The 121,896-nt window shown below is 39.1% G+C and overlaps 2 protein-coding genes across 3 annotated transcripts; both read left to right on the top strand.

Annotated features, from left to right (window-relative positions):
- Positions 1 to 16,420: 16,420 nt before the first annotated feature.
- On the top strand, positions 16,421 to 68,021 carry SHPRH (SNF2 histone linker PHD RING helicase). The gene is made up of 30 exons (XM_068184880.1): positions 16,421 to 16,525; positions 18,920 to 19,589; positions 19,982 to 20,111; positions 25,993 to 26,211; positions 26,532 to 26,610; positions 27,392 to 27,542; positions 28,867 to 28,972; positions 29,438 to 29,694; positions 31,046 to 31,741; positions 34,160 to 34,411; positions 35,211 to 35,289; positions 37,744 to 37,907; positions 37,997 to 38,253; positions 41,006 to 41,127; positions 43,583 to 43,671; positions 45,472 to 45,561; positions 47,576 to 47,683; positions 48,184 to 48,326; positions 50,164 to 50,337; positions 50,651 to 50,713; positions 51,762 to 51,987; positions 52,853 to 52,996; positions 54,261 to 54,362; positions 55,203 to 55,274; positions 57,008 to 57,196; positions 60,646 to 60,738; positions 61,276 to 61,362; positions 61,809 to 61,987; positions 63,808 to 63,888; positions 65,099 to 68,021. The coding sequence occupies exons 2-30, from the start codon at positions 18,951 to 18,953 to the stop codon at positions 65,193 to 65,195; spliced, it is 5,088 nt and encodes a 1,695-aa protein (XP_068040981.1). The 5' UTR covers positions 16,421 to 16,525; positions 18,920 to 18,950; the 3' UTR covers positions 65,196 to 68,021.
- Positions 68,022 to 100,904: 32,883 nt separating this feature from the next.
- On the top strand, positions 100,905 to 118,327 carry FBXO30 (F-box protein 30). 2 transcript variants are annotated; one of them, XM_068184873.1, is made up of 4 exons: positions 100,905 to 101,099; positions 105,603 to 105,707; positions 112,450 to 114,535; positions 115,374 to 118,327. In XM_068184873.1, the coding sequence occupies exons 3-4, from the start codon at positions 112,466 to 112,468 to the stop codon at positions 115,575 to 115,577; spliced, it is 2,274 nt and encodes a 757-aa protein (XP_068040974.1). In that variant the 5' UTR covers positions 100,905 to 101,099; positions 105,603 to 105,707; positions 112,450 to 112,465; the 3' UTR covers positions 115,578 to 118,327. The 2 variants fall into 2 exon arrangements, with proteins under 2 accessions (XP_068040974.1, XP_068040975.1); XM_068184874.1 differs by lacking the exon at positions 105,603 to 105,707.
- The last annotated feature ends 3,569 nt before the right edge of the window (positions 118,328 to 121,896 follow it).

Below are 121,896 nucleotides of genomic sequence, written 5' to 3'. Positions count from 1 at the left end.
TAGATAATGAATTGTTTTCTTGTGACCAAAGATTTGGAATCATCATCTAGCAGGTTTGTTCAGATAAAACAGGGATTTAATCTTACTAATATATTCAATATTTTTTGAATTTTCTCCTTTTCTCTTAGCAAAGTAAACATTTCTCATTGGTGTTTGTTTAAAACATGTGCCAGCTATAGCATTATTTTCACCTCCTTTCTTGTATTTAGGCTTTCAAGATGCCCTATCTATAAGAAATAAAGCAACAGCATTTTTAAGTTTTGATTGCTTATGCTTATTTGCTGCAACAGCTAAGAAATTAACATAAATGGATCAATGTCTGTATATATGAAGCTTTGTAAAGGTCTGATTGCTCAGCTGTTCCTTGTACTAGTAGATCCATTAAAATTAAATAGGATTAACTCATGAAATTTAGGACTCACTTCTGAGATACTTAGAAACTCACAATAGCTTCTACAAAAACCTGTGACCGTTTTTTTTTGGGGTTTTTTTGGACAGGAATAGACACCTCGTGATCCCAAGGATTCCCAGAAATTTGAAAGCTAGCATTGGTAGTCATCTAACACCCTTTTGACCGCTGTCTCAAGTCACACTATTGTCAACATATTTTAGGGATTTAGGTGATTTTACATCCTTTAAAAAAGTTCCTCTGCTGGGGCTTTCTCAGGAAGAAAGTGTCTGCCTGGTTATGATTTCAGATGTATTTCAAATAAATGTGAGATCTAAATCAAGGCAAAATTCAGTATTCAGGGATGTCTTGTAAATTTTTTACACTCTCTGAGGATTATAGACTCCATGAAGTGATAAATAGAGCAGATTTATTCAGACATTCAGCAGTTTTCATCTCTGGCTAGCAAAGCTGTTAATAAGCTAAGAGTAATTATTTTTTACATTTAAAAATAAGTAACTAATTGCTTTTATAACTCAGTATTAAAAAAGTTCCAGCAGAAGTGCTTCATGCCCGCTGCTAAGGAGAGAGACTGGAAGAACGTGGTTCAGAAAACAAAGGGCCTGATCTCTCCTCTGCAGAAAGTCACCGCACAAATGGTTCCCTTGCCACAAACCTGTGCCCTCCAAGCAGTGGCATGCAACAGTCAAAGGTAGCTGGTGTCCATTCCTTACAGAGAGGGTACATGTCTCAAATCTTGAAAGTTTCCTGGGCATCCGCTCTTGTGAAACCCAATGACAAATTTTGGTCTCATGGCAATGGGGATGCTCCCCAATAGTGAATAAGAAGTCAGCTGAATGTCTTCTTTGCTAAACAACATGACTGTTCAGTCCTGGATAATGTTTAAAATCATTCCTGTATTTATTTTCTATCTGCAAAAATGTACTTAGGGTGCCCCCTAGGCCAAAATGCTCCACAATATTTACAACATCCACTTGCATCAATTCTATCCATTTCGATTAATTTTGATTAAACTCCCTTGCCCTAAAATCCCCTGATTTCCCTGAAATTATCCCCTGAAAAACAACATGAGTAAATTGATAAATTTCTGCTGGGACTCACATTCCAACAAGCTTACGCTACATCAGGCCAAATCGTGAGCATCAGACTGTCCATTTAAAATGCACAGACTTCTAATTTAATTTGGAAATGTCAGTCTGAATCATTCTGGCTGAACTCACCAGATAGGGACTTACATAAGTGTGAAAGGAGAGACAGTACCTTGGATATACGGGATTTAATACAAATTAACGAGGCAGGTCTACTTAATTAGATTGTAACTAACAGGACAAGGAATTTAACAAGAAGTCACCATCCCTTATGGAGACAGATTTGGTACTCAGTGGGAAATATAGAAGCTGAAGCATCAGCTAGCCAAATTTTCCAGTGATTTTCAAGGACAGCTCCTTGTAAAGCCATCTGCAGGAATTCAGTCTGGTACCAGTGAAAACTGGTAACACCTACATATGGAAAGGAAGTCCTTGCTGTGTGGATGAGGGAAAGGTGTTCCTGCTCTCTCCTGCCATCTCAGCTTGCAGGCTGCAGCTGAGGGTAAGAAAGACCTTATGCTACAGATTGCAGCTACAAACGGCACCAGCAACTTGTGGAGATCGAAAGTTTATTCCAAATGTACAATGTAGCAACACATCTCTGCACTGCTCTGAGAGAAACTGCACGCAGCCAGTAATTTCTGAAATTTTCCCCATGACTACAGTAAGCACTGAAGAAAACAGCTCTGTGTTTACTGACTGTTGTGTCCTGCATTTCTCCACACAGAACCCTTATAGACATTTTGTAAAACAAAAAGAAGAAAAAAATATTAAAAATCACAAATATCAGAGAAGGCTAGCAGTCTTTTAAAAATGAGACTCTTTTACACATGACTAAGGAATCAGAGGAAGTTTTACAAATACCAGTTTAGCAAGTAAACAATGTGTGACAAATACCTGACATATTTTAAAGAACCTTTCCAGTGAATAAAAAAAAATTTAAAAAAGAAAAGGAAAAAAACCCCAAATTAACATGTTGAATACTTCTGGATGTTATTTTTTCCATTTGCAGTCTGTCACTTTTTATGTAACACTGTATAGAGGATACTTTATCAGCTTCCCTAAATACCTATATTTGAAGTCTGCAATAGCAAATAAAAATAAGGAGGAATGGAATACCTTAAAGATTAGTAGGATTTTGTGGTGACCTTTAACTGAAATGATCTCATTTTCTACACTGCACCTCCTTATGCATTTGCAATTGTTCAGGATGGATGGAAAGGATGCCTTAAAATCACTGCCAGAAGACTGTCAGCTTTATTCATTTTTTTCTTGCTATACCTGGTTGTAAATGAACTCAGAGATGTCAACTAGGGGAACTTCCAGCCTATTGTTCTAGTTTCACAATCATTATTTTCATTACTTTTCTATATGTTGGTAATGTCACAGAATAGTACATCATTATATAGTAACTCAATAAAATAACAAATCTGTGCTGGCTTTGGCTGGGATAGAGTTAATTTTCTTCTCAGTAGCTGGTGCGGGGCTGTGGTTTGGATTTGTGCTGGAAACAATGCAGAGATAACACAGAGGTAATACAGAGATGTCTTTGTTACTGCTGAGCAGTGCTCACACAGAGTCGAGGCCTTTTCTGCCTCTCACCCCACTCCACCAGCAAGAACACTGGGGGTGCACAAGGATTTTGGAGGGAACACAGCTGGGACAGCCTACCCCAACTGACCAAAGGGATAATTCAAACCATGCAATTGTACTCAGCACATAGAGCCAGAGGAAGAGGGAGGAAGGAAGGGGTATTTGGAGCAATGGTGTTTTTCTTCCCAAGTGACTGTTACAAGGGATGGAGCTCTGCTTTCCTGGGGATGGCTGGACACCTATTTGCCCATGGGAAGCAAGGAATTCATTCCTTATTTTGCTTTGCTTCTGTGAATGGCTTTTGCTTTCCCTATTAAATTGTCTTCATCTTATGAGTTTTCTCATAAAATACCAAGTAATACTGTATTTATTTGTAATATATATATATACATATATATTGCTTAAAGCAAGACATACACAACAAGAATCTAATACCCAGAAATAGAATGAGGATATGGTGTACAAACTACACTCCCCCAACTATTTGCAAATTACTTGATACATTTGTTCAAAATGTTGATGCAGGAAAGCATCTACAAAATGAGAAGATAGTTCACAGTATTATAAAAAATAATTCTCATTAAGTGCTTACACATTTTCTGACATCTTCTGTGCTATAATAAAAAGAAAAGAACAGTATCAGATGACATATCTTTCTTTAAATACTTATTTATAGTCATCATAAGGAGTTGCCTTGATAACAGAAATTGCACAGACTTTATCATTTTCACTTTCCAAGCAAGCAGTGCATTTCTGGAAGCATTTCATTACTTCAGGATCTATTAGATTCATTGTTGTAGCTCTCTTTTCCCCTCATTTCCCTGACAGTATGCTGCTGTGGCTTTGATGACACATTAATTGCTTTTCTCTGTGACTTCCTTCTGGTGAAGTGGCTGCACTGTCTCACAGGTCACCTGCCACTCCAGGGATGTCAAGACCTTGATTCTCACTGGGTTGCCTGGCTCCTCAGCTTGTTGCTATGACTGGTTGGGGAGCTTCAAATCCCAGCATCCTGTCTCCTCCAGAATCAGACGTTCTCAGTCTTGTCTACCGATGCAGCTCTATTTGACCTAACATTGGATTTATCATAAAAATTTCATTTATTAAGTCAGGAAAACAAACATCGAGTGTAACACAACCATGGGTGATAAAATGGCTGAAGTCCAGCCGATCCAGCCGCTTGAATGCATTGACTATGAATGCCTGTCCTCAGTGAGTACATTCAGATGCTTTTTATCTTGAATTTCCATCAGCTAGTTGCTTTTTGTCATCCTTTCTCAAAGTAGGCAACATTTAATTTATATCTCTCGTCCGCTTATGATTAATGGCTCACATTTTGTTCATGGATTAGATCATAGAGCTCCAAACATCATACTTGGATATTTGCTCTCCTGATCATCCTCCTTAACCACTTTTAATTTTTTTTTAGCTCTACCTGAGAAAAGCATGCTTACAAGGCATTAACAGATTCTGATTTTCTATAAACATTGAAGCAACAATGTTCTGAAATACCAGACCCTCTCATATACTTTGAACTGGACATTAAAAATGCACCTAAAACCATTAGTTTCTTAAAAAAAATCTTACTCTTTGTAGCCATGGGGCTGAATTGAAAATGATCAAAAAGGAAGGCCTGGAGCAGTGAAGAAAACTCAAAGAGAAGAGCCTCACTCAATTAAAGAACACTTTTATCCTCTTTGTCTAAGGAAATACAGCCAGCATGTTAACTGTGCCTATTGCCTCCACAGCCCTTCCTGACAAAATAGCAAAAAATATTCAGTATGCGACTGAGGAAAAAATTCACTGAAATTTGGAAAGGTCTCAAAGGTAAATACATCTGTCCAAATTTTTGAATGTCAGTAGTCAACAAGAAGTAGACCAACATAAATACCCACACTGGGAGAGAGGTAAAATTCTTCACTCTGAGGGAAGTGAGGCACAGATATAGGTTGTCCAGAGAAGCTGTGGATGCCCCATCCCAGGAAATGTTTAAGACTAAGTTGAATGGGGCTTTGAACAAGCTGGTCTAATGGAAGATGTCCCGGCCTAGGGCAGGGGGCTTGGAACTAGAAGGTGCTTAAGGTCCTTTCCAACCCAAACCATACTATGATTCTATGAAATAACCAGCAGTTGCAAGCAGGTGCCCAGGCAGCACAGCTCTGGGCCAGCTGCAGAACGGGGTATCTCTGTCCTGGGGAGGTACAACAGAGTCCTCCTGAGAGATGACTTTCAGGGGTGGAGGACAGAGCAATCATTAGGCAGGATAATGAGACATGCATGATTACTAGGTTTGTGTAGAAAAGTGGGGTCCTCACAAAACCCCTATTCCTCTCATATATGTAAATCATGTAGATTTACATGTAAATCATGTAGATTATTAATTGTAACTCACAAGGTGATTCTCAAAATTTGTTTAGCAATGAGCAGATGAAGGGACAGAAACAATACAAGGCTGAGTAGCTGCATTGCCATACTGTAAATAATAGTCATAGGTAATCCACCTTTGCTTCAATAAATCACAGAACTCACTAAAGAGAAAATGTCTAAATAGAAGTTAGTTGCATTGTTTAGAGAATGTCCACATATACAGGATGATTCTATGTAAACAGTGTGTCTTTGTGGTTTTCAAGTTTTCTGTACAAGTCTGTTGTGAAAGCACATACTAATTTCATGGATAGTCTTTATTTTTATTCTAGAGGCTATTTTCTCAATAAATATAGTATGTGCTTGTTTTCATAGCATATGCTTGGTTTTGTTTCCTCTTTTCTTAGCAACAGCTTCTAAAAAGACTCCTTTCATCACCACTACACTTTTTATTTAGCTGCAAACCATAAGTCCCCAATAAATTAACCCAAACCAGCTCAACCAATTTGGCAGCTGCTGTCACTACAGTAATAGACAGCTATTGATTTCCATGTCTTTATTTAAATTCAACTAACTTGTGCTGCAGCTTCTGCTGCATCTCAATTCCTACTGTGTTTCTGATTTCTAAATGGTACCTGCACTTAGTTTATCTTTTCTTTAGCTGGCTTTTATTTTTCTCTAAATTCCAACCACTGTCAACAGGGGATAAAAATCTGTACATCACTCTTTCTTCTTGCTCTCCTTTACCAGACAATGTAATATTCACCACTCAAATAACACATTTTCAATCAATTTTTCTAAGTCATCCTAAAATTTGATTGTTTAGCCCAAACCCACATGAAAAGTCTTTGTGTGCTTTCATTTTGAGACTACATGTACATAGACTGAAGACAAATGTATAGGACTTAATCTCAAAGAATATTTGGACATATGCTTAACTCTACCCTCATTTAGCATAGCTTTTAAGTTTTTGCCCTCATTTTTCTTTTTAGAAATTGAGGAGGAGGGTAAGGAGAGGAATCCAGGGATATGTGGTGAGAAGACTGCCTTCAGCTTTGGTTATGTACTCAGTTTTTAGTTTTGTTTGCTCATTTCTAAGATAGTAAAATTAAAGATTTCAGTAAAACTAAAACAAAAATAAGTCTACCCAGTAAAAATTCAGAGCAAGTACTATTCTGTGATGTGAAGACCACACCTGTTTTCAGCTGTGCCTTCCACCTCTACATATACTTTCTAGTTCAAAACCCTCACAGCTGAAAAACCAGAAATCCTGGCCCATTAGGTGCCAAAAGAAGATCTGATGCTGCAAGACCAGAGCTCACAGTAGCTCCTTGAATCTCCAGGTTACGTGTGAGAGTGTGGAAGATCTCTTAGGAGTGTTAAAAAGTTTCTTAAAATTTCACAGTTGTAAATTGTACTTTTTAGAATGCTGAGATTAAACTGCGTTATCTCTTTTTCCAATTTAACTACCTTGGTTCAAGACATGAAATGTGGATGAGAAGAAGATGTTATTCAGTTGGATGCTATTTTTAATTTCATAGTGTAGATAATGTATTCAGAAACCTTTGCTTTGAAGGCAATCTACTTTCAGTGCTGGTAAAGAGTATCAAACCTTTACACAGTTTATGGAATAATTTTGATTAGATGCAGTTCTTACTCTGTAGACAGAAGCATACAACACCTACAATAATTATGGTAACTGTGTATTGGAATTCAGCTATTCAGAATAAATCCATTTGTTTAGCATATAATAGTTCAGGCCTGTAAGATAGGAAAGTATCTGCAGCTGAAGGACAAACAATAAAGACTTCTTGGAAGCAGGTTGTTCTTATGTTACTTCACTTTATATGTATCCTAAAGATCAAATTGAAGTTTTCTTGCTCTGAACAACACTAACGTCGCCAGAACCCCTCAGAAATGCAAGGCATATATGGGAATCAGCTTGGCTTCTCAGGAAACAACCTTGCCTGTGCAGAAGCAGACATAGAAGGGGCATATTGCCTGGGAAAGATGGCACCAAAACATCAAACCACACCAAACTTTCATCAGGCAAACCCAACCCAAAGAAAAATTTTGGCTGCGTCCAATCAGGCCAAACTGCGCAAGCTCTCAAGTCACAAGGAGCTGAAACAAAAGATCTGTGAGGATTTACTTGGTGTAGGTGCTACCTGTTTCCCTTCTCAAATGATGCTGGGTTTTTGGCTTGAGAGCAAGGAGCAAAAATTTTGAAACAAGACCAGCAGCTGCAATAATTCTTCTGGAGTTACCAAGGTAGAAAAGCAGAACAAAACTTGCCATCCAGGGTTACTTTTGGCATCCAGGGTCATAAATAATGGTGAGTGGCTGGTTCTCTGCAAATAACCTAACCTTTCTGCACTACTAGAGATGTGTCTTCAGGTCTTCTGACATCACACTCCTCAACAATGCCCTGATCCATGCCCAGAGCAGGACCAATCCCAGGGCAGCAGCAAGTGCAGGGAGCTCAGCTGACTCCTCTCCTTTCTAGGATCCCATCAGCAGCAGCACACGGCACTGCCATACTTCTAATCACTTGGGTTAAAACTGGATAATGTGGGTATTTCACACCAGGTTAATCTTTTCTGGAAGGCTTCCTGACAAATGTGGTTTCCAAGTATGAGTGAAAGGAAAAGCCACTCTTGGCCTTGGCACCCTCATTGCTCTCTGTGTGGATCATATATTGTAGGGCTCCCAGGGAGATGGTGGTAGTGGGAGACCTCAGCAAGTGTCTGTCAGGGCAGAGCCTGGCAGCCAGGACCCATCCCATCTCCCCAGCCCAGCAGGGATGACCAGGAATGGTCACTCTGGGCTGGCAGCAACATACCAACTTGTGCTTTGGGCAGGAGCCAGAACTGTTGCAAAATTGATCAGCCATAAACAAGATGCTTACCAAGCCAGCAGATAAGCATTCCTTGTTTTGCTGATATCTCTACACACAACATTGGAGTATTGTTATTTATATCCTATAACATCTTAATCATTTATCACTTTCCATCTGTGCTCCAGACCCAGGATTTCATCAGCTAGGAACATCTGCAGGTCCATAGACATCCCAGGAGAATATTTTTGCAAAAATTTTGTATTATGTTCCTATTGCCTAGAGAAACAAACCATAGTTAATGAAAAGTAATACTTTTTTGGAAAAAAGGGAAAACATTTATTTTGTTCTGACCTCATTACTTTCTCTCACAATCATTTTTCAAATAAAAGCCCGTTCTCTCATCTCTCAATAGCTTCCAATTACCTCCTCAATTAAAAAGGTTTATTTTTACTCAAGCAGGGTCATGAGATGTAATATTTCATTGTTTCCTTGTGAGACAAGGTGTTTTTTTTTTTCCATGAGACTGTGCTCAGTGATGCACAGTAATTTCTGCTGACTCATTTCCCCAGTCAGAGAATGTGGATGCTACCAAGCCCAGCTAGGAGGCATGAACAGTCCTATGGTACACAGATGGGGCACCATGTAGGACAATGCCTTGGAACAAAACCAGTCAAATAGAAAATCCCTCAGAGCACTGAAAGTAGGAAGGTGATTGGATTGAAGCATGGTTTATTATTGACATTTGTGTACAAACTTTGGATCTGTAGAGCTACGTCACAGGTTGTGCGTCTACCCTAGTGAGAGCACAGTAGACACAGAATTATTTTTTGTTGTTTTACTGCTAGAACAAAATCCATACATCTGGGTTTCCCTGGATAGGGAAAGTCAAAGTAGAGAGTAATAACAACAAAATATCTACAGTTACTGGAGACTAAAGAATAATATTAAAATTTGATTACAAGTTTCTGCAATTTGAAGTGGCAAATATGTATAGAAATACCAAAATACTTCAATTGCTTGCATCACTTGTGCTGGTGATAAACCACAAACCAGAGCTGGTAATTTATATGGGCCATTCCATCAGCCTTCATTAGGCTGGGCTCCCTGTGGTACTATGTAAGAAAACAAACTAAAATACACATTTGGAGTCCCAGACAAACTTCTTATTGCTCACTGCTAAATTTTGCATTTCTAATTGTTATATTTTTGATATATATCAAAAATATAGTTTGATTAATAAACCTTGGTGTACACATATTTAGAAATATAATGACATTTATATCCAGAGAAAACATCAAAATAAAACATTTCTCATTAGTTAAGGTTGTTGCCTTAGTGAGTTTAGGCCAAAGTGAAATATCTGCTCAGGGATGATTCAGGTGCCTTTCTACTACAGATTTGCTCCAGGCACCCACATGACAGGGGGTCTAAAGGCTTCTGCTGTCTTAACATTTCTCCCTGAACAGCAGCATCGACGTAGTACCACCACACTTGGGCCTCTCCTGTTCCAGATTTATTGCATCTTTCAGGGAATAGTTATAAGGGACCAGGTGCCAGTAGCAGCAGAAAGCAGCCAGTTCTGCCGTCCAGCTGAGATCTGCCTCTCTGTAATTCCCCTGTGGCTCAGTGTTGCATCGTATCCACCTCCCTGGAATACTGCAGAGGGAAATATCCCTTTGTCTCCAACCAGAAATGCTGCCTGGCACTAACAACATCCAGGTAAGGTGTAGCTCCCCCGAAGCACTGGGCAGTTTGCTGATAGCTTTGGGGCATCTCCTGGGCTCTTCCATGCCCTGTGCAGTCTGTCAGTCAGCACTGCCTGCTCCTGCAGCCCAAAGCCAGAGCAAATGCTGGGTGGTGCACAGCCTGCCCCCTCTGAAACCTACTGCTTTTTCTGACTCAGCTAATCACCCAAGCGGGCTCAAAGATGAATTTTGGACAGATAATTTAATATAATGCTCCTCTGAAGAGAACGATTATTAACCCTCTGCAATGAAGCCGCATCAATCTTTATGTACTTATTTTAACATCAGACCTTGTTAAACTCAAAGAAAACATCTGTGGAGGCATCTGTGGATTTTCATTGGTGTTAAATAAATACATTGAGTTCTGGCTTGAGAACTGCAGATCTTTCTATACTTCTAAGTTGATAAATCAAAGAAATAACAACCCTGATAAAGTTCATATTTTCTTTAACAGAAACTACCAAGACTGTTTATCACTTCTTTATGAGGAAAGAGGCCAAAAAAAAATAGTTCCAGAAGACTTCTGGACTAAATAGTTTTAATTTCTCTTTAAAATTCGATTTTATTTGCCTTTTTTCCATAGTATAAAACATATGTAAGAATTTTGCAAGCAGCTTTGGTTTGCGTGTTTTTATATTACAGAGCAAGTTATGAATTCAAATCTTCTCTTGCTAGAGTGTGAAAATCAGCATTTTTCCCTGCCAAGAAATATATCTCTAATAGATAATGTCCGAAATATCTCTTTGTTGTGAGCATCCTTCAGATCTCTTTCAAACCAATATGCCCTGTACTATATTACAAACATCTATATTTTGAGCCTAAATTTCCAAATGCTTTTACTGACTTTATTGTAAACATTTTATTTATTTAATTCCAGTTTTATTAGACAGTTTGCTTATTCTTAGGAACTTCAGACTTTTCCTTTATTCATTTTTGTTACATTAAAAAAATATTATAAAAGGAATAATAAAGCATTGAAAACACCTTATTTAGGTATATATTTAAATAACTCCAAAAACTGGATTCTAAATCCTACATAGTAACTCTAGATGATGTCCTAGATGCAATGACATGGTTATTTTTTTTTTCTGCTCTATATTTAGATAGTCTTTTTAACTGTCCTTTTCTCTTCGAAAAAGGGAGATGGGCTTAACTCCCACCAGTGACAGATCAGCTGCTGCTGTCATTCGTGAGGTCAGGTGTATCACCTGGTTTTCACAAAACCAGCACGTAGCTCAGCTGAGTGGCAGATGGACACGGGTGTACAAGAATTGTGCATACACGTGAGCTGAGACAGATGGCCTGCAATGTGCTATTCTGTGGAGTGCAGGTAGATTCCCCCAGGAGATGCTATACTAAGAGGCAGAAGGACACAAGAGATATGTTGAACTTCTCTGTTTTGAGGAAACAGTAAAGAGTGGAAGCCCTGAAGAAGTGAAAATGGGGAGGCTTGCCATCACAATTCCATGGTGTTTCTCGCATGCTGGGTTCTTAGCTTACTGGCTTGCATGATGGTTTCTGGCACACAATAACACTCTGCTCTTTGTAGCTCTCCAAAAAATATTTAAATCCTCCACTCTTTTGTCCAAAGCAGCATTATGCACTGTGGATGGTAGCAATGATATGATAATACTTTGAAAGTCCCACAATGATAGTTATGCTATTTTCTATTATATATACCAAACACTCTGGAAGTTGAGTAGAGCTTAACCTATGAAAATAATTTCCTACCAGACTACAGAATACTGCTCACGATTTTATTAATCTGGAATAGACTGGAACAATATTATGCCTCCACTGGGGTCTATCTTGCCATTTCTGTCACATGGTGATTTTTATCAAAGGAGCTGAATAAATTTCTCCTGCTAGTTAACCACCCAAGTAACACATGGGTTTGTTGAGGCACAGCATAGCATACAGTCATTGTAGTGCAGGGAATAGAATCTATCTGCCCTCAGTTTCATTCATTTGCTACAAACATTCACATTTCCTGCCAGAACCAATTTGGAGGCATACAATTTTGGTTTTCTTTATAAGATTTCTGCTTGCCTTTGCAACTAAAAAAGGACTTTAAAATACCACAACAACTAGCATGCTGTTTTCTTCAGCCTCCCTCAAAAAAGAAACCTTTTGCAAAGTAGCACATCTCCTGATTTTATTTGCTTACTCTTTCTGGGCTTAAAGAGTTGCTACTGAAAGCATAGGGGAGTTTTTATTCATAGGCAAGGGAGGCTATGTTCTCAAGTGTGGTAAAAAAATCACATGGTCTTATGTCATATTCTCTTCTCTTTATACTGCTCTATTTAATTTTGATAGATTAAATGGCAATTATCTTCTTTCATGCACTGAAGTTCTTAGAACAGGAGAAGAATTACTGGGTGCTAATCCCTATGATCCTTAGTCATTAGCTGCTGAATAGAAACAGGGATTTTTCCACCTGCTCTCAACCGTTATTTCAAAAGATAGGATTGTAAGTGGCTAGACAGAAAAGCAAAACTCCTTCAGACAAAAGATGGACACAGTGGGTGGAGGCCCCTTTGTATCCTCCTAAGAAATGCGTCAAACACTCCTGTGGAGCCACAATAGGCAAGATCTCAGTCAAGTTCCATGAGATATGCCACAAGAAATGTAGCTAAGAGATTTCCATGAGAGGTGTGAATGCTGTGCTGAGGGAGAGATCATCCTTATCCTTGCAGTCAGGTGGAAGAGGGAGTGCTGCTAAGGTGTCATGGCTCTGCTCTGCCCTTTCATTAGACCCACAGTCTTTGTAATCCTTCTCTATGGTCCTCTACGTATAAACGGTTACTTTTACATATAAATTGGCTCCCCTGCCCCCATTTATGATGGCAGCATGGTCTCACCTCTACTTCTCCCAAAAGTAAAAATTAGCGTTTGAAATCCTTCATGACAGAGGCTGAGAATACAACCACCTCACAGACAAATCAACAGGCCTGCTCCTCTTTCTTCCCCAAAGCAGGGCAGCTCTTTGTGCCTCTGACTGTGTCGGAGTATACTCAAGAGCTTCAGAACTAGTGCTCCTGGTACTCCATTAGCTTGCTGTATGCTGGATGCAGGACAGATGCTCTCTTCTCTTCCCCCCTCTTTTTTCTTTTCGCTCTCTACTTTTCTCCCACCATCCTCTTTCTCATATGATATTGCAAGGTTTATCAACTGTGCTGTGTGTCATCATTAACAAATGTGATTTTTTTCTTCAAATAAAATTGTTACTTATTAAAGTGTTGTTTCACTGCACCTCTACCTAAGGGTATTTTTGAATCTGAGTCACTTTCTTCTCCTTGTGTTGAAAAGTCCTTAGGGGTACTGAGTCTTGACACAATAAGTGGGCAGGGAGAGCTGGGAAGAGACTTCTCAGCTTTAATCCAGGAGGGGTTCGAGCAGTGCCAAGACAATGGCTACCTGGGAAAGGCCAGAGCATGACTGCTACCCTGTTCGGAGTTATCGCCTCCTTCCCTTGGTAGGAGGCAGGCACCCTCTTGGGGCCATTGTGTTTTCCCCCCTCTTCTGAAAGCAAAAATATTACTCCCTTGCTTACTCGTTTTCATGACATACAGATGAGAAAATTAAGTTCTGTTTCACAAATGCTTTATATTCTAAATCTTTAAAGACCATCATCACTACCAAAGAAAGCAAAAGTCCCAGTCCAGGAGAGGAAATCGTTAATAGAAGACACGGACAATATAAAAATAGAAGAGCTAACTAAATGGCAAGCAAGATTCATTAAGAGGTTCATGGCCCTATGAACAGCCCTGTAAATGAGTCTGTGAACAGATCTCACTGAGGCATGAATTGTCCATTATTTCTACAAGAGTTCTGGAAGTGTTTTCTTTCCTGTTTCCCTTAGCTGGTGGAGTCCAACTTCACCAAGTGGAGGAGGGTGAGCAACAGTCACTTGTGGGACTTTCTCACAGCATCAGGTCATCAACAGCAGGTGCCAAACACTCACATGAGGAGTCACACCTTTGAGGTCCCATGTGGGGGGACTCTATGTTGTCACAGACTCACAGCATGCCCCCCTCACCTCATAAATGTGATGGAAGTTGTCCTCTGGCTGCCTTCACTCCTACCATCAAGAGAGACAGTTCAAAATGAGAAAATTTGATATTAACAGCTTGCAACACAAACCTGGATGTCATGCCTTTAAAAGTAGCTGCCTACCCTACCTATCCATATGTACAGGGATGCATACCAGTAGTAGGAGTGAAACAGGGAATTCCTAGTGAAGTGCATCACTTCAGCTGCTCACTGTCCCACAGACTGAATCAATAGGCATCCTGTATCAGCAAGAGTGTGACCAGCAGGAACATGGAAGTGATTCTCTCCCTGTACTTAAGGTGTGAGGCCACACCTTAAGTTCTGTGTTCAGTTTTGGGCCCCTCACTTCAAAAAGGACATTGAGGTGCTGGAGTATGTCCGGAGAAGGGCAGTGGAGCTGGGGAAGGGTCTGGAGCACAAGTCTTATGAGGAGCAGCTGGGGGAGTTAGGGGTGTTTAGACTGAAGAAAAGGAGGCTCAGGGAGGATACTACTGCTCTCTACAACTCCATGAAAAGAGATTTTAGCCAGGTGGAGGTCAGCCTCTTCTCCTGGCAACCAGCGACAAGATGAGAGGACATGGCCTCAAGCTGTGCCGGGGAGGTTCAGGTTGGACATTGGGAGCAATTTCTTCACAGAAAGGGTGATCAAACATTGAAATGGACTGCTCACAAGAAGGTGGTGGAGTCACTGTACTTTAAACACTGGAGGTGTTTAAAGGAAAGACTGGATGTGGCACTTAGTGCCATGATCTAGTTGACAAGGTGATCAGTCAGAGGCTGGACTTGATCTCAGAGGTCTTCTTCAACCTGAATGATTCTATGTGATTGTGTCTTCCCTTTCATCTCTGTTCTGCAGCAATTTGCTGTTGTAACATAGGACCAAGTGATGCTTTTTAAGCTAATTTTAATCTAGGAATGTGAAATTAAACATTATGAATTAAATCAGCCAAACCACATAAGGTTGGCGTAAGGGCAAACATTCCAAAGATACTGCACACCATGGTTTTGAGCAGCCCTTCCGAACCCACCCTTTGAGACAGGCTGAAAATGGCAGAAAATCAACACAGGTAAGTAAGGAATTAATCTGCAAAAACTAGTACTAAAAAATGGTTGAAAGAATTGCTATAAAGGAGAACCCCACCTTCCTGCTGTAACGGACTCTCTATTTATGTATTTACTGCTGTCTCCAATTGTCAATCTGTGCATTTCACAGAATCACTTAGGTTGGAAAAGACCTCTGAGATCATAGAGTCCAACCTTGGACTGAATACCTTGTCAGCTATACCACAGCGCTAAGTGCCATGTCCAGTCTTTTCCTGAATGCCTCCAGGAGCAGTGACTCCACCACCTTCTTGTGAGCAGTCCGTTTCAATGTTTGATCACCCTTTCTGTGAAGAAATCGCTCCTAATGTCCAGCCTGAACCTCCCCTGGCACAGCTTGAGGCCATGTCCTCTCCTGTTATCGCTGGTTGCCTGACAGAGGAGGCTGACCGCCACCTGGCTACAGGCTCCTTTCAGGGAGCTGTAGAGGTGATAAGATGCCCCCTGAGCCTCCTTTTCTCCAGGCTAAACACTCCCAGCTCTCTCAGCATCTCCTCCCAGGACTTGTGCTTCAGACCCTTCAGCAACTTCACCAGCTTCCTTCCGTAGTTTTTACTGAAGTGGTATTTGTTGTTAAAAATTAATTGGCCTGATTTTGCCTTTTCACAGTGCTAACAGCCCAGAAACTCGCTCTCTCAATCGCTCTTGCCAGATGCCTGAACAGTCCTCTCTCTTCTGCCGAGTGTTTCACGCACAAAATCACACAGTGGGTCACGATGGAAGGGACCACAGGGCTCCATCTGATCCAACCCCCGGCTCAGGCAGGATCATCCTGGAGCGCACGGCACGGGACTGCGAGCAGACGGTTCTCGAGTATCTCTAGCGAGGGACACTCCTCAGCCTCTCCGGACAATCTGTTCAGTGCGCGGGCGCCTGCACACAAATTCTCCCCCCGGTTCAGGCGCAGCTTCCCCTGCCCGCGCTGGGTCCCACCAGGTTCCCACGCCGCCACCCCTCAGCGCCAGCCCAGCGGCGTGACGCCACAACGCCGCGTTCGCCCCGCCCTCAGCCGCGCCCCATTGAGGGCACGGCCGCTTTAGCCCCGCCCCCTGGCCGGGGTGCACCCAGCTGCGCCTGCGCCGCTCCCCGGCCTTCCCGTCTCTCTGTTCCGTGACGTCAAGAGGGGCGGAGCAAATGCCACGGTTTCCGGAGCCCATTGGCTGCCACCCGTGCCTGCCTGCGCCTCCACCCCCTGCCCGGGGGCGCCGTCCGGCACTGCCAGGGGCGGCGCGGTCTCGCGCCCCCGGGCCCGCCCCCTCCGCCGCGGGTGCGCGGGGGCCCCGCCCGAGCCGGGAGGAGCAGCGGCCGCCGGGGCAGCAGCGTCACCGTTCCGGTACGTCCGCGGCTCCACGCCCCGCTCCCCTCACCCTGCGCCCCCGGGGCTGCCCTCCGTCCTCCGCTGCGGCCGTGAGCGGCCGCTCCTCCCGCCTCGCTAGTCCTTAGCTGCGCGGCGGCCGTGCCGCGGGCGGCGGCGACGGGGCCGGGCAGCTCGAGGCCTGTGCGAGTGGCCCCGGGCAGCGGTGGGTGCCGCGGGCCCGCCGCGCGGCGACCGGGGGCGGCGGTGGGTCACCGCAGCCGCGCAGAGCCCGCCGGTGGCAGGCGTCGCGGTGGTGCAGTGCCGGCTGCCGCGGGTATCGCATTCCGCTGCTGGGCTCGCCTTCCCGAGCTTCCAGTCACTTCCCTCGCTCGACACAGCGACGGCTGTCCGCGTCCCTGCGGCGGAGGGCGGTGCGGGAGGCCCCGGCCCTGGCCCCGCGGTCGGCGAGCGCTCGGTGCGGCGCTGGAGCCGCGGTCCGCGGGGCTGCCTCTGCACACAGCCCCGGCCGCTTCCCCTGCCCCGTGTGCGGCTGCTGCTTCCCCTCGTAGGCACGGGCGTCTTCTGGCCGCTGGAGCTGTGGGTAGACCCCACTCACACAGAGCGGTTCCCTGTCCCTTGTTCCTCAAGAGTGCTGTGCCCAAGCTGGCGTGCTCGTGCAGGCCGGGATGCCGCAGGAACCCTTCTGCCTCTGGGTTAAGTGCAGTGTGTGCTCGCCGTCGGGATTTGCTTCGAGTGCTGTCAGCATCGCTCCATTTGCATGAGCAGTGTTTTGAAAAACTCGCCCTTCCTTCCCTGAAGTCTGTTGTGTAATTGTGGCAGACTGCCATTCTCTACAACTGTCTGAAAGGAGGCTGTAGCCAGGTGGGAGTCAACCTCTTCTCCCGAACAGCTGTGACAGAATGAGAAGAAATGGCCTTAAGCTGCGCCAGGGGAATGTTTTGATTGAAGCTTTGGAAGAATTTCTTTACAGAAAGGGTGATTAGGCGTTGGAATGGGCTGCACGGGGAGGTAATGGAGCCACTATCCCTGAAGATGTTTAAGGCAAGATTAGATGTGGCACTGAGTGCTGTGGTCTAGTTGGCAGGGCGGTGTTCAGTCACAGGTTGGACTCATGATCTCAGCGGTCTTTTCCAACCTAATTGATTCTGTGTTTGAGTTTCAAACACAGGAAGACTTGTATATTCTATAATATCCAGCTTTCATTAATTATCAGTTAGTGTTCTTTTGTTATGTTTTTTGTGTTTTTTCCAAGACCCTTACAAAATTATTCAGTAACAGGAATTCTGTTCTGTTCCAGCATAAGCCCCTTTAGCATTAGGACATGGTATACTGGATTTAGTAGCTTGGAATATTTTCCTCTTCTCTTTCTATGTTCCTTTAAAAGTTGTATGCACAAGCTGAGTTGACACAAATATCTATACTGACAAAGTGTAATATGAAGTCACAGTTCTATTGCTGTGTTCAGGCTCCCTGTAAAAATCTTTTATTGAAGAAAGTTCCTACTTGCTTGAGTATTTAATTATGAGCATGTGGTTTTGGCTATGTAGTTATTAGTTTCCTAGATGGATCGAATATTCTATAATTTGCTTCTTCTTTTATACCATTTAGCAGTTGTACTTTATTTTCTTGTATTTTATCCGCAAAGTCTGTTCTGTGCCCAGGTTCAGTTAAAGAGTTGGATGTCCGTCTTGACGTAGGTTTGCAGTTAGTCAATATCAATAAGACTCTACATTTAGTTTGCTGATTGGTCCCCCTGAAATGTACAATAGCTAACTAAGGGGTCTGCTGCAAGGAGTTTGTATATCCAGGGCCCAGGATGCACAGTTTCCTGGGAGAATTATTCAATACTAGTAGCAAGTTCATTGGCGAGTTTGGAGGACAGAACTTGATAGATTGGGCTCTAAACCGTATTTTATGTAGTGGCAGCTTCGGACTAGCCCTATGTCAAGTTTAAGTTTCAGCGCTATGTAGGCTTTGAAAAGAAAGAGGAATTTTATGTGTATTTACCCCACTCCCACCCCCAGATCTCCTGTACTTCTGCGCTTTTGTTTGCAGAGGTTTGTTTTGGTTTTTTTGCTGGCTTCCTCCACCCCCATCTTTGGTGGATTCTCCTGCTTCTTGGTTTATATCTGTTCCACAACGTTCTGAGTAACAGCTCTGAAATGAAGCAGTCTTGTTGATCTTTGTCTGTAGCTGTCTGGCAAACTTGTACGGTCTAGTACCAGACCATGCTTCATGTCCAGCTTTGTGTGATGGCACAGGAATAGAAGGCCCTCTAAAGCTAATACTTCTGAACAGTTTGAGTGCATAGTGCATATATTTGTGTCCCAGAATTTTGCACAGTGAAATTCTAGTGCGGCCATTTGATATTGTAATGCCTGTTGTTGACTGATTTACTTCACCTTGCAGAGACTGAAAGCACTGTTGAGAAAACAGCAACATGAGCAGTCGTCGGAAACGTGCACCTCCATCCAAAGTGGATGAGGAGAAGAAGAAAAAGCTCTGCTGGAATATGCATGAAGACCGAAGAAATGAGATGGTGGCATTAGATGATGAAGTAACTAACGAGGACCATATTCCAGTTCCAAGCACTTCTGCATCCTTCATTGTTATAAACGATGATAGCACTGATGAAGGTCTTGTACAGAAAGAAGGCAGTGGCTCAAAATCTCTTAAGTTTTTGACAGTTAATGATGAAGAAGACTCTTATTCCATCTTGACTCCTGTGTCTGTACAGCTAAATATTATAGTCTTGCCATATCGTGCAGATAGGTCCTGGAAGGCTTTGTTGGGGGAATTTGCTCTTCGTCTGCCTTCTGAGCAAATTCTAACTGATGAATTCCATGACAGGAGCTTTACTTTAATGAGAGGAGACTCTGATGATGAGCTACAGGTCTGTGTTCATGAAAGAAGTGAAGAAGAGTACAGTAATGAAACAAAAGAATACCTAGGCGCTTATGAACAACGTATTCTGGTGGAAGCAACTTTAAGTGGTGAAATATTGGAAGGTTTGAGATGGTTGCAAAAGAAAAAGATAATTGGACTTTATCAAAGACCTGGGGAGGCTCAGGCTTTAAAGGTATACATTCATTATACTTGTTTTGCATTTTGAAAGTTCTTTTTTTTTTTTTTTGAAATATAACATTAAAACATCTGAACAACAAAGTCTGGCAGCTGCTCTGTATTTATAAAGTGATGAAAATGTACACTTTCTATGTGCTTTGTAATGTTTTCAGTGTGTTTTTTCCTATAAATATATTTTTATTTTTCACCATTAGCAATGTATTACCTGAAGGAATCACAGAAGCTTTTAGCTGTATTTCCTCTACATGGTGTTTTTAGTAGATTCATTATATCTGTCTGTACCTGCTGATTTCCAAACCACTGCTATTATTTTCGTGCTCCTCTGATTATAATATTCTTGTCAATTTAAGAGTTAATTAAATTGTTAACTATATAACCTTTTCACAGGTGGGAATTTACCTTCTTGAAGCTGGGCTAAGTAAACCAGAATTTCTCAGTGATGGAGGTGGAAGACCCAAAAAAGCTAATCAGATGATTCAAAAACTCATGGAAAAGTTCTACAGTTTTTTAATTCCAGGTATTGCAATAAACTTAATTGTTGATGAACAGAAACAGTTTTGTCTTGTGTAGTAGTTGTAAATGTAAGGGAAAATAGTAGTTATTCTTGCCATCTAGAGCAACTTTTCTTTTCCAGGCAGTGTTATCAGGTAATTCACCCAATACTATTATCTGGCCATTAATCATATGCTAATTCATTTGTGCTGAAATTAGAGGTGATAATTCTTCTTTACAAATACTGTGAAGCATAGAGATGTTTTGAGTTCTTACTTTTTTGGAAGTAAATGCATTTTTCACTGGTTTGTGGGGATAGTTTGAATAGATCTACAGTATCTTCTCTGAATTATACAGGAACAGTGTAAAAGAACCAGGAATTACGTTTGGAAGACTTGTTCCCAGGTTGGGGCCTATCGTACAACTGCAGAAATAGATTTCTGTTTGGTTTATATTGTAAAGCAGTTACAGTGTGAAATACTACAAAACTCAGCTTTATGACAGTTTTGAGAATATACCATTGAGATTGAGAAAGATTGAGAAACATGGGCCTTCCTATAATTTTAGAATTAAAGGTATATTTGCCAGATTACACTTACTAGTAATACAGATTTATAGAGTGATTAAACAATGGCTTTATGTTGTGATGTCTTAGGAAACTTGTGGAAAAACCAAACAAACAACCCAATCAGCCTTTGTCTCATTCCTGAGTTGATTCAAAATTTGGACTGAAGACTGATTCAGTGACTGTAGTATACAAAGTTTGTGTTCATGTGGCCAAAGCCTAGCACCCACACCAAACAGGACTGCACTTAATTAGAAAAGGCAGAGTTGTATAAAAATCAGGCAACTTGAGCTAAAGAGAAGCTAAAAGGAAGAGCTAACAGAATAAAATCTGAACATCCTTACCTGCTGCAAAGAACAAACCTGCAAGTGTTGAGGAACAACTTGAGATGTACCAAGGGATGGGCAAATATAACTCACTAAGTGGGGAACATACTGCACATAAGAAATCATCCTTCCAAAACTGAAGTCTGACTGACACAAATATGCCAGTTCAGGTTTGAAAGCATGACAAATTAGATCCAAGAAGAGGTCTGAAGAATAAATAGTTTAAGGTCTAGAAATGAATAGTAGTGGTTTTAAATTCATTAGGAGAAATACATTATCATAAATGCATTAGAAGAAGAATAGTTGCCAGAGAATTCACAGACTTGAGATGTCTAAGGCATATGATAGAGTGCTGAAATAAAAATAATGCTATAACAGAAAGCACAGTTTTCTTCTGTGCATATCTTCTCATTGTGGAAGAGTTGGGGAAAGAGATTGTGAAGAAAATGATTGGTGACTTACTTTAAGGTCCAAACTAATTTTCTGCTGGAACCTGGGCATTCGTCTTCAGTACACTAAAGGATGTGTTTATAGGGACTACCCGATTCTGTGTAGCTTACAGATGAAGAGGCACTTTCTGAAAGGGAAGATGTGCCCCTCAAAGTTTCTGGGGCAAGAGTGTGGTCCTGAGAAGTTGGGTTGTCATGCCTTAACTTTTCAGGAGCCGTGCAAGCAGCTCAGGTTCATAAAGGAGCTGTGTTGCCAGCTGGTAAAGATTCAGACCATTTTTCAGCATGTATGTTTTTATGTGCTGTAAAATAATAATAGAGGCTTGATTTCACACCAATGAATGCCGTGTAAGTGACAAAGTAAAATAGCTGACACAGAGAGCAGAAATAAATGATTGAAAATCACCTGTCAAGTCCTACAAAGGCATGTGCAGCTTAATGTATTACTAACACTTTAAGAAAGAGTGATTGGTGAAGTGGTATTAACAATGTTTAAATGTATTATTCAGCATAACAGAGATGAAGAACAACTGCAAGCTTGCAAGCAGACTAGGCAATGGAGTTTCAGTAGAAAATCAATAGATGAATGGAAAACAATACAGAAGAAAAAAATTATGGTCTCTTTGCTAACTGTTGCAAGCAGGGTTACAGTTCAGTAGGCAGGTGTATAGCTCAGTAAATGCATCAGCTTAATGTTCAGTGTTAGTGAAACCAAATCAATAGTAAAGAATTATCCTGAAAGTGTTAGAGAACAAAACATGGTTGTTAAACCACTATGTAAGTCCATAGTGTACATTATGCTCTGCTCAGAATTCAGAAAAAGCGTGTCACAGAAATGAAAAATATTTATGAAGGGAGACCCCAGGTGATTATGCACTGTGAAATTAGTTTCATTTCCTTACACTTTTTGAGCACGAACTTAATGATGTAGCATAAAATAATATAGCCTTGATTCTGTGCTGATTAGTGCATTTCTCTTAAATGTTTATAACAACTTTGTTTAAATCCCACCTGTTTTTAAACAGAACTAGTTGAGGTTTTATAAAATTACACCTAGGTATATATTTTAACACTTACCAATATCCATCTAAAGTGAAACCTATATAATAACATTCCAAGATGACGCTTCTTGTTCCCCCCACTGATGAGCAAATTCTCATGCTGACAGGGTTGTGCACATGGATTTACACAAATAAGGGGTATGACCTCTCTACTGCTACATTTAATTTTAATATATTTTTCCTCACTGTACTCAGTTAATTCTGTTAATATCCTTCTAGATATTTTAGAGACATCATGGCAGGAAGTTCATCTGTGTTATGGCAAGCATAGCATAGGTGCATTAAGTAATCAGAAAAAAAAGTGATAAAATATTCAATATGGAATCATTGAATCATTTAAGTTTTAACCAGCGCTGCCAAGTCAATCACTCAACCATGTCCCTAAGTGCCACATTTACGAGTCTCTTAAATATTTCCAGTGATGGTGACTCAAACATTTCCCTGGGCAGCCTGTTCTTATGCTTGACAACCCTTTATGGGAAGAAATTTTTCCCTGTTACTATATCTAACCCTCCCCTGGTTCAACTTGAGACAATTTCTTCTTGTTCAGTTACTTGGGAGAAGAGACTGACCCCCACCTCACTACGACCTCATTTCAGGAAGTTGTAGAGAGGACTAAGGTCTCCCCCTCATCTACTTCTTGTCCAAACAACCCCAACTCCCTCAATTGCTCCTCATAACAGTTGTGTTCCAGATCTGGTACCAGCTTTATTGCTCTGCCCTGGATATGCTCCAGCACTTCCATGTCTTTCTTGTAGTGGGGGACCCAAAATTGAATACAGTAACCTCACAACATCCTTGTAGTCCTCCCGAACTGCCAGCCCTTTCTTTCAAAGGTCATAAACTCTGTTTTCCCTGAGTCTCAGCCAAATCTGCCCGTTCAGGCAGATGTTCTCTGCCATCTTACCTTTTTATCATATACCATTTACTCTCAGTTTTCTTAAGAAGAATAAATTCTTTGTACAAAGATGGTATTTGTTTGGTATTTATTTGCTACCATATGTGAGGCAACAAGTTTTCAATTAATCTAGGCTGTTTTCATTAATGCAGATATTGTTATACTGGAGTCTGGAAAAGGAAAGATCCTACTGCAGATGCTGTAGCAGAACTGTAGTTTAGTCATTGAAGGAATTAAATAGAGTACTTGAAAAGCATCAGAGAAAGTGATTTTTTAGATAGTACAACACAATCTGTTTCTCAAATGTAAAAAAGATTAAGGTGAGACCTCTGTAACTGAATTACATTTTGAAATGGTTGAAAGCATAATTAAATATTCACTGTTTAATAAGTAACTGAGAGAGGGATAAACTTCCCTAGCATCCTTTTTTTCAAAATTCCTATGGTAGGTAGAACCATTTAATAATGAAAAAGAAATCTCTGAAAGAATAAACAAAACAAGGAAGGTGTTTAAAAAAAAAAACAATTACATTAAAAATTTTTTGCTTTAAATTATATTGCAGTCTTTACTCTCCTGTAAAATTCTGGATGGACTTAGTTTATGGAGAAGTCAATTTATTATGCTTAAAAATGTGAGATTTGAAGACTGTTATTTTAGCAAGTATAATGATAGGTGTCATTATATATCAAATTCATTGATCAAAGTTATACTTTGCAAACAGTCTAATTTTCTGTTCTTTTCCTAAAGTGAGTGGTATGTGTTAGAGGATCCCTTTGAATGTTTTCTTTAATATATAAAGCTGAGTGCTTTCTTGGTGCTTTTTATTTGGCTGGATCATTAGTAACCCCACATGTGCACTCTGATTGCCTTCTTTACATTACAAGTCATATATATAGTTTTCATGAATATGTAGAAACTTAATGTCTTTCAGTATTCTAATTTCCCTTGACAAGCTCTGGGATTGTTCCTTTGGTTTAAAAGGACTAGGGGAAGGCACTGATGGCTGCCATATATAGACATATAATTTCCTCCTTTTGTTTTGGAAATCATTCTTTGCCTTCACCACCCATTTGAATCAAAGAAAGCTTTTGCTTTTCATGAAAGAGAGTCATAATACCAGCTTCTGAACCTTATTTTAAGATAAGGCTTTCTGGTTTTTGCCAGGTACATCTCTTCCTTGTTAGCCTGAGGCATCAGAATTAAAATCTGTTTTAAATGTGTCAGCTGTTTGCTGCTTTATTAGAATGTTAAATATACTTTAAGGTCACTTCATGCTGAAAGTGATAGCCCTTGACTTCCTTCCAATTTTGGTGGTGTGTTTTTTTTTGTTGTTGTTGTCTGTTTGTTTTTAATATAAAAATTCTGCAAGGTGAGTTTATCTGCAAGGCTAGCTAGGGTTAGAACTGATCTGTATTTTTTTGATACTGCTGTTTTAATTTTAGGCCTAAAACACTGTTAAAACTTGTCCTGCAAGTCTTTCATTCTCTCATATCTGTTTTCTAGAATGTCAACCCTTGAATTTTTAATGAATTTTTGTTCTACGTTGTTTAGGTTCTGTGTATGCCCATATATCCAAATTATGTGAAAAACACATAAGCACAAGGCCTTCTTTCTTAGAGGGTAGAAAAGAAGGGTAGGCCTTCTGTCCCAAAGGGTGCTTACTTCTCTTGAGGTGGGTTTTTAATTTTGAAAGTATGCTTTGTCTGAAGTAATGCAAGTGGTGAGAATTATATGTTGTCCTACTGCTACAATTTTCTTAATCAGGTGAATAAATTAAGGTTAACTTTTCTCGTTTCTATAACTTCATTTAAATCTACAAACATTTAAATCAGAAGCATGAGATACTTGTGATTCTGTACCACTTGGAATTTTTTAGTGAAAAGTCTTTATTAAATAAATAAGTTCTGGTCATTCTATACCTAAATTCTAAAGAAAGAGCTTTGCTGATTATGTATACATCTGTGATCACCATAGCAGGCTAACTTTTAGGTATCCTGGTTCTAGCTGGGATAGAGTTAATTTTCTTCTTAGTACCTGATCAGTGCCACATGTTTGGGTTCACTGTGACAATAATGTTTGTAATGCAATGATTTGTTACTTCTTACTGAGTGGTACTTGCCCCAAGTCAAGGACTTTTCAGTCCTTGCTCTGCAGGTACACAAGAAGGGAGGGAGTATGGCCAGGACAGCCAAAGGGATATTCCACACCACAGAACAACATTCTCAGTTTATAAACTGGTGGGAGTTGGCTAGGAGCCACCAGTTGCTACTTGGGAATGGGCTGGGAATTGATCAGTGAGAGGTGAGCAATTGTATTATGCATGACTTGTTTCTTGGGTTCTTTTAATCTCTTTCCTCTTTTTCATTGCCATTACTATTATTATTACTGTTGTTATTGTTGCATAGTTTTTCTTTATTTCAGTTATTAAACTGCTCATTGTTTGCTACTGCTGCTAGCTGAGTCAGATGCAGTCATGGCATATGTTTAAATGACACTTTGCTTTGCTTATTTTCGTATGTATAAACTAAATATGTTGCTGTAAAATTTACTGAAATGTTGTCCCAAGTTGATTGATGATGCATGTCTTGAATTATTTGGTGTATGCAGATGAGCTGGAGGAAGATGAGGAAGAATCCGACATGGAACTAGAGCGACAAAATATTGAAGAGCTTTATGACTTCGTACGGCACACCCATCAACAGGATATCCAATTACTGAGAAAGGATGTGCAGCATCCTGCATTAATTCCCATTCTGAGGGCATACCAAAGCGAGGCTGTGAACTGGATGCTTCACCGAGAGATCCACACAAGTACTCCAAGTAGTGGCAAGTATATGAACCTGAAAAACTTGCATAATTGAGGAAAGTGTAATTGTATTGTCAGCAGTAATGTTTCCTTGCTGTTTGATTAAAAGTTTTGTGAGTTATTTCATTGGTATTTTCATAAAAGCTGTTGTTTGGGTCCTACACTAAATGATAAGCTAGGTTTTATTGAACAGCAGTTGATATATCGTGTTGGTCGTGAAGCTCTGTGGAGGTGGACTTCAGCTTTTTTTCTCTTAATGTCACAAAAAGGCTGAATGATTCTAAGGAGTGTGCTGTTAATAGAGAAACTTATCATAGTAACGTGAACACTTTCTCCATAGAAAACGGACTGCATTTCTTATGGCGGGAGGTGATCACTCTGGATGGAGTAAAAATCTACTATAATCCCTTTACTGGCTGGTATGTTTTTATAGTTACCTTTTCTGAGGACACCTTAGGGTTGTATTGTGTGAAAATCATGTTGGTAGCTTTATCCTGAAGGATAGAAGATATTCCATAACATGTTTTTCAGTTAGCAACTAAAGAATTACAGTAGTGATATCTTTAAAAAAAAAGAACAAACTCGAGTAGGTAATGCACAGATAAATATGTAGATCTCAACTTGAAGTTGTAATTATTAAAGCTTTTCTTAAAAATGTCAATAATTTAGTGGTTTAATATTAACTTTTTTTAATTTAGAGTGTTGGAGGCTTTGATCTTCTGATCCAATGTTTTCCAAGTCCAAAGGAAGGCAGCAGGATAAAGCTTTTTATTAATGCTGGGTATTGCATTACTAAGCCTCTTTCTCTATTCTCATTAACTTGGTCAGAATAGAACCTTCTGATTGCTAGTTTACTTTTTATTTTTCCCTATGTAACTTTCAGGTCTTTTTCACATGTGACTATAAAAATACTTCAAATTTTTTGAGACTAATGCTATGATACGCTAAGGTTAGCAAGGCAAGCCCTATTAGGAGGTGAAAAAATTCTAAAAATTCTGTCATGCATATTTGTCTTGGTCAGCTTCATACACCCAAAAAGCTTGCTAGTTTTTGTTAATCTCAGCTTAACTAATAACAGATAATGCCTCACCTTACAAACTTTGCCTTGCTGATGCTATGCTGTGTGTCCCTGAATGCACACTTCTCTGTCACAACATTCTGTAGTTACTGACTTTGACTGGGAATGTACTTGAATTTTAGCATTATCCGTGAGTATCCAACAGCTGGACCTCAGTGGCCTGGAGGTATTTTGGCAGATGAGATGGGTCTTGGAAAAACAGTAGAAGTGTTGGCTCTTATTCTGAATCATACTGGACCAGACAATAAACAAGATGATCTGACATTACCTGAGGTAAAGAAACCAGGTTGAGAGTTATTATTAAGAAAATGCTTTTCAGAATGAACGCAAGTGCACTTTTTATTGCTTTAGAAGTCCATATTTAAAGCTCTATTACTGTGAAAATTTTTCCCTTAGTAGGACATGATACTTGGCAGCATAAATGGTGGAACGGTTTACATGAGAAGCTGTTGATCCTTTGCCATTTTTCAATGGCTTTATCAGGCAACTGTGCTGTTAATATAGTTTGGACAAGCTTCAGGAGTGTATAAATACATAATTTAGTTTACTATGTTGAAGGTCATTTTCCTTCCCTTCATTGTATTGATGGGTGCCAAACATCCATTAGACACATGTTCTGTTCTAAAATAGGGACAGTGTACGTTCTGAATCAAGATTTCTGCTCTCCCTCTATTTCATATAATAAATGAGCTTATTTATTTTCCATCTTTTCACTTTCCTCGTCATGCATACTGTGAAAATTTGGCACATCCACTAAACCCAAAAATTTTTTTCTGAAGGGAAAGGACCGTTATTCTTAAGTAAACTCTTGCCACTTCTTGAATTCAGTCCCTTGGAAATCATGACAGCCAGTTTCATTGTACATTTATCATAGTGATCTCCTGCCTGCTTGTAATTTTATCAGTTAAAAGGACTCAATTCTTAAAGAGAATAAGATGATTCTTAAATATATAAGAGGGTCAGCACCAAGTAGTGCAAAGAGAGGAGTATAAGCGCTAAAGTGCCTGGACACCGACTGATAACAATACGTAAGACCAGAGGTTTTGGAGTGCTGGAGTTACTGAAACTGTTTAATGATGTAAGTAGTTGGGACAGACATCTTAGCTAATACATTACTCTAATAGTAGAGTAAAATTTTGGGAGGCAATCCCTAAAAGGAGAAACATACTTTTTCTACAGCTGGCTAGGGCTCTTCCTCTATATTGCTTATTTCCTTTTGTGTTTCTAGCTATATATTAAATATATTTTTTCCTCCCCCATCAGGAACCTAGATCACTTACACCTGTAGATTCCTGCAACTTAATGCTAAAGCAGTGAAGGACCCAAAAGCCTTTCGGAGCTGCTCTTTGTGTTTCAGTTAGGGTGCTGAACACTGTTTGCCAATAAACTGAACTGAGCGATGTGTCACTCTGTACATTAAAAAAGAGCTATCTGAGAAAATTAGTGAGATCAGAACATATCTGAAACATATTAGTGAGATCAGAACATATCAGAAAGTAGCAGCTCATGCTTACTTTCAAATATGAGGAGATTAATGAAGGTCAGAGTGACTGTGAAGAGACATGAGCTAATAACTGTTTAATGTTGTCTGCATTAGGGTAAGCTTGTGAACTTCTTTGTTCCACCTCAACCTTTAGAGGGAAATAAAAAGAAAAAACCAAATGAAATGGAGCCTAAATTAAAGGAAAAAATACAGTATCCCAGTAAGTATTTCTGATAAGCTTTAAAATATGTTTTGCTTTCAGCATTGTGTTATATTGGCCACTGACTATGAGTTCAAGGCTGCTCTTGACTTCTTTAGAATGAAATTATTCTTTAGGATTGCATGCTACAAACAAGTGATACACATACAGTTAAAAGTAAAGTTACTAACTCAGAACTCTGCTACAGAGCTCCATGCAACTAGAGGTCTTTGTAAAGAGTTTATGCATTTAAATGAAATAAGCTGTCTTTTTAATACCTCAGTAAGAAAATTGAGTGATTTATTTCTATTACTATCCAACTCTGTTTTAGAATCACTGTAAAACAGCAATCTGTAGAGCTGCGTCAAGTAAAAGCTTGTCAAAACTGCTGCCTATCTGCATTTTTTAGATGAACACTATGTTTAGAGTTACCTTAATATGCATTCTGTGAGGTAACTTCATTTTTTGTTTTGATTCTTCATACAGGCTTACGAGTAATGATATTAGCAGCTGTAAAGGAAATGAATGTGAAAAAAGGAGCATCCATAATTGCAATATTTAAGTACATCAGTTCTATATATAGGTACGACACACAGAGAAATAGACGGCTTCTCAAAAGAACTCTAGAAAAACTAATTGCAGAACAGGTGGTAGAACAAGTTAAAGGACACGGTCTGGCTGGGTCTTTCAAGCTGGGAAAGAATTACAAGGAACAGAAGAAGCGAGAAAGAACCAAAGAGCAGGTAAAACATGCTACTGTAGTTATTTGAAAGAATGTTGCAAAGGCTGGTTTTTTTTTTCTGCCAATTGCATGCTACTCTCAGCTCTACTGTGTATGTGCACTAGCTCAGTGGCACTGATTTAGTGGTAAAAATGAAGAAAACTGCAGCAATTTCTTCGACACTTATAAATAAAGAAGCAGAAATTATAAGTAGATAAAATTTGGGGCTAAAATATTAACTGCATCTGTCATACGTCTTCTAAAATAGTGTCACTAGGAGTTGTTCTGTACTTATTGTGAAGTTGTTTTTTAAACACTGGTAAGTATTAACCAAATCCTCAAACTGGAAATTTATATAAACCCTTAATATCTATGTACTGACGTGTTTATATGTTCATTAAAAAAAAGAGTGAGGAGAAAGTTGTTTGGGTTGGAAGGAACTTTAAAACTCATTTAATTCCACACCCCCTTGCCATGGGGACACCTTCACTAGACCAAATTTCTCAAAGCCACATCCAGCCTGGCCTTGAACACTTCCAGGGTTGGGGCATCATTGTCTCTGGGCGACCTGTTCCAGTGTCTCATCACCTTATAGTGAAGAATTTCTTCCTAATATCTAAACCTATTCTCTTTCATTAAAAACTATTCCCCCTTTTCGTGTCTCTACGTGCTCTTGTAAATAGTCCCTTTAAAGCTTCTCGTAGCCTTTGCTCAGGTACTGGAAGGCCATAATTTAGCCTGAAGTCTTCTCTTCTCCAGGCTGAACAATTCCAACTCTCTTAGCATTTCCTCATAGGAGAGGTGCTCTAGTCCACTGATGATCTTCGTGGCCCTCCTCTGGACTTCAACACGTCCACATCCTCCCTATATTGGGTGTCCCAAAGCTGGATTGCAGTACTCCAGGTGGAGTCTCACAAGAATGAATAGATAGGTAGGATCCCCTCCCTGGCCCTGCTGCCCATGCTGCTTTGGATATCATCCAGGACATGATTGTCTTTCTAGGCTGAAATTGCACATTGCTGTGTCGTGTCCATCCTCTCACCCACCAGTACTCCCAAGTCATTGTCAGCAGGGCTGCTCTCAATCTGTTCATCCAACCCATGTGCAGCACCTTGCACTTGGTCTTGTTAAACTGCATGAGATTCCCATGGGCCCACTTCTCAAGTTTGCCCTGGTCCCTCTGGATGGCATCCCATCCTTCAGGTGTGTCAGCTGTACTGCTCAACTTGGTGTCATCTACAAATTTGTTGAGGGTGCGCTTGATCCCTCTGACTGTGTCATTAATGAAGACATTAAGTAGATGGTAGATGTTAAACATCACTGGGCAAGTCAGAATGTAAAGTCTGACATTCTTGGTTAATTTTACTTTGTAGGTAGCAAGGACTTCAGAAAACACTCAGAAGAAGCAACTGATTGATGCTAAAACTCAAACCAAAGAATCAAGAAATAGTGATGTAACATCTGAAAACGTCTTTAAAACTGCTTCACATGAGAATATCGCCATGGAAGAACATGATTATTGTACAACTAGTAAAAATAACAGGAAATCTGAAGCTGATCATGAGAACTCTGTAGAAGAGAAAAATGTTAAGCAAGAAAGTATGGTTCCAAAGTCTCCTGATTTTCATGGCAGCCTCCTTGTCTCCAGTGATGTGAGCAGTTGTCCTGATGTTGATGTTTCTAAAACTACAGCTGTTGTCCAGCAGGAAATCCCAAAGGTCCAGTCCTCACATTCCCAAGAACATGCTGGTGTTAGTGTACAACATACCAGCTCTGTATTTCCATTTAATACCTCTGAATATCGTTTTGAATGCATCTGTGGTGAGCTCGGATTGGCTGACTACAAAGCTCGTGTGCAGTGCCTGAAATGTTACCTGTGGCAGCACGCAGAATGTGTAAATTACAAAGAGGAGAACCTGAAGAGCAGGCCCTTCTACTGTCCCCATTGCCTTGTGGCAATGAAACCAGTTCCCACAGGAGCAACTCTGATAATTTCTCCGAGTTCTATTTGTCACCAGTGGGTAGATGAGATCAACAGGCATGTAAGATCATCATCTCTTCGAGTTCTGGTAAGATTATATAGTTTGATATTCTGGAGAGTTATTTTATCAAAGCTTGAGGCTTCCTGTCTGATATTCAGCATCACTCTGCCAGAGCTCTACATTTCTTGTTGCTAGACCAATGCTTTGGCATTATGTGGTGCATCAGTGTCCCAGAAAGACAGTCTGCAATTAGTTCTGTTTTTTTTTCTGTTTTAAGTTAGTCACTGGGAGATAAACCAGTGGACTAGATTGCATAGCAGCTGAAAGCAAATTTTTGTGTGGTTGCAACAACATGTGGTTTCTGAGAGGGAAGGCTGTTTGAAAGACTACCAAGGAACTTAAAAAGGAATATGGGTGTTTTGAGTGTTGTCTTGCTGTACATGTGCACTTAAGCAATTCTCTGACTGTTGCTCCTCTTTTTTTTTCCAGATAAAAAATGTTTCCATAGGTGAAGCCTGTAGTTTTGCATTTCTGGTTCTCAGACTTTATAAAAGAAGTTTTGGGCATTAGTGTTTACTGAAAACAATACTGTTACAACTTGGCTGTTTTGTCTATAACATCTACCAAATTTATTAGGATGTTGCTTATTTGGAGACCATGTATTGTCCTTTTACTTAATTTCTCATAACCCTGTCACTAGAACAAATCTAATTATACTTAGAATAATAATGGCTATACAGGTTTTTAAAAATACTGTTATCACAGTATTCAAGAGTCTTTTATTACTGATGCAGCCAAGTTTTGTCCTTCATATTTTTAGCAGTCAAGAGCCTTTGTAACGATCAAGAGCTTTGAAAACCAGCAATCACTTGTATTTTGAAAAAAGTAGCGACAGATTGATATGGCTTTGTATTCAGGGATATATCTGATACCTTTGGCTATTATGCGTAGTTGCCCAATGTATAAATGAATTCTAGGTCTCCAGTGCTATTTGTGTAAGCAGTCCAATTAGATTTAATGCAGGAACTAACAAATGTGTAAAACTCACATGGTTTTCCTAGGGCCCAGTCCAGGTTTAATACCAGCTTTGATGAAAATTATCAGAAATAGGTTTACCTGGTAACAATAAGATAGTTTAAATAGTGAATGTCAGGACTTTAAACTGTGTGACATCTTCTATTCAGCAAGATTGTTTTCATTTTCTTTTAACTGCCAACTGTGAAACTTGTTTTCAGTGTTGCTTCAAAATGAAAATTTGGTGGTTTATTTTCTGTTAAGGTAAAATGAAAGTAGTGGAGATGTTTCAAAAAATCAGTTTCCCATGTTAACAACTTTTGCATTACATGTGAAGTGTGTTTTTTACTCTTCAACTGCTTACAACCCATGGGAAGTTCTAATGGTTTTATGTAATGGAACAAGAAATTAAAATTTATCAGTAAGTCTTGCTAGTGGCAGATTGTGTTTTCCTGCTGCTGTGAAAACCAAAACTTGGCGAAGTTATAAATCTCCAGAAAATCTATTCATAGGTACTTGAAGAAATCATTAGACTTTGGCAGCTGTTTGTTTCTTCTTGGTTGCTTCAGAGAGCATGCTCTTTTTAGTTAATTTGTTTCTTTTTTCTTCCCCTTCCAAGCTCCCCTTCTTTCTTTTGTGTCATGTGCAATGACCTGGGTTGCTCTGTTGTCCCACTCTGGGGCTCAACAGAAAGAAATTATCTGCAGGTGTTTCTTTCAGTTGACAGAAACACTGTTGCCATATGTGAAATTAACAGTGATAAAATGTGCTGATCATCAAGGGGTAAAGAGCAGTTATTTTAACTTCTGTATTTTTCTAAAGGGATTTGGCTTAACATTGTGAGGGAGATAAGAAAAGTATTTCTGATAATAGAACAAATGTCAAGAGGAAAGGTTTCTGTTAGTGCACAGGGACTGTATTGTACATAGGATATATTTTTTTCATCTCTTAAATCTCTGTAGGTAAAACTTTATTTAGAATGTCATTTCTAGTTTGTATATATTTTGAAGCATATTTCTGTCTTTGCCTAATCATCCATTAAATTTCAGTGAGTAAAGTTTTCGGGAGAAAGGTAATGCATCTGCAGTAAAGGAGAGGAGAAGACTGAACACGTAACATTGACTTGCATAATGTTGTTCCATACAACATTACAGAATACTTAATCTTCAAACAACTGTTACAACAAATAACTGTTGTAGAAAATAATGAATTCCTCTCTCCTTCAAAGGAGGAAATAAATGTTTTGCAAAGTCATAAAAAGTTAGACAGATTTTGCATTCATGATTCTATTGTATTTATTATTAGGTTACTTAGATGAATTTCCCACCATACTATTATATGAATACAGATTTTATGAACAGTTTCTCTTTATATGAGCAACACTGCTAAAAGCTTGCACATATTAAGCTGTACTGATGTTTTGGCATTTTTACCAAAGTGTCTCTTACCTCCCTTCTTTGCTATTGTGCTGTTGACTGTAAATCCCTGTAGGTGTATCAAGGTGTGAAGAAGCATGGCTTTTTGCAGCCGCACATGCTGGCAGAGCAGGAGGTGGTTATCACCACCTACGACGTCCTGCGCACCGAACTGAACTACGTAGACATTCCCCACAGCAACAGCGAGGATGGGCGCCGCTTCAGGAACCAGAAGCGCTACATGGCCATCCCCAGCCCCTTGGTAGCAGTGGAGTGGTGGAGGATCTGCCTCGATGAAGCACAAATGGTTGAATGCACCACTGCAAAGGTATGACATTCCTGGTCATGCATTCATTTAACTTGAAAATGTTTGGACAAGTTTATTGTAAATAATAGCGTCTTTCCTTCCCCTCTCTTAATGTTCAGAGTACACTCATGTAATTTGTCTCTGTCCCATGTTCTTCAGAACTGAATTTTCTGTTGGAGACACTTACTATTAAATGGTTCTCCTGTTGGAATTTGGGCAGATTGTGAGGTATATCTAGCTAAAAAAATACTTAACATAATCTATACTGACAGTTTAAAGAACTAGGTCATCATGTGGTATATGGTGTTTGATAGTTTCAAACAAGACACTAGCATTGTTCAGTGATGTGGTTCAGAGGCATAGATATGTCCTTTGGGTCTAGAAGCTAAAATAGTCAGGAGTCTGTCTGAAAACTCAAGCGATACAGTCTGCTGCAGGGGGGAATTATTCTAATTAGTCTTTGTCCAGTCTTTTAGCCAAGACAGGACGACAAAAATGCTACTTATATAATGCCTTACAGGCTTTAATGTTTAAATTTTTTTAACATACCGTTTATTTTGCTATTTTTTGCATTCTTTGAACCCTTAATTGCATTTGATTACTTGGAAGAGTACATGGCTTTTATCAGCTTTCAATTACCTTCTAAAAAGATCAGAAATTTTATATATATTTTTATAATACATTGCATCAATGCTGCTTCTAGATCTGAGGGTACATTCTGAAATGGTAATCAGACTTCTCAAAAATAAAATCCACGTGTTGTCAGACTGTGTTCCACTGTTTTTCCTTTCCTACCATTTGCTCTATGTCCTTTCATTAGGCTGCTGAAATGGCACTCCGTTTGAGTGGAATCAATCGCTGGTGTGTCAGTGGCACTCCTGTGCAGCGAGGATTAGAAGGTGAGATTTTATGTAGTGGTGTAATCTGTGGGCTTTCCTTATGGTGGTAACTAGGTGGGGCTTTGAAGCAGTTAAAATGTCTGCTACTTTTGTCCTGAATTCACTAGGTACTCTAACTTTGTAAGCCATAAACTTTAAGCATGATAATAAAACCATCAATACATATCAATATAAAAATCAAAGAGCTGAAGTCTTTTTGTCTCCCTGAGTTTACAAGTACTTTGAGGAGCAGAGAAACTGTATGTCTAATAGCTGACTCAAGTGTGTTCTTCAGTTTTCACTTTGTGGAGTGGATAAATATTAACCCTTCTCTATAGCAGATAGTCTGCTCTGGTTACAGAATCCTGTGACATGTCAAATACAGCAAGCAAAGCTGTATTTGCTTTTTGCGTAGCTCTGTATGAACTACCGTGGGCATCCACTGCCATGATTATAAATTCTAAAAGTTGTGCTAAAGCTTATGAAACTGTCTCCAGTCCTTATGTAAGGACTTAATGAATTAAGATGTGTGGAGTAGGTAGCTGTATGTTAGCAGGTGACATTTATCTTGTCTTTTTTTGTGTGGTGCTCAGTTTCTGTAGACAGCCTTCAGACAGAGATAGAATAAAAGAAAGGGAGCTGACTAACTGCTTTGTCTCCCTGTGTTCTCTGATGGATTTTGAAATATAAGGTACACATTGGGGCAATGCATTGGAAAGTGGATAAATCAGTGTAAGCATTTGTGGACTGTTGTTTGCGTACTAAGTTGTAAAAATCAATATTTTAGATTAATTAATAATGGAATTTTGAGTTAAATTTATAAATACATGTAATAGTTGTGAGACTACATCATTAATAAAGCAAAGCTGTAGAAAGAAGTGATTGATTTTAGTGTTGTGATGAACTCCTTCAAGGTCCCATGTGTGATAGTGTTGGTTTAATACGTATCTGAAATGTCATACAGTTCATAATACATGTTGACAGACTCTAAGGCAGCCCCCATCACGTTTGGAATGAAAACTGCTGACTCATTTTAATCTGTGCCACTGCTGCTGTAATGTGTGACATCCCATGAACTCTCCCACCTCGGTCAATTCCCAAGTCCTCTGCCCTGACAACAGCAGTAACTACTCACTATAGAGTCAGTCCTCCTGGAGAGAAAAACTGTCTCCCATTTGGGCTTCTGTGCTGCAGCTTCTCCTGTGTAACTCCCCCTGGTTTCTCCTTTCCCTGTTCTCTCACTGGATTGGTATCCCTGGTGACCAGCCCCCTTTCCCTGGAGACCAAACTCCTCTGCCCAGCCCTTAGCTCCACCCCCCACCCCTTCCCCTTCTTAAGCTGCCCCCTCCACGTGGTTGGCCTCTTTTTACCTCAGTCTTCCCTTCAGCCACATGTGATATCCTCCGCTGGAATTAAACCCTGCAAAAACAGCCTTTCTTGCCTCTATTGCTGAGCCAGCTGTGGTGAGTGTTGAGTGAGGGTCTGGCTGTGTTGCCTAAAGGTTATCTCAACTTGCTTTTCCACAGGAGAGGCTTGTGGGGGACAGATTTTAGGCAGCAGCAACCACTACTCCAACACCTGCATTTTTAGTAATGCAGTGAGATATGACCTCTGGGTAAACAATTGCTTCTTGCATAGAAATGATTCCCAGGATTTTTCTTCCTTTGGTCTGTGATGTATTTGGTGAATGTCTCAATGGTTTCAGCTGAATACTGAATTATGATAAAGCTAAGAGAATAAGGAATGTAGCCACCAGATTTTCAAGAACTATCAGATATCATCACATATCTCTGTTTCTGCAGTATCCACGTGAAGCATTTAAATGTGTGCTTCTGTATTTTTCCAGTAAGATTTAGACAGAAGTTTAAAGTCAGTATGTCCTTAAATTTCATTCCAAAAAGTGATGGGTTTCTGAATTAGGCAGAATTAGCAAGATGTATTCTCTCAATTAGCAAGAAAACAATTGAAGTGTCTTTTGTTAAATTCTTACGCATTAGTAGAGAAGTGAAAATTCTTCTGAATTGCAGCCCCTTCTAGGATTCTGGGCAGCAGACAGTTGGTGCACAGCAGGCTCTGAAGCAATGACGCTGAGCAATATTGGTTTAGAAAAGCCTGGCAAACCCAGTTAACCATATGCAGTCATGTAAGTTTTGCCTCTTGTCTCTGCTATGAATAGGCCTAAATTCTTTGCTCCCTTCTGCTAAGCTTGAAATTAGGAAAGTGTCTCACAAACAGCTATATTCTGTCAAGTTGTGTGGAAATCAAAAACGAGATAAAGGACAGAATGCCCACCTTCCACCACACAGAGCCCTGCCTCAAATTAAATATTTTGCTGAGGGAGTGACTGGAAAACAAGTGCAAATGATAAAGGCCAGAATGGAGATGGCTTTTGCCTCATAGGCTTTGTATGACAGTTAATTTTTTTTAAGACATATTGTGAAGTATTAAAACAGAAATACTTTCTTTTCTTGGCAGATTTGTATGGATTAGTCCTTTTTCTTGGAGTTGATCCTTACTGGGTCAAGCATTGGTGGGACCAACTACTATATCGACCTTACTGTAGGAAAAATCCCCGGCCTCTCTACAGTCTAATTGCGAAGATAATGTGGAGATCAGCAAAGAAGGATGTGCTTGACCAAGTAAATAAAAGTTTTGAGTTTTAGAATTCCTCACCATCATTTATCAATAGTTTTACTTGCAAATTACTTACTTTCTTTTTTAATTTCAGATTCAAATCCCCCCTCAGACAGAAAATATACACTGGCTTCAGTTCTCTCCTGTGGAGAGACACTTCTATCATCGCCAGCACGAGGTGTGCTGCCAGGATGCATTGGCAAAACTCAGGAAGATTTCAGACTGGACTCTTAAGCTTAGCAGCCTAGATAGAAGGACTGTGACTTCTATTCTATACCCGTTGCTACGGCTGAGGCAGGCCTGCTGTCACCCACAAGCTGTTCGGGGAGAGTTCTTGCCACTACAGAAAAGGTAGTGAAATTTCTGTCATTTCTTAAATAGCCTACTTTAGCCAAAGCAAAACTCTGATTGTCTCCAGCAGTGCAAGTTCTCGTACAGTCCTCAAATAAACCTAATTTAATCTTCTTTAGTTCAATGTGTGACTATGGCACACCAAGGTAATCTGACCTCAGAAACGGAACACGGCACAGTGGGGTCATTAGTGTAATTCTTGTGTTAAAGAACATAGTACTGAAGGCATTTGATTCTCCAGTGGCATTCTAACCTTACTATGACTAGGGTGTTGCAGGTAACAGATTGAGTGTGAAACAAATCAGATCCTTTTTTTGTTCTAAAATAAGCCCGCTGCTTTTTTTTTTTTTTGTCTTGTAGAAAACTCACATTCATGAGTGAGAGCAATGAAAGAACTGAATCAACAGAATGGAATAATTCTTAGTTCAAAGAAAATGTTAACATGAGGTTGCAGAATTTGTAAATATAGATGCAAATTTGAAAGCTGTTCAAATGCTCTTTTATTTGCATGCTTTCAAGATCATCTTCCCCCTCAAATGCTCTGCAAGTATGAGTTTGGTCTCAGCTTTGTTAGACAAAAAAAAAAAAAAGCATGTTGCCAGTCCTATTGAGAAATGTAGCTGGTGCCTTTTCAGTCAGTTAGAAGTAGGCTGTGAAAGAACAAGCTGTTTCAATTCCAGCCTCTCAGAGTGGTGTCTGTTTCTTTTTTAAGCTACAGGTAGGGAAGAACTTCAACTTTTAGTACTGCCAATGTTATTGCTACTGTTTCCTAGTCCATCCATTCTATTCAGTCTCCTTCAGTTCTTGTTAGAAGTTTTATGTTCTACTCCTTGCTCTTTTTTATACAGGGCACCTGCAGTGACTAAGCTGCTGAAGCTGACTTTGCACCTACTTGAGCAGAGACCAATAGTTAGCCGCTGTGCTGTCGCCCTTACTGTGGCAGTCTGCTAATGTGGAAGCAAGGCCTCAAACACTGGAGAAATCAATATTCCCACCTGTCATACAAGATTATTTGCATTAAAATGAGCCAGTGTAGTATAAATGAAATATATGTAAACTGAGCAGAGTATGGTGGGAACAGCTTTGTACTGTGTTGGTTTTGGTGGAATGGTTGCACAGTGACAGCTGCATAGTAATTGATGGAAAAGCCAGCAATGGAAATAAAATCTTTCTTAAAATGACATGTACAAAGAAAAAGTCAATTCCCAGCACTGTTTATATACCTTTTTTGTGAACCAGACTTGACTGCAGTGGTGGACATTCCCAGAATAGAGAGAAGATTTGGTTCCCGTCTTTGGTTTTGTGTAGGAGAATAATGAAGAAATTCTCTGCTAGGACCTTCAATGAATAAGATAAATTTACTGAAGTAAGAAAGTTGATGCTGGAGCATATAGATAAGAGACATGGGCCTGGAATAAAAACCTGAGTTTGGAGCATATTCTGTTCTATGATAGATAATTTTTTTCCCCCACCTGTGTAGTGAAGGCAGTAAATGAGATCTACTGAGGAAAAAAAAAAGCTCTCCTAGTTTATCTGAGTAAAAACACCTTCTTTTTGCCTTAATTTATATTCTCAAGCTGTGTATCAAATTGCATATTTTATATGTAAATCCTTATGCCGTTACAATTTTTCTTGGAACTGATGATGGTTTTGAAAATAAAAGGTAAGTAGCAATGGTGGAAGTATCAGCATAAGTCATGTGTATTGCCATTGCCTTTTCAGAATTCAGTAATTATAAATAGTAATTATATTGATTTAAAGCTGACTCTGGTGTAACACTGTACTATAAAACCAAGAATCAGTTTCTGCAACTGGAACAATGTTGCAGGGAAAGTAAACTAAAGGCCTAGGCAAGGGTATCCTTCCATAATTTGAGCCCAGTCTGTGCAAGACTTCAGTACTCTGTTCCACAGTGTTGAACACTAAATAGTAAATGCTTCTCCTGAAGATGAGTGAGGCTTAGGAGCAGGGTTTCAGTGAGGTGGGGGTGGTCTGGTCTAACAGCAGCAATTGGTATTAGAAGCAGCCTCAGGTCAGCTGCTGTAGGCTGTTGCTATTGTTTACTCTCCTGTCTCTTCATATCAGTCCTCTGATTCTTTAACCTGTGGCTTTACTCCAAGGTATCCTTCAAGCTTCCTTCTTGCATCCTCCTCATTTCTGTTCCGGCTTCTCTCTTTTCTCTTCATTTCTGGTATTTTTACATGAAGCTAATTCTCTTCCAGTAAAATTCCTCTCATAATTTGCAGATATGACAAATGTAGAAAAGGAAGTTTAGAATTATTTTTGCTAGTCTTCTTGGTTCTCATTTCACACATTTTCTTCTTTACATTGACACTTCCTGTGTTTTGTGTTTGGATTGGTAGCAGAGGGTAGAAGTGTAGTCTGTCATAGCTGTTTTCATCTGAACAGCTTTTGACAAAATGAGGTCTATTTTGCTTGTTTGCAGTTCACCACTAACAGAAGGAGAGCAGTGTTTTGCCCCATGAAGGATTATTTTACCAAATTCAAGTTTTCTTCTTGCACCTTATTTTTTGGTGTTCCAGGAGATGGCAACCTCTGGACACACTCAAGTTAGGGTAAAGCTCTAGCAGGAAGAAAATCTGACATCTAGAGGTTTTTTTAATATGTAAAGAAATCTCAAAAAAACATTTTCAATATGTTGGATGGATGTAATGATCTGCTATGCTGCTCGGCATGACCCTCTTACTTTTCTGGTACTATGATTTTGTTTTAAATTTGCTCTCCTTTTCAGCACCATGACCATGGAGGAACTGTTGGCATCTCTGCAGAAGAAATGTCGAACAGAGTGTGAAGAAGCTCACCGACAGTTGGTGTGTGCTCTTAATGGCTTAGCTGGTATCCATATCATTAAAGGTAAGACCAGTATAGGAGTAAAGAATATGCTCCATCTCTGTGCTGGGAGGTTAAAAGAAGTCATACCTGTGTAATTGTACTTAACCTGCTTTTGTTTTATCAGTAGTGCTTTCTGGGCTTCCCTTGTGCCCCCAGCCATACAAACTGCTATGCTAAGATTCCTTTTCCTGCTCCTTCTAGACGGCTCTGTCAATGTCAATTTTGTCTGAATTATAAGGCAAAAAAAGCTTTGAATGAGAAACAAAAATAGTTATATGAATCTTGAGTTGCCCACAAAATAAAAATAAATTAAAACTACTCCAGTATGAATGTGCAAAAATGTCACTTTTCCAAGTTCTTCTAAAGTTGACATGCTGTTTGAATTTTTCCAGCTCATGTCAAAGTCTTCCTTTGAAGAGAACAGGCAAACTGCCTTTTCTCTTACCTGCCTCACAGAAAGACTATATTCAGATTCTTTTATCTGTAGTCAGTAGGTTTGAAATACTTTGTTACAACTGCAGCTTGGAGATAAGTGTTTCTGATAGAGTTATGTGCTTAGAAAGAGTTACATACTGATGTAATGCCTCTAAAATACACTACTAGCAAAAATTATGTTTGGCCTATTTTGTAAACCAGATTAATAAAAAAATTCATCTGATGAGAAACAAAAGCAGGACAAAAGAGGCAGAGTTCTGGTCTGTAACTCCCCCCCTAGTATTACTCTTACACTCAGTCTTCTTTATCAGGAAGGGGGAAGCACACCTTACATAAAAGTGAGGCCATGAATTTAGCCTTAGTATAATTGAAAACTTATAGGTCTAATTATTATTAGTCCAAATTTAATTGCTACAGGCAAAGAAAAGAATAACAATCACACTTACTTGTTTCTACTTGTCCTGCTTTTCTGCTCACCTTTCTGCTTAGGCCCATCAGTACTCTGAGGTCAATGGTTTCAAAGATGTGGTGGCAGTGCAATTGCCAGTTGTCACTACCTTCATTGGGAGGAATAAGATGTTTGTGTTGATGGTTTCTTCCTCACACAAGGATCCAATGAGGGTCATTTTTATGTTTGCTAGCATGTTTGCATCTTTCTTCATTGGTCTGCAGCTCCATGACAACACCAAATTTAGTATACATAATGCCTTTTATGAATGTTACATACTCTTTCTTTGTTCTCTTTGTTGCCCCTAAAACCAGTTTTGTCCAGCTCTAAGTCTGCATTTCTTTGACTGTGGGTGAGTTGTTTATAGCCATGGCTTTCTTATTCACTGCCGAGCCTGTGCACCATCTCTTAGCATCCCATGGCTGTACTCTACACTGCATCCTATATCTTTACTTGTCAGTAGCCTCTACTATTGTTACTAGGCCTATATTTCCCTACACGACATCATTGTGGTAGTTGTAAATATCTCATTCTACATGGAATAACTGCTTATTACTGCTGTCTATGTAAAGCTGTGTTTGTACCACACAAAGATAAACAAAAGTTTAAAAATATACAAAAAATAAGCCATAGACACCTAGTGAATTACAGATATTGCTATCACAGCTAAGCCAAGTAAAAGGTTCAGGCAGGTCAAGAAAAATTCAAAGGAGGCCTGACAAGCTTCTAGCTAGCAAATTCAGCACATAGAGCTTTTGGCTGGTTACTAGTAATTGCAGGCCTATATCACGGGACTACACCCTTAAAAATGTAACTGTTTCAATGTAGGAAGCAGCAAATCTTGTTGACATAGAATTAGTACGCTTCCTTATAGATAGGATGATGTTTATTGTTTTACTCTCTTACCTATCTTTATGCATTTCTTTTCTCTGTACTTCTCCATGTTTTAAGAGTCTCTAAGAGTATTACTGGCTAAGTAAATTTCCATCAGTTGAGAAAAGAAAATTAAGATGGATTTATTTTTTCACTACTTTTCCATACACAACTTCAATTTTGTATTTCTTTTTAATTGTTATAAGCTATTTTCTGAGAAGTGATTGTGATGCTGGCAGCTTGCATCAGTAGTTGTGCTTCCTGCATGTACCTAATCATTTCTGCATTTCTGAAGTATGACACAACTTTCATGGTTTTCAGTGGGAGAGTGAATAATGCATTTGCACTGCAAATTTAGCTATGCATCACTGCAGTGAGTTGTAGATGTTTTTTTTAAGTAAAACATGAGATTTTTTTTGGGTTTATGCAACCATGAATACATATTTTAAGATTAAAAGGTTTACAGATCTTACAGGCACAAAAGATATTTAATTTGGAAACTGCATTAGTCTTTATAGACTATCATATTCTGTCTTTTACCAATTTTTTGAGGGGGGGAATGACTAGGAAAGAATTGCTTGAAGACAGGCGCTTAATATGCAGACTCTCTGAGAACATGTTAGTATGTTACAAGTAATGTAACACTTGTAAGGTTGTAGCTGTTTGTATATTTCAACCAACATAATGTGTCTGTGTTTTTGCTACTCTTTTTAAATTCAGGAGAATATGCAATGGCTGCGGAGCTGTACAGAGAAGTACTAAGATCATCTGAAGAGCACAAAGAAAAGCTCAAAACAGATTCCTTGCAAGTGAGTGAGCATTGAAATGTAAAGAGACATAGTTAAGAACTGGAATACTTTAGATTTACTTTAACAGGTCAGTCTTTTCTTCATCCCAGTGGTATGCTGAATTACTCTTTCAGCCTGCTGTAATGATAACAATCTTTTCATCACAATCTTTAGATAGGAATCTGTCCCATGACCTTCATGTTTCCTTTTTTTTGACAAAAAAAAATAAAACCAACAAAAACTACTGTGTTTCTAAAAACCTGCTTGTGAGTTTTCTTGATGCCCCTGAAGCAGCGTATGATCTCCACCTGCTGTTCTGCAGTACGATTAACAAGCTGAATTCCTAGTCTGGTGCATATGACTGTGACTGCTCATGTTAACGGTGTTATATTACATCCTGCAATTACAGAATGCAGGGTTTGCACTGACAGTGATATTAATGTGCCAAATGATAGAGAATAATAAAATATTTGCACTGCAGAAGATAAAAGGGCATCAAAACATGAAAAAGAATTGAAATGCCTTTTCTCTTTGGGCATTTGGCTTCATGCCTTTTGAATACTATTTAAAAATATTAATATATTTTCCTGGTTAAAAAGTCATAGTTCTCTAAGTAACATATTTATAGTTCTTCAAGAACTATCAGTTCTTAATTAACTAAAATTTTCTTCAGCATAATAAGAGATTTAAAATTTTAGTGACACATAGATAAGAAGTGGTCAGTTGTCTGTTTCTTTATTTGCTTCTATGAGCAAATTATTGTTTGGTTGTGTTGCATGTGGTCACCTGATGTCTCTGTTGTGCTTCTTTGATTCTTCCTTTTCCTCTGTGACTTCCTGGTGGCTTTTTTCTCTTACCATAGATGTGTTAGCGTAAACTTGTTAAGCTGCTCTTAGGTTGTTAATTAAATTGTTCTACTGGATTGTACAATTCAATAAAGTTGTTTTTTTCCCCTCAAAGTATATGCTGCCTAATATTGCCTTAGTGTAAAATAAAGTAGTGTAAAATAAAATTTTACTTCCGTTAAGTCTTAATTGTGTAGGATTTAGCTCTTTGGGATAATGGTAAATCACTGCTGGCCAGTCCTCTTAAGTGACTGAGAGGGCAGAGGTGAAGAGAATCCAGGATATGAGAAGGGCACAAGTTTATGATAGTGGAGGTTATTAGTATGAGTTTGTGGGAGCTGTGCAGGAAGCATATTATTAGTCTGGTTTGAAAAACAAATGGTGATGCCAGAGAAGAGAAGCAGAGTTTATATTAATAATCAAATTTATTTTCCCTAAAAGTATACCAAAAGGTCATGTGTTTTTCAGTATCTTTTATTTCAGAGAAATGAAAAATATGAAAAGTTATTATAGCTCTTGGGATCTGGTCTTTTCCTTACACTTTATTTTGCTTTAGATAGGCTAAATTAATTGTTTCATCAGAATATTCCAAAAGACATTTACCAATGAAAGTGCTGTGAGATAAATGATTTGTTTTTCATAATAGTCAGGGGCTGTTTTAATTAGGAGGGTGAGTATGGCATAGGATCTGATGACCTGGTATCACACTTACCTGCTGATTTGCTTTTGGTAAGTTAAAGAAGATATTTTTAATATTTCATTTCCTATCCTAGTAAAATGTGGAATCTTTCTTTTATAAGATGCTTCCATCTTATAAAGATGGAATCTCTCTCTTCCATTAGCAGAGAAAGACAAAACTGATTCTAAATGCATGCTAATTTCTTGCTGTAAGCTTTCATTGCTCTTCAGGTTTTTCCTGTCACAGATGTTGCCATGGATTTTTTTCATGATTGCTCTTGACTTTGTGTATATTTAGAGACTTCATTCTACACATAATTTGATGGAATTGTTGGCAAAGCACCCAGGAATTCCCCCAACTTTGCGTGATAGCCGACTTGCAGAAGAGGTAATTGCATTTTGTTTTCACATAAATATTGAAGAGCACGTTTTTATTTTTTGTCCCCTCAGCATTTTCTCCAACTAAAGAAACAACAGTTCTTTTCATTTCAAAAGAAATAGCTTTTGTGTTAACTACATACATTTCCCTTATGCTTAGTAAAATTAAGAGTTTTTTACTGTGTGATGAGAGCAGAAATGTCCAATACAATATTGGACATTGTTGTGAGTGTGTTTCATGGAAATTTTAGTAATTTTTACCTCTAAAATGCTGGTTCCCCACCCCCGTGTTCCTGTGGAAATAACTTACATAGATGTAAAGATAAAGAATAAGATAATGATAAAGAATGTGTCATCCTGAATTCTTCTGAGTCCTTTATTTCCTCACATTTTCTTTAGCATTCCTCATTTTTAACTTCAAATAGTCAGTTTTCTGTAGGTGAAGTTTATTTTGCTTTGGTCAGATGAGCAAATCACTGTATATCACTTTTTGTATGCATAATATTAACTATATCCTTAATCCTAAACTGGCAAACTAGATGGGATTACTCTTCCCTGCTGGTTACTTGCAATGGACACAAGGACAGCATTTGCAAGAGAGCATCATTATTGTGTCACTGTTTGGGCTGAAAGGGACCTTGGGACATCTCTAGCTGAACTTCCCCCTCAGAGCAAGGTCAACATGGATTTCTGTCCAGGTATCCCAGGGCTTTATCCAACTGGCCTTCTAAAACCTCCAAGGAAAGAGATTTCACAACTTAACTGAGTAGCCTGTTCTAGTACTTCATATATCTTATAGTAGGGAGGTTCTGTGTGAGCTTTTTTCCTGTTGCAATTTATGACTATTATTCCTTGTTCTCTTGCCATGTACTTCAGTAAAATGCCTGGGCTCCCAATCTTGGTGATTTTCTTCTGCCTGCTGGGAAGCTGTTCTTTAGTAATCTCTAAGCTTCTCTCCTTCAAGTTGCACAGCCCCAGTTCTTCCAGCCTCTCCTGTTTTATATTGGTGATGAATATCTGTCTTTACTATTTGGCTGTCTTCTGATATTTTATCATTTTTATGCAAATTCTATGTAAGCATGGCAGTTTTTTCTGTTTTAATGAGCCTTGTTCTCCTAAATATATAAAGTTTGTAACTGCCTTATAGAAGTTCTATAGAAGTACTGTCTGTTTTTTATTGACCTGTAATTCTAGTGGTTTTAAAATACCACATTATCCTGGCATGATTAAAAAGAAAGCTGTTAGAAAATTTGTTTTGTTTATAAATGTGATGCAGAGGTGGTTTTTCATAGCTACCTTTTGCAAGTCCTGTCCACTCCAGGTAAACTGGACTCTGTAACAACAATGTACTATCTTAGTAGTAGTAAACACAAAAAGACTTAAACATACACTAAAATGCACAAAATAAATGTATGTAGTGAAATCAGTATGTAATGGTGCAAGATGCATGTTACTTCTAAGTTGTTTGTTCATCAGTTTCTAAAATACAAAATAAACTTGCGCTGCTTTTATAGTGGTGGCACTTACATGCCAAGAGGCGTTTCACTGTTAGAATTTATCTGAAAAAAATTATAAGTGATGATATAATGAAATTTAAGCCTTTCTTGTTATTTTACAAGTAAGTTTTATATGTTAAGTAAGTTCAATTGTCCTGTTCTCAGACTGTTCTTGGATCTTTTTTATTGTTTGCTTGTTCAACACCGACAAGTAAGAATACTGGGTTATATTCCAGTTCCTTTTGTAATGCATTGTATTCCTATTGTGTTGTTTGGGCTTACCCAAGAGCAAAGTTGTACAGTTAGCATCTTTATAGTAATTTGTCTTCTCACATGTTTTTTGTGGCTTACTAATAAATGCTGAATTCTAGAGGAAGAAAAAAATATTGCTAAATATTGCTTACAAATTAAGGTGGGTAGCACATAGGTAACAGTTTAAAAGCACTTTGGTAGTTGGGGAGTTTTTATGTTTGCAGTATTCCTCACAAATATGATTTGTGCATAGTTTAAGCTCTTCTTTCCTTACAGGCAGAACAACTCCGACAGCATTATATGAGTAAATCCAATGCAGAAGTTGCAGAAGCCCATCAGGCCTTACAGCCAGTTCTTCAAACCATTCGGGAACTTCAAAGAAAGGCAGGTACCTCTTAAATGTTTTGCCTCTGACTTTTGGCATTTTTAAAGGATATTATTTTCATCTTTTTATCCAGAACTCTAGCTGTTTATCTTTCACCTGTTAAAATTACAAGGTCACTTCAGTGTTACTCTATTAATTTCACAGGGAACTATTCTTCTCTGATTACATGATCTTTTCATCTGCTTTTGAGAGAGAGAGAAGGAAGAAACTTTGAGATCACAGTATCTCTGTGTGGCCGTTCTGTGTAGATAGCCTTGGTGAATCTGACTCTACTGAAGGAATTTAAAGGTGTGGAGGAGAATGTAGACAGTTTCTTAGTCACGTGTTTACACATCAGCAGAAGACGGGATATTTTTTAATCATGCTCATCCTCCACTTTTCATGGAATTAGCCAGTCTGTGTTTGACCATGGCTTAAAGATCAGTATGCACCTCTGCTGCAATGAGTGGATTGGTTTTCTGCTGAATGTTCAAGGATAAATCTTTTGTTTTTCATACAGATCCATTCAGGTTCTCCTTGGTGGTTGGATGTCATCCAGACAGCAATACAGTATGCCATCGATGAGGAGCTTGTTCAACGTGTACAAAACGAAATAACCTGCAACTGCAAACAGCAGACAAGTAAACTCTCCATGGCAGAGAAGTAAGAGATTAACTGAAATAGGCTGTTAAATGCAGTTAAATCTACTCAGGTCTTCTTACTAGTTTGTGCTAGCTGTTGCAATTAGATAGCAGACATTTTTGCTTCTGAGCATCTGGACTGCAATTATGTTTCAAAACCAGTCCCTGAAAAACCACAACTAGATAGAAGATTTGGAAAGAAAACTGTTTTCTCTTAGATAAGCAGTCTTTGAAATGTTCTTCTGCATTATCTACTGTGGTTTTACAGTCTTCTATACTCATGAAACTGCTGAGTAAGAAGAATTCAAAGTTTATTACATTAAAATTGAGTAACCTGTAAAAGAAATTGGCTTGCTTAAATGGAAAGTAGACAGACAATATCAGAAAATCCTTGTGTAAAACCATAAAATAGAATCACTGTTTTTCTGAGCAAAAAATTTGAAGTTGGTTTCGTGTTCAAGACAGCAGCGTACCACTTCTTTTTGGGTTCAATTACAGAGTAATGAATTAGGAAGGGACATTCAGAGGTCTGTTAAATCAACCCCATTTTTAAGATCCAGACCCAAGCTTGTTCAATCCAGTAAAGCTGCACAGGGATTTGACCTTTTAAGTATCTCCAAGGAGGGAGATTCAATAGTCTCTCTGTGAAGCCTGTTCCAGTATTTGGCACGCTTGGTGGAAAAAACAAAGACATTAAAATTATTTTACCTAGTTAATATTTCCTGTGTTGCATCATGTGTACATTTTCTCTTGTTCTTTTGCCAGGTGCCTTTGACAAAAGTTTGACTCAGTCTTCTCTCTATGTTCCAGTTAGATAAATATAGAAAGCAATGAGGTCTTCCCTCAATTTAACTTAAACTTAAAAAACAGTGTCTTACCAAGTTCTACTGGTTAATAGTGGAAGCAACAAGTATTCTGAATTGAGTACTGGATATGATTAATCCATGGTATAGTGAGGGAGATTTTTATAAAGCTGGTATTATTTGGCAACTGATGATATTAACAGCAGACTCATGGTTTCAATTTACATTTATTTTCAGACTGCCTGGTTAGGCAAACTTTGTCTATGTTATATTAAAATGCACATTACCAGAATAGGTCATATTGAATGCCAAGCTTTAGTAGTGTAAAACCTGTGCTTTGCTCTCTGCACTGTACAAAAAGGATGTCTTGAACCAAACTTTCTGTATGGTGTAGAACCACAGTCTTGTACATCACTGTCAGACCTTGTAGGAATGGTGTGCTTTCTTTCAGCAAGAGACTTCCATTCTCAGTAAAAACACAATGTAGGAAGTGCTAAACTTGTGTTTATGTTTGTGTTCATTACCACAGCACTCCTCCAATCACAAAAGACAGCTAGATTTTAGGAGAATAGTTTACAGTTATGTCCATTTAATAAATTTAACTTTGAAAGCTAACTTGCTGAATGAAGTGTATTTTTGGAATGGGTGCATGTGTCTGCTGTGAATTGCACAGGTGCATTGAAAATCATTTGGTTGGCCAGCAGATACAAGTAAGACTGTATGTGCAGTGGTTTCCATTTAGTAGATCTGCATTGTGGACCAGAATATTGCAGGTTGGTGTTCACTACTGGTATTTGGCCACACCTCTCAAGTATTGGAAAGAGTTTTTCTATTCTAAAAATACCAGGCATCAGCTCTGGGGATACACTGGAGTGCTTTCTGACAGCATTGCATGTAGCATTTGCTTGTGGTAATAAATAAGCATTTGCTTGTGGTACTAACTTTGTATGTTGTCCTAGATTGCTATTTAGCTACTTCTCTTCTACTTTAAAATACTGAATCAAGTTTGGATTTTGTGTCTTGGTGTACAGTATTTTCCCTTTTTCTTTAAATCAGATTCCGTGACTGCAGAGGCCTTCAATACCTACTCACAACCCAGCTGGATGAAGTGAAGAAGTTCCAGAAGATTGTAAGAGAAGCAGTGAAAAACTTAGAAGGGCCTCCTTCAAAGCAGGTTATTGAGGCTGCCACTATCTGCCATTTGCGACCTGTTAGACTGCCACTTAACAAGTAGGTCTTGAAAACTGAAAATACACCTTAGATGTCTATTACTAAATTTTCTTTTATTGGAAATAGCATAAAGCTTTTATTATGTAGTCAGGAGCTGTATGCACACAGATATCACAGATCTATTTGTTAGAATCATGACCTTTGGTTTTACTTTTATAAAATCTTCTAGTGTCAGCTATATTAGTGTACATATGACTGTTATTTTGTTCTTTTTTAAGAATTTTGTTTAGTTTTTTATGTTGGAATAGGGGCATATAATAATTTGGTTTCTGATGAAATTGAGTGCATCTGTTTTCAATTTCCTGTATTGCAGCTGTGTCTTTTGTAAGGCTGACGAATTGTTCACAGAATATGAGTCAAAGCTCTTTATGCATAGGTAAGTTCATAGCTTTATAAATTTCTCACTGTTAAAAAAAGTGAAAGTTGGATTGGTTTATGTTGTCTGAAATAAGTTTATGACCAAATGACAGAGACTTCTTGCTGATGGCTTTGATAGTAGTTCTGTTAGGTTTAATTTTCTGTGTGAATTTCATTTGAAGAAATGGTGTTCAAGGAATGAATACATGCCGCTTTCTCTCAAGCCACTATAATAAGACCACACATCTGAAATGAAGTGGTGGCATGTTCCGAAAGCATGTGTACAAATACAAGTATGCTGATTTAACACATATTCCTATTTGTGCAAATATTTATTTGCAGTCCAGCTGCAAGTGGTATAATACCACCCTCATTCAATGTTACAATGAGAGAAGAGATCTCAGACAGGATGAAGCTGGAAGAAGGGTGACACCAGCACAAGGTGTCAGAGAAATGCACATAGTGGGCAGTACTGAAAGACATAGATTACAGCTCTGTGCATGCTTTCTTTTGGACTTCTCTCTTTCATATCCCTCACAATGTCAAAATTAGATTGAAAAATCTTGAGGTGACTGAGAAAACATTTTGAGAAGTCTTTACCAGTGGGAGTTCTGCCTCATGACTGCTGGAATTAGGAAGAATCGATTATTTCTAAATTAGCATTATTTGTCAAGGAGAGAACTGGGAAGCTGTACTGTTCTTTCACAGTGCAAAACACAGCAAATTTTGCATCCAAGTTTAACTGTAATTCTTGCTTATATAAAAAGTCAGAATTGAATTTTTTTAATGAATGTGACATTAATAACTACTGAAAGATGATTTAGATGTGTAAGCCTTTACAAAAGCTATGGATTATTTTGGTCTGAGAGAATGGCCTGAGTATTGGTACCAAGGTCACTGTGTTCAAAGCAAGCTTTTGATTAGGTAATAAAACAGCTGTTTATATTTGCTTGGTTTGCATTATCTTTTAATTATATATAAGAAAGCTGAACTAGATGATGAATAAGTACAGATGGATGTTGTAGTACAAAATCAGTGCTAAGTGCTGTGTTTGGTTTGTTTTGAAGTGTTAAAGGCCAAATGGCAATATTCGAGGAGATGATAGAAGACCAAGAAGGGCTTGTTGATGACCGTTTGCCCACCACAAGCAGAGGGCTCTGGGCGACCAGTGAAACTGAGCGTGCTTTGAAAGCTCTTCTTTCCTTTGCCAAAGCTCACCGAATGGATGTTAGGCTAACCGAAGAAGGGAGCGTATTCCTGGAACTCTTTGAAGCATGGAAAAAGGAATATAAGGTACAGTAAATTACATGGTGATCAAACAGATGTGTGATCCATTTAATTTATTATAAACAAATTGCTGCTGAATATTAGCACATCTAAGTTATATTCCTGAAATTAGGGTTTGCCTACCAACCTTTTCCATGGTGCTTATTACAGGATTTTATTTTAAATTATTTATACGTGAGCTATTAGTTTCTAAAAGCTATACTGGCTACTAATCAAATTAGTAAGCACTGTAATTGCATCTATTAAGACAGTATAAATATATAATTAAATGTGTTCATCTGTTTATTTAAATCAGAATGTAACAAGACTCAGCAAATCCAACACTGGTCCATTCTGTAATTCAGGTTACCTTCAGTCTTGTGAAGAAGGAACACCGTTTTTTCATGTCAGCTTTTATGTTAGGAAACAAAAGATGGAACTAATATGCCAATGAGAATGAAGACCAGATTCCGTCTGTTGTGACTTGGAAATATTGATTCAGTTGTCTGTACTACTCTAATATTCACTGAGTTACAAGAATGATACTTTGTGAAATAACTTTTTTTGTTCAGCAGGGGTTTTTTTTTTTGTTTTTCAAGGCATTTTGTTTCTGAATTTTTAGTTGCATTAATTATTGTAATACTAGTAGTTGTAGAAGAAATGAGTGACAGCTGTTTGTTTATCCAGAGAGACTGGAGAAGAGAGCAGGCAAAATGATGTCTATACTGCTTGTTTTCCATTATAATTCGTTGTGTTGTGGCTGAAAGCTGTTAAGAAATATTATCTCTTCCTCCAAAAAGATTCTCACATTTCATTTTATGTTGTATGGCAGAGTCATGTATGTGTAACTCAATTCAGTTCTGCTGTTCACTTATTTGGGGTTTTCTTACAGTTACTTCATGAGTATTGGATGGTCCTTAGGGATCACGTGTCTGCTATTGATGAACTGGCAATGGCGACAGAGCGACTGAGAGTGCGTCACCCTGATGAGCCAAAACCAAATCCACCAGTGCTCCACATTATAGAACCACATGAGGTAGAGTACTGGGCAGGAAAGAATGGTTTCTTTCTGAAGGAACTTATCTCCTACAAAAATAAAATCTGCATCTGAATCTATGTGTAATGCCTATAATGTGTCTCTGTTTTCATTTCAGACATGCTTGGTGGAGTATAGAATTCTTACCTATTTCTGCGTTAAGTACATGAGCCATCTTGAACTTGTAGTTGTTACTTTAATATATTTTTGTTAGCCTTCTGACAGAGTGGCATGTTTCCAAGAGACTGCTGTCCTTTCAGCAGCAGGAACTTCTTTTCTCTATAATTGCCCAGTTTTCCAAGCTGGGTGGAAAATTAAGTTGGCCTGATTCCTTACCCATATTGATACTTTTCACAAATACCTATATAAAACAGAAATAAACACATCAAAGAAGAATCTTTTTTTCAGTATTTTGAAATTTCTGAGCTACCCCTGTCTCTGTTTATGATGATAGAGAAAATGTTGGGTTGATTTAACCTCTTAAATTTTTTTGCATCAATTGAAGTGTATTTTCTATAGACACATTTTGTGCTTTTTTTCTGTGAGATTGAGTTAGATAAAATTGCTTCTTTCTGTAAGGAAATAAATTTCATCTTTATATTAAAACAATTTTTAAAAGGAGCACTTAGCTTAACAAATTCCTAATAAAGTCTTAAGATTTATGTATGTATATGCAGCCATAAAAGAAACAGCCATTTTTTTGGCCTTCATCATTCAGGTGCCTGCCTCTTCTGCACTATTAAACTTCTCCACTATCAGCTGTAATTAATCTAAAAAAAAGTCAGCTTGATGTTTCTGTCTTTGTACAGGTTAAATCAAAAGTGGAAATTTCTAAGAAATATAAAGAAAATAATTGTCTCTTACACACTGTTTTTGGAACCAGCAGTTAATTCTGGTATATATATACACGACTGAAAGAAAAGAGATGATAAATTGAAGGAACTTCAAAAGAAACTTCTAAAAATTTGGGTTAATTTCATTTAATTTTGTTTCTGTAGAGAACCAATAACGTAAATAAGCAATTTTGTGTGCCTTCTGCGTCTCAGCCTGTTCACGGCGCTGTGTTCATGCTGGGTACAGGAAAGGAATAGATAATCAGTTTTGCTTGGGGAGAAGCACATCTTAAATTTCCGGCATGAGCTGGTTTTCTGTCTGTTGCCAGTAAATTACTCAGCTGAATTTCACAAAAAAAATTAATTTAAGCCTTATTGTAAAACTTAATTTTTTTTCCCTTTTTAACACATATTTAATGTTGTTTTCATAGGTAGAGCAAAATCGAGTGAAACTTCTGAATGACAAGGCAGTTGCCAAATCACAGCTTCAAAAGAAATTAGGACAACTTCTGTACCTCACTAATCTGGAGAAAGTAAGATTAATGGTTCCTTGGTCTTTACCTAAGTGATTTACTCTGTTTACCTGTGAAAGGGAAGAAACCTACCATTATTTTTATTCAAAACTTCCATCTTAAAGAATTTTTTTTATTTTCTGTGAAGATTCGTTACATTTTGAAATTCAGTTTGCTGTTCTTTGTGTTACTGTGTGCTCATAAAATTATTTATTGCATTATATATTTTAGTTACGTGTTTAATTACATGCTTATTAAACTATGAACTAGTTTTAGATGTGTAAAGTTTTCATTAAAACTAACTGGGCCATGTTTAGTATAAGCCTTATAAAATTATGCATGTCTCTGCATACCTTTGGTATTTTACAAAGAGCTACTGAAACAAAAGGATAATCATGTCTGGAGTTTAAGTAAATATTAAAAAAAAATGGCAAAACAGACAACCTCCATGTATGATATGTTATTTTAATCATAGTGTTTGAGTAAGTGCATTTATGTTAAAGTAAGCATAATTGAGTAAAATTTAAGTGGTTTTGCAACCATGTGAAGCTGATAGAAAATATATGGAGTTTCTTGTTTGAAGCTTGTATTTTACCATGATTTTTCAGAGCTGTTACAGAGCTGCAGATGCCATCAGAAGGACTGTAGAATGAAAAGTGCTCCTTTTGCTTACCATAAGTTACATATTTTTTAACTCTTCAAGATGGACTTAAGTACACGGATATGCTTTTAATTTGCTCACACAGTGTTTTGGTTTGATTTGGCTTCTTTTAAGGGTTTCATTATTAACTTATTCTAGAAGCTTGTTTTAAATACAGAATAACAAAATATAAAGCTTATATTTTTTATTTTAATTTATAGTCTCAGGACAAAACTACGGGAGGAGTTAACCCAGAACCATGTCCAATCTGTGCACGTCAACTGGGAAAACAGGTAAGATACTTATTCAACAGGTTTTAGTTTTAGAACATCTTTAGCTAGAGGTGAGCTAGTTGTGTGTCAAATTGTCCAAATATGTTTTTAAATTAATGTTGTATTGAAACAGGGAAAATGAGCTGTTTCTGTAATGTATCAACCAGCCTCTCTCCTGAAATAACATCTTTCTCAGATTCAAGCACCTCTGTTTCTTTTAAATGTTGACATCAGTGCTTAGGTGTTCCAAAAATGTGTGTTCATGATTCTTTTATAACTCTGAAGTTATACTTTTGGCAGAAAGATTTATTTCCCATTTATAAGCTAACAGAAAGAAGAAGTAGGTAAACTTCTGTAGATACTATTGTATTTTATTGTAGTTGTTCTAACTGATAGTGTTTTTTTCCCTCTAAAGAAAAGGATATTACATATGCAAATAGTAACAAAATCCAATAGAATAAATACCGATGATGTGGATTTCTTTCCCTGCTGAGCTGCTGGAGTTGAAATTCAAGTGAGACTTAATCTGTATCATAAAGTACAAAGCCATAATTTAAACTTGACTTACCATGCATTGGGAAAAACATAAAAGGACTCGTATATGGTAAAACTAAATTGTCTCTTTCTTTTCGGGTAGCTATTTTAAGGAGGTTTAGCTTCTCTTTGCATTATAGACATGTGTAAGCATGAACTGCTGTCCTGCCATGTTTCCAAAATCCCCTTCTGTGCTCGTCTTCCAAGGGTAATACAGGTTTTTACAGAGAACAGCTGTTAGTCTCATTAACTGCCATTATTCTTTATCTCAGAGCTGGAAGAGCTCACTGAAAGGGAAAATAATCTCTTAACACTCTTTATCTTTTCTTAACAGCAAGACTGCTTTTTTAGATGATAGCAGCTTTCATGTTTAAAATACTTCTCATTCTGTTTCTGCACAATTGAAAAAACCTTACAAAGCCTAAAAGACTCGCTTGATAATCAGTGGTTTAGTCAATCCCTTTGCTACTCCAAGTTAGCATGAAAATTTCTAGTTTTTCCTCTTGGAATGTCCTAAAGAACAGACTAGTACAGCAAAAGATATTATTTTGGATTTCAAAACTACTGGTCTACAAATTGCTTCTCTATTATGGAAGGTTCTGGCTGACATGTAGATGCTCTAGGCTCACAAGGGGAGAACAGCTTCTGCAATGCAATCTTGTTTCACATACATTCTGTCAAAAAGAGATTAAGACACTGCATAAAATCTTTCTTCTTAAGTCCAAAGATGCTGTCTTGGACTTACCAGTAGGGAAAAATTAAAGCATTTTTTCTATCACTTATTAAATAAGACCAATCTAGTATGAATGCACAGATAAGGAATTATAGAGAAGGCAAATTAAAACATTTTTGTAATTTTTAAAAGTATGTAAATACTTAATCTGTGTTTACATATAGGCATTAAGAATCATCTTTCATAGAAATGCAAGATTGTAATGTCTTTCCTGAAGTTCAAAACTGAGACAATGCAAGCAGTGAACAGTAAATTCAGGGAATTCCTTTAGATCTTGAATGTCTCTGTGCTGGAAAACTTTAAAATTCAGTCTTTTTAGCAGCTGGACTAAAATTGTAAAATTCTCCTTTAATCTGATGAATATAATGAAAATAACGTCATTTCTCTATGAAAATGTAATTTATCATAGATTAGTACACTGTTTGTCTTTTGCACTGGCCCAGAACTGAAACTCTGTTTTGTTTGGGTTTTTTTGTTTCCTGCATAGTGGGCAGTGCTGACATGTGGACATTGTTTTTGTAATGAGTGCATAGCAATCATCATCCAGCAGTACAGTGTTGGCACCCGCCGGAGCTCAATTAAATGTGCCATTTGCAGGCAGACAACATCTCATAAAGAAATATCTTATGTCTTCACTGCAGAAGTTGCAAATCAGGAGGATGATATTCCTGTAAAGGTAAGTTGTTTGCAGGAGCTCTGTGGCCCAAACTTTCAGCACTGCATATTTGTTGTGTTTTGTAGCATACTGCATTTAGGCTGACAAGTTTATTATATAGTTTTATAAATAGTTTGTCTTAATGACAAAACCTCTAGACGCAAACACGTAGGAATTCAGTTCTGATTGCACTGTTGTATCTGGTTTTTTTTACTAAAGGAGAGTTTTCATCGGGTTGAAGAGACAGCATCTCCATGAGTCTTTAGCAATACTGACATATATGTAGTGCATAGGTACATGTTTGCTCTGCATGAATGTCTTGTAGAATTGTCTTGTAGAAATAAAAAACCTGTGCTTATTGCAGTTGTGGAAAAAATAGAGGATTCTGGGCTAAAATGCAAAGGTAAACTACATTGATAATACATTGATTTAGATGCTGCTGTCTTTCATTAAAATGTGATTATAATACAGCTGGACATAACTTGTCATAAGTTTAATCTGATTAGTATAGTTTAAAAGAATAACTAGTTGTGCTGACAGGCTTCCATGACATCTATGCGAGTCTCCTTGAACCTTACACTAGCGTTGCTGCCCTGTATTGAAGACATTGCTGCCACATTCTCACTAGCTATTTCAACCTCCCTGGATAAATGGAATTCCATTTTATGAGTAGATGATTCCTAACTCGAATTATTAAAGTAGTTGACAGTATGTGGCACCAGGGGGAGTAAATAGGCTGTATTTTTCAAGTGCTACTTCTCAGAACATCATTCAGGGCTTTTTGCGTATTAATTCCATATACAGTTTAGAGATATCACCCTGTTTCTAACAAAATTTCAAATATGTTTCATAAATTACATTAAAGAATAACTAGAATAACCAAATTTCATAAATAAGACATTGAAAGAACGTCATCTGCTGTTCTGTGTAAAGAGTTTTCTTGAAGTATTTCTGCATCAAAAACTTTGAACAAAGCAAAAATAAACCAAAAATATGCCTTCTGTGTGAATTTGTTTGAGCAAAGCTCATTCTTAGTTCATGAAAACTTAAAAATTTATGCTGTAGCTTCACTGTATTTACTACTTAAACAAGCAACATTGTTAAAAATAAAAAATTCTACCTCATATTCCTTTTAAGTTTACAGTTTACAAAGAATAACAAACTTAATATGGTTTCTATAGAATTCTGAGGTTAAAATCAGTATCTTTCAGGACAGATATGAATATTGTGTGATTTATTCAGTGTTTTTATTTTAATCTGATCTTTCTCAATCCCTATTAAAGTATTCACTACCTCTCTTTCTTTCTAACTTCTTACTTTACCGACACTAAGCATCTTAAGGTAATGCATTAGATGCAAAAGGGCTACTGTAAATGGAAGCAGTTTATACTGAGAGAGAGATTACTGGCATCTCTGCATGTTTTGGTTTTGTAAAAGCTTCCTGTGTCTGGTCAGTATTACAGTGGGTGTTGCCAGCCTGTCATCTGAGACAGAAATTGTTTGTTAGAGGGTAGTTTTGGTTCTAATGTTAACTGTTCCATAATTCATTTGAACTAGCCAATTTGTTTATAAATAGTCATTTGAATATTCAACAAAATGACAGACACATGATGTAGGGGTAATGAGTAGGATACCATTTTTAAGACAGACTGAAAAATAAAGTGCTTCTGTCAGTTTCATCTCTCCACAGAGAACAAAACTGAAATATTTGTGTGTGCTGTGAGCCAAAGTTTTAGTCACATGCAAGTTCAATAAGTATAATATAGTTTAACATAATGTAGACAAAGGGATGAAGAACTTTGCACAGTTACCTTGTTTAAAAAGATAACTTGTGACCACTTTGAGCAGTGTGCTCTTCTTTTCTGCACCATAGTTCCCCTTACTGATCTTGTATGAAGTCACCTTTGTGACACCTGAGTCACAGGGATCTGAAAGGCGTAAAAATCAACAACAGTGCCTAAATCTTGCTATCTGTTATAGCAGGGTAAAGAACCTATGATAAGGTCTAAAAACAGTTTCTGAGGAAAAGACAATTAGAACAGATTAGCCAGGATTGTCATCACTGAATCAGAGATTAATAGTATTGGAAAAGCCACAAATGATCCTGAAATTATGGAGGAAGTCCTAAAAACTAGTCTTGGATCTCCTAACTGTAGGTGTTTATGACTGGCAGGCAGCAGCCATAGGGCTGCAAATGTATCATCCTTTCAGATCAGAACACCTGCCAACATAAGCATTTCTAGTTGTCCATCTGACTTTGCAAACAGTCAGATGGACAGCCAGTGTCTACCAGGTGCAACAGAAATAATGTGGAAGAAAGCTGTTTGGTTTCTATGTCTGTGACATTACAGAGTTGGAATCACTGTGGAGGACCCTGGGTAATAAAAGGCACTGCTTACTGCAGCCTTTGGTAAAACAGTCTGCAGAAAGTCTTTTACATGTTAGCTGCCTAATGTGTGAGTGATCAAGCAGCCCAGCACTGGTTTCCAGCTTGTGCTAAGACTGCTGACATCCTTCCCAGCCAATTCTGCACGCAGCATGACTTCAGTAAATTTTATCTGTCATTGTAGTGAGCCAACATAGTTAATTCAATGTTCAAAAGACAGGTGCAGACAGAAATAAAACAGTATTTGTCCTGCTGAATCTAGCACAGTTTGAAATGATGATGTGTGTAGTAAGAAAGTAAAGGCTTCTTTAAAAAAGACATAAGGTAAAATTGCTGTAATAGAAAGTACATACTGAAGGAGATGGAAAAAGAATTGCATCTCATTGTATCCTTTCACTGACCTAAGGGGAAAGGGAAGAGTACATAAATCAAAATGGACAAGATGTAGAATAAATTATTGGCTTTATTAAACACTGAAATACTTATGAATGCAGAATAGAAAGATGTTTTCATTGCAGCTCACCATCATTCAAAAATTATTTATATTTACAATTTTCTTACTGCTTGAAATATAATTAACAAGTTTCATAGTACTGAATGTAAGTTTGATGTTGCCAGAATGAGAAACAAAAGCAACGTAAATAGCATTCAGGTAGGTTTTGTTTCTTGGTCTGTTTTCAAAAGGTGTGAAGGTGGGGAAATTTTAACGTGCATTTGAAAGATTCACTAAAGACTCTGCCACAAAGTTAAACTGCAAGAGGCCTAATGGGTACGTTTGGTGCCACTGCCCTGCTTGGGCCATCTGTTTTGCCTCATGCAGAACTAGAGAGTGTGTCTGCATGGCACTTCATTCTTCATGTGCTGTCCATGCTGTTACACGCTGCTGATCCTAGTGCAGTGCGTTATAAGGGAGAGGTAAAAGTAGTTCAGTGCTACTTAACCTGCCCTTCCTCAAGGCTGATCATTGTTAACTTTGTGTAAGATGTGTAAGAGACCTAATATAACATCATTTCATAAAGCAATGAATGTGGAAGGAGTTTCTTACTATCCTACTTTACTAATGTGCTTCTTTGACTTTTCAAAGGGAAGTCACTCCACCAAAGTGGAAGCTGTGGTCCGAACACTGAAGAAAATTCAACTTAAAGATCCAGGGGCTAAGTCCTTAGTTTTCTCAACGGTATTAATCAGCATTTTTCTGTCTTGTCTTTGCATGTGTGTTTTGAGTTCAAAGCATTCATAATATTTTCTGGAGCTAGTTTAGCTGCCAAAATGTTGAATCACTCTGTACAACCATTTGATTGTTTTGAGGATTTGTAGGGCAAGTCTTGTAACTGGAACAAGAATAATGATCATAGCCAGTGGATGTGAAAACTTGTTTCTTTAAAGGGCAAACACTAGATTTGTAAGGAAGCAGTAGAAATTCTAGATAATTTCCAATGCTTTTGATACATAGTAAAACTGTTTTTGCAAGTGGCTACTAATTTCCTTTATTCAAGTTGATCTTTCTAATTACCTGTCTTAGTTAGTTTTATGAAAGATTTGGTGTCTAGCACACAATTTTTTAAAAGAATTGCAAATCCTAGCAATTTGAAAAGCTTTTAAATTTACTCTTTGTTAGGAAAGTTAATTATTATTTTTTAGTTTTCATTGCTGTTTGTAATGTTGAGTTACTTTTATTGTGTTGTGTGGTTTTGTTTTGTTTTTTATTTTACAGTGGCAAGATGTGTTGGATATAATTTCAAAAGCTTTGTATGACAACAACATGGTTTTTTCTCAGATCAATGGAATTAGTAAATTTCAGGTACATAAAGGATATTTTTCTTAAATTATTTTCAGTGGGAAAATCATAGTTCATAGAAGTTAATCTGATCCTTTTAACTTTATTGCTTCATTTCAGAAACTAAAGAAGCAGCAAATTTGTATTGCAGAAGCTTTAATCTCTACCTTATTCATTCTGAAAATTATAATCTCAAAAATTCCTAGTTTAAAGCATTTGGAGATAAACAGTACATTCACTTTTGAGAAAGATGCATTGGCATGGAAGTTAAGGATGAGACACACTGATCAGTGTTGCAAGAAGTTTATGCCTTCCTGAGACTGTCATGTATCTGTTCTGGGATGACAGACCTGCAAGATTGTCACTCTGGAGCCCGTATTAGCTGCCATAATTTGTTGAAAATATAGTCCTGTCCCCCACACTCTTCATTGAGGAACTGTTGTCACACTGCTGTGATGTTTGCCTTTTAGGAAAACCTGTCTGCATTTAAATATGATCCCAACATCAATATTTTGCTGCTGCCTCTTCACACTGGTTCCAATGGACTAAACATCATCGAAGCAACGCATGTTCTGCTCGTGGAGCCCATTCTGAATCCAGCACATGAGCTACAGGCTATTGGCAGAGTACATCGTATTGGCCAAACAAAGTAAGATTTACAATTGTGTTCAATGATTTAGATATGATCCAGAATAGATCTGAAAAAACCTTGTTCAGCTGCTGCCCTATTTTATGTGTGCCATTGTTGCCTTAGTTTTTAACTTTGGACTTCTGTTTGCAAAAATGTCCAGAAATGTCTTAGTTTTGCAGGTCCAAGCAACTTATCATTTATATGGTCATATATGGCTACATTCAGGCATGGCCTTTCTGAGTTTCTTTGAGAAGCTCTTTCTAACTGGTCATTCTCAGCTCCAGATTAGGAGCTGCATGAGTTGTTGGGTTTTTTTTTTTGTTTCCTTGTTTTGGGACTTTTTTTTAGTTGGGGTTTTTTTCCTAAAAGAAAGTTATAGCACATTCTCATTAGAAGTAATAAGTTTTTAAATCACAGTTCTGCCCTCGCTCCTGTCTTTTTGAAGACATTAATGAGTTTGCATCTCTTGTTTGTTTTAGTGTTGTTGCTCTGACATAAGTAGTACTGAACACTTTAAAAAGGTTTTAGAAAGTTGGTCCTCATCCTATGAGATGTATGTGTTTTTCCTAAGGTCTCATGACTTTAGAAAAAGAAATTTAAAGCCCAGTACATGAAGAAGAAAAATAACTGCAGTCAATTCTGGAATAACAATACTGTAGAATAATAGTGGGGGTTGTGTTCTGGAAGTGGACATGATGGAGCATGTATGTAAAAGAATGTTATGAACAGGTGGATATTTGTCTGTAATGGTAAAGATTTTGAATTAACTGTGAGGGCATGGGAAAGACTGATTGCAGCAGCCCACACTGGAATTCTACATGGTGCTGGCACTAAAGGTGTGGCAAAAATGTTGCAATAAAACCACCAAGAATAGTTAGTAATTTTTAAGAATTAAGATTTCAGCTAGGCTTATTTTTAAAAAGGGCTGTGTCCCAAGTACACTGAGCATTAGGGAATACTGTTAAGTGTCACTGGTGCAACTATTACAAGTTCAGTTCTTATTTACTTCTCTTTTTTGGAGGTAGACCTTTGCCTGTGAATTCGAAAGCATTCCCTTTGCGTTCTTCTGTGAAATGTTACCTGCCAAAGTTTCAACCTAAGACCTGAAAACCATCTAAGCATTTTCAAGGGTTCTTACCTTGAAAAATGTTTATACTGGGGGAGCATGGTGTGCTTTTTCATTTTTTTCTTTGGCTCTGACTTTTTTCCATTTTACTTTCTGGTGCCTGTCACTTTTCTAAATTACTGCTTTCTTTTTTAAATTTTTATTTCATAAATGGAATTTTAATTTTGTGGTATGTTTATTGACATCTTGGGTTTTGTATTTTACCAGTAGTTACTGACTTCTTAAAAAAAATTGTTATGTGTTGCTGTCTTCAAAAATAATATTATTAAAACTCTGGGTATTAGGTTTAATTATCATCACATTGAGCTCTTGTCTCTTGGAATTATTTGTGACAATGAAGTATGAACTTTTTCTATAACCAGTGGGCAAAACTCTTTTTTTCTTTAGGCTCTGGAGCAATGTTTCTAGTAAGGACACAGAAAGCAGAACTTTGCCCTGTATCTACATTAGGATTTTACCTAATACAGCTTACATTCATTTAGTGTGTGATCAGTAAAGTGAAAGTGTGTTTACAGGGAAGCACTAAGCACTCTGAAATGTCAGTGGAAGTTGCTAATCACTTCTAATATTTATTTCTTAAAAACCAGAGGCATATTTTCAACACTTTTAATATAATTACTGTGAGGCAAAAATATGGTTATAAACTTTGGCAGTAACAGTACAACTTCTGCTCACTTATGGCTACATTTTCTTTTTTTTTAAACACATTCAGATCTACGATTGTTCATAGGTTCCTGATAAAAACAACAATAGAAGAGAGAATGCAGACTATGCTGAAAACTGTAGATAGAAGGTATGTGTTGATTTTTTTTTTTAATGCCATTATTGCACTGAAAATGAAAATGTGGCTCTCCACCATACTTTTATTATGGTTAGGAATGTATATCTCATATATAAACTTCAACTGTTCTTCAAACTGTTTTGATTGGCAAAATAGTTTTAAGACTTCAAAAGTTTTAACCTGGTTCCAGTAACTTGCAGCTTAAGGTATTTTAATTCTCTGGAAAATATTTTGGTTATGTTTTGTGTATTTTATTTCATAAAAGCCCAAGTAATAAATTATATATTATGGTGTGATTTATCTTTTCAGTTTACCCATTTTCATTGGTATAAAAACATTGTAATTGATGGACTACTACTAAGCCTGCCACTAGAGCAACAATATATCATAAACTCGTGGGTTCCTTCTTTTGTTATTTTATTTTTTTTTTAATCCTACAAACCTCACCTGATGGTGCTGTGTCACAATTCTTGGTTTCACAGTCCATGCAAGCATTGCCCAGATGCTAAGTCATACATGAGGCTGGTGTGCAGACACAGAAAGCAGTTGTCACTGTGGTTTATCTTTCCAAAATGTATAAGCAGTGGTGGTTTGGAGCGGGACTAAAAATGCTATTTACATTCCTTATGAAGACAGTGTAAGAGGTTTGTACCTTTTAACCTGATGGTATACAAATGAAAAATCTAGGAGGAGGCCTTAGTTTAAGGAATTTTTGCCTGTTACAGATAATGAAACTAAAAATTACATGCAGATCTTTGGCTGTAGTTATGGAATATTTCAGTTTTAGCTCTTCAATAATTATTTATTATCCTTATCTGTGAAGTAGCACTACTTTTGCACACAAAATTTGGATAAATGTACAGTGGTTAAGTGATCCCATGAGGGCTAATGTTTTGAAAGTAATATTAAAGCTCATGCTTGGAAGTTCAAGCAAATCCCTTAAATGTTAAGAGGTCAAAGTGGATTATTCCGTGTTCTGCTGCCTTTGCAGTGTTTGGTGTTGATCACATTTGGGGACAGTAGATGGACTTTTTATGTTACTTAGAATGTGCAGGAGCAGTAGCTGATGAGTGTATGTGTTTCCTGGACAGGTGTACTTTCCTGCTGAGCTTCAAAGCTGAGCAGGTATTGACTCTGAACTGTGTGCTCTGTCTTCAGTGCACATGGCTCATTACTTACACTGATTCTTTCTCTGATGCCCACGTGCAATTTTTTCCCACAGCCACACGAGCTCTTCCATGAAACAGTCAGAAGCCTCAGTGTTGACAGTGGCAGATTTGGCTGAGCTTTTTACAGAGGAAACTGAAGAACTTGAGTAAAAACATTGGTTTGACCTAATGAAATTGGAAAATACCTGACCCAGTAAGCACCAGGATAAAATCCACTTGATCTGTCATTCCTGTAGATATCATCTAACATTTGTCTGTAAGAGAGCAATTGGAAATTGAGAACTCTTAATTTTTACTGATTTATTCTTTGGTGATGGTCATAGCAGCACACACTTCTGATGACACTGGATAAAAGTTGCACTTTGCACATTATGCAAAACCACGGATATTTTTCTCCAAAGAACATTTGAGCTGGATGCTGAAACTGAGATCTTGGATGCTTAGCTGAGAGGATTTTTACCATCAGGCTTGATTGGCTAGTAGCTCAGTCTGAGAACAAAACCGTGTGTGTGGTTGGGTGGGAAAGGGAAACAAAAAATACAAATTTAATTTTTTTTATTGTACAAAGAGTTGTTAGAAAGAATGACTTTAAATTAATATTCTTCTATAAAAGGCTTGTTAGATTTAATGCAGAGTAATGAAATGTCTTGTTAACACTTCAAATTACAAATGTTTACTAATAGTTTGGATATTTGTATTAGGCTTTTAGATATTCACAAAGACTTTTGACAGTTAAATATTTCATTGTTAATGCTTACTCATGGCAAAAAGATGATAATTAAATTATGCTTTTTGTATGTGTGTTGATCTGGTGATCACTTAGACTTGAACTTGCTGTGCTTGTTTTCACTTGAAGCTGTGACTAAGTGCTCTGTTTGAAAAAACAAGAAAAGCCTTTGCTGCAGAATTTTCAAAACTTAATTGGTTACACTGCTGATCACTTTGTAATTATTTGGTGTTTCTGTGCATTGTCTCACCCTGATCTTTTTTCTAGTTCTTCCCCTTAAAGATGCAGCAATCTAAATATACAAAATACATGAAACTATGATAGGCGGGCTAGTTATTAGGTCCCTGGTCTAAGTTAGAAAAAGTGTGGAGAGAAATGGAACTTTTGTGAAGCTTCATTTTTAGATATGCAAGAACACGCTACCCCACATTTGTTGACAGTAGATAGTTTGGAAAAGAAATCTAGGCTAACTTCCAGACTGCTGAAGGTAGGCATGATAAATTTTAAGCCTTTTGGCATTGGATATGGATGTGCATTTACATAACATTAATTTCTGAAGGTAGCTCACTTGTGCAGTTGGTGTTAAACACAATTTTGTGTTTAGCAAGTGGGCAAATGTGTATGCATGAGCAACAGGCTACTTTCAGTTTGCAGCAAGAGAAATTGAATAGATAGTAGGGTCTTCTTTAGATAAGATTGATCAAGCAGTTTACACAGAAACTGACATCTCAATCCTTGAAAATACTGGGAACTCAAATAACCCTAAGCAACCTGATCCACCTTCGAAGTTGGCCCTGCTATGTGTGGTGTGTTGGACCAGATGACCTCCATGGATCCCTTCCAGCCAAAATTATTTTACAGTGTACTGGAGATCATGCTGTACAGACACTCCAGGAACTTTGAGCACAGCTGCATTCCAATTTCCTCATCAACTTCAGATAATTTTGATATTATATGACACAATGTGACTCCCCAAGAAGCTGCTATTCACTCTGAGAAATGATGTATCTGTGCTACAAACTGTGGAAGCACTTAGTGTTTACAGTCATAGCTCCCATTTTTTAATTAACTAGATGTGGGAAGAATAGTTGTCAATGAATGTAAAGATAAAGGTAAACTGAAAAATGTCAGCTATGAGAGGTTTCCCAACCTCTTCATGTTTTTGGCTTGATGCCTTTTTCGGGCTTACCGAGAAACAGAGTCCAGACAAACTTAAAAGGATAAAAGCAGATATATGTAATGAAGGGCCTTCGGGTACCTTAAGGGCAGACAGAGCTTCCCTAAGGGGCTACACCCAAAATGGACAGTGGTCATGAGTCTTCCAGACAGATATAAGTTTGGTCTACTTGCAAATCAGGGGGTTAATCCTCCAATTAAGCTTCAGGTAATGAAGTCATATTCCCCTAGTCCGCATCCCCAGAATTCACTTTTCTTTATACTTTTTGGAGCCTGAGGCTGTAGGGTGTCCTTGAGTTTTAGGCCTAGAGGAATTGTTTTGTCTGACCAACATGTAAAGACAGTGCTTAACACTTCATATGGAATTTAGAATTATGCACTAATGCAGTACAGGATTTGAAAAATAGAAAGGCTAAAATCTTAAGGCATCAGGCTTATTTATATAAATATGATGGTTTCTTTATAAATATGTGGCTTTTGAATTCCTAACCAAAAGCTTAGCTTCTTATCAAGCACTGCATGAGTCCTTAGTCCTGGCTTACCTTGTTTTATACTCATATAATAGCATGGAGTGCCAGAAAATCTGGTTCTAGGTGCTCTCCTGACTGCCCTGGAGCAACAGCACCTAGAGCTCTGGAGATATTACATTAAAATGTGGCATGAGTTGTGTTAAAGCACCTCTTGAAATTGGAGGGTTGAACCATCAGAATATATAGTCAGTGTCAGTAGAAAAATGAATTCTTCAAGTTTTACATAATTCCAAACACAGAGACCAAACTTAATGCTATTTTCCTTTTTTTTTTTCAATATTTAATATCTTTGATAAAGGTTTTTATTTCAGACATCTTCAGAGACTTCTCATGAAATTTTTTTTTCTTCTTTTTTTCCTGTTAAGTGTGTAGCTTGTACATCTGCAGTGCTTTTCTCTTATCAAAGCACAATAAGCTTGTTTTCATGATGCTGTCATGGTTTTCCTCTCAATCAAAGCACTTTTGAAAGACAGTATCTTAGCTGAGAACAAAGTCTGCCCTATCCTAAGACTTCCAGTATACTCATAGGAATGGGATTTTCCACCGAAGACAGAAACCTATAAATACTGACTGCAGTGTTTACATAACATTGTGTGGACCTACCAGAGGCTTATACCAGATTCTTGTGTGTTTTTCTGCTAAAACATGTAAATGTGATCCAGCTTAACAGTATTACTTACCTGGTGAAGTCAGTCCCTTGAAAAATGAGGCTTCACCTGTTTCCAAAGACCTCAGTGCTGACTTTTAATCTCTTTCATTTCCATGACAAAGAATGGTAAGAGTTTTTTTTATTGTAGTTGCTGAGGATTTTGGGACAGGTTTTCTCACTGTATATATAAAGTTCAGCACCTTGTAGATCAGAGCTGTCATTTTGATAGCTGTAAAAGCTTGATGCAAATAGTGAACTTCCTTGAACCACACAATATGATCATCTTGGAAACTGAGGTGTTAAACTTCTGTTGTTAAATTGAGCTCTGTGAATGTCACTGTGGATCTTTAAGAGAATTTTTAAGTTAAGATTCCCCTTTGCTCTCTAAATCAGCCTGTGCCAGGAATAGGTTTACATCTTGACTTGTGAAGTATCTTTGTAAGATACTAATGAAAGTCCAGGATATACGACAATTTTCATTATAGTGAAACACAAATACATCAAGTGTATTTCAGGTCAGGTACCACAGAAGAATATTTACCTCAGCCTTCTCTTGCATATTCAAGTTTCATATTAGGAACTGGACAGAGTTGATGGTTCTTTTTGTGAGACAGGCCTTCCAAACCACACGTCTGCCAATGTGTGCAGATGTATTAGAGTTACCTGTGAGTGGGATCCTAGAGAGATAAAAAATAATTGTGTCCGGTTAAACCCATAATTAGACATAAATCCTCTTGTAAAATTCTGTCTGGACTAGTAGCTGGGGACCAGCTAACAGCTCTCTACCACTGTCTCTTGTGACACAAACAGTGCATCCATTTTTGCAGTCCTTATGACTATTACCTCTCTCAGGAGTCACAGAATTATTCGTTCAGTTAAAACTGTGCTTCAGTTAATTTGGAGGGAAAAAGGTCTGTATTGGTCAATCTTGCACTGACCAGTGTAAGAAAAAATTAACCTTGAAATTTATTGCTCTCCCAAGGTAAGCAATTAGATGAGTTTCTAAGGAAGACCTAGAAATCTAGGGGTTTGTCTAGCTGTAAATAAAGCCTGTTTCTGAAGCTTAAAGATTTACTGCTTAAAAATCTATGCTATGCTTTTCTCTAGACTGAAAGGCGAGTTACAAAGCCATTGTGCCTGTGTTTTTTTTCTTCCTTTTTTGGTTGCCTGAAGGAAGTGAGATCTTTACAAGATTATATGCTATAAATGTAGATTAAATTAATTTCATTATGGAGAAAAAAAAATAAGGTGTAAGACATGTGTCTCTTCCTCTGCCTGTGTTTTTCTCTTTTACTGTGTTGGTCATCTCATCCCACCCTCCACCCACCCCCAGCTTGCTCAGTTTGTTACAAAGAATATGTTTGGACAGTGGAAGTAGAGTTTTAAAAGAGTTATAATCCATAAAATGGCTACAGTAAAACTAGCTTACTGTATCACAGGAAAAGTATCTGAGGTAAAGAGAACTGTAGCCTGTAGGCACACAGTTTGTGCTAATTGGGAGTGGAGCTGCAGCCGAGCCTCATCCCCAATGGGCTGCAGCTGTGAGGAGCAGGTGAGCAGCATTGAAGGTAATGAGACCTGGAGTGCCCAGGTGCACTGACCGATCACCAGAGGGAACAGAGGGCACACAGGTGCAGTGCATCAACATGAGGGCTATAAAAGGCTGGGCTAAAGAGCAAGAAGGCTCAGTGCTTGCTGCCTTCTGAAGTGACGGGGTGTTACTGTGTGTGGGCCAATGCTTGAAGCCTTCTGATGTGGTATGGTGTTACTGTGTATGGGTTGAAGCTTTCTGAAGTTGTATGATGATACTGTGTGTGTCATGGCTGTCTCAACTGTGGCACATGCTGCAACAGTGGCCTTGTATAAATTCTTTTTTGTACTGATAATATTTTCATTCACCCATGTTCTTCACCGCTGTAGAATCAGATACTGAATCAGTCTGTTAACTTTTATATATCTGGTTTTGTATTGTACAGCTGACACACAATAAGAACCTTAGTATTCTGTTTAATGAGTGAGCAGTGAGGCTTACAAGTTTTTACTTGCCAAGTCTGTAGTTTTGGAATTCATAAAGTGTACCTGAACCACTGTCACAAATCACAGTGTATCCACTGACTTCTCTTCTTTAGAGAAGGGGGAAGGAATAGGTAGCTACTGATTCATGGTAGTATTGGATTCAAGTCCCAAGTAGGCACTCTGTATTCCACAGTCATACACAGTGTAAAGAGGACAGGTAGTTGGAATTGTAGCTTTCAAATGTTGGTAAGGAATTAAGTCACCTGGTATAGATGACAGGGTTTCTAATACTAGAATAATTCTTGGACAATTGGATTGTGAGATACCTGTAAAAGTCTGATTTGGTTTTCTTCTGTGTACAAGATATCAGCCTTCCAGGACTGACTTCCAAATTCCTTTGTTGTGTGTATTTATAGAGCTTATACAAGCAAGTGCTGAGCTGCATTCATTGAACTGGATACAAAACAAATTTTATCAGTTGAGGAACAGGTGTCATTGTTTCCATGATATAACATCTCTTGGTTTGATAACAACCTTCACATCAGGTAGAAACTATCTTTCCAAATGCTACCAAGTGTAAAATCTGACTGCTTATAGGGTGTCTCAAAATGTAAATTGTTGGTGTAGGCTGGCTTTGATAGTTGTGGGGGGCTTATGCTGCTTTTCCTTCTATCCTGTTGGGAACAGGTGAGCTAATGGGATTCATATTATGTTGCTATGAATTGTTTCTTCTTTATGCTAACAGATGATCTTCATTTGTCAGACTTCCTCTTGATTGTATCATTTGTTTAAGGAAGAAAATTTAGACTGCCTTTCTTGTTACCTTGGTAGAATTTTGCTTTGTCACTATTGGAGTCTCCTGAGATGGAGGCTCACAAGTGTGAGAACAGCGACTTCCCATTTGTGAATGGTAGGGGACTAGCTGTAATTGTAAGGGACTAACTGTACCGGCTGAGTGTTCACAAGTTCATGGGGCCTGATGGGATTCATCCTAGCATTCTGAAGGAGCTAGTGCATGGTATGGAAGAACCCCTGCCAAAGGTCTGGGAAGGTCCCTGCTGACTGAAAGCTAGCTAATGTTCTTCTAGTTTACAAGAAGGACGTGAGGGAAGACCCAGGAAACTACAGACTTCTAGTCTTACCTCAATTATTTTTATTATACCAAGTATTGTTGAAATGTGTTGTTTCTCTTCTAGCCTTCTACAAAATCTTAATGCGGTAAGGTAGGAGTTGTGGACATGATTATACCAGGTAACTGCTGCCCCCATTGTTACATCTTTTAAGGAGATCTGCTTAGAAGACATTTTATCCTACAATTCCTGCCACAGAGGTAGAAAGCCCAGAGCACTTCACCAGCGGCCAGAAAAGAGATGTAGGGGATATCTCTGAGACCAGGCGATCCATTAATATCTACTGCTGTGGTACATGCTGCAGCAGAGGTGGAATCTGTGCCAGATGGAGTTGGAGATGGGAGGAGGTTGAGGGGGGAAAAATGAAGAATAGTTGTAAAATGTTCCTCTGAGTGCCCTTCTGCTGATTTTTCTGTGGGAGGAATGAGTCACTGATATGAGCAATGAATAAACAAAGGGTGAAAGATGGCAAGTATAGCCTATTCATTGGAGCTAAATGTTCATCTAAATGCAGTAGCACATTTTTGTGGTCCAGATTTGAGATATTAGTCACTTTCTTACTGAAAGTTCTTGGGCTCTGAACAGACAGGGCTTTGCAGTGGTTGAACAAATGGGAATATTGAAAAGTTTTAGCCCCTAGGATGCATGTTTTAATGTGCACCTAAGTCATTGGATTCCCCAGTCAAACATATGCTGTGGATTTGTGAAGGATAATGGTTCAAACTTGTAATATATACTTTTATAGGTTAACCTCCCTGAACCAAACAGGCAAGTTTTGCTTAATAGAGGCAAGGTAATTAATCACTTCTGTAAATTAGCAAGTGTCTCTGAAGGGGCAAGACAGTGGGCTTTGTAATCACCACTTGGGAAATTCTGCACCTTGAGAACATCTGCAGTGGGAATGAAAGGCAGTAAGCCCAACCCAGTCCTCTTGTGCAGGGAAATGAGTGCTGAGAAACCTTGCCAAAGGTTTGAGCCAACTGTGTCAAATGAGGGACGTGCCATGGATATTTTTGGGGAATCTCTCCTTCTATGTACTGTAATCTTCAAACATCTTGTAAGCATAGATTTTCTAGAATTCTTATCATACGCCTCGATCATCAACAAGCTATCACTGTTCAGTAGGACTTTTCTTTTTTCCCTGTGGAGTGTGTATTTCTTTTCTGTTACTGTTCTTAACAAAGGTGAGTGACCCTGAAGCATTTACAACTCTTATTAAAAGCCTCTAGAATAAAATTAGAGGACATGAAACACCAAAGGGGTAGGAAAAGCGAATGAAGTGAGGGAGGTTTTACTTCTGCTTACTTACAGCTGCTGTAACACAGAGGACAAATGTGAGAGTGGGGGAATGGTAGAGAGAGATGTCCAGCCCTGTCCTGGGGGATTTGATTCTAAAATAGAGAGGAAAGGTTTTCTGAGCAGTGTTAAAGTTTCTACTCGCTCCACACTTCAGGAAAACTATTGTTGGGCACAGGACACCTTTTGACCATGTTTTGGAGCCCTTGATTCCATGGAGAGGTTTTAAAGTCCAAAGCCACAGCCCTGGACTTAAATCTATAATTACACACATTTTGATAGAAAGTGTTTTCTTTCATATAACTGCATATTAACAGATGCTTTGCCAGGGATTTGCAAGCCATTTCATGTCCTGTAATTTAATTGTTCAAGTAACAGAACACTGAAACTAATCAGCTTTTGCCAGCAGCAAGTTAGTGACTTTCAGAAACCAACCCACAGGAGAGAAAAGAACAGGGTTCAATTATGTTCCAAAACTGAAATTCCTGGATGATATACCAAGAAGAGTATTTTGATTACCTCTGTGTTTCCTTGCTTTATATAGCTATTGTAATTTCAATTAAATCATTTATTTAGAAAGTAGCAAAGCTAAATTTTTATTTGAAAATTATCAGGTATGGATAAATGTACAACCTTGTGTTCTCTTGGTCTCTGAGTAAGTTAACATTCCCATCAATAGTCTTTCTTTTGCACTCAGGGTTTGCTCTCAAAATTACATTGTAGTGTCTCTTGAGCTTTGCAGCTATTTCAAACCCTTTGTGAACATAAATTTTTGTCTTAAATTAACCTGCTTCTGAAATAATACTGACTGATGTAACATCCATTACCTTTTCTTTCCATCTTCCTGGTTTGTGGAAAAATAGCTGGTGCCCCTTCTAAGAGACAGCACTTAATCATTTGTGTTCCTGTTCATCAGTAACTGAATTGTCTGATGTTACCTGTTAAATACTATTGACTAATAGGAATGCTCTGCAAATATGTAAATAATTGTTATTCAAAACTGCAATTACGGTATGTTTAGAAGCACAGGGGTCCGTAGTTATTCTTTCTAATGATGTTGGTTGAAGCCAGCTCCAAAACTGCTGACTTCTGGAAACAGCTCACTCTTCCCTACAGCAGTTCTTCATTGCAGTCTCCTGCTCCATGGAGACCAAGCCTGTGACGTCTCCTTGATAAAGTTATCTGTTGGATCAGTTGTATCATATTTTCCTTCCTAGAACTGTAAATCAGTCCTGGTCAATCCCAATATATACAACCTATTTTTAAGAGAGAGGTATAATTAGGAGACCTCTTTGGCCCTTTGGTATATTGCAGTTCATGTGTTACTTTTTATAACTACTTTTAAGATTTTCAAAATTTAATAAAATATTTTAAAACTCAATTTAGTTATACCTAGATAGAACCTAAAGAATGAAGAAAATAGCTGATATATTTCATAAAATCAAACTTCTTGACAAAGCATGAGAAACTATATTGAAAAAGGGTATCTTAACTGAGTTTTAAGACAGAACTGCAGCAAGGCCTTATTTTCCTGGCACTGCACAAGTGGGATATAATCCAAAGTACAAATCATAACAGGATATTTTCTGTGCAGTTAAATGGTCTGTGGAGCAGTTATAGAGAGGGACAACCTGCCACACTGCACAGAAGCTGCAAAGGACCTGAGGGTGGTGAAGGGACTTGCCCAAAGCCAGATGGCAGTGGAGTGGAGTAGAGATGGAGCCACAGCCTCCCTCCTTGTGTGGGGGGAGCAGGCTCACCCACCTGGGCCAGGGGCAGCCAGCGCTGGCACAGTGCTGGTCCTGGGCTGCCTGCATGCCCAGGGCTGCTGGCACACTGGTGTTGGAGCCATTCAGCACAAGCTGTCGTGCACGGTGTCTGCTGGCACAAAACGGAATCCTGTTCCTGCTCTTACTGTGGTATTTGTTCTCTGTTGATGCAGCTCCACAGAGGCTCTTCTGACTTGCTGGGTTCCTTACAACACTCCCTGCTACTGAGCATTGTGTGCAGGCAGAGCAGGATTGTCTTCCATGTCCCCCACACTTGGCTGACAGCTTTAGACAGCCGCCCCGCACTGAGCGGCCAGGCAGTCCTCCTCAAGATGCGTCAGTTCAAGCAACAATGCGGAAAAAAGTGTGACCTAGGGAAAAACACCACATCTATTAACAGGCCAGAGCATGTTATGGCCTGATATACTGAAGTACTTCTTATGGTGTAAATAGGCAGGAGATCAAGTTTTCCTATCTAAAAGGCAGTACACCAGCCAAAACCACTGCAGCCATTGATCGAGGATTTTATAAGTCTGTACACTTTGGAACAAACAAACAGCAAAGTGTGAAGTGCATGAGAGGAAAGCACCAAGGCTCTTTGGGGTGCAGTTGTTAAAAGATGATGGCACAGAAAGTCCACAGTGGAGTCGCATTGATTCAGGAGCTGGTGTGGGTGAGTCGCAGGCTTTCATTACAGCCTGTTATGGTGAGAACACCTTATGACATCACCTGTACCAACACTCCCACTAATGAAGTACACTTACACCTTGCTGGAGACAGATATCCCTTCCGCTCCAAATGCTGTAATGTCATGTAGGGGGTCAGAAAGGAAAGGTGGGGTTTCAGTGGAATCACCCTGAAAACATCCATTTCATATTGAGGTTTGGCTGGGAAGGAGTCAGAAAGCCCCTCTGGCTTTGGGCAGGTGGGGATCTGTTACCCATGGCATATGACGGAAGACTGAGTCCGAATGTGGCTCCTGAATCCCTCCTGGCTGATAATGCACAGGATGGTCCCTGTGTCAATTCCACAAAGCCCTGCAGAGAGCCCCTGTCTTAAGGAACTGTGAGTGCATGGCTGGGACCTGTAATTCTCACCTAGGGAGGATGGGAACAGGGATGCTTGAAGTAGAACTGCAATAAGCGAAGTGGGAGTGCATGGGTAATACCTGGGGGGAGAAACTTTTTATTTCTAGCACACACAATAAGAAATTATTGCTACATCTAGTTTTCCTTTGCTTAGCTATCCATGGTATCCTGAATAAGGAAGATTGTGTGTTAATACAACAAAAATTGTTAGGCATTCATATGGGAAATGGAAAATCTGGACTTTGAACAGTTAAAAGCCATACAGAAGTCACAGGTGGAGTGAAAGATCAAAAGGCGAGGTGTGCTACTGGCCATTTCCAATGAGATGTTCAAACAAGTTGCTTCCTTTGGTTTCAGTATCTGGGGACATGTCTTGCTGTCAATCAGTCCACTGTAAATCTGGAGCTTTATGGAGTTTTGCTGTGCTTGTGCCAGTGCAATTAAGAGTAAACTTTGGCTCTGGTTACATCCATCTAGAGCAAGCTGCAGCTTGCCTTATCCACAGAAGAATTCCTGTTGCCTTCATGGAAGTTTTTCATGACTTGCGACATGTCGATTTGGTACAGTAATACTTAGCATTGTGATGTTGCTGTAAACACTAGGATATTTACAGAAAGGAGAGACAGATCAAACCCCTGCTAATTATTTCACAGGAGCATAGGGTTTCTTCCAAGAAAAATATTTGAGCTCTCTAGGGCAGCATCTGCTCCCATATTTCTGTTCTGCAGGAAAACCTACATTCAAGAAGATTAAAATTAGCCTCCATGGATTCCTGGAGTCATCTTGAGAATTTCCTGTGTCTTGCAATTTCTAATTGCACTAATTCTTCTAAGTGTCAGTGAAACTGTAATGGGTGCTGAGCAATTGTCTCCCATCCCTTGGGAGTTCCAGTGTCACTCTACCCTGAGCCAGGGTATGCATCATTTGATAATTACAGTGTCAGCCTCTGTTCCAAGAGAACAGCAAGTGAACTACTATGAAAATTGAGGATGAAGATGATGAATATTTAGAAAGGGAAATCTATATTTTAGATGCACTTCCCTTGTACCTGGGGCTAAATTTTTGAGACTTTCTGAGATAGATGCGCCATATGGTTCCTTTTTGTTACTCAGTTGAACCCCTTCTTAAATACAAATCATCCATTCAAAGCAGAAATTGATTTAGCCTATTTTTCTACATCCTGCACTTCACAAGCCACTCCAGCATGTAAGTTAAAATGAATAGCCACTGAGAAAATTTGGATGACAATTAGTACATAAAAACCATCATAAACTGCTTCAGTTACAGTAAGAACTGGTCCTAAACCAGCAGGAACTTTGTGTGCAGTGTGGGAAGAGCATTTGCAGAGCTCTGTGCCAGGGGCTAGCTGGCAGTGAGAGGGAACTGCTGCCACCGAGGTGGAAGTAACTGGCTGCAGCTTCACATGGATTGGTCAAGTTGATGTTAAGCTGGTGACTCAGTGGTAAACAGAGAGCTGGATCTCTCCCTGTGCAAACTCTGCAAACACAAGAAATAATCTTCCCTTCATTTTGCAAAATACTAGAAGTTGTACAAATAATTGCAAAGGTTGGATAAAAAGTATCAGGGTTTTTTCACCCTGGCCAATATAATTAACATGCTCCCTGGCATGATCACCTTCTTGGGATCTTAGCCCCAGCCTTGAACCAGAGATGTTGCTGGAGTTCTGTCTCTTGTTTACCAGAGGAAGAAGTTTGGTTATTCTTGTTGTTGCTGTTTCCAGCAACTCTACCAGCATGGCTTCCCTTGGTCAGGAACTGAGCCCCAGAGGATGTCGCATTCAAGTTAACAGCTCATGTGGCTGGAGATCATCTCTTCCACATCACCAACTGGATTTGCTGTTATGGCAAAGTAAAGCTGGATATTGTCTGTCTACTATTAATGCAATACTCACTATTTCCTTGTTACTTTTCCTGGAAAGTTCATGTATACACTAAAGGAAGGGGAAGACACAGCTGGACTTTCCTCTATCAGATAATTTTTCAGCTTGAGGTCTCCTCTTTCCACTGCCAGCAGGAGGAGATTATTACAGTCTTCTGTGGGAGTGTCTGTGGGTCACTGCTCTGGTGCTTCAGGGGGTGTTTTTCAAATCAGTTCCTCTGGTACTCAGCTGTGGTTGCTCTGCTGTCAGTGCAGCTGTAAATCAGAGTGAGCTGTGCATGGGAAAAGGGAACTTTCAGGGTTGTTGCGCACTGGTGTGCAGTCCTGTCAGGCCATCATTTGGTATCAGAGTAGACACCTCCAAAGCTGTCTGGTTTCAGCAGTCTTACTGGGCAGTTCATCAAAATTCCCTTTTCACAATGAGGGGCAGGAAAGCCTCTTTGGTATGCAGTCTGTGATAAACATTCCACTCTTCCCTAGCCCATCCAAAGGTGTCGTTACATCCTAGTCTCTCAGTATCTATGCTTGTACCCAGGTTAGCCTGTGTAAGCAGCACACGCTGCCTTCAGCACCAAGAGGGTCATTGCAATCAAGAACCTGAAAAACAAGCTACACTTGCCCTAATACAAACTCCACATTAGGATTTGTTCCTTGCACTGATTGCTGAGGTCTGAGCATAAGGGTCCTGCATATGACAGGAAAAAGAAAGGATGTTCTTTTCCATTCTTGCCTTTTTTTCTGGAGACATGGTATGCTAGGCACAGAGGTGAGGGAAGAAGTGCTTCAGCTCTTGTACATAACACATAAATATTCTGGATCTCCACCAGCCAATCTCCAGTTCTCCAGAATCTATGGTTAGCAGTACTAATGAAACTTAAAATAAACACCTTGGATTGCATTTATCAGATTAGGGTTTTTTGTTTGTTTGTTTTTCCCTTAGTCCCTTAACCTTTCTCCAGGTTGCTGTACTGGTTCCCAAATTTGAATTCCAGAGCCACTTGACAACTGAGCCATGCCTTGATCATCCACTGGTCTAAACCTTAACTCTGTGCTGTGGCTGTAAGACCCCTTTGTAAAGCTCAGAAAGAGGAGGCTGTGGTATTACTAATACTGGAGCATAGGGTAGGCTTGATTTCTTGTTCAGTTTTTACTCAGAAGACTTTTGTTGCTCTTGTTAAGAAGATATTGGCATAGGAAATGTTTGCATTTCTATGAATTAATGTGATGTCCTTTATTAAGGAAATTGTGGGTGGGTGGCTTGTGTAAGAAAAAAGAAGGTGTCGGGCCCAAATAGTTGCTGCAATTATTTCCCAAAGGAAGTTTTTCAAGATTGCAATGTATTTCACAACTGAAAAATTGGCCTATGAAAAAGAAAAAAGAGTAACAGAATTGTTTTAATGATGGAGGTTGTTTGCTATCATACATAAAAGATTTATTGAGTCTCTATTGCTACCAGTGGAAAATGTGATGGGCTGGTTCCTAATTTCAGTGATCATTAACCACCCTGTGTGACAAGGTGTGGAGCAGTAATTACTGTTTTTCTGACATATTGTTCCAGTAATCGCTGAGTCAGGGAACTGCTGAATTAGGTTAGAGCATGGTAATATCTCATGAAGGGGCTCTGAGTCACCCCCTCAAACAACCAGGGATGAGAGTTTCCAGACTAAGTTTTGTCTCCTGAGATGCCCATCCCCACAGCATTAGTTTCCTAATGGAAAGGGCTGCCAAGCAGTCAGGCCAACAGACCCAAGGAAACGTCCCTAAGAGCAGCTGACTGCTCTCCTCGAGGGGTGCCTGTTGCACTATTGTGGAGAGCCAGGCACACACAGGCTTTACCTTTGCAGAACAATGCAGAACTCTTCATTAAAGTCCATGTTTGGGGTGAAAGACTGATCTGAACACGAGTCAAAGAGAAGAAATGTTTTCCTAAAAATTAAACGTGTACATGAGCTGGACTAGCTCTGTACTACAGAAAGCATCACATGTAATTAGGGGCTCACAAGGCAATACCAGTAGGTGGAGTGCAAAGTGGATACTCTGCTTGGGTTACTCTGCTGACCTGGGATTTCTAGGCAAAATACACCTTAAATACAATATTCAGTTTCTGTAAAAGTTTTCCCTGAGTCATGTTCCTTTGAGACTGCTAGTATAAATGCCTCACATATCCCAGGGGCCAAGGTGCACGATGGGATTTATGGGAAAGCTGCAGTGAGTGCCAAGAGGTATGTCACATGGAAGAAAACAGCCTACAGGATGGAATGGAAGCATGAAGGGTTTGAGCAAGAATTTCACAATTCTATGTCCAATTGACTTAGAATTCTTAAATGTCAAAATATTTTAATTTTTTTAGGTTCTTGAATCGGCATTTTCAAAAACTGTTTCATGGAGACTATATTTTCTATTCAGGATGTACATAATGCTCAAAGTATTAGGAAATTACGACAAATAGTCTGACTTTTCTGCCTTTGCTGTACTTATTTCATTGTACTTTTTGTGTCTGAGCCTCAGAACATCTGTATTTCTACATAAATGTCATTCCAAGTATCTTTTCTAGATCTTTAGGGAAGAAGGTTATGGTAAGTCTGAATAAGGATTAATAGGATGAAGACTCAAACTGGCCTTGGTTGTATGAACTCAAATGCTTAATTTTAATGTTTATACAGAAATCAATGAAACACTTGTCTGTGCCAAGGACCTGACTGAGGTAGAGATTCCAAGTACCTTTCTTTTGAAAAGATTCCTCAGATTCTAGGAAGTATTCATCCTAGGGTATTTCTATGCCTTCATCTGATGGGCTTTTTCCCCTTGTAATCTGTATAATTTCATTTGATCTCAGTAACAATTACATATTCCTGCAATCAGACTCACTGAATAATGTAAAACTTACCAAATTCGGACAGACAGATAATGTTACCCTGTGAATGCTGTGGAGAAACAGCTCATGCAGTACAGTGAGCTCTCTAGATTTTAATTGGAATTTAGATGACTCCCTAGACATCCTTGTGTCAGAGGAAAGAGCAGAAATGACAAACCATTTTCTCTTTACTTCTTTATAATTTTTTCAGTAGTAAAGAACACAGAATTTTTCTTTTTGGAAATTAGAAATAGTGGTGGTAGCTCAAGGAGACAACTACAGGCTATCAATGTGGTGAAAGACCAGAACATTAGAAAAAAAAAATTACAAAACAACATCTATCCTATTCCTTTCATAAGTTCAGCTGCAAACCTCTTCTGATCATTGCAAGGACTTTACATGACACAAGACCTGTTCCCCATCTGGCATAAATCAGCAGAGGCTCACAGAAGTCAGATGAGGAAGATCTTTCCTAAAGGCTCCTTCCTGAAATGATGAGGGGTTATTCCTGTCCTCAGTCATGGGTTTCTGAAGCATTGACAAGGAATCATCAGGCCTCTGTCACTGTCCCCTCCTGCAGTAGCTGGGAATCTTGCCTCATTCACTCTGAATTTTGATAGATAGCATGTTAAGAAAATATCAGGAGACTTAAGTACAAGAGAGCTTGCTTGCTCTTATCGTAGTTCTATTAATATTTCTACAAGAGTAAAGGTTTGCTTTGCAATTCTCACCCTGGAATATTTGATCTGTCTCTTTTACTTTCACATGAACAGATAACAATCTTTACATCCTGTATCACAAGTGACATAAATTTATATTTGGCTCAGTTTGTCATGTGAAAAACCTTTTTTTATCTTATTTAAGTCAAATGAAAATGTGTTGATGGTTAAAAATCTTCTATTTTCTCACTTTACCATGTATTTTCCTGAGCTGTGAGGGACTTGCGTTCCTATTTGTTGCCTGCCAACAGTCAGTGGTGCACAGTGATTTGCATTTCAGGGTGCAAGAACAGATAATGTGGAAAATAGCATGAATACAAGAAAATCCAGCTGTTCTTTGCATGCATCTACTGGAACTGGATAGGAAATGCCTACATGGTGTTTACTGTTTTGCTTTAACTTCTTACATAATGCTGAGCAATTTATTATTCTCTCAGACCATGAATGAAACCTAGTTGAAAAATTAATTTTTGTGTGGTAAGAAGGCGGGGTTGGGGGCAGAAACATAGAATTTGAAGGTGAATTTAGCAATATGCTCCAGTTAAACCAAAGAGGACAGAATTATAAAAATACTGAAAAATTTGATATTTTAATTAATTGTTTCATGTTGGAAGAGTAAATATAATATTTCAATGTCTCTAGAAAGAGATATATTTATATATGATTATAAATATTATTATATATTATATTATTTATATATGATTATAAATCAATTTTATTTATATATGACTTAAAATCATACTTCTCATTTTGCAATTAACCTATGGGAAAAGCTGAACATTTGAATTAGTTCGAAATGTTCCTGTTTGTTGGTCTGCTTGTTTCATCAGAGATAAACATCCATTTGATTTCCATCCAGACAATTTTGTGTTGTTGCTTTCTTTCTTAAGTTTGGCAGTTGATTCAAAAAACGTGTTTAATTGTCTAAAAGTGCTGAGATTTAAGCTCAGGGAAATGTCATCTGTTATGTAAGCGTGTGGTTTAACCCCAGCTGCCGACGCAGCCTCAGGCAGACACTCACTTCCTCCTCTGTGGGACGGGAGAGAATCAGAGCAGTGACAAAACTCGTGGCTTGAGATACAGCCAGCTGAAGGGGAAAACAAAAGCTGTGTGCATGACCAAAGCAAAACAAGGAATTCTTTCCCTGCTTCCCATGGGCAGGCAGGTGTTCAGCCATCCCCAGGAAAGCAGGGCTCCATCACGTGCGTAGATTACTTCGTAAGACGAACACCATCACTTCAGATGTCCCCTCCTTGCTCCTTCTTTCTCCAGCTCTATATGCTGAGCATGATCCCATATGGTTTGGAACATCCCTGTGGTCAGCTGGGGTCAGCTGCCCCAGCTGTGTCCCCTCCTAACTTCATGTGCACTCCCAGCCCCCTCGCTGGTGGAGTGGGGGGAGAGGCAGAAAAGGCCTTGGCTCTGTGTAAGCCCTGCTCAGCAGTAATGAAAACATCTCTGAGATATCAGAGATGATATCTCTTTTTGCAGCAAAAATCCAAACCACAGCCCTGCACCAGCTCCTGTGAAGAAAATTAATTCTATCCAAGCCAAAACCAGCACAGTAAGAAAATATTTTGCAGCAAAAATCAAGCAGTAAAAGTGGAACAAGACTTATAACTGGAGTTCTCTAAATCAAGCTCAGAGGATTTTATAATAGCTGCCTTCCAATTCAGATGGTCCAGGCAGATGATCAGACACAGGAGATTGGCCCCTTCCAATTCAATAGCAAAACTCTACAGGAAAAAACCCAGTGCTTCTGCCTGCATTATTTCAGGGCTGTCTATGGAGCCAAAATGGGAGCTCTACTCAGCTACCAAAGAAATTGTGGGTAAATGAGGATATAAATCTCCTGCAACTCAGCATCCTCCGTCAGTGCAGCTCCTGGATATCTACTGGGCATCCTGCAGGTGTGTGGTTCACAGTTCCCCATGCCATGGCTGAAAGCTTGATTCCAAGAAAAGACCCAAGCCCCTATTTCGGTATTTTGAACCTGTGGTCTTTCTGCTGTAGAGCATGGCTATAATTAATAGCTTCTTGTTTATTTTATTCTTTAGAAATTAAATGTTTCTCTTTCAGAACCTAGAATACATGTAGGTAATGTAGCTACAAAATTACCTGATGGTAGCACATAACAAGATGCTAAAAGTTATTATTTCATTCCAGATCTAAATTACACCTGAATGACCCCAAATGAAAAGGGAAATGTTTGTGTTCAGCGTTAAAAACAATTTGACCAAAGGAGGAAGAAGAATGGCAATTTGTGCCACGGCCTATTCTCAAAAAGAAACCTATTTTTCCTTAAATGCTGTGTTTATTTCTTCTGGTGCTGTAGATGGGATAGCTTAAACTGCCGAATAGCACATGTTTGAGGATTAGGCACACAGTTCTGTGCCTTCTCTGTCTTTTCTTCACACTGTTGACCTGTCCGAGTTTCTTTTATTCATTTGAACATCTGTGAGGCCTCCTGATGTTTCTAGAAAATTTTATGACCGTGAAGAATTTGCATAAATTTATTGCACCTTTTGAATAACTAATATCAGTAGTAGGATATTACTTACATTAGGCAGTGAGAGCAAGTATGCCTATTCTGCAAAACTGTCAATTTTCTTTAAAAGACTGACAGACAATAAGCACGAAGCTGATGTTGCTCAAAGTCCATGGGAATAGATCTTTGCATAGACAAAAAAAAACTTATGTCTGCAGTTTCAGAACATACATTAAAGAAAGACTCTTACAAATATAAAGAAACTTTAAATATAATTTGAGAGGAAAAAGTCCAGCAAGGCACTTCAGCTTTCTGCACTTACATTCCTTGGATTAATAGCCATAATTATAATTTGCAATGCAAATTATTAAAATGTGCAAAAAATCATGACAAATAGATGTGCACTTTGGGAAATTGAGAAGAACTACAGTTTCCCAGAAGCCTGGGTACTCTGCATGTGGAGGGAGGGGACATGTGAGTGGGACTGCCTGAATTCCAGGTTTTGAAAACCTATTGCAGAAAAGGTGATGTGTACTTTTGGCTTCACTGCCTTACACAGTGTGAGTTTAATCATGTCTGGCACCAGCTGTTAGTTTGAAATTAGACTAATGAATGTTCATTTTCTCCTCTTAAGCTGCTCGGCTTTGAGAGCTAACAAAGCCTGTCTCCTTATGAATTTGCATGTCACCTCCCACCTCCACCCCGCTGCCATGGCACCAGCCTCTGTCAACCCCTCCACTGCAAAGTTTTGTTTCCTTTCAGGTTTTGTAGAACATCTACCTTCTGCCAAGCATTCAAAGAATCTGTCCAGAGCCTCTGGGCTGGAAGGGACTGGGCAACCACGTGGTCCCAGCTTCTGCTGAAAGCTGGTGTTCATCCAGGACCTCATCAGCCCAAGCCTGGAGTGTCCCTTCCCCTAGACATTTGCACAATAATGCCTCTAGCTCTCCTACACCTCCTTTTTAGTCCTTCACCGGCACCTCCAAGCACTCCAACACAGTGGTCTGTGGCTGGGTGGGCAGCCTGGGGCAAGTGAGCAACGTGTTCATTGAGCCAATGTGTCAAACGGGGCTGCCAGCAGCTCACTTCCCAGGAGAGGGAAGGGAGAGACATGGCCCTTCTCCCTCTCAGCACTGACAAAGTCTCCCTTCTTGTCTGGGCATTCCTTTACACGTGACACCTGTGGCACCTTACTGTCCCTGGTAACTGCACCTCTATCAAATGTGGTTGAGTGTGGGCTGTAGGCTCAGAAGCTGCCAGGACCGTGCAGGCAAACAGATGGTGTGGTGCTTCAGGGAGCTCCCTGCAATGCACTGAAGTGCCCCCTCAGAGGCACTAGGGTGAGATTAGGGCAGTATTAGGGTGCCAGCAAAAGCAAGCCTGGAGCATGTGCCTAAGGCTCCCCTCAAACCACCCCATTCCAAAAGCCAGACTCTGGAGCAGAGCAATCTCATCATGCCTCAGTGCTAATAAAATAAACATAATTGCTTTTAACAATGATTGCTTTTAATGGAGCTGTGCGTGCATAAAGATGGAAATGTTCCCTTTATGAAGGTTTGTACAAACAGCAGCTGCTAACAAGTCTCCTTGTCTCCCAGTATTTCTTCATTAACCTTCAGACTTCCACTGGTGCACATATTGTCTTCACGAACACAATACAGAGCAACATCTCCAGTATAATTGCAAGAACCTTTATCAGTATTTTGTTTACTTGCCAACACCCATCCTATTAGTTATATGTCACAATGGCCTGACAGGTAGAATAAAAATGGTGTTGACATCAGGTAATTCTGTTTTTCCCTTTTACTGGAGCTAATAAACTGTCCTGTTTAAAGACCCAGTAAGAGAAAAATTAAAGTCTAGGGATGTTCCTCACCTTGAAAGAGTGCTTTTTCATGTGGCCTCTGTAATAAAGAATGCGGCTGGCAGAATGGGTTCTGGTCTGCTTCAAACTGTAAGATCTCATGATTAACTTACATACATACAATGACTAACTGCAGCTATGTCCTCTCCCCAGGCCACAAAGCACTACAAATTTTCAGTACACTTACTGGGATCCTATAGATAAAAGTCTCAGAGTCAGAAAGCTCTTGAGCTAATGCCTTCATTTGCACAGGCATTGTGACCAACACCTACAAACAGCTTCGCCCCTGAGGGAAGAAGATTCATGAGACTGGCCACTTCTTTTTGTAGGAATGTAGTGTCCTGCAGTTTTGAGTGGGGAATTTCTGGCTCACACACTGGACTAATGTCAGAACTGCCCTGCACCAACAACGTGGAGGGGACATGCTCCCGCATGGACCAAGGGCTGATCTGACAGTATGGGCAGCTCTGGGCCAGCTTCAGCATTCCTGTGAAAAGTTCAGCATAGCCTTTCACACCTTGGATCCCAATGCAGCAGAGCACTGAGCTCATGCTGCAGTTACTGTGCCTGTGCCCTAGTGACTTGAGTAGGATTTGAGTTTTAATTTCTGGCTTTGCTGAACTCAGTTTCATCTATCATCTGACAGAGAGTGGCATCAGAAGCACAGTGTGTCTGGCACCAACAAAGTTTGGGAAATATACTGGCTTATGTTATTTCAAAAGCAGTAATTTTGTTTCTTAAAATAAGAGGCTATTCAAAGACACAAGAAGGCAAATAAAAACTAAAGCCACCAAAATATGGATAGATGTAAAGCATGCAAAAAGTGATTTTTCAGTTCAGACATGCTTTTTATGAACTGTTCATGGACTGTAACTATGTGATTGATCTGAATAGTTCACAGAACAATTACACCAAATATAAAAGATGGTAATTTATAGATGAAAATTTGAGGATATATGAACTGTTAGGTAATTTTAACTCTGAAGGACAGCATTTTTGTTAAAATCAGTTTGGTAAGTTATATGCTTATAGTTTGGTTTTGTGATAAGCTTTTGATTGTGTGGGAGGCTACAGAGGTGGCTCCTGTGAGAAGGATGCCAAAAGCTTCCTCTATGTCTGACAGAGCCAATGCCGGATGGCTCCAGGACAGACCCACCAGCAGCCAAGACCAAGCCCATCGGTCACTGTGCCTGTATGTCTGGGATCATGTATTTAAGAAGGGGGAAAAACCTCTGCTGCACAGCAAGACCTGGAGGAAGGCGTGCAAATGGAGAGGAGCAGCTCTGCAGGCACCAAAGTCAGAGCAGAAGGAGGGGCAGGAGCTGCTCCAGGCTGAGTTTCCCCTGCAGCCTGTGGTGTGGACCATGGGGAAGCAGCTGTGCCCCTGAAGCCCATGGAGGTCCATGGTGGAGCAGAGATCACCTGCAGCCCATGGAGCAGCCCCATGCCAGAGCAGGTGGTTGCCCAAAGGAGGCTGTGACGCTGTGGGAAGCCCATGCTGGAACAGGACTTTGGCAGGACCTGTGGCTGTGTGCAGAAAGAGAGAGGAACCTATGCTGGAACAGCTTCTGAAGACCTGCAGCCCATGGGAAGGACTCAGGTTGGAGAAGTCCATGGAAGACTCACTCTCATGAGAGTGACCTCACACTGAAGCAGAAGAGTGGGAGGAGTACTTCCCCTGAGCAGGAAGGAGAGGCAGAGACAATGTGTGATGAACTGACTGCAAACCCCCATTCCACTTTTCCCTGTGCAGCTCAGGGGAGGAGGTAGAGAAATCAGAATTGAAGTTGAACATGGAAAGAAGGGAGGGGTGGGGGAAAGGCGATTTTAAGAATTGAGTTTATTTATCACTATTCTACTCTGATTTTAATTGGTAATGAATTCAATTAATTTCCCCCAAGTTGAGTCTGTTTTGCTTGTGGTAGTAATGGGCGAGTGAGCTCTGCCTGTCCTTATCTCAAGCCATGAGCCTTGTGCTCCATTTTCTCTCCCTGTCCATCTGAGTAGGGGAGTGATAGAGTGTTTTTGCTGGGCACCTGATGTCAGCCAGGGTCAAATCATCAAAGTGATTTTTTTTTCTAAATACTTCTGAAGTGAAGGCTAGAAGACAGACTGATGCCAAAAAGCTGCTACCACTACTGTGCTTCACAAACAGAGAATCACAGAATCATTTAAGTTGGAAAAGACCTTTAAGATCATCAAGTCCAACTGTGGACAAAAGAGAGCACTTCATAAACATCAACATTTAATCCAGGGAAGAGGCTTAATGATGTAACAAAGGAATAATTTCAGTTGTTAAGCACAGAGGGTTTTAATACAAATATTCTCATTAAGAGTTAATTAAATAAAAAAAACTTTTGAAGGACAATGACTACCATATTTCCTCTGAGGCCAAAGTGCTGAAATGGCAATAGATAGCAGAGAAAATTATGACTCACAAACCTCTGCCATAGGGTTCTGTGCCCTTTCTGTCACAGTGACAATCACCACTATGACTACTCCAGGTTGTAAGCCCCAGGACCTTCTCTGGACCCCTGTTTATGCTTCTCTATTCATGCTTCATTCTGGTTCCTGAAGTTTTCTCCTTTCATAGGAAAGTTCCATTGCACAGTTAGGTCATGCTTTAGATTATCATAATGAGTGATGGACTAATGTGGCTTGCATCAGGTTTTGAGCCTTTGACTTTCCTGTCCTGAGTTGGTAGAAAGGTACCCTTTGTTGTTTCCCCATAATGACAGACGCAGTCAGATGGGGATGGAAAGTAAACAGCTCACAAGAAAAATGCATTTCATGGGTATTACACACAAAGGATGCCGCCAGAAAGGTTGGATCCTCACCTAGCTGGTACGTAATGCATGCCTTTTGGTCAAGAGAGGAGATCACAGAGAATGGGAGGCTCGAGAAACACAAAGCCTCATCTGACACACCTGCTGTAGCTGACCAAGGGAACAGGCCTCCTTGCTGCCATGAGTCACTAGAAGAGTCAGGCCAAACAGCACCTTCAGTACTTTTGTGGTTCATTTTCTCCTGGGTTGTCTTTTCTTTTGTCTCTGGAGTTCTCTGCCTGGCTCTCCTACTTTTGAGAAGGAGATTGCTCAGAAGACCACACTTCTGCTCTCCTGTGTCCAGACCTGGTACCTTCTCACTGTGTATTTACTCTGGTCCACACCACCACCCTCCCTGGACATGGACTGCCAACACTGCCCCTGTGCTCCCATAGCTTTTCTGTCCCCAGCAGCCTGTCTCCAGACATAATACCTGGGACATGCAACTTTCAAAGGTTGATCCATTTCAGTGGATTTCTTTTTCTCAAAGTAAAATGAAATGACTGGGAAAAAACAAAAAAACAAAAAGCAAAACAAAAACAAACAAAAAAATCCCCACAAAAATCTGCTTTTAGTGGAAACATTTTAGTTAGCTGCAAGTTATTAAATGATTCTAACTTTCAGTGAAATGTAGATTTCTAAAAGAAATGTTATTTTAAATTTGAGAGTTGGCACCTTTTTTGTAGGTAAAAATGTTGAAAAAATATTTCAGCAAAGTCCCTTCTTCTTTTTAGACAAAACCAGTTGCTTAATTGAAATGTTTTATGTTAAGCCTCCTTCCACAGTGAATTTGAAGGGGATTTATTATAAAGAACTGTCACACTTAAAAATATGTAAACTCAACTGAAAGTCTGAATCAGTTAATACTACAAAAAATTTTACCCAACAATCACTTTTCACTTCTGAGTTTGTCACAAGCATCAATTAGATATAGGCACAAACAATAGCTTTGAAGCTAAGGATTTATAATCACCACAAAATTGTATGTGTCTCCTTCAGGTTCCAGGACATTTAATAATTCCCACTGGAAACTGTTGGTCTACACCAATAAAAGAACCTTCCCATGCTGTCCAGTACTCCTTTATAGAAGAAAGGCTTGTATTCCTATATGATAATTAAACATTAATACGAATCTAGGGTTGACTGACATTTTTCTGAACTGCATATTTTTATTGGAGAAAATATGCAGTGAAATTGAATAATTTTCTACAGGAATATGTTGGCTTTTATAAGAAAATAATGGAAAGAATCAATGCTTTGAAGAAAATCAGTGTGCTTCACTTGGATTTAATATGTGCTTCACTGGATTTAAAAATAAAGTAAAAACTATTCCAAACAAAGATCTTTACTTTATGAGATTAAATACTTGAAAAAGAGCTGCTTGAAATTTTAAAATAATAATTTCTTGAATTCTTACTTCATGGGCAACAAAAAAAAAATTATCCTTTCAATTCAGGTCAAAAGGAAAAGTCAAAGCAGAAATCTACCACAGAGGATAAATTCTCTACATTGACCAATTCTATTGCAGTATCATTAGCTGAACATGTACAGTCTGACCATAAAGTCAGATATATTTTCATATTTGTATAAATTCCCATGTAATTTTACTCCAGAATTTAAGAAAGCATTAAAATAGTCACTAGCTAATGCAGATGGGAAAGAAAACTTCTTAAGTAAATGTAGATTTGCATTGTGATACCTCTGTAAACCTGCACAAAACACATCCTTCTGCAAGGACTTTGCAGTTCATCTCTGTGCATTACTGAAATGAAGACTGACAATAATTTAAATATATTACCTTTTTGCTGATGATAATCTGAGCAGAAACACCAAGCTAATGTGTTTATCTGCCAGTAATAAATGGAATGACAAGCCAGGGATGAGCAATAGCTAGTGCTGCAGACTGCAGGGACAGGTACGTGGGCTTTGGTCTGACAGACCATCAGCTGCTCTTGACCCAGGTTAAGATGTCACTAAACTGCTGTCTCTCAGCTGCTCATCACATCTTCCTCTCTAAATCCCCATCTCTGCTGGTTTACCAGCTCAGCTGACAGCTCTGGCTTACCAAGGGAAGCAAGGATTTTTTGTAGCATCAGGTTTTAATCTGGACTACTGTGTTACTGACTGTGAGCCAAATGAACAAGTTAGGAGGAGCTGCCCCCCCAGCAGGATTCTTTACAATGTATGCCTTTTCCCTCAGGGCCTGCAGCTGGGTGCACGTAACACTTCGTACAATTTTTGGTGGGAGCACTCAAATATTTCTGGAATGAATCCAAAACAGGTATGCCAGTAATTTTAGGGTAGTCTGTCTTGCAATTTCAAGTTATATCTTTCAATAAAATGATCATCACAGCTTTCACTCTAAGGGACAATTTTAAATTTTACAGTGTGCAGACAAACTAACATGTGTAAAGGCTTGAAATAAATAAAATAAATAAGTGTCACTGAACATTTCAGCCAGTGAAAAACTTCATTGAGGCAAATTTATTTACAATAACAGAGTCACTCTTCCCTGTCCTACTCCAAGTATATTATCTGTTTACATATTTCATTAAAAACTCAAATCCAAACCATGTTGATTCAGGATGGCACCAAGTTCCCTGGAGTCAGAGTTCACTAAGTGATCCAATTCTCCTCTACAGAAAAGCTTTTCTGGCTAAGATTTTTTTTTAATTTAATCTTTTTAGATATGGAAGATTATCATAAAATCTGTAATGTCCCCAGAATATCCAGATTATAAGGTGCTAGATCTACACCTCTGATTAGGGATCCATTTTCTTTTGTGACCATCAAAAAGACCCAAGAAGAAAAACCCTCCTTTTCTCATTAATATTGAGAACTTACAATATTGGATTCTTCTCTAAAATACAATAAACATATGCAATGGTGTAAAACATGCCTTACTTTACAGTCAAATGTTTGCAAGTCACACACAAAGACTGACTGCAGGTGAAACAAACTCAGCATTTCACTGTAACAGCTTTTTGAACAAGCATTAAAATACTTTTGAGGTCTTTGTTCACTCCTAGCATTAAATCACATCCATCTCAGGAATGAAAGCAGAGAGGTTACCTGCTCCAACCCCTGAGCCAGCCCCTTTGGCTGCCCAACCTCAAAGGGAAGGCCTGGGAGGGATCTCTGAGCACCAGACAAACAACAGGCAAGAGGAAGAGGAGGCAAGAAATGTTGTAAAAACACACCTGAGACAAGAGGTTGTATGACATCCAACACAGCAGCCAACACTGTTGTTTAGACACCGCCTTATTCTTAGAAAAAGATTTTATGACTCCGCTTTTGGTTTTTTATTTTATTCAAACTCTCACAGAAGAAAGTACAGACAAGAGATAAATGTTTTTTTTCCTTGCAGTTCTTCACTTTTTCTATCCTCTGGCAAATCTGGAAAAATTAAAAATGTTTAAAAAGTAGTGTGAAAAATTAAAATTATTATTTGAAAATTAAGTGGAAATTGGGACTTTGAATAGGAAAATGGAGTTAGTACATTTTTTTAAAGAGTCTTCTGAATAAATAACCACTTTATTATTGAAATTTAGCAAATTCTCACTGCATTTCTCAATCTGAATTTGATTCCTTCAGTTCACAGTTAGGTTATTTTGTGGGATGCATGAATATCAAATCTAGTCACTGGATTCTGCTGTTTAATTAAATCACCTCGATGTCTGATAAAACCCATTCCACAGTCTAAAGGTTTAGTGGATCAAACTGCATCATAGCTTTTATTTTATATAGTTGCCCAAAAGTTGCCAAGGATGAAACCTGTCTATACTGATGAATGGAATGTTTACAGTACAGGTGTTCAGATTTTTTGGTCTCTCACAATTATATTTTTCCACATTGCAGAATTCAGATGTGTCGCAGCAGCTGCTTGCAAGCCTGTAAGTTTGGCATGAGTGATGTGACGATAAAGACGAAGTTACATTACCGCTGGGCCAAGAGAGCAGGTTTCCTACATGGCAGTTTCTGAATCCCAGCTGCCATCATTTAGCTGATACATAGCCCAGAGCAGTGTTCAACACAGGGGTTTTAGCATCCCCTTTACAAGAATAATAATTCTTGCAGCAAGCCTGTGCAATGACTTGGCAGAAATGAAACTAAGGAGCAATCAGCACACATCTTTACTTCAGCTTTACTATTGCAGCTAGATGGCAAACTATTGAATGATGATTAGAGGCAAAAATCCCATTAAAATAAATTTGTGTTTTGTCTACATTATTTGGACTGATACTTTATATTATTTCTAGAGCAGCCTGTCCAGTGATGTGCACAAAAATAGAAAAGTTCCACAGTAATGGTAGTTTACAGCTTATATGGCACACTTGTAGTCCCGAAGGAAAACAAACAGCAAAGAATCTGTCTCTGTCTCATCAGACAAGGTATGCAGTGCCAGAAAGCACATGATAGTACTTGCTCCTACAGGAGTTATAACTAGGTGACATTTACAAGCATTCAGCCAATGAATTATGGGGTCTTGAAACAGGAGTTGTCTAATGGGAGCTCTATAATATCCCAGAAGAACAGATTGTTTTATGCTGGGGCATCCTATAGTGATGATAATAGCAAGAAGATTTATTATTCAAAGCCCAAAGGGAGGATACTTTGTAGATCAGAGGAGAAAATATTGTATCATATTCCTAGTGCTTATGAGATACCATGACACAAAATACAACATCTACTTGATAAGTGTCAGGTGGTAGAGGTTTAGTCATTAATGGCTGCTGCCTCATGGCAAAAAGGTTTTATGAACTAGTTTATCTCTTTAAAGATATATCTGAAAGTCACCACACTGACATTAAACAAGGGAAGAAATCAAAGCAGAAGACACTGTGACATTTTGGAAATGGATTCCAAAACAGATGTTGAGTCTGAAAGTCACAAGATTGTAAACGCACTCAACAAACAAAGTCTGAGAAAAACAGTACTAGGGTTTGCTTCTGCTTCCAGATATAAATGTCAGTTATTGCTTCAGACCTTGTTATGTAAGTTGTCCACACAACAGCACAACTTCCTTTAAAAAGGCAAAACCCTCAAAACTTTAGGAACTTGTGATCCTGATAAACCAGTCCTTAGTTCACCTTGGCAAAACCTTGGCAAAACAATGTCATCATAAAATACTTTTGAAGGACATAAATAAGTAATTTACCATTGCATCCGATTAATTTTATTTTTCCTATGAGGACCTAATATAGCCTCATCTAATTATGAAGAAAAGGAGATCATGGTACCATACGGGGCAGGCCATATTCCATATTGATTATTGCTCATGTGAGAAACAAAGACTCCTCAAGATGTATCTGCAGAGAGGGTCTTGATTTCATCACAGGGGGTTATCCAGTAGTGGTTGTCTTAAAGGGACCTGAATTTCCTTTTATGTCTACTACTATAAACTATAGCTCTTTTACATTTACTCATATATAAATGTATGGGATGGGGGAGGAGAAGAAACCCTTTAAAATGCATTGCTGACCTTTTATCTTCTTCAAAATGTGCAGCCTTATAACATCTATTTGCAGTAGCTGACTTCATCTTCTCTTTGTGGAATAGGATAGATTTTTGCCATGCAGTTTTTTGGGTTTTGCAACAAAGTGACAATGATTTCTTAGCCTATCATACAGCAAGTGGCCTTCCTCAGCCTTTTGTAGTTGTTAGCACATACGAGGTCTAAGGTTGATAAATCTGACAAGATTTAGTCTCCTGCTCCTAGACAAGAAATTGAAGTTCTGCCTAATTAATCCTTCTGCAGACCTCTTTTTTGGTATTGCAAAAGATCTTTAAGCAGGACATTGCAAGCCTCCAGCACGTGTGTTTATGAAGCAGGAGAGATAGCTACAGCCCCAGTAACTTCTATGCACAGCTGTAATGGGAGAGAGTTATGGGCTGAGAGCCCAATCAGTGAAGCAAGTTTTTATTTTTGTCTGTGCAGCTGACCTGGATGTTCAGTTCTGGGTATGTTGCAAGGGTGTGAAAGGGGTAGAATTTCTGAATCCTGATCTGTTTTATTATGGATGGTGAAAGTTCTTCCCTAATTTGCAGTCTTGCTTTTGAAATTCACTAATTTTGCAGAACTGAATCAAGACAATGACATGCAAATCACAATCTTTCCCCAGATTATTGAGCACTTGGGGAATTCCCTTCCCCATTCCAACCAAGATGCTGAGAGATTCACTAGCATTGCTCACTGGAGTTCCCCAGCATCATTCCCTAGAACTTGATCTCTATATATAGGGTCCAGGGAGAGGGAAGGCTTTGTCCTTGGAAAAAGGGAGTGTGCAGGATGCCAGATTTAACCTGTCATTGCAGGCACAGGCAATTAATATGAAGGAATAACCTATATTTTCTGTGCAGAGAGTCTCAGTTGAATCAGCCTGCTTAAGAAAAAAACTGAATCAAGGACTGTACTGTAAAAGGCAAATTGTATGAATAACTTCAAAAAACCTGTTACTTTGCATAATTTTGCCCATATACTTCTAAATATGAGCATTCATTGTAATATTGCTCGCTTGGTTAAATCCTACTAGAATTCTTCTTTTTAGGATCACATTGACAGCCCTATGTCTTTAATTGTCATGCCAAATCTGCCTCTGATTTATCTCCTTGTGATACATCTGTCATCTTTGTCATGAAGAGGTAACAGTGTATTAGCTATTCTTTGAAACAGCCATAGTGGTTACTTGTCTTTGCATCGGGTCACCAAAACTTAGACTTTCTGGTGTACATGGAATTTTGTTCCATGTAAGGGTAAGAAAATAATTTCTTATTGACAATATTTTTATTTTATATAATATATAGAAATTACATATAATTATGTATAATATAGAAATATAACATTTAAAAGTATTCTGTATAAATATATATTATTCTATATATTATAGACAGAAATATAAGCAAATATAGACATTTCTTCTTGTCAAATGTGCAAATACTAGGGACAAAGAAATAGAAATCTTTCAAGATCACTAAGTAAAAATATATCTTTCAAACCTGAGCTCAAATCCTGACATATGTTCTAGTAAGTCCTTTATCATCCTAGTAATTCACACTAATATGTACAAATAAACTTCTCCAGCTTGGATGTGAACAGCATTGCTGATAACAGTTCTGAACCATAAGTATAATTGGGAGAGTCAATAAAGCTCCATTAACTTACTTTCATTGTTCTTGTTGCTGGGTGTATGCCTTGTATGACTAAAATCATATTTGATTAGGAATTAATTCTCAGAGACTGTTAGTACCTCTTTGTGAACAATACTTCTGCAAAAAAAAAACAAAAACAAAAAAACCTACAACTTCTGCAAGAAGTGCATTGATTTGCAGTGGTGAAAAATGAGGTCCAGTACAACTTGTGCAAGCTGCCCTGGGCCATCTGTAGCACCAGGTCTTCATGTGCAGGTTCAGGCCACTGTTGACCTCAAATGACTTCAAACGAGCCTGTCTGCAAAAAAAGTTAGTGTTCCACAACAAGTCCTCTAAGTAGCAGATAGTCCTGCTTTGGCTGCAGGACAAGCTGTACTGTGCCTCTGGAATACATGATATATTGGTTTGTATATATAGGTGTCAGAGCCCTCTCTTGAAAAGAGATGGCTCCTAAACACGGCCTTCCTCTTCTTGTTCAGGTTTGTTCCTGAGCAAGCAGTTTTGTGCATTAATTGACTTTTCATTTTAGAGAAGTATATACACACCTTATAATTTGCCATTTTTATCAGACTTGTACCAATTACAGCAGAATGACCAGAAATAATAAATTCAACTTAATTTCCTACTCACATGATCTCTTATTGTCCTATTAAGCAGCAACTAACAGCCAACAGGGAAGCAACTCCAACTAAGTGGCTCACTAGAAACAAGAAAATTCTATGTAGCCTACTGAAAATCACTGTCATGCTTTTAAAGTAAAAAATGTGACACTGGTTTGAAGTTGAATTCTTGTCACTGTCTTGAGATTAAAACTGAAGTCTCCTGTAAACCAGAAAAACTTAAATCTTCATGCACACATCATGCTTTCCTTGCCACTGTACTCTTTTGGATTAGCACATGTGTGCACAGCCCAACCAGATGTTCCTGTATGACTAATGAACACACTGCTTCCTGATCAGTCCGAAGGGCTGGGAGCTACCATGCCTCCCTGTCAGTAAGCTTTGGTAAAAACTAAAGCCAGACATTTTGAGGCACAAATGGTTTATAGTCTTCTGGGTGATGAATGAGCTCTGCGGGTACTCCTGTTAGTCCTGACTCTTCTCCTCACCTATCACGCCAAAGCCAGAAATAAGCCATGGTGTTGTGCAGCAGGCAGTAGCGTGTATATGATATTTTCACCCTTGCTTCCCCTTGCAGCCCTGCATGACAAGGTCAAACATTTCAGTAGTTCCATAACTTGACCTTCAGCTCCTTTCCCCCTCAGATAAAACTCTGAAGTGACACTTGTCACAGCACAAGTTCTGTTTTTTAAGGGAAAAATGAAAAGAAATAAAAAGCACTAGTGGGTGACTGAATCTTTCTGTCTTCTGAATGAATCACCCATGACAATGCTAACTAGCTTTTTGCTTTTACTTCTAAAACAAATGATGTAGCTTGGAATCACTAAAACCAGAGATCACACAATATGGCAAGGTTGTCTAGAAAGAACATTCCCAAACATATGTAAAAAATAAAAATATTAACAGATAAAAAATGCTGAAGTGTAGCTATACAAAGAATTTACTAGTGCCAAAGAGAATTACATGCAGTGAAGGTGTTATGTCACTGTTATTTTATTTGTTTAATGGGGCACTCTAGCTCTGCTAAAAACCCAGTTTTGGGCTATTAAGCTCAGGAGATGCAATGATCCTTCTGAGCACTGCAGCTTCCAAGACAAACCTGCCATAAACTCAGAGAGGTCTCCTGATCCTGCTATCTAAAACTCAGCCATTCACACAGCTCCTCTCAAATGTGATGTCAGAGGCCCTCTTTCCCTCTTTCCACTACTCCAAATCAGACACAGCTCCATCAGGTTCCCTATGCTTATGCTGTACTTAGACAACTTTAGGAACAATTCAGTCTGGACAGCTGTCCAGCCTAGCTGTCATCCTTAATGGAAGATGGAACTTCACATCAAATACAGTTTTCCCTTTAGACTGGAGACTAATTCATCCTCTCATAGAGGATGGATCATACAGGATAAAGCCCCTGTGAAACCACCCGAGAGACCCACATGGCGGAAAACAGCTCTTCCCCATGAAAACAACTCCTAAGTTGAAGAGGCAATATCATATCACTGAAAATTGTATCCTGAACTTATTTGGTGCTGAATCATTTCAAGTTCCTTTTGTTTAGAAGACCACCACTGTGATGCTTAGTTTCTCTAAAAAACACACTCTTCCTCCTAGGTCTACAATCAACCCAGGGAGTCCAATTTGGCAGGAGTAAAACTTCACTGACTTTTTTAGATTGTGGAATCTCCTTCTCTGGAAATACTCAAAACCTGCTTGGATGCAACTTGCTGTAACCTACTCTGGGTGAATCTGCTTTGGCAGGGAGCTGGACCAGATGGCCTCCAGAGGACCCTTCCAACCCCAACCATTCTGTGGTTCTGAAAGTATTTATATCCCAACACCTGAGTCAGAGGACCAAGAATTCCCACAAAGCAACTGGAGCAACCACCCACCGCAGCTTTAATGGTTGTAACCAGGTAGGTGGGCAATTATGCTGACATTGAAACATGTGACCCCAAAGGGCAGATTTTCCCACAAAAAAATCCTTCTTATGCTACAGACAGAACAGAATGAAACAACACAAAATACCAAAATTCATTAGCTTATCAAGCAAGTTCTTTTATAATGAATGTTCAATTTAAAATATCAATTCAAAAAGCTTTAAAAAAGGTATTACTATGATTACTATGCTACTTCAAGGCTACTCTATGCTACTCTATTACTATGCTACTCTAGGCTACTTAATAGCCTTTTTTTTAATGACAAAGCACCTTTTTAAAGAGGAGTTTTTGTTTGAAAAGGTATAACCATAAAGGCATTAAAGTAAGTATCAGACCTTTTGATGGGCTTAGGTTGAAAACAGAAGCTCAAGAGCTGCAAAAAACTTCTTTTGAGGTCTCTGTTGTTTGGAAACATACTGCTGTCAAAGCTGTGCAGTGCAAATTGCATATGTGGCTTTGTGGGCAGATCTCAGCTGTTTATTTTTACACATTGCTAAATACGAACGCTCGCACATTAGTAAATCTACTTGTAAATGCATTTTGGAAACACTTGAAATTTGTTTTCCCGCTCTGTATCTCCATGTTGAAAGAATTTCCAGACATAAATACCCATCAGTGAAAAGTGATTGTGATAGTTCAAATTTGAAATCAGAAAGTGCTTAAATAATTCACATTTCGTAGAAAGTGACAGCAAACAAATTGCACTACCCACAGCCTTAGAAATAAATGTGGTTTATTTCACATACAGCCACTCGCTTACAGGAGATCGTTTGCACACCTCAGGAACTGCCTTGGCATTTGATGTAGACTTTACTTCAGATAAAGGGAAAGACACAAATCACACTGCCTCAAGAATTTACACTTCACCCTCCTGTTGGCTTCAGTGACAGTATCATGTACAGAACAATAGTGAACCAGACACGGATATTCATTGTCCATTTATGAGTAACCAGAATGAAGTTTCAGTCATTTTGGATTTAAGCCAGTAGAAAATCACCCCTCCAGTGGTTCACCCAGTGAATCCTCAAAGAGCTCCTGGTTTGTAGGTCAGTGGTACTAGCCAAACTGTATGATTAAAACTCGCCTGTTTACCTTAAACAGCAGTTCATGAGAATGATGATGATTGTCAGGTGGGGTAGCATGGAATAGCTCTAGGACCATAAGCAAGTATATGCACCAAAGCATTAGAGAAAAAACAGATTGTTCCCTGAAAGACCAGACAAGTCTCAGCTGAGGTATGAGAAAGGAAGTCCAAGCCACAGAAATTCATTCTCCTCACTCTAAAGAAGCAATTAGAATAAAAAGCCCTGCTTCTGTCGTAGAAGCTGAGTTCCAGCACAGAGCCAGCCAGCCACAAAAGCACTGCAACAGCCCGTGTAATTAATACCTCAGCCAGCCAGCGAGCACACTCCACTGCGGTGAGAGTAAGCAGCGGAGTAACCTCACCTGTCCCACAGCAGGCACTGCCAGTAAGAGGCAGTTGTGAAAACCAGTGACTGTCTGCATGGATTCTGCCCAGCAATTTATATAATTGTCTGATGAGCAGATGAAACGATTCTGCTTGGCTTCTCTGAGTCATGATGCCAATCCCTACCATCTTCTGGAGCTCACTTGGCTAGATTAATATATACAGATCCTATAATCAAACCTATGAGGGGAAAAAGGGCCTGTCCTCAGGATCAAGGAAGATCAAGGCTGTCATATAAGGGTGGGGCAATCCTGAGAGTGCTTATTATAGGAATTGCTGGCAATGATGCCTCAATATTAAGGTAATCTTACATTTTGTCTTACACAGCTAACATGGAAATGATCTCTTAGACATTTCCTTCGTAATCTCTAAGAGTGAGAAAAAATAAGACTCTTCTAAGATGATAAATATCAAACTTGAAACGGTCACATTTTTATTTACGCCTCATACCTGGGTTAGGTGCTGAGAGATTGAGAGGATCTATTTGGCCAGCTCTTAAACATGTATAACTTCTCTCCAACAGAAATCTACACAAATAGCAAGGAAAAAAAGTCTTTAGAATCTGGGTGCAGACCAACAAGGTTTTCCTGGAAGTTTAAAGAAAAAATAATTTCTTGTCAATTAACTAATCTCCTTGCTCTGTATCTTCTGTGGCCACATCCATCTATACATTTAATATTTTCCCTCTGAAAAAAGGGCATGGTCCAAGTTAAACTGCTTTCTTCCCTCAGGACTCTTAAGACACACTGCAGCCCCTTAAAACAAGGCACGCATATGAGGAATAAGAACCTGTACAGGGGTAACACCCTGTATAACTCCTACCTAGCTACAGTCTCTTAAAGGACGGGCTTCCACAGGCTAAAGGGTAGAACCTGCAAAGGAAGGCTCAGCAACCAGCACCTGTGGGTGGCAAGGCTAAGTTTCTGGGAATAAAGTTCTGGACCATAAGTCTGACACGCTCCAAGAAAGGTGTTAGAGAAGCACTGCCAGTAACACCAAAAGGCGTACTGTGGTGTTACTGATGGCTGGCAGGAAAGGTTTTGTTGGGGTGACAGCTTTAGCAAGGCCCAGTGCCTGCAGAGGCCCCGAAAAGATGACTTCGGTTACAGGATGGATTGTGGTGGTGGTGGATCTACGCTGGAACCAAGGCTGGTGATCTGGCCCCAGGCGAGAGGAGCGGGGCTGTGTGGACCCAAGGCAGCAGCCGTGCTCGCCGTGCCACCGCCTGCACAGGAGGGCTCGGGAGAGCTGCCGGAGGGAGCAGTGACCCCACGGCCCGGGCACGGGCAGCCAGCCGGGCAGGGCCGGGCAGGGCAGAGCAGGGCAGGGCCGGGCAGAGCAGGGCCGGGCAGGGCAGAGCAGGGCAGAGCAGGGCAGGGCCGGGCCGGGCCGGGCCGGGCCGGAGCGCCGAGGCCGCGGCGCGCTCCCAGTCCCCCCCGCCGCCCCCGGCCGCGGCCGCCTCCGCGCACGCGCTCGGGGGGGCACGGGGAGCGCGCGCGCGCGCGCGCCACATCCGGGCACCCCGCCCCCTCCGCCGAGTGGAACGGGGCCGCGCCGGCGCGCGCGTGTCCCCGGGCCCCGGCCCCGCCCCCCGGCGGCCCCGCCCCGCCCCGCGCGCTCGCTGGCCCTGTCCCTGGCACGCGCGCGCGCGGCCGGCGGGGGCGCGGCCGGAGCGGGGCCGCGCCGGGAGCCCCGCGGGCGGCGAGGCCGGGCCGGGAGAGGCGGAGCGAAGCGAAGAGAAGAGAAGCGAAGCGGACCGAGTGCGGCGGCGGCCGGACCCCGGCGGGGGGAAAGTGCGAGGCGCAGCGCAGGCTCTCGTGCCTGCTCGCCTGCCTGCGGAGCGACGGGGACGGGTGAGCCGCCGCCGCTGCTGTCCGCGAGTGGCAGGGAGAGCCGGGCCGTGCGTCCCGCCTGGGGCCGCGCCCGCTGCCCGGCAGCCGGGCGGTAAACAAATGGCGGCCCGGCGGGGGCCCGAGCGCCCGGGGGCGCCTCCCCGCTGCCGCCCCTGACAGGTCGCGGTTGGAAGAGGCCGCGGGGGGCTCGGTGTGCGGCTCGTTCGGCGTCGCCTCCTCCTCGCCCGCCCCCCGTACCCCGCGGGGCCCGGAGCGCCGGGTGTGTGCCGGCCGTGCCGGGCCATGTAGGGTGGCCGCTGCCGCCGGGCCCACGGGTGGCGGCGGACCGAGCTGTGCCGCGGCCGCTTCCTCTGACCCCGTCGTGCTGCCAGCGCTGTCGGGGTGTCGCGATTTCACGTGGGAAGGGCGTAGGGCCGGGGCGTGCCTGAGGCTGTGGAGACCGCAGTCGGAGAGTCGCCTTTCTGCGTGAAAGGAGGGGGAAGAGAGCAAATAATCCAGAGGTATTGCTGAAATCCTTCTCTAATTCCCCGTGTTTGTGTTATTTCGAGTAGATGTGCTCAGACCGTTTTCCCTCAGTCCCTTTTTTTAATGGCAGCTTTTTGACGTGCGGTGGAGCCTTTGTTTCCCTCCTTTATGAAGGTAACGAGGGTTGCGTGGCTGTACTCCTGTAACCCCACGGGTGGGCAGTCAGAAGCAGACAGGGAGATGACAGCAGCTTGTTGAACGGCTCGCGTCTTGGAACAGTTCTGTGGCCTCACTTCCAAAAGTTCTAGCGTCGCTGTTGTTCGCGGCAGGTCTTCCAAATTCTTCAGGGAAATAACCCGTGGGCTGGAGAGGTGGCTTTCTTTTGTTCTGTAGAGCTCTACTCGGATTTGGCTGAGGAGCTTTTCATAATCCTTGTTTCCCTTTCACTGATTGTGTTGTTAATAATGCCAGAGAAGTGTTTGTTAGCATACTAGTCCAAACCCAGTGCCCCTGAAGTAACAGCCTCACCTTGCTTGTGCTAGCACTTAAGGCAAGATATCTCCTCTGCTTTATCTAGAATTGGTGTGGAATACTTGATGGTTAAGTCCTTTACCTGGAAACCTGCTGCCTTCTGCTTCACGTTGATGTGATACACCTTAACTTGTGCTGTGATTTGGGGGGTTAAGGTGCATGCATCCAGTTTGAGGAGGATGTCAGTTATTTATGACGTTCCCCTCTGCACCCCTTTCCCAGAAGTACAAAAAATATTAGAATAGCTTTGTTGGTAAGCCAGTTGAGTACCTGAAATACTGAAAAATGCACTGGCAGCTTTACTCTGTCTTCCCCCCTGTATGCAAGTAAATACCTATGTGGAATTTCTCCCTAGTGGTCAAGTTAAATTGAGAGAAAAAATAGATTAGAGAGAATGAATTGGGATTGTATTGCAAGCTGAAACTTTTTTGTGGGGTCTCTTCTCTCATTTGCTTCCAAAGTTAGAAGGTGTTAGAGAACAGGAGAATCCCAGCAGAATGGGCAAAAGCTATGCAAAAGCAGTGTTTTTACTCTGCTGCCTGAATATTCTTTGTTTTGCACTAAATTCTTCACTTATGCAATGAATTTCTTAAATTTGTGTTATATTTCCCTTGCCTCCTACTTCAGAGTTAGAAGTCTAATGGGCAAAATAAGTGCTGCATTTAACAAGCAATATCTGTTTGGAAAGCTTCTGGACAAGATTTCTGCTTGGTTTTGTACAGCCAGGTTTTTAGGTTGTAAAGCGTGTCTACAACAGAGGGTGTAGTCTTCCACTTTGTGAAGAAGAAGGCATATGGTTATTAGTCTTCAAATGAGTTCTTGTGGCTGCTGCAGATGTCAGCTGTGTTAAAAACCCATTTTGCCTTCAGTCCAATTGAACTAAAAGGAGCAAAATTTCCCTCATATTGATAGACCTCTTTCTTTGGTGGGCTCTCTCTAAAAGGAGGCAAATGCTGTTTGCCTCTGGCAATGAGATCCAGTGGAATAAAGATGGGAGCAGGGAATCATGTATAGTCATCATTGTACTGGTGACAATTTCCCTTCAGTTTCCTTATCTGCATAATGAGAATAAAGATAATGTATCTGTTGGTGAGATGATTAGATTGTATAAGGGGTGGTTAGTATTCCTGAGCTGACCACAAAGAAATGAATATTTACATTACTGATGGTTACAGAGAAATCTGTGTAAGCTGTCCTAAATGTCAGAACACTGTCTAGTCTCAATACTGAATGAAGGAAAAAACTGAAAAGCCTTGTAATATAAACTAGTCTGAAAAAGGCCAAGAGAGTTAAAATGGCAGGGGAGCTCTAGATTCTGACTTTGCAAGCTACTGTTTTTAATAGTTTCTGATGTGACACTTGGTGTCTTATTATAATCTTTTAGTGATTTTTTTAATGCTGTTTGACACTTCAGGACCCTGCAAACCCCTACAGTCAGTACAACATCCAGTTGAGTAGATCGTGTTGTTTCTTACCAAATGTCCAACATTGATCTGAGCTCTTAATGTGAGATCATGGTGAAAAAATGATAGGTCTACACTTAAGACTTGAGAATGATAGGCATGGTGAGGTAAGTTTCTGAGTGATGTAGTTACAGCTGTTCATGTAAAACTTTACATAGTGGTTCAGGATGAGTGTGATACCTGGTTCAGACTTTGCTGCAGAGGTGCTGGAAGGTAGGTGTTGTTTTGTTGAAGTTCAGGATTTTATTTGTCTATTTAGAAACATCTCTAGTACAAACTGTAGTTTTCCAACAGTCTGCTTGACAGAGAAATTTGTTGGTGTGATAGATTCATTGCAAATAAGATCTTTATAGGAGTGTGCTTTATTGGCAAAGCTTTAATGCTCTTACAAAACCTTGTTTTGTCTGAGTCACTGTTGTACCAGATAAGGAATGTGTTTGGATAGGATCGTTCAGCTGGAGTCCTTGGGCAAAAAGAAGTAACATCAAACCTGTTGACATTTGGACAAGGTGGTCTAAATGATATTAGCGATAACAAATTGATGAATAATTGTATGTCCTAAAACCCTGTACAAACATGTAGTGAAGATGTTCATGTTTTCCAGTTATTCATTCATGTTAGAAACATGCTGAAAGAGCTGGTATAACATGCTCACTATGAGATATATTCCCAGCTTTCTGTTGTTAACTGTTTGAGATATGTGAGGTTTTGTTTAGACAATTGTTTTATTTAAAACTATTTTTTTTTTACTGTTTTGTTGGCTTTAAAACCAAGCAGCTTGGAACGGGGAAAAGCCTGACAGTTGCTGCAAAAAGTGTCTTTCATTTGATAAGAAAGGGAAATACCTGAAAATAGAATAAAGTTGTTAAAACTTTCTTATCAAATATTTTTGTTTTACTTCAAATTTTTCAAAATATTTTGAGACAAACTCCCATCATTTCTACCTCAGTGTAATCTGATAAGGCATCCTTGTGGGTATGTCTGTTAAATTCTTTTGTGTACTCTCTATCTTGCTACATATTAGTCAGGCCATTGCTACTATCAAGGGTGTAATTTTAACAGAAAAAATAATGTGGACAGAATACATGACAGTGCACTTCAGTGCACTTCAATGTTGGAGAGAAATTGCTTTCATAATCTATTTACTTTAAAGTTGCTTTCTCATTTTGCTATGGGACCTGGTTAAACTTGTGTAGTAAGACCTGAAACAATATATTAATGAGATGTTTGGCCTGATTCTGTAAGTATGCAGTGGTCAGGAATTCTTCGGCAGCAGCATGTATTAATTAAAATATTACGTAAGAAGGATTTATTTTTGGTTTCATTTGGGTGGTTAAAACTATCTACTGTAATACAGAATGCATTATTTTTTCCAGTAGTGACTGAGAAATAGCTTATTTTCTTTCCTGCTTTTCTAGAGGATTTGTGAGTTGGTATTGGGATAAGAATATCATTGTTCCTTTGGGCATATCACCTTGGTTTCACCTCTCTCAAGTTTTAGTGGTAATCCTTGGGAATGAAAGAATGGAAGAATGGAAGAAGCATCTTGTTACAGTAAAAAGCTTTTTAATAGTAAGCAACTGCTTAATAAGTTCCCATGTATGAAGACTGAAGTTGGACAAATTTTAACTAGACTAAAATGCAGTTTGTTAAAGAAGCAAACTTTATTTATTTATTTATTTTAGTTCTCCAGCTGTTGCAGTCTTTCATATAAGTTTGTGGGTTTTTTTTCCTGAAGTGGTCAGAGCAGTGAATTAAGTGCAATAGCTCAGAATAATAACTTCTAATAATCTCTTGCAGCCTTAAATATAATTAGGTTACCATCCAGTGTGACTAACAGCTAGCAATAAGCTAAAATGACAGAACTTACGTTGTATTTGTGAAGTCTATTAAAAACTTCTTTATATTCCCATAAAGTCTACAAAAAATTTCAGTGTTTGTAGCCCAAGACTGCGTAAGCACATGACCTTTCAGGGGATTGTACATACAGAAAGTAATGTCTGCACCTGAAATGAAACCTTACTTCTGATCTCATTTCTTGCAGAATCTGCAGCAATCAAGGAGTCACACTGTGTTCAAGTTCAGAAGTGCTTTACACATGAACTCTACTGGCTCTCTAGCTGATTCTGCCCTGTCACCATCTCAACAGGTAGAGTGCTTTTGTGCCTGAGCCATGCAGCAAGTGTAGCTGTTCTTTGTGTGGTTGTCCTGTGTCTGTGCATGGCCAAAGGCACTTTGAGGTCTTTGGGTTTCTTCTCTGGGAAATCTGTCAAGGAAGCAAGAATGCATGGCAGATCTGTCACAAAAGTACTCTAAAGAAAAGCCTGGTAGTTTTGCTTTTGTTTTTTAGCACTCTTTTAAACCTGAGTTTAACAGGGATAGAAGAAGGTGTTCTGTCATTTCATCAGAGCTTCTGTTCTAAAATGTAACAAAGCCAGACAGGTAGGGCATCAGTGGAGGGTCCACTTTAGTCAAAGCAGTATTTTGCTTTGGCTCTTTTCCCCTTGATTTTTTTTTTTTTTAAGCTGCAGTGATTTGAAGGAAATAATTTCACTGTATTCTCTGAATGGTAGGAGTATGGTTTGCTAGTAGGAAGAAAGGATATCTGAGGCAGGGGCAGACAGGAAAAAATCTTCTTTATCAGGTTGGCTTAAAAAATTGGTTGCAATTCCCTGTAATTCTAGAGTTCATTATTTTTGCTGTAGTTAGAGGTTTCTCTCTTTGTTTTTGTTCTGGTTTGTTTGTGAGGTGGATAGGTAACTTTGATTTATGCTTAAAAAAGCAGCTAGCATATATTCCTTTGATGTTAGACCACTGATAAAACTAGAATCTTTCCAGAAGTATGTGTCCCCCAGAGGGTTTTTTTCCTTGCAGTAAAAAGCCATGTTTTAGTGTAACCTTTTTCTTTCTCTTTTGTGTAATGCATAATAATGGCTGTAGACTATGATGGTAATGGTTGAAGTAGCATCCTGCTTACATAGTAGTTTGGGCTTTAGTAATAGGAGCTCTTTTCATGTTTTCAGTGATTAACAATAAATTTATGTAAACTCGTTCTAGTATGTGCAGTCACTCCCAGCCAGAGAAGATGCTCTCGTCTTTGTTGTGAATGAATTTATGTTTGAGAATGCAGTGAACACTCATCCATCCAACTGTTTTGAATATAGGTTTAGCTTCTCTGGTCTTCCTTGTTGTAACAGAAATCAGAGTTGTCCTGATGAACTTAGGGGTAGGGGGTGGTAATTAGTATCGTGTAAGGTTGAGAAATTATGTTTGGCATCTGAAAGAGGAGCTCCTGACAGAAACCTGGGAAAATGATGGAAGATATTCAGCTGTCTCTTCTGATGTCTTGGACTGGCTACCTCGAACAGAAGCTAGACAGAGTTAGAGAATAAAGTGACTATTTATTAAAGGCCTTTAACAGATACACCTTGGGCAGTGCAGGAGCCTCGCAGAGGCTTGTACCCATGGATGATGGGATGGATGATAGTCAAGAGTTTTTTTGGGCACATACAAGTTTAGTCAATTTGCATATCAGGGGTTAATTGTCTAATTACAGCTTCAGGTAATGAAGTCACACTCTCCTAGTTTGCTCCCCTCCAATTTATTTTGCTTATACTTTTCAGGCCTGAGGCTAAGATGATCACCTTGGTTCTCAGGCCTGTAAGGATTGTTTTGCCAGGCCAAACTGTGATGAGAGCTTACTAATACTCTATATGAAGTTCAGAGTTATACACTAATGTAGTAAAGGATCTGAAAAATATAAAAGCTAAAACTTCACTTCTGCAGTGCCCAAAACAAAAGGGAATTTTTTAGTATGGTTTGCATGTATTTGCTTGTGGGTGGATTTGGATGCTCCTGGGAGTTTAAACCTGTAGTACAGCTTGTGTGTCTCTAGTCTTTTACTTCCTTGAAGCAGTAATTTAAGAACCTGTTGGTCTAATCCGTTGAATTTGATAGAAGCGTCTTAAACGTAGTTGAGCTTTATAGGTTTGATGAATAATAGGGGGCTGTGTAATGGAGGGCTCCAATAGCAGTAATGGTTGCTGTGATTTCGTGTCTTAGTGGCCCCAAAGTATTCATATAGGAGAGAGTGAGCAAGCAGGTTTTGGGTTTGATAATACTAAGTACAGTTTTTGTGGTATAGAAGAAAGTGAGAGCTCGCACTTGCAGCTGAAGCATTGTGTGTGTCTGAAACCCTTATTATGCTATTTTAATGTTTGTGTTACAACAGCAACTGGAAATCACGTGGCTGTAGCAGCTGGAATTTTAATCCTTTTAATTATGACAGATTTTCAAAGCATGTTCTGGCTGATTTAGTCAGCTGACTGTATAGTATGTACAATAACATCAAGTGATGGCACAAATTCTGAGAGCAGTGGTCACCTCACTGGAACGGGATGTATTTTTAGGTTTCTCTGCTAGTAACAGTCAAGTGTATGTACTTCAGCACCCTAAACTGAAGGAACTGAAGCTGGTTGCTGACACTACATTATCAGAAAAGGACAGCTGTTCGTTCTTGCTGTAGTCATTGATCTGACACTGTCTTCTGACCATATTGTGACAAGGAACACATTGGGATATAAACTCCGTAAATATTGGTGTTTTAACAACAGGTATTTTTCTTTATGTCAGCAATGACCTTCTTTGTTAGCCCTTTCAGTTTGCTGTATTAGAGGAAATAAAAGGACTTGTTACCTCCAGGGAGAATTTTCTTCATCTCCCCTTTACCCAACAGGTTTTTTCTTTACAAAGCAGTATTTGGGAAGAGGGTGGTTCTTGTTCTCAGTATAGTACTAATGATATATTGGTCGTGATTCTGTAATGGGAAATTATTCATATGTGAATGCTCTTAATCTATGAATAAAAGAGGTGCTAAATTCTGTGGTTTACAAAGTTAGCTTACAAAATAGAGTGAGTCATGGTCATTTGCTGATTAATCAGTGTGCTAATTCTTGAGGTCTTATCTATTTATTTTACCAGTTTGATAGGTCTTTTTTTTTTTTTTTTTTTTTTTTTTTTTTTTTTTTTACTTTGGACTTAATTTGCAATTTAAGAATTGAGTTATATCAGAAGCCTAAAGTAGTTCAAGCAGTCCAGGAACTCATGACTGCTCAAAGCAGCTGTTGAATTTGAACCTCAAGTATTAAAATTAAAAATGCATAAAAGGACATTCAATATATTTAAAGAGACGTTGTAGTAACTTCTAAATAAAACGCAACTTTCTGACTAAATTGAAATTTTGCAGGAGATGCTGAGGAGTTAAGGCTTGTAAGCAGAATGCAGAATTTTAGTGAATGTTCTGCTGATGGTCTACTGATGTCTGAAGATATTTTAAATTACATGTTTAGAAAATGAGCCAAAGGATTTAAATTTTAAGATTAATGCAACTAATATCAAGCTTCTTGGTAACCAGTAAAATTCTTATTTATGGAAACTGAGACAATAAGTTACTTCAACTATTTAACTGATTTTGTGCATAACTGTTTCTTGATAAAACCAACCTGAAGCATCTGTAATAGAGCAAATTGGCATCTAGGTATTGACAAGACTTGGTCTTTTAGTGTCAGCTTTGGCTTTCACACACTGTCTGTTAGTGATATTTGATGTTTTCACTAGATTTTGTTTCCTTCTTAATTTGAAAGGTCATTTGCTTATATGCAGTAATTAAGTTTTGATGAATATTAGCTTATGAGTGAAAGGAGTTCAGGAGCCTGAGAAAAGCCAGTATCATTGTGCAACTCAGGTTTCACAATCTGACTTGTAAAGACCAAGATAGTGTGCTGGGGAGGAGGATGTTTTACTGTCTTAATAGAATGTTCTGTGTAAGCTCAGGCTATTTAAAGATACTATTTAATGATGGTTGACTAATTTAGGTTATGTCTTCAGAAACGGTGCAGGCAAACACGAGCTCAGTTTGTGTTCTGAGCTGCTGCATGTGGGCCAGCTTTGGCCTAGAAGCAGTAGAATAGTGCTGGCTTAGCAGTGTGTGCTATTTTTCCAACATAATCGACATATGTCCTCTTTCTGGGTTAAGTGAAGGTGGCTCATCCGCCTTGCCCAAAATCAGTAAAACTTTGGCCCAGATTGCTGTCATGCGACACATCTTGACATGATCTGATGGTGTGGGTGTGAAATTTCCCACTGAAGTCCAAGTGTCACAGTCAGTATGGAATGGGCTACAGGCAGCCATGAGGGTCTGGAAAGGACGTGTATCTGCACCTGCTCCACACGCCGGGTTGTGCCCAGTGCGGAGCCATGTGGCGGCAGCTCGCAGGGCAGCCCAGACCTGCCCCTCGCTGCTGTGAAGGAACACGCCCGCTCCTGTGGGTGTCCTGTGAGTCTTGACAGCACTGCCCCCAGGCTGCTGTCAGTCTGTGCCCAGCTTTTCCACCCTGTGGGAAAGGGCATTGGCAGCTCATGACATGAGTGTCCTCTTTTCACCTGGGGTACTCTCAAGTGGATGGTGAAGCTGCTCAATAGGGTGAGAGCATCCATAACACTCACAGTGAGACAGAGATCATCTTGGATACCCTCATGGGCAGGTGAGACCTGTGCAGCTGAGCCCAGTTAGCAACACTCTGTCCCATCCTAAGAGAGTCATAGGTACTTGTCCCCTGAACACACCCACATGCTGCTCTTCCAGTGGCTCGCTTCTGGCCAGCTTGAAGTGAGCAGGTTGTTGCTTTAGGGGAGCAGGACGTGGTTTAGATAGATGAAGTAGGGGCTGGGCTCTCGAAAGGCCCTGGCATTATAAACTAGCAATTGTCTTTTTCAGTGCTATTTCCATTTTGTCTTATGCACTTTAAAAGACACACATAACCTGAGAGCTTCCTTTTGATCTCTGTTCACCTCTTGACTTGAGGAGATGTAGCTTGGTTTCAGTATTGATGGAAATTTCTGAGATTTTCTTTGGTCTAGCAACAGGCCACAGTATTTGGCAAGAATTACTCAGGAGAGGGCTTTGCTGTAAGAACTAAAATTATCTTCAGAGAAGTCAAATAATTTTTTCATTCTTTACTGAACATGTTTAATCTCTTTGTAGTAGATGCTATCTGACTTAATTTGCAAGTCAAAAGTAGATTGTGTGCCCGAGATGTTTGCAAAAATGTTGAACAAGTCTGTCACTGAGTCCAGTGACTGATAATGCTCGACAATGTATTTGAAAATTACTGTTACTCAGTATATAAATGCTAAGGTATGGTGGGGGAAATTCAGTTGTGTTTTGCCTGCTAAGTGTAGCACATATGCCTTTTTGTTAAAAGTGTTCAGGAGAGTGGGTGGCTAAAATATTTAAGTTATCCAAATTACGACGCATGGGGGGATGATTGCTACTTAAAGTTGGCATGAATTTCAAAGCATTATAAAAGAATACAAGTGAGTGAAGTGTCACATATATTTCTGTTTAAATGCTTTAAGTTATTTAAGGTGGAGTGTCTAAAATGCACTTTTGTTTCCTTTTGTCTTCAGTTTCAAGAGAAAGTTTTCTTTTTATAGTTTAGAGTAATTTTACTTTAAGAAGGTTTAATGCATTAAACCTGAAGTGTTTAGTCTAAAGACAATGCATGAGAGCACTTGTTAGCAGAATAAGGAACCATTTTTATTAATCTTAAATTCTTTGAGCATTTTATTTCTCAAGAAAATTGCTAGAGGGGGAGGAGTAAGGAAAAGATGGAATGAGCAATGTATTTTTGAAACAGTATTTTTGAGATTTGGCTCTGTGCAAGTCATTCACTGATACCTCTGAACTTTAATCTGTACTGATATCAGTTCTGAGAGGGAATTTGTAAGAGCATAGGGGAGAGCTTGGTAACTTGTGTGGGCCTGCACTCCAGCTGGACAGCAGTTCCAGGCTTTCTCTAAGTATGATACAAAGACACAAAGTTTACTCTTCTTTTTTTTTTTTTTTCTTTGTTTTTTATTTATTTTTCTACAACAAAGAATTGAATTTTTTGTTGGTGTCAATGTGTTGTTGTAGATTGCACCATGGATGTACATGTATTTTGATTTTTATTGCTGTTTGGCCTTGTTATGCAGAGTTGTTGATATCCTTACACTTTGAATTCCTGGTATTGTGATCAGAGTGGCAATGGGATGCATTAAAAAATTACCTTTTGTGGGTTGAAGTGGATATAGGCAACTAAAGTTTTATGTAAATGTTTTCAGTGAAATAAAAGGACTTATTTAATATGTAGTGTAATTATGTAGTATTATTTGCTACCCTTGTACAACAACTACTGTAGAAAATAAATGTGAGGGCTGTAGGATTTAGATGAAGGAAAAGAGTGAAGAGCTGTTGTAAAGGACTGCCGTCTGTCAGAAGCAGGGAGTGGGGAGAGAATGGGACATGGCATGGAATTGAGATGCTCACTGAAGGCTGTAGATTGCCTTAAGCAGGATGCAAGAAGAGGGTGTCAGCAGCTTAGGTGGGAGCAGGCAGCCTCTGTTTAATTTAGAGAATTGGACATGAGGATGAATCTGGTTTCCTTTATTTTGTCTCTGTACTCTGTGCAATTGTATCATTTATAATTGTTGTTGTCTATAAATAGTTGGTTATATAGTCAAAGGTCATGCTTTGTTTTTCATGGAATGATATTTTTGCAGTGAGCAGGGAAAAGGTGCTATTCCACAGTGAAGGATTATACAACATTTTTACTTAAGTTGCATGTATTAGACCTGGTAAATAAATGCATAGACTGTATTCTGGGCTCTGATACAAATGTGTATTTTTAATTTTCAGCTTAACTTTTAAGCACCAATTCTTTGAAATAAGATGTTACTTGTTTTCTTAAAATATCTACTGATCAAGCATGCAAAACTGCAAATAGTAGCTAGTAAATATTAACAATATTGAGTCAATATTCTATTCTGTTGTCTCCTTTCTCTTTACTCAGAATTGGATTTACAGTCATGGAGGAACATCAGCAGCACTTACACTGTGTGAACTGTGTCAGCCGTCGTTGTATGACCAGACCAGAGCCGGGCATTTCCTGTGATTTGATTGGCTGCCCCTTGGTTTGTGGAGCAGTTTTTCACTCATGTAAAGCTGAGGAGCATCGCATGTTATGTCCACTTGAAAGAGTGCCTTGTTTGAATAGTGGCTTTGGATGTCCCTTCATAGTAGCCCGAAATAAAATTGCTGATCATCTAGAAGTTTGTCCTGCAAGTGTGGTGTGTTGTACCATGGAGTGGAATAGATGGCCAGTCAGTTATGCTGACCGAAAGTCTTATGAAAACCTGAGTAAAGATGTTGATGAAGTGGAGCAGCTAGACATGGCTTTAGCTCTTCAAGACCAGCGCATGTTATTAGAATCACTTAAAGTAGCAACTATGATGTCAAAAGCAGGTGATCAAATACCAGAATCCAGAGAGCAAACCTCTGTCAAATCAAGTGCCCCCGATACAGTGCATACCAATGGTTTGATGCCTGTAGATGAAGAGTCCTATGGTGCACTTTATCAAGCTACTGTGGAAACAACGAGAAGTTTAGCTGCTGCACTGGATATCCTGAACACTGCTACAAGGGACATTGGTATGTTAAGTTCAAACCTCTGCATTTCACCAGATGAAATGAAAGAAGATCCCAAGATTAAAGAACAAGCTTCTAGTGGCATTATTCAGGATAAAAAGTCTGACTCTGAAAATCCAGATGAAGATGTAGGAGCGGTTGGGGGAATTAACTTCGATAGCATGAGTCAAAATTCACAAATGGAGCAAAATGGTTCTTGTGATATTTGTTATGATGTAGTGCAAAACCATGACTTAAATTTAAACCTCAGTAACTCCTCACTTTTGTGTAATGGCTTTCATGTAGAAAATGGATGTTCAAAGGTGTTGGACCACAGTGAAGATCTTGGTATATCAAATTCAAAACCGTCCATTGTAGCAAATGGTGAATGTACTGCATCTCATGATGATGAAGCATTACAGTCTTGCAGCTCCTGCCCTGTAACAGCACAAGTTGAAGTAATACCAGCTGATCACTTAGTTAATGGCAATGCTAGTCATGTACTACTTCCCCATAATGCTAATGAAGAAGAAATGTTAGAGAGACAAGTAGAGCAAGAAAGATTGAGAAACATAGATGCATTTTCACTTTTACGGCATCGATCGTACAGATTCCTTGTTAATCATTATTGGTCAACACCAAAAGAAGACAAAGCTGTTGATACGTCAGATTTGGAGATAACAGAAGATCCTATGGGTCTTCAGGGAATTGATCTAATCACTGCAGCTCTGTTGTTTTGCCTAGGAGATTCTCCCGGAGGTAGGGGGATATCAGAAAGTCGTGCTGTCGACGTGTATCACGTTGACTTTGGGACCCAAACATTTTCTCTCCCATCTGCTATACTGGCCACAAATACAATGGTAGGGGAAATAGCTTCAGCTTCTGCATGTGACCATGCCAACCCACAGCTCTCAAATCCAAGTCCATTCCAGACCCTTGGATTGGATTTGGTATTGGAATATGTGGCTAGATACCAAACAAAACAGCGTTCAATGTTTACATTTGTTTGTGGACAGTTGTTTAGAAGGAATGAATTTTCATCGCATTTTAAGAATGTGCATGGAGACATTCATGCTGGCCTTAATGGCTGGATGGAGCAGAGGTGTCCTTTGGCATATTATGGGTGCACATATTCTCAACGAAGGTTTTGCCCTTCAACACAAGGGGCAAAAATTATTCATGACCGCCACTTACGGTCGTTTGGAGTTCAGCCTTGTATATCCACAGTATTAGCAGAACCAGCAAAAAGCTGCTTAATTGGACTACACAATGACCATCTGAGTAGTCTACCTTTTGAGGTGCTGCAGCACATTGCTAGTTTTCTAGACGGCTTTAGTTTGTGTCAGCTTTCAAGAGTGTCACGTTTAATGAGAGATGTGTGTGGAAGCTTACTTCAAGCACGTGGAATGGTGATACTGCTTTGGGAGAAGAGAAAGTGCCCAGAAGGAAGTTCTTGGCAGGTAAAAGAAAAGGTAAGTGGTTTTTTTTATTTTGAAGGTGAAAGGGAAAGTATTACATTTTTCCTGTTTCTGCTTTTTCTCTTAATATTATGCTTGTTACTACTGGATTTTGGTATAATAACCTTACAAGAAAGAGATTGTTGTATAGAAAAAGTGAAAATTGCAGAAGGTTGTCTCAGTCTTCTCCACACTTGGAGAAATAGAAGTAGTGTATGTCTAGTTTTTGCTGGATATAAGTAAAGTAACTTCTGTTATTTCCAGTATTTTAAAATGTTAGAAGATTACTTCATGATTTGCTTTAAGATCAATATTCCATAGAAGTGGGAAAGCTGCCTACAAAGTTTGCTTTTCTTGCCTGTGTAGTGTTTACAGCAATTTTTTTTTTTTCAAACCTGTTGAGATCTTATCTATTGCCTTGGTACTGAATGCTTCAAATATTGAAATAATTTAAAACCTTAGGATGACCTTTGTGTAATACAGTTTTTACCATTCTCCCCACCCCAAACTGCAGGGTATTTGCAGCACTCATTTGGGGCTGCAGAAGTTGATAAGACACAAACTGTTTTGGCTGGTCTTTAAATACCTTGTAATTTAACTTCTGATTGTATCTATTTTGTGGACACAAAAAATATTGCCTTTGTTTCTTCCCAGTGTTCAGAGTTTTCTTGGAGTCTGAATCAGCCTGGGACAAACAATACTGAGTTCTGTCTAGTGTATTTTCGTCATGTTGATTTTTAGTATGAGTTATTGACAACATTACCTGAAAGTTCTATAGCACAAGGGTGTAATTTTCTGCTCTGAGTTCAGGTATCTTAAAACACTGTGAGCCTAAGTGCAGCTTATTTCTTAGGTTTGGCGCTTCAGTACAGCCTTTTGTACTGTGAATGAATGGAAATTTGCTGACATCGTGAGCATGGCTGACCACTTGAAGAAGTGTAGCTACAACGCTGTGGAGAGAAGAGAGGAGGCTGTGCCGCTGCCATGCATGTGTGTGACGCGAGAGCTCACCAAGGAGGGACGGTCACTGCGCTCTGTTCTGAAACCAGTACTTTAGGTACTGCAGCCACTCCAATTGCACATACACTCAAGCACCTGATATAACCTCGGTAATATTATGAGACACTTTATTAATGTACTAAAGATACTTTCTAGCTAAATCTACTCTGTCACTGTGTATATAAGGTTTGAAGTGACATTTATTTTTTATAATACTGTTTAGCTGGAAAGTAATGAAAGTTGCCTTAACGTTTGAAAAATTCGGAACTTGCTGGACAGGGTAGTTTTATCTAACTTATGTAATTTAAGAACAAAATCCTAAGGTGTGTTTTCTGATTCACTGGTGCCCATGTAGCTGTTGACTGGTAACATTTCAAAAATGGCCTCTAAATGGTATCCACATTTGGATAGGAAACACTGAATTGTAGTGAGAGAAAAGTCCTGTCCAAATCCTTTGCCTTCTGTGTCTGGTCTTTTTTTTTTTTAAACAAATTATAATCCAAATATTTGAAAGATAAGGAAGAATTCAAAGTTTTACAATAGATGTCTCAAACACAGCTTTTAAGCACATTTTTTCTCATGAAATCAGTGTTCTACTGCTCTTCCTAGTTAACAGGTGATCTAGGATCAGTTTTTTTAAAGAAAGGTTTTTTTAGGAATGATCTAAGTGAACTCAGATTTATAGCAGCTTAATTTTTAGTACAACTTTGTTTTGACATGTCAACAATTGCTATTTTTTCTTCTGAACTCTTAACAGTTGTTTTACTTCTGGGAGCAAAACTTTAGAGCTAAAACCATGGAATATTAGTTTTTACTCTCACACCTAAAATGATATCAATGTTAAATGTTCAGAAAATTTTTCCTTGTCCTGCAGTTGGCTGAAGGTTAAATTGCTTGAGCAGTCAGAAATTCAAAGTATGTGATGAACAGTTATGAATTTATAGTGCAGCTAATGAAAGGGCTTTACTTGTTCTGTGGTATTGTGACATGTATTGTCTCCTTTTCTGTTAATTTGTCTATAAAAATGCTACTTTTTAAAGGAGCATTTTAAATTACTGGTATGTATAGCAAATGTATCATCTTCATAAGATGAGACATGATTTGTTAATTGCATAAAGCATATCAGAAATGTTATGTTAATCCACATTTGTTAAACCAATAACTCCAATTTGCTTCCAGTCTTCCATAAGAAATGATCTTACAAAGTGTTTGTGAACAGAGAATACATGCTATGAAAAATGGCCTGGTAGAGCAAAACTTTAATAACTTGAACTGACTTTCCAACTTGTTTGTATTACTGTCGGTGTCTCTAGCCTGTTGCACTTAGCAACTGTGCCACAAAACTAAAACAGAAACAGACCAGAGCTCGGAACAATGAAATACAGTGTGTATTTCCATTATAGGGAAAAAAAAAAAGAGATTAGTAAGGAGGAGATGTTTACAAAAATGGCTAAATTTATTACTTGTAATTTCTGGGACACTTGTTTATGGCTAATCTGGCTGCAGTTCACAGCTTTGGTATCTGTACGTTTCCCATTCTGGATTCTGTCCAGCTAAACATTCACTGCCTTTTTTTCTATTCAGAGTGCTACAGGTGCCCAGGGGAAAAAAAAAAAAAAAAAAAAAAAAACCAACAAAAAGAAACCTAGTTCTTCAGTGCCATGAGTTGAAATTGTAAGATCTCAAATAGAAGCTTTGCCTGGATCTTCAAACTGCATGTTCTCATTCCCCAACTTCTCTTCTTTGTTGTGTGAAGAGAAGAAAGGAGTAAACCCTCTACAGAAGTTAGCAACATTTGCAGTAATTCTTAACTGTTACCACAGTTATATGGAAAGGAGAATCTAGATTCAAGTACAGATCTGATTATACCAACTGGGTTTTAGGTAGGAATCTTAGACCCCCCAGCCTGGTTCTTCGAATGCATTGAAATGCTCCTTACCCACAAATTCTTCAGTACAAGGCAGGAGACAACTTCCATCAGTTCTTGTCTTTCAGCTCTAATGGCTCCTTGCTGCTGCTCTCCAGTGTTTAAAAGTAGTTGTGTGACTGGAAGGATCCTGAAAGTTGAGGAGATAATGCTCGCATTTATGGCTAAACCTACTTCAAAACATCTGTCTTGGGTTACTGGTATTTTTTAGTGAGCAATGTGGTGGTTTTGGTACTCTGCATTCTTTGTAAATTCCCAGAGCCCTGATAAGTACGGTAGACAGGCACGTGTCTTGGTGCTTATGGAAAGGAGGATGTTCAGGTAGAGGAACTGGTGTTAGAACCTCGCTTGTAGCACAGTGCAGAACTGCATTTAAAGTATCATCAGTTGTTGATTTATTAAAATGAACTTTTAAAGTACTCTTTTTAAGAAATAACACTATTTCTCAATACATGCACTTTTATTTTCAAATGTAGATACGGGCTTTTTTGTTAAATTAGTTTATTTTTTATGAGAATCCAGAGCTATTAAAATATCAATGTTGTAAGCAACATATCTGCCTTGTAAACTGCTCCAAATGCAGAAATACAGTATACTTAGGATAAAACTTTCTTTTTTTACACTGCTATGCAGTTTGTAAAACATCTATGGTGTGTAGTCAGTCTATCAAAATGTGACCTGTTCACATTGGCCCTTGAATTTTAAAAATGTCATATCCCTTTCCTGGTACATGTTCCGTACAGCATATATAGACAGCTGTTCCAGACTTTTCTTTTACTTGATACCACAGTGCTACTTTGTTTAAAATACTATGTTTTCAATCATTATGCAATATTTTTTTTCAATGTCTGTTGAAATCTTAATAAAACTTTTGGAGTTTCTCTTTTAGTGTGATTGTATTTTCTTTAAAGCTCATCCCCAGCCTTTGGGTGTTCAAGCATGGTGATCAGTGCCTGCCTATAGGATTCCAGTAAGTACTCCAAAAGTAAAGTTACGTACGGGAAACTATTTACAAAGATTCAAACATAATTTGGAAATTCTTAATATTTATACAAATTTCAGTATGAAGATTGGTCGTTCATGTTCAGATTATCTACCCATTTTTATTGCTTTGGTCGATTATGCAGCATAGATTCCCTTCCACAATTAAAGATTTGAGTACATAACATTGAAGACACATATTGTAGCTTGTAGGTTTGTTCTAACTGATTTTTCTGAATAATGAATTGGAAAGATTATCTGATCAATATGATATGCTGCTGGTTTGCAAAGAACATTTTCAGTGTGTTGTTCCATGAGTAAAGCTTCTTCTAGAAAGTTGTTTGTTAGAATAGTACAGAAACAAAATTTTAGGGTGTTTAGATAATGGTTGTATTTCATGGAAATACAATGGAATGGCAAAATATGGAATGGCTTATGGAATGGCAAAATATAAAACATCATTAAAAGGAGGACTGCTCAGAAATTGATGTTTTGCCCTGACATTTGCTAATACTGGCATACTAATAGTCTTTACAAATAAAAATGGTACCCATACTGCACTAAATTCAATCTTAAAAACTTGTGACTATTTCACTTTTTAGACAGACTACATTTTGGTTTTCTCTCTCTATAACTGGATTAGATATTCTGCTGTGTAAGGAAATATTTTTCTTTAACTTTCTTGATGCTTAAAGTATTGTAGGGGATTTGCCTGTGTTTTAGGTTGTTTTTCTGAGATTACTACTACTAAACTTCTTCTGTGCTGCATGTAATTTTCTAAAATGAGATTTAAGTTCAGTGGACAGTTTAATGCCTGCTGTAATATCACATATAAATTCCTTCAGTCTGAATGTCTGTTCAGGCAGCTTTGATCATCTTCAGATGAGCAGAACCTTGCAGTTGTTTACAGCACTGAGAAAAAAGTAGTAATCAGATAGGATTAATAAAAAGTTATGGCATGTAAAGCAGAGCTTGAAGAATGGGAGTCTCATGCTGTGACTTTTTGGCACGTGGTGAATATTGAAGCAATAATCCAAACTGGAGAAGGAAATTGAATGAAGAGATAGAATAACTCAGGCATTGAGTCCCAGCATATACAGACTCTTCTGAGAGACTGTGTGAGAATGCTGGGAGTTTGACTTGTACATGCTGCAGCTGTGCTTCAGTGGCGATTTATCAGTTTTTCCATAATAGCAGGAGCTATCCTGCTGCTACTTGTGCTTTAATGTGCTTTAGTTGTAAACTGTCTCCAAGCACTGCTTACATTCCTGAATCAAATATTAGTTAAGTTGAATGCAGTCGTCACTACTGAATGCAAGGTATGTATTTGATGTGGATTCTACATGCTGGTGATATCAGAGGCAGTATTTGGTAAGACTAATAGAAAAGTAAGGTCCTTCAGAGACAGGATCCATCTGCTTAGTTTTTATTGATATCTGCCAGAAAAAGAAACCAAAAATGTGTTGGGGAATGTGAGGAGTAAGACTGATAGCATTCAGTATAGCTCACTAATGACCTGGTAGTCAGGTAAACATTATTAATCATCATTAGATGCAGTATGATGGCAAAAGTTCACACCTCTGCCATTTTGACAGACTAAATTCTGTGACACATGCAGCAGTAGATATACGGCCTCCTTACAGCCTCAGTTAGTAGGAAAAAATATACAGACTTTAACTGCAAAATATAGGAAAGCTAGAATTTCATTAGGCCTAGATTTGTACAGTGGATCAGGAAAATGTGATTTCTGCCTTGAGGATATTTCAGTGTTCTGGTTCTTAGTTTCATCCTAAACTGGGCTGACATTTAGATATTTATCTAAATCATAAAATGAAGAAGATGTAGGAAAACAGTAGTAGGAAAAGATGAAATGACCTCGCAAAGTTGTTTCAGTATCATAGTATCATAATGTCGTATTGAACCAAGACTTTTAAAAGATGTTAAAGAAAGGAACAGAAAAAATAGATTGATACATGCTTTTCATTTACATTTGCCTTTTTTTCAACCTAATCTGTGTTTTCAAGTATGTAACAGCCGAGCTACCTTCAAGTTTATTGTGATGTAAAAAGAGGCAATTGTGCTAGTAAAATGAAAGTCAGGTTGCATTAGCATTCATAGCACAGGGGTAGGCTGCAGGACAAAACTAATCTGATTATGTGACTGGTTAACAAATGAACAATCAACAACCTGTTATGAACCTACATTGGATTTTGTTCAGAAGTGTTAATGTTTGATTGCTATGTGTTGTGTAATTATCTGAATATTGTTTTCTCTTTAGTATTTTAATTATATAGTTGTGTTCCACGTGTGATTCCGGAGGCCTTTGCAGCAAACAGGAAATAGTGTGCTGCTTAAAGAGATTTGAATCTTGGTTAAGGTAAGGTATTAGTGCTGTGAACTGTGACAGCTGTTTATGAGCATCAGCTGTCCGGAGTTTCATGTCATTGTGTATTTGAAGAGGAAGGGATGGCTGGATGCCGTGTTGCTTAAGCAAGGTGGCTTTACTTACAAGCAAGGTGTTTATAAGGTACAGCACTGGGCATGTGTTTTTTAATATACAGATGGGTAGCATATTCTTGAATTAACAATGCAGTAAGACTACTGCGTAGATGGGATTGCATACAACAAAAATTGCTTCCATATTTTTTGATAAAACGGACTCTATCCAAGTGACCTGCATCTTTGATATCAGTTAAATGGAGTTTTAACTTGTAATAATACTTTTCAGCTGATGGCCTTTTGTATACACACAGAAGTCTTTATATTAAAGGCTAGAACCAAACCAACCAAAAGACCCCACACCAAAAAGAAACCTACCCCAACAACTGGAAAAATCCTCAGTGATATATTTTTTTAAATGTATAAACAGTGTTGATTAATGGTTGTTAGGAGAACCTGGGAAGTAAATAGAAAACTCACTTTCTATATTTTGTTCGAATAAAATCTCCTGCATGTAGATAAGCAAGTGCATCTTTTTAATGAAAACCAAAACCAAAACAAAACACATTTATAAAAGCTGTATGATTGGCAATGTGACTTTTCTACTGGCCTTATGATCTTCAGGTGAAACTTTAATGATCCCAAATTTGGTAATTTTACCATCCAGAGGGAGGAAGCTCTTTGAGAAGAGACTGGACTTTTAAGAGACTGTGAAAAACACTATGTAGCAGCTGTGAGATAAGAGTGACAAAAACGTGAGAAACAGCCCTGCAGACACAAAGGGTTAGGGGCAGGAGATCCCTGGTGCAGGAACAGAGATTCCCCTGCAACCTGTGGAAAAGACCATGGTAACTCAGGTCATTCCTCTAGCCCATGGAGGACTGCAGAGGAACAGATATCAGCTCTGCAGCCAGTGAAGGACCAGTGGGGTGCAGGTGGATCTATTGGAGGGGAGCTGCGGTCTGTGGAAAGCTCCCACAGGAGACAGCTTCTGGCAGGAGTTTTCACCCATGGAAGGGAGTCTATGCAG

This window comes from Anomalospiza imberbis, chromosome 3, assembly GCF_031753505.1.
Source record: "Anomalospiza imberbis isolate Cuckoo-Finch-1a 21T00152 chromosome 3, ASM3175350v1, whole genome shotgun sequence".
NCBI lineage: Eukaryota > Metazoa > Chordata > Aves > Passeriformes > Viduidae > Anomalospiza > Anomalospiza imberbis.
The sequence above is the reverse complement of the archived record's forward strand: the minus strand, read 5'-3'. Positions and strand labels throughout refer to the sequence as shown.

Excerpts from the sequence above, each read along its gene's own strand:
- SHPRH (XM_068184880.1), top strand. The coding sequence starts at position 18,951 with ATGAGCAGTCGTCGGAAACGTGCACCTCCATCCAAAGTGGATGAGGAG. Across the intron at positions 29,695-31,045 it reads GAGAAAGAACCAAAGAGCAG|GTAGCAAGGACTTCAGAAAA; the intron begins GTAAAACATGCT and ends TTTACTTTGTAG. Across the intron at positions 48,327-50,163 it reads AAACTCTCCATGGCAGAGAA|ATTCCGTGACTGCAGAGGCC; the intron begins GTAAGAGATTAA and ends TCTTTAAATCAG.
- FBXO30 (XM_068184874.1), top strand. The coding sequence starts at position 112,466 with ATGGAGGAACATCAGCAGCACTTACACTGTGTGAACTGTGTCAGCCGT. Across the intron at positions 114,536-115,373 it reads CTTGGCAGGTAAAAGAAAAG|GTTTGGCGCTTCAGTACAGC; the intron begins GTAAGTGGTTTT and ends CTTATTTCTTAG.